This window comes from Centruroides vittatus, unplaced genomic scaffold (genome assembly GCF_030686945.1).
Source record: "Centruroides vittatus isolate TY-2023 unplaced genomic scaffold, ASM3068694v2 contig_474, whole genome shotgun sequence".
NCBI lineage: Eukaryota > Metazoa > Arthropoda > Arachnida > Scorpiones > Buthidae > Centruroides > Centruroides vittatus.
This window is the reverse complement of record NW_027122266.1, coordinates 1964015-2108193: the sequence shown is the minus strand read 5'-3', so window position 1 is coordinate 2108193 and position 144179 is coordinate 1964015. Positions and strand designations below refer to the sequence as shown.

General features: G+C 28.4%; 1 protein-coding gene and 1 pseudogene across 1 annotated transcript; both read right to left on the bottom strand.

Annotated features, from left to right (window-relative positions):
• Positions 1 to 9354: 9354 nt before the first annotated feature.
• On the bottom strand, positions 9355 to 14857 carry LOC136977729 (exportin-T pseudogene; annotated as a pseudogene).
• Positions 14858 to 26180: 11323 nt separating this feature from the next.
• On the bottom strand, positions 26181 to 133248 carry LOC136977793 (dopamine receptor 2-like). Its single transcript, XM_067273362.1, has 2 exons — positions 133141 to 133248; positions 26181 to 27665 (listed from the first exon to the last, which is right to left on the bottom strand). Exon 2 carries the CDS (start codon positions 27575 to 27577, stop codon positions 26225 to 26227), a length of 1353 nt encoding a protein of 450 aa, XP_067129463.1. The 5' UTR covers positions 27578 to 27665; positions 133141 to 133248; the 3' UTR covers positions 26181 to 26224.
• Between the last annotated feature and the right edge of the window lie 10931 nt (positions 133249 to 144179).

Genomic DNA, 144179 nt, shown 5'->3' with positions numbered 1-144179 from the left:
AAAGATTCCCAAACATAGAAGCTGTTTTCTTGAAAACCGAAAACATTCCGAATAAGAAGTATATTTTCTTCCTTGTTTTTATTTTTATGAAAGTTATAATGACCTTCTAAAATTGAAATAATTGAAAAAGTATAAGTCGAATAATTTTAATACGACGTTACGTAGTTTACTAATTAAATTTAATTATTGCTTTTAAATATTTATTTTTAAACAGACATAATTTATAAACCAAAATTGCTTACAATTAAAGTTATGTAAGCTGTGTTAATTTTTGTTTTTAAGTTTTAAATTTACTAACTTGAATTAATTTGATGAAAAATTTGCGAACGTGACGAAAATGTAAGAAATCTCAGCTGACCTTCCCTCGTAGATTACTGCCGAAATTCAGAATAAACAGAAAAGGTAAAACTTCCATAACAATCACATTTACATAATTATAAAAGGCTTTAAGGCTTTCTTTTACCATCAAATATATCGGCTTTCGTCATGATCTTAATTACAAGAATTTATAAACTTCGCCTTGTGTTGGCGTGGAGGCGACGCGACGTCTTCATAATAACGAAAGAAATATTATCACTGCAAAAAAAAAAAAATGTTTATTTTTGCTTTGTTTATCCACGATTTTCATATTAAGCACATTGCTAAATATTTCATCCTTTCCTTTTTTCACTTTCGCTGGAATATCGGATTGTTGTTGTTGAATTTCCTGATAGTTACAACTTATATCAATGAATTGGAAAAATTAGTTAAGTCTAAAGAATGATTTGAAACCGATCTAAGTTATCCCGTTAAACTATAGAAAGCTTTAAACTAGATTTAACACCATTCTCTTCCATAGTAAAAGAAAAAATCATTAAAAATATAACTGATTTTTCTTAACTTGTGTTATCTACTATTGAAAAAAATTGTTCAGGATAATAGCAATATATGATGCGACAAATTTCCTACACCGGTATTAAATTTTAATAGAGTTTTTTTAAATTATGTAATACAGGAACTACAGTATTAATAGCTTCTACTGTTACAATCGAATATTGTTCGAATTAAAGTAAAGTTTTAATATATAATTTAAAGTTAGTTTTTTTACGCGTATGAAATAAATTTCTGTTTTAAAAATGTTATAAAGTGTACAAGGTTTTTTAATAATTTAATGCGTTTAAATATTAATAATAATACGTTTATGGAAATGGACAGTACATGACTAAACGAGTTGTCTTGACAGAATAATTTTATATATTTTTTTTGTTATAGATTTTCTATTGTCTCTAAAATGCTAAAATATGAATGTGTGCGAGATAAATCTTGCATTTTTATTCCAACTTTTATATCTTTGTGTATCTCTTAAGGAAGACTTTATCTTTAATATATCATCTGGATTAATTATTTATTATATTTATATTTTATTTTTAAAATATTTAAATCTCATCAAATCCCTAAATATTTTCTTTTTATTCTTTTTACTTTTGCATTATCAATATTAGAAACTCATAAATTCTGAACATGTTAATTCTTAAATCATGTTTAATATATTAATGATTTAAATATTATACAGAATGGTCCAAAAGAAGTCAGTCAACTGATATATCTTAAAATTATTATAAACAAAACAAGTATTTTTTGTATATGCACTACTGTGTTTATATATATATATATATAAACATGATTATTTGGAAAGAAAATTTAAAGTTTTTTTGTGTGTAACAACATTTTTTTTTATTCGTATCTCTGTTTTATTAATATATTTTTAAGGAAGTAACCTATATATATATATATATATATATTAATACCAAATACTTTCTGAGCGCTTGGAGGATCCTCTGCGGACCTATCGCTGCAGTTTGGGAAACTCTGACGCAAATCATAAAATTTAGGTCAGAGTTTCGCTAGTTAAAATTTTTATTATGGCTTAATGAAAAACTATTTGTAAATTGCGATAAATATAACGTTATTAATTATTTTACAAATCGATTTGTTTTTTTATTAATATAATACAATATCGTTATATAAGTAGAACGACTATAAATCAAGCGTAACAAAACGGCCACGTGTTACAGACGTTTTTATCACACTTCCCCTTCAAGCCGGTTTATTAACAGAATCTCTCTCTTATCGGGTGATTCATTAATTAAACGAAAACATTTTGTTTGCACTTAATATAGGTTAATTTTTATGTATTTTTTTTATATATATAATTAGCAATAAATATTTAATACTTATTTTTTCCTCGTTACAGTTTTCAATATTTTTAAAAATCGCTGTAAACTTTTAGTTTATTTTAGGTATTTTATATTGTTTTAGTCTTGCTTTATATTCATTTTAGTATTTATATTTAGCCTAATACGTGTTTACTTCTTTGTCGGCCTTTCATTGCTTATTGTTATCATCATTTTATTATGTTATAGAAGTTTGTTGAGATCTTTTATCGTGGAGTTTATCTTGTTGTTATGTATGTGGGTGGCAATTTCTAGTTCAATTGGACTTTACTCGGTGAATTCAGAAATAAATAAATATTTAATTTAAAACTTGTATTTTATTCATTGTGTAAATATATTAAAATGATAATCATATATTAGAATATAAAATAATATTCTCAGAAGTTTTTAAGACTTGAAAAAGTTTCTCGAATCCCGAAAGCAGAAAAATAACTAGTCAGAAATCATATTCCAAACTGTTGATCGCGGATTACTGAGGGTCCTCGATAAGAAATCCTAAGATCCTCATTGGTAGAAATTAAAAAGCATTCTCTAGTAGTTTATACTGTAGAATCTCATATTTCAGGAACGAATAAATGCTAATAAAGCACAGTCAAATCTCAATATAGCGCCCTCCTAATTAGCGACATTCTCATAAAACATCAATAGATATTTGGGAACGTATCGTCCTGATAAATATAACATAAAAGTTCAGTATCCGTAAATTTTATATTAATCCGTATTTTATACTACTATGCAATGTGGATTTAAGAATAATTTTTACTCTAATCCACAGTAGTCTAGAGAAATACTGGCAAGCAGTGGAATATATGTTAAATGGACAGCGAAAATTAAAGATAATCTACAGATCCATACTGAAATGTTTTGAACTAAATTTTAAAATATCGATTTTCTCACATGTTTTTCGAGATATTCTATTGAAAATTATCTTCCTGTGATCTCAATACTTCAAGAAAAACTGACCGTAACAGGATAAGCATGGTATATCATCCCGACAGATGTGGCGTGAAAATTGGTCTAAAACTAGGTATCGGCGAATAATTAATTACTGCCTAATGTTGGGCCAAATTTTTCACGAACTTTGATGTTACGTAGGGAAATGTGATTTTTGAATTTTTCGAAATGTCACTATTTCTTTGCATCAAATCACAAAGTAAAAATTGTCATTACTAAAAAAAATAAGATGCACAAGGTGTATATTAGAAAATATTTTGGCACGAAATTCAAATAAAATAAATAGATTTTTCAAAAAGGATTTCTTCGGTTAGAACAGGGCGAGTTTCAAAAATTTTCAGGAATCTGTCGAACTAAATTTTTTTCTGTCAAAGTTTGTCTTGTGATTTTCGTCGCGTGTCTTCTTTTTCGTCTTTTTTTCTTTTTGAAAACATAGCTAACGGCCTGAACCCGGTCCCATTTCCTGTGATTGCTGAGCTTGACTTCGAATCCGAATTCCATAGAGTAGAAGCTAATGCCTCTATTGTTTCGATCATCCGACTATCATATATATAATAAAGAAACTAAGAAATAATTATGCGCAAAAATGTTATTTCTATATTTATTTCTGACTCTTTCTGCCCTGTAGACATTAAGAAGCTCTTTATTCCATACCCCTCATGAGTTTGATAGTATTGGCCAGTCTGATCGGGGTATGTCGGGCCCCCTCACCACCTATCGTCTCCTTTATGAGGTCGATAGGGTGGTGAGAGGACCCGAATAGACCGGCCATAAAAACTTTGTGGGTTTGCTGGCCGAGATTCGATCCCGAGTCCCTCAGAGCGGTAGGCTTATGCCTTAAAATCTTTCCTTTTAATTTATATATTGGTTTTGTGGACAGCGATGTATACATTTTTCAGGTTAATGTTACCTTAGGATCCAAAATGGCGGCCAGGGAAATTTTTCCCTACTTCGGAGATTGCGACGGGGAAAAAAATTTTCCCTAGAGTCGCGACGTCGACGACGTGGAGGAATTTTTCCCCGTTCGGTTTCTACCCTGCGTTCGACGTTGCCGAGTATCCTGTAACCTCGAAACGGAGACGGTAGTGTGTAAATTTGCGACGGTAGAGGGAGCCTTTTCGTGACGTCGTGCAAGAGTAAAATCGGCGGGAAATTCGTAGGTGTGTTACGAACGAATATGCAAATGCATGATCTGTGACGTGAATTTCTGTTCATTTCTGGGCAATTTTATGCAAATCGACTAGTTTCCAGTTGGAATCGTTTACTGCTGTGTTGCGACGAATTGCGTATTGGATTAATTGCTGTGTTTGTTTTTCGTAACGATATTTCATTCGCACACAAATTGCTATCGTTGAATATTTATTATTATTATTTCCTCCAGTATTAGTAAGTACTGTTATTTCTTTTATAACAATTTAATCCTAAAAGTTAGAGAACCAAGTAATCAGAAATTAAGGAAAAAGCGTGTTTTTTCCCTATCCTTACCTCCCCTCGTTTAGTTTATTGCCAATTGTTCGATAATGACTAGTTTTGCCGATTTGAGTTGCAACGACGAATTTTGGTCGAGATGCACTTCCCGTGATTTCTACAAGTTGATGGAAGACGACTTTTCGGAGCTAGGTTTGCCTCCCCGTATCGATAACGCATCGAATTTTGCTGTAAAATTAGGCATACAGCCGACCGAGTCCGTTTGCATTCATTGCGATGAAGATAAGAATTGCTTCATATGTCAGGTGAACGACAGATCAGAAAACACTGTGAATTGGATCGTTTATAAATACGTGAATTCCGGCAGTACGATAATAACGGACGAATGGAAAGGATATATGCATATTGACGACATAGAAGGAGTAGTGGTCGAACATAGAACTGTCAACGATTCGAAAAATTTCGTCGACCCCCAAACAGGAGATCATACTCAGAATATCGAACAATCGAAAAGTGAGTAAAAAACTCCTCTTTTTGTTGTTTTTTATTGTTTATTTCGGTGAAAAAATCCGCGGAGTCTGCAGAGAAATTCAAGATGGCGGCCGGAACCGCGGCCTATCTTGAATGGAGGGAAAAATTTTTTCCCCGTCGCAGTCTCCGAAGTAGGAAAAAATTTCCCTGGCCGCCATTTTGGATCCTAAGGTAACATTAACCATTTTTCATTTGCAGCAATTCTTCATTTTCCGTCATTCTTCATGTTATCGTCATTTCTTCTTTAAGAGAATTTTTATCTACCGATTTATCGAAATTATTTAAATTGTTAAAATTATAATTGTCAAAAATAAATTTAAAACTTTTACAGAATTTTATGTCTTTATATCATTTGAAATCAACAAAAATACTTATTTCATTATTTTTATTTGACAATAACAACTTCGAACTGACTTGAATGTAAGTTTTATTTTTGTTGATGCGGTATATATACATATATTTATTTTTTAACACTGGAAAATATTTTATAAGATAAGAATTATACATAATACTGTATATAATACTAACATATATATATTTTATGTACCAACATAATATATATGCTGGTACATAAAATTTTGGACACCATATGTATACATAACGGTGTTCAAAATTAAAGCAACAAACATAAAACCTGTGTAAAATCAACAGTGTAAAGTACGTGAGTAGCTGAAACTTACGCTATATGTAAATTAGCAGTCATTCTATCACGCAACTATCATGCAAATGAAGCACGACAGCAGCAACTCGTGAGACAAAATATAATGCGCTGTAGATAGAGCGAAAAATAATCGTGTGTTGGACCACTAACAGTGAGAAGTGTTCCTGATACATCACTATCTTTTCGGGTATGCCTCGGAGAAGGTATTTCAATAATTCATTGCGACGGAAGGCCGTTAATTTCTGAGTTTTAGCCATTACATTTATGTGTGTTGATTTAATTGTAGAAAATTTTTACACCTTTTGTTATCGTTATTTTTATTTATTTTTTAATAGTTCCACATTGATTTTCGACTAATGAGCAAGTAAACATTCTATAACTGATAATTCGTAACGGTATCAATATATAACAGTAGGCCTATTAAACTGTTAATAGTCATTTAAATATAAACTACATGTTTTATGATACTAAATTTCATTTATACTTTAAATTCGTTTAATATTAAAGTATCTGAGAGCCAAACTAATTTTAATGCTTAGAAATTTATATATGTAATAATGTGTAAATATGTAATAGTATCAGCCTTAACTGTAATGATTCTTACCGATTCACCATAAAGCTTGAAATATATTAAGTTATCAATATAGTAAAAATCTTTACTAATACTCAAATTTGAATATCTTTCATACATTATTTAATAAACTTAACTGTATAAAAGCTGGCTGAACATATCATAATTACAAAATAATTAGAAATCCCCAACATTATTCTGAATAGAAAATAAAGTTTGCTGTGTAAACTTAAATTGTTGCTTCAATACCATATTTACTTGATATTTATTAAGTTTATTATTCTTTCAAATTCGACTGGGAATGTTTGTACAAGATTTCGTAACTCTTTTCAACAGAGTAAAGTTTTATATAATATACCGTCAAAAGGAAAGTAATAAAATATAATTCTGCTGGAAATGATGAAACTTTTAAAAAAATAACTAAATTTATCATTACGGCCGAGTTTAATAATAATATTCATATGCTGGGATAATGTTTTTTCATTACTTCAACTCTTCAGAATCATAAGACAGTGATTTAATACAAAATTATATTTTATTACTTTTCTTTGGCAACATATTACATAACATTTTACCTTGTTCAAGCATTACAAAATAACAACTCGTTCTAATTATAAAATAAAAATACAAAGTAAATACTTTCGTATTAAAATAGCAGAAACAATCTAAAAATGATGTATTTTAAATTTAACGCGTCATTTCTGGTGGCATAAAAAATTAAATTTATCCTAATATAGTTAATAATTGGAATTCTTTTGAGAAATAACGTCAAAAAGTATAAAATAATTGAAATAAATAAATATCGTCTCTCTAGAGTTTTCAGTCGTTTTCAACATTTAGTGAAACAATTTTTTAGTAATTTTTCTGCGATTCGTAAATGAATTTTTTATATGAAAAGTAACAAATATTTTGAAAGTATGTATATGACAATTTTATTTAGTCACAAACATTCCATCATTTAATCTGTTTTTATCTGTTTTAAAAGACTTGTGTTCGTGTGATGATAGAAAAACGTAATATTTAATATATTAGAATTAATATAAAGCTAACAAAAAAATTCCAGTAGATTAAATAAAGCTTGTGGTGAAAGAATCAATACACTTCGTTTTAGTAAAGTCGTCCTGTCATAAATTCTGTAAGATTTTGTATTTAAAGTATATGTAACAGTTTCACAACTATAGGGCACCGTGACATTTTCAATAATGTCAAAACTTTTATCAAGAAGGTAATCAAAATTTGGAGCTTGACACATTTCATTTTTAATAAAGTGCTATTTCTTTCTCTCTTCGTTTATAAATAATATAAACACGGACTTCTAAACCAATAACAACTGAACTTTATAAGTTCACTTGTTATTGGTTTAGAACTAGTGTATTGCTTTAGTACTGTTCTAATTATTATTATAAATCTATTATTTTTTCAATTGGTCTCCTAAAACTTGGAATTTAATGATTTTTATCTTGTTCACAAAATGAGATTGGAAAAGGCAACCGTGAAAACCCCACAGGTTGTCAGGTAGATTTTATTAAAAAAATAAAGCAGAATTCCTCGAAATGTAACCCAAATTATTTTTTAAATGGCCCAAAAAGTAGTAAGTCGTCCAGATATGCGTATTTCCCTGGTAGCTATATCAGTAGCCTAGAGCCTAGAAATAGCGAGGTGAGGGCGGCCGAAGTTTTAAACGCGTAAACGTGTACGTCGGACGTTCGGCGTTGCTTTCCTGTAAGCCTAGAAGTTTGACAATGCGTTTGGAATGTCAATGGAATCAAGCTCGACATTTCAAATGCCATTGCCAAACTTCTAGGCTTACAGGAAAGCAACACCGAACGTCCGATGTACACGTTTTCGCGTTTAAAACTTCGGCCTCAACATCGCTAATATCTCAATCTGCTACTTATAGCCCAATCTCGGAATCCAAAAAATCAGCCGTATGTTACGAGATAACAGAAAAATATGGTAGTCCATGTGTAAGGTGACACCCGAAAATGTGTTATTGTAAAAGCAAAGTCATATTGATTAGAATTGTTCTTGGTCTATTGTTCTCTTATAGTATGAAGACAATTCGATCTAAACCAGGGGTGTCCAGCCCGCGGTCTGCATGTGGCCCAATAAAAGTGTGTACAAATTATTTTATTTATTTATTTATTTCAACCGCATAAACTCAAAAAAAAAGTTTCACAAGGCCGTAAACCTTTATACATGTTTTTGAGTGGAAAGGAAATATTTTCAAATACTTGGAAATGTGTGAATGAGGAAGGAATATTAAATAAAGCTGGAATTGTGATTCAAAGGATTATAAACTTAAATTCGGGGAAAGGAAAGAAAGGCCAAAAGAAAAAGTAGCGAAAAAGGTTAAATAGACCTTCTGTTACAGACCAAGGTTAAATACTGACTATTAACCCTTAATTTTCCAACCTTCCTCACTTCTTTACCTTTTTGTCCTTTCTCTCCTTTCCCCGCATTTGAGTCTATAATCCTTTGAGTCCCAGCTCCAGTTTTATTTAGTATTCATTCCAGCGTTGCAAGATTTGGCTACTCATTTTTTAGTTTGGCGTAAATGTTTGGCGCATTGGCTACTTTTCGGGCTACATATTATTTATAAATATATTAGTTGAATAAAAATGCACTTTAAAATGGTGTTTCGTCGTTTTTTATTAATTACAGACTCAAATAAAACTAATATTTGTGTTTTCTAAATAAATTTTTGTTTGTCTCCTTTATAATAAATGAATTTATCTATTTCTAAGAAAAAATAGTGTCTGTAGAAGTAATTTTTAAAAATATCCTTTTATGATAAAGTTTTAATACTTATTACTATTATCTAGACATGTTAATCCTTAATCTTTGTGGCCCCAAATCCTTAAATATACAAGTATATTTAAGGATTTGGCCACAAGTATATATAATATAGTTGTAGTCCAAACTCCACACTTCTTCCAATGTGGCCCAGAGAAACAAAAAGGTTGGACATCCTTGATCTAAACGAACGAGTTAACCTATGCAAATGACAGTTCGGACAGAATTTTCACTTCGAATTTTCGTGACACATCTTCATCTTCGTGGTTAAGAAACTTCAACATTAAAGGAATTTTATTTTCAATTGCTTTTTTAATTACTTCTGTAGTTTGCATATCTCCCAATTTTAAAACCTTTGTCCAGGAAGTTAGAACTGATGTTCCCATAACATTTACTAATTTTGCTAATTTCACCATAAAATCACTGTCATCATCCTCGGCTGTATTTAATACTCCAGCTTGATCCAGTACTGCCATAAAAGATTCAACTAGTTTAGTTTTAGCAGCCGGATCCATTCCCTTATTTATGATTTCGTGAATGCAATCACAGGCAGCTTCACGAAGATCTTGGTGACCAAGAAAATGAACTAAAATTCCTACAAAACGGTCATTGGCAATAAGACCAATATCAATCCATGCAACATATCCTCCAATTACTTCTAAGCATAAACAAGAGAGTTCTGGATGGGAATTCTGATAGGACGTCACAATATGATACCAAGAATTTACCAAGTCATTAACGCAATGTTCTCTAATAGTGTCCTTTATTAATGTATTCCTTTCCAAATCTTTTTGTGTTCTAGCTATTTCTCGGTCGGCAACATTTCGGAATTCCTTAACGTGTAAATCTCTATATCCTCGGCCGGGACAAAAGTACTGTTACGAACTATCCGAGTTCGAATTAACGAGGATTTCCTCTATATGAAAATAAGGTTACTTTTTTCCATATATAATTGTTCACTACCATGAAACTGTTTTCAAGATATCTTAATCGAAATATATATAAAATAAATGGATAAGAAATCAACTATTTCCTTTGTATTTTCGTTTTTAAATTAGTTATAGTCATAAATTCTGATAAATATATATTAAACTAGAGTTTATAGTAAATTTCAAAATATTTTTCAACTAGATTAAATTCGTATTCTAAAAATTATTTATCGTAACTTAAAACATTTATGCGCTTTTATATAAATAATCTATATTTCAGCATTAATATTTTAAGAAGATCTCACATATCGTCACTGAAACTTGTATTTTTCTTTGCCCGAGGATACTTTGTTTTTTTATTTTTTTTTGTTTAAATAAATAATCTTTTCGCTTATACGTGTTTGTTTATTTATTTTATTAATGCCAAATTCAAAGCATAAAAACAAGTTGACAGTTACAACTATATACAAAAAACTCAGTTCAATTTTTTCTGTCGCTATTTTTCCTGTCGCAACATGTCGCAATTTCCTGTCGCTATTTTTAAAACACCAGAAAACTAATCTTGAATTGTTTTTTAAATAAATTGTGTGGGTGAGTTTTACATATTTTCAAAATATTTTAAGGAAATTATTATAAATATCCTCAGTTTGAATCTTCTAGCGAATTTATCATTCATCCAATTTATTGTTGTTATAAATACAGTTATTGGGAATGAATTAATTAATAATAAACAAACACAAGTGAAAAGATTATTTATTTTATTAATGCCAAATTTAAAGTATAAAAACAAGTTGACAATTACAGATATAAATTTTATAAAATTTAAGAAAATTCTTAAAGTAGACAATACACAAGTGTCTTCTCACTTTGTCCTTTTGTACGCACGAGGAATTTTTTTTTTATTATTCAAATTACAAACATACACAACAGAATCAAAACAGTTTGTCCGTAATAGAAATTCATTATTGTAACATTCGTGTTTAGAGCGTTATTTTGAAAATATGGTGTGTTGTGCTACCGCAGAATGCTCAAACAGACTGGGAGAGAAGCTAAAATTTTTCCCCTGTGAGAAGAGAGACATCGAAAGAATTCGATGGCTTCCTGTTTTCTCGTTAGCTACCTCATTTAGAGATATGAAGTGAATAATATGTTTATTTTACTCTCATTAAATAAAAATATAACGCGAATATCAATCGATGTTTTATAGATTAGTTTTTAGTTAGGACCAGACAGTTTTCGGACCTAATATTAAAATAATTAGAAATAAGAAGACGTCGATCTACCATAGCGTGGTTCGTTCAATTAACGAACCACGCTCTGGTAGATCATCCACTTCAACTAATGAACAAAGTCAAATTTGTTGCTCCATGATCGTTGTATAACAATTAGGGATGTTATTAAACATGTTTCAGTATCATTTGGATTTTCTCAAGCAATTTTAATACATCATTCGAGTTTGTGGTGCATCGCTTCTCGAGTCGTCCCGAAAACGTTGAATTTTTTCCAAAAACAACGTGTTCGGGTGGCCGAGGAAATGTTTTTTCAAGGCGAATCGTTCTTAAAACTCATCATGAGACATGGTTGGGTGATGAGACATAGATCTACTCATTTACACCGAAATAGCTCAACAATTAAGTGAATGGCGCTTGAAAGTTGAAGCGACATCGAAAAGACTGTGTCAAAGTCAGTCAAAACTCAAAGTCGTGTTGACTGTTTCCTTTGATTGTCGTGGTGTTGTGCATCCCGAATTCCTTCCAACTTGCCAAACTGTCAACAAAGAATATTATTTGAGCATTTTGCATCGTTTTGCCTGAAGTAATTAGTAGAAAACGACCTGATTTGTGGCGAGAAAACTCAGATTTTGCACCACGATAATGCACCTGCTTGCAATGCTCGTTATTCGTGAATTTTTTGCCAAAAATTTAACAAATACGGTTTTGAAAAGTCAGTGATATGACACTATGTGATTTTTTTCCTATTTCGTTGACTTAAATCTCCTCTTCGTAGTCACTGTTTTGAGTCTATTGGTGCTATATTCGCTGCGAGTCCTGAAGGGGTTTCACGAAAAAGACTTTAACTGTTGCGATAATCAGAAATGCCTCCACAAATGTTCTTAATTAAAAGTTAAGTGAAAAAAATGTTATGAGATCATTAAAGCGGCGATTTATGCCAAAATATTCGCTACAGCGCTATACGATACTTAGGCTACTCATGGTGTTATATTAGATTGAAGTTATCCTTGTCGTTTTATTTACGTTTTCAGGAACAAGTCCCCTCGTATAAATTTGAAGGTGCATGCCTCGCTGAGAGCCCTGCACCTTCAAATTTGCCTGCATCTTATTTTTAATTTTAAAAGAAATTATATATTATTATGTGTTGATAGAAATAAATACAGTATATTTGACATAAGAAAAATTTATTATTTTTTAAATATTAAGTTATTCGAAAAGAAACAAAATTAAAACGATAGAATATTTTTAAATCGGTTAGAGACACGCAATCTTGGTTACTTAATATAGTTTTTCCCGTTTTTTAAAATTAAGTATTTTCGAACTATAATATATTATATTCTGTCACGTTTATTATAAAACGAAGACAATTTTGACAGTAAAAAAAAAAAACATCATTGATTTGGCATTTCTTCAATATATAAATATAGGAAAAATAAATTTGTTTATTAAAATGTCTCTACACATTCTTCAGATTTATATTCTCAATTAAAACTAAATGAATCACCATGATATTGCATATTGCTTTTGATTTTTTCATATATAGATGTAATTTTTCTGTCGAAATTTTTATGTGAAATGATGTTTGGGATCGTTAATAATAGTTAGTTGTGCTATTTTATATTCTGTTAATATCTTAAGCCCTCAAAATTTGAAGATATAATTAACGTTTTCGGAATTTTTATCAAATTTTTCTAATGACTAAACAGAATAATACTTTTGAAAATGGCTTTTGTTTAGTTTTATATTTATTACTTAGTTGAAAGATTTGATATAATTGTTAAAAATATCTTTACGTCTAAATTGTTATAAATGAAGATTATCATTAATTATATAAAAACACATTCAGATTTTTTCTTTCTTATCTCTGTCATATATAACAAAGGGAAAAGATAGCCACTAGTCAGAAAATGCCTTCTAAAATATTTTCATTTTTGGACTCAAACGTCAAGAAGTGCAAAAATATTCGGGTTTTTTTTTTGTGTGTATACGTGTTTGTTTTAATGTGTGGGCACGATTTTGTTTATCCGATTTGAAGCTTAATAACTTCTGTTCCTTGTGTCGAAAATGTCTGAAATTTTGTACGGAGATTTGTGTATTGCAGGATTGATGCTATTAAATTTTGGTGGTTAAAGGTCGAGGGTGGAGAGATAGAGGGTGATCGTATGTCATATCTCGAGTAGGGTCGGAGTTAAAAAAAGGTGACAACTAAAATCGGTAGACGTAATAATAAATTTTTGGTAGATTTCGCATAAATTCGGTAGATTTGAATCAATTCAAATAAAAATTCATAAATATCTCGACACAACGAAAAATGGATTTACACTACTTTCATAATAAACGATCATACGTGTACGATTTTGCATTGTAAATGACGTTGTTAACATTAAATCACGTAACTTTCAACTTTTAAATTAGAACACACCTTACATAAATTTTTCTGAAATTAGATCCACATTAAAAATTCCAATTTAGAAAAAAATACACGTTTATTTACATAAAATTTTCATGCAAATACTATCACTTAAACATTTATTGAATATATCGCTGTAATTTTTGTAAATATAAGGAAAAATTAAATTTCAAATTGAAAACTTAAAATTCTTTGTCTTAAAAATATAATTATAGGCACTTAAAGTTAAAAAGAAAGTCTCAACTTAATAACCAATTTGCTTGCCATTCTGTTGGTCACTTTAAAAATACAATTTGCCATTGATTTGATCAACTGTGTACAGAATTCCATTGAAATTTCATCCTATTTCAGCAGTATATATTCTTTCAGGTCCTCCACAGATAAATACTGTTTTCTATGAGTATAAACTGATCTTGCAAGATAGCCCACATATTTTCCATATGATTCAAATTTGGAGAACAAGCAAGTCATCTAAAACTGGCTCCGTTACTTAAAAACCATTCGAAGATGTTTTCGTAATGCATACGAGTGCATTGTCTTGTTGAAAGTAAAAGTGAGAGTCCTTTAGATTTTAAATAAAAAGAGAGTAAATGTTCTTCTAATAAATGTTGATAATCTGTTGCTATCGTGTGGTCGTTAATAAAGGTGATTGCAGTTTTTTTCTCTCCTGAGAATCTTGCCCAAACCATCAATGATCCACCATCTTGCTGCCTTCTTTTTCTCGAAGGTCGTGCCAATAGTAAGCCATTAAGATCATCTAAATTATTTTTTTTCATCAGACCATATAATACTCTTCCACTTTTCAGTCTAGTTTATTCTTCCTATGGCCTAATGAAGTCTCTAGTTCTGATTATTTAGCAATGGAAATCCTTTTAGTTTCTTGTGAATAAGATGAGGTCTTATTCTGCTAACTAAAGATTTCGAGATCTAGTTTCAACAATCTACCAGATTGTCGTTTGTTACTTAAAACTGATTTATCACCAACCTCTTCAGTCGAGAAGTAAGACGGTCTTCCTGAATTTTTTTTAAATCTATGTTCCAATTTCAAGTAACTTAATACTACTTTATTCGAGCGGTTCAGCTGCTTTTCGATTTTTCTAGATGACGTTCCTTGGCCATAAAGAGCTGACATTTGCCTCTTTTCAAAGCAAAGTTAATTGAGATTTTCCTTAGAAATAAATCTTATGCGGTTAAAAGCAAGTTTGCACTTTGTAATTTGTAAATAAATGTGCCTGGAACTATATTTTTGAGACAAACAATTTTAACTTATGTTTTTAATCTAATTTTTCCTACATTTACAAAAATAATAACAAATATTCAATAAATTATATTTACTTTATGTTTAAGTGAAAGTATTTGCATAAAAGTTTTATTTTATTTACATAAAACTTTGTATTTACATAAAACATTTATTTTTTTAAATTGGAATTTTCAAAGTGGATCTAATTTTTGTGGGATGTACTGTACCTTGCATACGGTTATATCTGTTATTTTTAAAATACCTAAATTTAGCTTGATTTTATGCCAATTTCGGAGGGGAACAAATGGTAGCAATAAATTGAACTTTCACAGTGTATGCAATCTATACAGTATATATACAATTTCCACATGCAATAGACCTATATTTTAGTAGTAAACATCCTTCGAAAAAAATGAAAATGACATACATTGCGTACACGTACAGGATTGGTGTGTCTTTGTTTATTCGTTAGCAGACAATATACTTACATTTGTACTGTATTGTCTGATAACAAATAAAACATTTTAGGTTCAAAATTTCCTTATTAAATTTACTTTTGTATTTTATAGAAACATTTTCATATTTTAATAATTTACTTATTGAAAATGAACCGTTTTAATATAATTTAATATTTATAATTAATAATTTATAATTTTAATATTTTATTCTTGTTGTGATCCCTACAGTTTGCTCTGGCTCCCTCAAAATTAATTTTTGGCCTGTGGCCGCCTTGAAATGTTCTGGGGTCCTCAGTTGAGAAACACTGGTTTAACACATGCACAACTTAGTATACATCGGCGGAAGGTCTACCTACAGCAGGGATGGCGAACCCTTTTGAACCCGCGTGCCATATTGTACGCATACTTAAGCTTTAAAGATGTTTATGTGTGCCAGAGTTTTAGACTTAGTATAAGGATAATTAAAGAATTTAAAAGAATACGAATTTAGTTAGAATAAACGTAAAAGGCTGATTGAAAAAAGGGATGATTGGGTGATAAACCGAAAGGATGATTGAGAAAGACAGATGATAAATCGAAATGGTACGATACGTTTCGTGCCAGATGATTTTTCCTTACGTGCCACAACGGCGCGCGGCACAATGCCACAATTACGGGCTCGCGTACCATAGATTCGCTAATCCTGGTCTAGAGTGATTCCTTATCAGTTTTTGAAACAATTGACCAGGGAGAGACTTTTGTTACCACTCTGAATAAAACTGATAATTATCAGCCTAACGCAAACCACTTAAAATATCCATACCGTTTGTTTCCTAGTACTATTCAATTATTTACAACCTGTTTTTCTAATTGTCTTTATCTACAAATCCTCACATGATAATTTCATATAAACAAACCCTAAAGTTTGTTAGAACAGACATGAAAATAGTGATACGAAATGGTTTTTGTTGTGTGTTGATGCGAATACTGTATACAACAATGCATAATGCAATAAAGTTTGTGTTAATAACATAAATGTTAAAACAATAAAAAATCTGTGTGAATATTAATTTACACAATTTAAATTTATTTAAAATTGATTTTAAAAAGAATGGTAAATATTGAAATTTTTAATTAAAATTACTTTTTGAGTTACAGCCATTTAGCCTCTTTTGGCAAAGGAGGCTAAATGGCTGTAATGGCTAAATGGCTCCTCCGATTCTAAGTCACGTTGTTGTATAAAGAACTAAAAATACATTATAGCGCTTTAAAATACAAAAGTAAGCAAAATCTAAATTTTCTTCAACAAATATTTGAAATAGCGCACACTGTTGCTATAGGTTTATCAGAGTTGTCATCGAAAGCGTGATTATATTAATAGAACGAAAGTTACGTCTATTAATTATTTGTAAATACTGGAGCTGTTTGAATAACATTTAAAAAGGAAAATGGATAATGTTTAAATGAATGTAATTTGAATAAATGTTGTGTAAAATGTATACATTCCTTTTTTATGTGATGACGTTGAAATTGTTATAGTGAATTAATTTTGTAAATTATAATTAACATCGATAAAAGTGAAACAAAAAAATAATAAATGTAACAGTAAAGTATAACCTCGCTAATCCGAACTAATTAGAGATCGAACCTGTTCGAATTGGCTAGTATTTCGGATTATTCTAAATCAGTGGTTCTTAACCTTTTAGTGATGAGGGACCATTTATCAAAATTTTTCTCTTGCCATGGACCACGAGCTGTTTGGCGGTAATATAAGTTCTTATAAGGTTGTTCTATAAATTAAACATGTATAAAATTATTCGAAACCAAGAGTATTATATTTTTTGCGAAAATGTTACATTAATTATATTATTTTAGTGCAATTTTTGTAACTGCATAGTGTTTACCAACTGCTGGATTTTTTGTTCAGTGCTACTCAAAGCCAAACGCATGTCGGCACTGGCATCCAACCGATTTCGATGTTTATTTTTAATTATCAAAAGCACTGAGAATCCTTGCTTGCATAAATATGTGGTTGAAAATAAAGTTAGGTACCGTAAAGCAATTTCTCGAATTTTAGAGAAAGCAATAGCTTTATGGCTCCAAAAATCTTCAAGATTAATTCCTGTCTCGAAAGTATCCTTGCAGTTACTATCGTGTTACATTTCAATTAACTTTTCTTGTATTTTATCCGGCACCTCAGAAATGTTGACTATGAAAGGATTGTGGATCAGTTTCCGAATAATGCCTTCCAGGAGGTCTTTTAAAGGAAACTGGCCCCTATTCAGGTGTTACAAACGTGGAGAAAACCCGGAGAACTCCACGTGGCCAGCCCGTCCGAACGCAGTGGGAACCCGCGACCAAACTCTCAGTGTTTAGCGACAGAACCGCTCGGCCACTGGTGGGCATCTCAGCACACTGTCTGTCAATAATTGGGTTCAATGTATCAAACGCAGAAAAATTCTCTCTTTCAACTTTGCTGATCAATAGGTCGATTTTAGCGATAAACGTACTGATTTTATCTTCAAATGCAAATATATTGCTAGTGCCTTCCAATTTCATATTTCCTGACCGTTGCAGTTGAAGGTTCAATTTATTTAGTTTGTGCAAAAAAAATCCACTAAATAAGCAAAATGTATTTGAAATTTGAACTGACAAAACTCGTCGTCATTTATTTAATAATTTTAGGATGACTTCACGGACCACTTCGGGTGCTTTCAGGGCCCACCAGTGGTCCACGGACCACCGGTTAAAAACCACTGTCTTAAATGCTTTTTCCGTGTGCATTGATATGGAGTTTCTCAATACACTGTGTTGAATAATCACCTGTGTACCCTGTGTGTGAGTATTACGTTAAGATCACTTACACCGTCAGTTTTTGAGAATTCACGAACTCGGTTCAGGTATGAGGTGGTTTTCAACCGCTTTTCACGAGTTCGAGTTAAAAACCACCATATAACTGAACCGTCTCCGTTAGTCTCCTGTCTCCTCCATAGGAAAGAGAAAAAAACTTGTGTGCACATTTCTAGCTATGAATATGAATGAAAGGTTGAACTTATTGTTTCTTGTATGCACATTTCGTTTTCTGGACAAAAGTAAGTGTAACAGTCACGTATTTTGATCCAAGGGAGAGGGAGATCCAGATTCTTTTGGCTGTTCGCATTAGCTGAAATTTCAGACTAGAATTCGGGTTAAAGTGGTATAATTGTATTATATATGCATCTTACATACACATGCACTTACTTATGTATTGTAAAATATAAATGTAACATCTAACTAAAACTTTATTTAGTTTTAAAGCTTTTACCCTATTATTGTTATAATTTTGTAAATTAATAAAATATAGATTAATACTTTTTTATTATTAAGGGTTTATCATACGAATTCATAACCACACTTACGCTATTTTACAACTGTTTATTTTTCATTCTCTATTATAAAATCAATACACAACCAAAATGCATTTTAGCAAAGTAAATGTTTTTATTTACTTCGCTAAAATGCATTTCGGGACATTTAATTACAACTCCTTTTCAGTTACCATTCTTTATTGAGAGTTATAAAGCGCAGACAAGAACACCGACAATTGGTTTACAATGTTTATAATTAACTCTTAAACTACAATACTAGTGTGTTTTCTACATATTATAATAGAATTATAAGTAATAAACTTCTAGTTTGATGATTATTCTTATTGTTTCCAATTTTACTGTGTTGTTTTTGTGTAGTATGCCAACTTGTATATACTTTAACGTTGTTTAACATATATTGTAAGCATATATATTTTAATATTTCGTCTACTTGAAAAGAAAATACATTAATAAGTTTATTTATTTTTATTATTATTATTATTATTGATTTTCATTATTGTTAAGTTTACAATATTTTACTATTTTATGCGGAAAGTTCACCAAAACGATACTTGTCTTGCTAAATTGCAATTATCATATTTCTAAACCAACAACTGTAGGAAAAGTATTGATTCCCTTTGTTTATTGATTAAAAATATGCGACTAATTCAAAGTGAATGAACAAAATCGTGCCTCTTTACATGCAAACATACTAACACCCATATATACAGAAAATACCCCCGGATTTTTTGCAGTTCTCAACATTTCATGGTCCTTGAGTACAAAAGTGTAAAAATCTTGTGGGTCATTTTTTGAGGAATCGCCACATTTACCCTGTGTTATATGTATTATAACAGCCAGGAAAGGAAAATGATTCCAATGTCTATATAGTACAGCTACACCGACAAGATATTGCATAGCTAACAACAGGGAACAGCATAGCTACAGAAGCTTTGGATACAGGAATGCACCTGTTTTGATTTACAGTATATTTACATCCTCAATTTGTTTAATTAGTAAATGAGATTATATTATAATAGTTTTATTTCAGTCTTATCGATAAGAATGTCCTAAATGTATGAATATTTTTTTATCTTTTGGGTATTTATATTTGAAGGAAACGTTATAATCATTTTGTGGAGATGTTATTTACGAAAAAGATTATGAGGGAAAAAAGATAACGGATAACACATCAAAGTTGCTAAGGTTTAGTTAATCATCCGTATTTCGCTGCGAGATTCACGTTTTATCAACTAGGGATAACAGGCTAAATATACTATAAATAATCGCCGTGTAATCTTGGTCAATTTGTTGTAGATAAACTACGATTAAAATAAAATAGAGGATAACGTGAAACCGAAACGAAACCAAAAACCGAAGGAAAATAAAAATTTCGGCTATTCTTCGCAACAGCACTATAATTAAAAAGACAATGGATAACACAATAAATATGTACTGTACAGTACGTTCTTCACTATACACTTCTTATATACAGTAACAAAATATTGAGGACAGACTAAATCTATGTTATATCATTGTTGTTATTTTGCGTTTTTTACAAATCACTTTCAACGCATTTACAATGACATAATACAAAAAATTAAGAAAAATAGCTATCGACTAAAAGAACACTCAGTGCCCGATAGATCCTGTCCCGGAGTTCCAAATGTAGAGGAGCAAAGTTTAATTAATACCTGGTCTATCCCTTACTAGTAGTGCTTACTAATGTATGATTTAATAATAAATTATTAACTGAATAACTAAACATTTTGAATGCATTGAAGAAGTAATTTAATTCATAATAAAATGATATTCTGTATATTAATGTGAATAACTTATAAATTTCGACTTATTGTACGTAAATCCCGGGGCGTAGAGGCGCCAAAGCTTCTTAAGCCCAGGGCATCTACAACCTTAAATCTGAGATTTTTAACAACAGACCACTTAAGTATTTATTTTATTATTCGCAATGCCTTGCTTCATAGGATACATCTAGCTTTGAATGAAAGATTGAACTTATTGTTTCTTGTAATTTAAACTTCGATCGGATAACATATAGGATTTAGTAGTCCAGACTTGTTTTCCCCCAATATTACATCTCACTTTTTGATATAACTTTCAATCAAACAGATAACCAACACGCTCGTTGTCTGCGGGAAAAATCGCCTGAATATGCAAATCACTAATACACGTGACTACTTTGCTGGCCGTGTTTCAAACTCTTACTGAAATGGAAACCACTTTCAAAATTGCGATGAAATTTATTTATTATTATACTTTTGCACTGTCTCTTCACCGGTTCATTATTTCCAAAGCTAATGAAGATTGCCTTCCATGTAATACTATAAAAACTGTAGCTTTCGTATTTAACGTAGTTGCTACTAGTTATTACGTTATTAGTAGTTGTTCAAGATGTAATAAGTATTTATCCAAATGCTTATTACATCTATCCAAATTTATATCAAATTGTTAGTCAAATGTTCAGTCCAATTCAGTTGAGTACTGAACTTATGTTAGATTGCAGTGTTAAATATTAATGGTCACATTCATAACCAAGGTTCAAGAGATAGTTGTTAACCAATAATTGCTAACTCTAACTCTTGATCCTTGGTTATGAATATGACTGTAAGAAATATTATTTTAATTATTAGTCACGATTTTATTAATTTACCTTTTGATAATTTGGTAAAAATGTGATAAATAATAATAAATTTCTTAAAATTTTTTAAAATAATTTATTTAAAGGTTAAATTCAAATACATTTTTAACCAGCAAAAAATTTAGAAAAATGATGACTGAGAATGAAATCTCAGGAAGTAGGAGGACCACCATTTGATGGCACTAGTCGAGTTTACCCATATTGCAAAGACGTAAAACGTGTTCTGTCTTTTACTTGGATAACACTAGAGTATTTAGAGAGGATGGTATGTTGTAACAAGGCTCTGGTAAAAGATAAACTTCCTAAATAAACTACTATATTTCCTGGAATGCCTAATCATATAAAATTAACCCATCAAGTTAGCTAGCTTAGTGTTATTTTTGAATTATTAAACAAAATTCATTTAATTTGTAATTTGTCATTAATGGAATGTATCGATTTCGAACCTATTCTTCTTCTTCCTCAGCTTTTCCCACTCTATGTAGGGTCGCTGTTTCTGATGAGTCGCCTCCCCTGCTCCCTGTCTTGGGCTGCCTCCACATTCAGATGCCTCCCTCTCAAGTCCTCCACCACAAGATCCATCCACCGTCTCCGCGGTCGTCCCCGCCTCCTCCTCCCCCTCACTGACATCTGCATAACCCTTCTTCCCACATACTCTTCTTCTCTTCGTACCACATGACCAAACCACTTCAACCTTGCCTCCTGTATCTTTGCTTCTATGTTCGTAACTTTCACAGTCCCCCTCACACATTCATTTCGAATGTGATCCCTTCTCGTAACCTTACACATCCAGTGGAGCATCCTCATCTCCGCCACCTCCATCCTTTTGACATGGGTTTTCCTCAAGCTCACAGTCTCAATAGCATACAGCATAGCTGGTCTCACCACCACCCGATAAACTTTCCCTTTCAACCTAAGCGGCACCCTCTTATCACATAACACACCTGACATATCCCTCCAATTCCTCCAGCCAGCCTGAATCCTGCCTGTCACCTCCTTATCCACACCTCCATCCTCCGCCACAGTTGACCCCAGGTACTTAAAGATATTGACTCTGCGAAATACGTCTCCCCTCAACTCCAGATCCCTCTCCCGGGCACTATCCACCTCCCCACTACACATATACACTGTTTTACTCCTACTCACCCTCAAGCCCCTCCCTTCCAACGTGCCCAACCACCTTTCCAATTTAACCCTCAGCTCCTCTTTAGTCTCGGCGCACAGAACGATATCATCTGCATACAACATGGTCCAAGGCGCCTCTTCTCTGACCCCGTCCGTGATCACCTCCATCAGCATGTTAAACAAGAAGGGGCTCAGTGCTGACCCCTGATGTAAACCAACTCCCACCTTGAAGCACCGGGACACTCCAACACAGCTCCTAACCTTTGTGGCCACATCCCTATACAGTTCCTGTATCAATCTAACATACTTTTCAGGAACTAGCTTTTCCCTTAGACACCTCCAGAGTTCTTGTCTAGGCACCGTATCATAAGCTTTCTCCAGGTCAATGAATGCCATATGCAGCCGGGTTTGCTTCTCCCAATATTTTTCCAACATTTGCCGAAGGGCAAAAATGGCATCGACTGTTGACCGTCCTGGCATGAATCCAAACTGCTCTCCTGCAATGGTCACCTCTGCTCTCAACCTTCTGTCTAAAACCCTTTCCAAAATCTTCATCGTGTGGGACATCAACTTTATTCCTCTATAGTTTTTACACTCTTGAACATCCCCTTTTCCTTTGTAGATAGGTACAAGTATACTTTCTCTCCATTCGTTAGGTATTTCCTCCTGCTCAAAGACTTTTTTGAATAGGTCCCATAGCAGGTCAATGCCCTTCCTCCCCAATGACTTCCACACCTCTACAGGAATTCCATCCGGGCCCTCCGCTTTACCGTTCTTCATCCTCTTTAGGGCCCTTTCCACTTCTTCTCTGGTTACCATCTGTACCATGCCCATGTTTTGGCTTCCTTCCTCTCTGTTCTTTGTTTCATTCTCTGTATTCAAAAGTCCCTCAAAGGGACTTTTGAATACAAAGTATGCCCTCCATCCTTCTCGTATGTCGTTCTCCCTTCGAAGGACCGTCCCCGTCGTGTCCTTGATCTGCCTTACATGCGAGATGTCCTTCGTTGCCCTATTCCTGATTTTGGCTAAACGATATATTTTCTTCTGTCCTTCCCTTGTATCCAACTCCTCGTATAAATTCGCATATGCTCCTGCCTTTGCCTGTGCCACTACTCTCTTAGCTTCACGCTTTGCCGTTTTATACGCAAATCTATCTTCCTCAGTACGTGACCTGTCCCACTTCCGTTTTGCCTCCTTCTTTACCTGAACAACTTGTTGCACATTTTCATTCCACCACCAACCTTCCTTTTGCACCCTAATCTTTCCAGATGTTACACCAAGCACCTCCTCCGCACAGTTCCTGATAGCCTGGGCATTATATGCCCACCAGTCCTGCACCCCCTCCCATTCTTGCGAGATTTGTAGCAGCACCCTCTCCACATACTCCGCCCTCGCCCTCTCCTCCCTCAAACGAAACCACTTGATTTTCTTCATCTGTGTATTTCCACTTTTCCTATACATTCTTAACTTCATGTCTATGCACATCAACCGATGTTGCGCCGATACCTGATCTGTTGGTATAACCTTACAGTTTATCACCGTCGCAAGGTGCTCTCGTCTAGTAAGGATATAGTCAATCTGCGAACTATGAGGCCCACTGTTGAAAGTTATCAGATGACTTTCCTGCTTGGTGAAAAACGAATTCACAATCCCCAGATCAAAAGCCACAGCAAAACCCAATATACTCTCCCCCTCCTTGTTGGGTTCCCCAACCCCATGGCCTCCATGGACCCTTTCATAGCCCATGTTCCGCCCCCCTATGTGCCCATTGAAGTCGCCTCCCACAATTACTCTCTCCCCTCCTTCCAGTGTCCTCATTTCTTCATCCAATTCACTCCAAAAACATTCTTTCTCCTCTGTTGCACATCCTACCTGGGGTGCGTACACACTAAACACCACAAGTAGATCATCTCCAAAACTCAGTTTCATTCGCATCATCCTATCACCTCTCCTGTACACCTCTAGTACCTCGCTCCTCCACTTGCCAGCCACCACTATTCCAACCCCATTTCTTCCATTCCTGTTTGCACTGCTATAAAACAATTTACATCCATCTCCAAGTTCCTTCGCCTTGTCTCCCCTCCACCTCGTTTCTTGCACGCACAGTACATTAATCCTCCTTCTCCGCATCATATCCACCACCTCCATTCCTCTTCCCGTCATACTTCCCACATTCAGTGTTCCCACTCTCAACACCTTTTCCTCATGTAGGGCTTGCTTCTTTAACCTCATCCGCCACTGGTGAGGTAGCCCTTGCCCACTTTTCGCAGTTTTAGGGCGATCTAGCTGCGCGTCGCCTACAGGGTTCGCCCTAGTTCTCCTTCTATCACAGTTTCTGAGACTCATCATGTAGTTTTGGCAAGATGTTTTACGGCCGGATGCCCTTCCTGACGCCAACCCTCCTCCTTTATCCGGGCTTGGGACCGGCAACAGCCATTTTCAGGGCTGCGTAAAAGTCAATAAATATTCGATAAAATCGATTAATTTCACTTCGAACGAATTTCAACGAATTTCAACTAATTTAATTTAATTTAATTTCGAACCTATATGAAACTTTTATAACACGACTTAGAAAAACTTTGTTTTCATTTAGAATAAAATTAAGTGCTTCCTTAACAATTGTCAAATAATTCACACGAGAAAACATTACAAGGCGATGCCAGACATATATATATATATATATATATATTTATACCTTAACATTTATGCAGCAAGAGAAAAATGATTCCGTCGGAAGACAAACTATTTGCTTATAAAAATGAGGCTTTAACATGAAAATTCGAATCAAAGAACTAAAATATGTGACACCATCGTTACGGAGAGATTCATTTGCAGCAACGCCGAAACGTTTTCTATTGGCAAAGGTAAATTATATTTACGATGTATTGTATGTATGATGCATTTACGATAATAAAGTATTTATGTTTTTAATTTTTCTTCAGAACTAATTTCTGTATGGTATTCTTTTAATTGGTTGATTTTTCTTTTCTTCGCAGAACTTTTACCCCCAAAATATGTGGAAATCTCTCCAATCTTTAATACAAATTTCAGAAATAGTTTCATTTATGATTCCGGGAAATTTAATAACCGATTTAAGGTGTCTCTTGATAAATTTTTTTTAATTCTTAAGATTCAAGGTTCTCCAGAGCAGTAGGTTGATGCCCTAATCTTAACTAAAATGTTTGTTTCTTCGTGAAATTTAAAGTATTTGACTAAAACTTTTCAAATTATTTATTTGAAAAAATACACTTAACAAGTTACTATAAATCTTTGTGATTTATTTGCAAATAAATTTTAAAAAAGACGAAAAATATATATATATATAAAATTGTCTATTATAATTTGTTAATTAAGTTGATAAACTCAATGAAAGTTTCTTGATTGAATTCATTTATTAATAAGAGTAAAAATCTGAGTATATAATAAATTGTTTTAGTTGAAAATATTTATAATTTTTAATTTACAAATTTTACACAAAAACTATTCAATTAAGGAAATGGAATAATTGATTAATGATATTGTGCTATACATTGATTAAGAAATTCTTTAAAAATGCAATCTGTAATCTTTTACTAATAAAATAATTTTATTTGAAGAAAATGAATATTTATAAATCTACTGCTGTTAAAAAATATTTATTATGAGCATTAACTGTACAAATTTTATAAATATTTAGTAACATAATGATAAATTATAAATGCACTTCTTCAGTAGCGGAAGACTTCATACTCGCCATTCCTATATCTTCTTTTAATGTTCTTCTCAATCTAGTCCTATAAGAACGTTTTTTTCTGATATAACGAGGAAAACAAAAACAAAGAAATTTCGTAAATGCTCTTCTAAAATCTCTACTCCAACAGGCATAAATGACTGGATTCATACCGGAATTTAACCATCCTAGCCACGTCACTATTGATAACACTAAGTCTGGTTTTACTATGCATTTCTCGCCACATATTCCGATAAGTACATTTGTAACGAAGAAGGGTAACCAGCACAATATAAAAACACCCATAACAATACCTAAAGTCTTTGCAGCTTTTCGTTCTTTGGCAAGTTTGGAAAGTTTCCTACTAAGAGAAAAACTTTTCAGGTTTTTATTTGTAAATTTAAAAGAAGTTCCTCTTTCGTATCCATTATCGTGACCATTACTAACAGTAGAATAAATCGAACGATATGACCCACTTTGAAACATACCTCCTCTGTGCATTCGCAATGTTAGAGGTGTTTTGTGATTACCATTCATTGCTTGTACTTGCTTGCAACCAACTTTAAGACTTCGAGTTTGCTCAACAGCTGCTCTATAGATTTTAAAATAAGTAAATACCATCACAGTAAGAGGTCCGTAAAAAGAAATCGTAGACGAGAAGACTAGATATCCGACATCGTCGGTAAAGAGACATTCATAAGGTGGTGGATCCTCTTTAGACATCGCTCTCCACCATGCTATTGCTGGAAATGAAATTAAAGCAGAACACATCCATACTAAGGCTATTAAAATGCCAGCCTTCATCGGCGTCATTCTACTCGGATACGTGATCGGATCTGTTATGGCCCAATATCTATCTAAAGATATAACGCATAAATTAAGTATGGATGCTGTGCTGGCCAAGACATCCAAAGAATGCCATGTATCACACCAGTCCTGTCCGAATATCCATACTTTTTCCATAACTTCGTGAACTGCGCTAAATGGCATTACTAATGCACCAACTAGACAATCTGCAGTTGCCAAAGAAGCGATGAAATAGTTAGTAACAGTATGAAGATATTGTTCTCTGGCTACTGCAACCATCACTAAAACGTTACCGAAAACTGTAACGACACAGAAGAATGCTAATAATACAGCTAGAAGAGGACGATGTATGTGTAATTCTGGTTTAGTAGTGACGTTAGAAGCTATCAGTATTGAACTTGAATCGTCAATATTATCTGCTGACCAGCTACTATTGTTTATTGACACGCCCTGAGATCTCATCGTTGCCAACAACCAGGCTGTCATGTTGACTTGATTTAAGTAGTCAGGCTCTAAAGAATCACTCATGTTTCGTCTTCATTACCCAAATTTGCATATTTTTGTACATAATAAGATTTCGTAAATCACTTGCAGGTACTGTATATTTCAATCCATCCTATTAAAAAATATATTTTTAGTTAGAACATTAAAATATATTTAAAATTTCAGAATACATATAACTATTAATTTATTTATATATTATTAGTTACATATAAAAAATAAAATTATAACTCAGTTTCTATTAAACCAAGTTGAAGATTCCAAATTATGACAAGGAAAGAGAAACTTTTTAAATATATGTCTATATTTATATGTGTCAAAATAAATTTATGATATTTTAAAATATTTTTATAATTATAATTTGTATTATTTTTAAATTTTACTGTAGTAGCTTGGAAAATTAAAATATACATTAACAGTAAACATGTGAAACTGTAACAATTATTATAATACAAAATTAAGTTAAAAGTCTCTCCTTAACCAATTGCGGAATTAATTAGTTTATATTGGTAAAATATTAGCGTTAATCACAGTTGTTAGGACTGAGCTAAACGATAACTGAATCTATCCTGTTTTCTTCCTTTAAGTTTTTAGCATCTGCTTCAAGGTGCTGACGAAAGTGGGAATGATGTCAATTGGAAAGCTCCTAAAATTACTGGTTTTTGTCATTTTTTAATTGAATTCCAAAATATCTGGTTAATAGGTTTTGAAAACATAACGTATATGACTAGAAATAACATTAGAAATAAATGGAAAGCAATAAAACCTACTGAAGCTTATACATTTATTTTACGTTCTCAAATAGCTAATCAGTAATGGCTAAAATTCAAAATCAATATTTTTCAGAATGGTGGCACTATTCATGTCCTCAATAATAGGCTGGAAAGAGAGTTCTGTCATCATCTTGTATAAGTGTGTAATAATAATAAAGTAACATTTACGTATATATATTTTACTGTCAGCAAGATAAGATTCATTATTAACGAGAAAACCGTCTCCGGTTTAATATATATATCGATTTACTAGAATACAATTTGAATTGCATACAAATTCTTTTATATTTTAATTTTGAAATTTAGAGTTTCATCTCCTTTTAATTTAATGAATCGTTCTCACGTTTCAAATACATTTATTTTACGATTCAATTTGAACACAAGTGCTATTAGTTTACTATTGCGGACTAAATCTTGTATTCATTGTCCATTAAGCTCACAAGTCAGTCTATTCCACAATCGAAGCCAAAGTTTGATCAGCATCCGAGAAATCGGATGAAGGAAAAGGGATTTTAATACAAGTGTAAATATAATCAGTTCTTTAAGTATTCTAAGGATCTGATTATTTCTCATATAATTCTTTCAATTTTCAGAATTTTAACATTTATTTTTCTATTGTCCATCAAATTTTTTCATCGATTACATGAAACAATTTCACTAAATACTAGAAATTATAAAAATAAATAATCTTCAAATGAATATGATTTCTTAATTATTAATGATCTGTATAGTATAATATAATAATTAATTTTATATTTAAATTTATTAGCAATATTAATATTATTTACTTAGAAACTAAATAATAGTGTCGACATGTTAGAAATAATTCCAAACAGGATAATTAGGGTTGCATTATGTTTCGAAGTTATAAAAGGTCCTTCCACTTCACTAAATAAGAATAGATTTAAACGCATGAAATTCAAAGCTACACCTTCGTAGCGTGAGGCCCTAAAGTATAGTCTGTTTAGTTTATGTGTTAATTATTCTCAGGTAGAATTTAATCTTGTTAAAGACAATTCAGACAATACTAATGACGCGAAAGTAAGCATACCTGTACCAGTTGTTACGTAATTTAACGATGCTTAATGTTACTTAAAACGAGCGATTAAAATATGTTGTTATAAACAATTTTAATTAACTTTAAGGCAATTTAATTTATAATTTGTTCGATATATTTTATAATTCTCACGAGTTTACAGAAATTGTAAAGCTCGTAAAAATTCAGAAATATAATTATTTGTATAAAATAATTTCAAGTTTATTCAATTGAGACTTAGCTTAAAATTTAGATTAGTTTATTATTTAATTAAATATTTTGATATTTAAAAATTTCCTAAAATTCATCTTAAAAATTATTCATTCTAATTAATTCTAGATTACTTATTAAAGTTTACAAAATAATATATAATAATAAATTAAGCTAAACAGCTTATTTAATATAACTTTAGTCAAACCTCGATTTAGCGCACTCTATTTAAGAGTGCGCTAAATCGCATAGTGTATACTATGCGAGGGTATACTATTCAAGTATACCCTCGAAAGCTCCATTGAACACCTGTGAATGAATCTTTTCCATAAACGGTAAGTGGAGCAGTGATACACAAACTATAAGTTGCGACCAGGAAAGGGTCCTAATAAAAATTACAAAAAATAATATAAAAATAGAACAGCGAATCAATAAAATCCCAGGCTAAGCTACTACTGAATAATGGTAACTAAAAAATACCAAAAAATTAATTGGGGTAGTTCTAACTTTCAGACTAAAAAAGGGGTAGTCGATAAAAATAATTCGCAGAACAATAAAATGAGGAATTTTTCACTTAATATAGGATTTTACATTACAAACCACATGGTTATCAGCAGATCATGTGACTTAGAAACTCTCAAGCTCACATTTATGTAAAGACCGCATTATTAGCCTAATAAGTTTGAAGTACTTCATTTTAGCGATTTAGTGTCAATTGCAGAGGCGGTAAATCGAAGTTTGACTGTATTTACAATAAAATATTGCTTCTAAATTGTCATTTATTTAAAACTACAACGGTAGACGTCTACATATCATTCACTAATATTTGCAAAAGTTTATCAATTACGAGAAAATTTTAAAGACAATTAATATCTAAAATTCTTAAACGAAAAAATGAAAAACATGTTACAGTAATTCACAAAAAATAAATAAATTATAATTGAAAATAAATATTTAAAGAAATCAATTTAAAAAATATTTATAACAAATATTGCTGGTTTTATTATATTAAATTTTATAAAAGTGCAATATTACTTATTGGAGAGAATTGGACACTACTACTTTATATACAGAAACACTATCAATAAAGTTGTTTCTCTATCTTTAATTCATCACAATGAGATCAATTACTGGATGAACGAGTATTAAATATAAACTATTGATTTACTTCATAACAGAATTAAATTCATTCTGGTATATAAAATAATAAAATGAAATTTATCCAAAGAACAACATAAATTCTTAAAATGATTTTATCTATATTAATAATTAGATTTTTAATATTGTCTAATTAATAAACGCGAAATATTATATACGAATAATTTCATTGAAAGCTATATTCAAACGTCACAGTTTATTCGCCTCTGAAGCTGGCGCTAAATTCAGGTTTTATTATCTGTATTAATAAGATCTAAATGCAAGTTACAGTTTGAGACTTGGAAGATAGTATGATTTAGTCATAATATCATTTAGTAATTCATTAATTCTGAAGGGTTCTCTGTTTAATATTTACGGGGAAGATCCGTTCATTAGTATTCATTTATCCGGCCGGATAGCCAAGACAGCAGTCTACCGATCTGCGCGGATCCGGGATCAAATCTGAGCATTTCGAAAAGCCTCAGGAAGTTTTTAGGGTGTGGTTCATCTCGGATATGTCAGGCGCTTTCCTTCACCACCCGGTCGCCCCATTATAGGACTAGCCGAATTCACAATAGGTTTGAAAAAGGCCCTCTCACTATTCACAGGGCGGAGAGAATAAAGTAAAAAATACTCATTTGTTCTTTACGAAAGATGGCACAATTTATAAAGACGTTATATCGAGGTTTCGGCTGATTTTACATAGTATTTTGATCAGTTAATTTTTCTAATGATTAATTCTTCGTGTAATTGAATTTCTAAATCACAAAACAACCCGTACCTAAAAAACCTTAACCTTTCCTTCGTCGCCCACGTAAATCCAATCAGTGAAATCTAAACGAGACATTCTTCTAAATATAGAAGGGAAACCTTGAAATGGACAAAGTTTTATTTCCGATTGAACAAATTCAAACTTATCGATCCAACTTTTTATTCCTTTGTCGGTATTCATCTCAATATTTTATAGATTTTAGCTGAAGTGGATATAACATGCTTAATATATTTTTAACTCAATGCATAAATGTCACAAATAACCTAACCGAGAATGTAATTTATTCCTCAATTTTGAGTACTTTAAGTATAAAAAACACTTTTATAATTAATAACGAACTTTTTTATTATAAAAAAAGAAATTCTAATATCATTTGATTTCTTAAGGAATATTTTTTATGAAAGAGTTTAATATCGATTTCTTAAAATTGAATTTAATATAATTAAATTAAATTAAAATTATTTAAATCAATAAAATGAACATCTGAAGAGGGGAAAAGTACTTTCAATAAAAAGTTTCGAGTTAAATCAATTAAATGATTCTAAGATTTTTTACAGTAAGAGAAAGTTTAAGAAATTTTATTAATTAAAAATTTATTATTAATTCAAAACGATGATTATTATTATTATTTTCTTCCAATTGATTAAGTACTGTTCAAGTAGTTTGGTCCTTAAAAAAGTTGAAGAGAGAGAGAGAGGAGGAGAAAGGAGTGTATGATACGAGCGGTAACAAGACAATACTTGTATTTGAAACTATTGGTAAAACTCAATAATAAATTTTAGGTATGGGTTGATAGGATAAGGCAAAGCAACAGGGTTTTATCTGCCAAAGGGATGCTTTCAGGACATTCTATGGCTGCTACTTAGGAACATGTGAAGAAACCCGGAAAGCACCGTGTTGGACCAAGTGCGAACCCGCAAACAACGTTCAGTAGTTTTAGCCACTAGGCCATAAAGATAATAAATCATAAATTACATTATATTTTGTATAACAATAGGCCAAACAATTAACCACTTAAAATATTTGCAAAATACAAATACACATTTTCAGTCTTCTAAATACGCCCTTATGCGTTCTTTTCAAACTCCCGCTCTTGAAGTTAAGATATTCGTGATTTAGGCATGAATTGTACGGTTCAAGGGCAAAAGACTATCTCCATAAAAACTGTAAGTCAAGTTGCAAACTATCAATAATTGCATCCTAGAAATTAATATTGCACGATTCCTAGGGTGAAAAATGTTCTGAAATTATTACAGAACGTTTCTCATGGACTGTCTCGATAAAGGATATTAAGTAGGTGTGATGACAAATTTGCAACTTGATTTTCAATTTTTATGGATATAATTGTGCCGCCGAAAGGCAAAGGATCTATCTTCTCGCCTCATCTACGCCTTTTATCACTGTTATAATGAGAAAATCTTGTTTTATCGTTCACCAATGAAACGAAATAAAACATTAGCGAAACTGATTTTATTTTACAGGCACTTTCCCATTTTAACATGTAATTTTAAAAGTAGTTTTACATATGTAGTTAAAAGTAATGCATGTTTAGATAAGGAAGAGGCTACTCCAGTAGCGCTTTACTACGTATGAAAAAGCATATATAAAGAAGATTCAGAAAATTTATTTTATCTTTGCACATAAAAAATACTTTTGAGATTAAAGTATAAGTTGAAATTATATAAGGTAAATATTCAATACAACTAAACATAAGCTAAAAATTAAAAGATCATTACATAAAAGCATCATAATCATGTAAGTATTAATGCCATTAGATACTCGAGTTAATATAACAAATTTAAATATAATTTGAGAAAATGTACAAAGATTAATATAAATAAAATATTTTAATCTAATAATAAATAATTATATTAAAAATTATCAATTTATGATATATGTAATCCGAGAATAATAATTAGACAACATCGATTATAATAATGAACTAATTATATTCAACATTTAAATAAGTTATATAAATATGTTTATTTTCCTGAGATTTATTGCAAATTAACTTTAAAGTTTCTTTTATATTTAATTGAATAAGCAACTTTTCAAATTAGATTTATGCACATATTAAAATGTTTCAAATTTATTTAAACATGTCGTGACTATTACACTAAATCAAGTTACTTATTTAAGTAGATAATATGATTTAGTATAATAAATACAGAGTATAACAATTTATACAAAATAATAAATCAGATTTCATTTTCCGTAAATACTATTTTAAGAAAAATGCTATTAGCCTAGATTTTTAAAGAAATAAATCATTCTTCTTTATTTGTCACTCATTCCTATTCAAATAATTCGGATTCTTTTTAAGCACTCCACCCATAATGTTAATACAAAATATTAATGATATAAACTAAGTTTAAAGTTTGAACGTATTCTTTTATGTTAACTTATAAAATAAGTTCCGTTATATTTCCATCAAATAGAATGACAGATTAAGTAGTTTTAAGGCTCCAAATCCCTTTCTTAGAGCTTACTGATGACTTAAAATAATGTATTTAAGTATGAAAAATGAATAACTGTTTTAAACAAATCGAAGATCGCGCCGAATATCTAACTACACATTTTCACTAAACTGATAATATAGTAGATATATGAACAATCAACCATACTTGAAACTGTGAGTAAGAACACACTCAAACACAGTAGGATTGAGTGTTTAGCTTGAAGATTTGTATTCTATTGAACCAAATAGATGACCGACGAAACATTATAAAAAATTTTTTTTTTACTAATGAGGACCATGAAAAATTGAGGTCCACACTCACGTTTCTTGTCTATCAGATACTAAAGCTCCAAGAGCGCGCTCGGCCACAGTATTACATAAGCAGCATCGCGTATGTACTCTAACATTCAACCAGTGTGATCGATTACTGGTTGAATGCCAGAGTTATAAGAATAAATTTAAATATTCTTGAAGACACTGAAGTCTATTGATTCTAAAAATACATTGAATATTTCCGTTTAACGTTAATATACTGTTCTTATACAATTAAAAAAAAAAACACGTTTAAAAAGTTTCTAAAAAGATTTCATTGATTTTAAGCTTATTAATTTTAAAAGTGATAAATAGATTAATTAGTTTCGTTTTAATTTTCTTTCTTATTTTTTTAATTAATAAACGATTCATATCTACATGATAACAATGGCTTTAGCCGTGATGAAATAACCTTAATTAATGTTAAAACAGTGTTTACTAATTACAAAAATTGGCAAGTTTTTAAAATTATTTTTAATATAAAACTAAATTATAACTTTCATCGTGAGTTATATATAAATATTTTAACAAAGATGAAATATTTTTACGTTACAATATAAAACTTTTATTTATTTTTATTATCGAATGTTTCTTTCAGAACCAAGAATACAATTTAAAAATTTATCTGGTATAAGTCGAATATCTACAATGAAATATATTTCTTGGAGAAGAAAAGATGGTTAAGGTAACGATTATACTGTATAATATTTTATATATTTTGTAGAAAATACGATATCAAAAATACAAACGAAATCTTTATATATCTTTCTTATAAGAATAAGATATATTTTCATTTCTTGTTATATACGTTTTAAGAAGTGAAGATATGATATTAAATATCAAATGCAAACGGATCATAGATTTTTATACATTATATCAGGGCTGGGATCATAGGCCTTTATCAATTACTATTCTAAAAAAGAGAGTCTCGCAGACCTTAATTCTTACTTCTCAAAGTCAAAAATTAAGGTCTGCAAGATCTTCTGTCTCAGAAAAGTAATTTACAACTTTGAGGCCTCTATATATATATATACTGGGTTTAGGAGAAAAACCCTTCTAAATCCATTCTGGGTTTAGCCACACCAACAATGAAGAGGACCAGGTGTAAAGCACCAACATTGATTAGCTGATATTTTATAGTTTAATTAATAAAATTTGACAAAATTAAACGTTTTTCCTCCTTAATACATAAAGAGATGCGACCGAATGAAAAAAGTTGTAACAAATATTTTTGAGATCCCAAAAATGTGAAGCTTGGGCCAAATGATCTGCCGACCCCTCTGTATTAGGGCTTTGTCAGGAGCATTTCATTTATAGGAATTGCATAATGTATAATTTTCAAATTAAAATTGAATAAAGATTAAATTGTAAAATATCAGTTGATATACTTCGTAATGCCGATTAATTATATAATGCGATAATTAAGTAAATTGAGTGATTTGAGTTGAATATTAAAATGTAATATAACAATCTTGTTAATTTATTAATTAGAATTCCTTTCCCACTATTGAATTAATTCACAATTTAATTTCAAACTTAAGAAATGATAAATAATATTATATCAGGTAACAGTGCATTGTAATTATTAATATATTAGGTCTAATTTAAATATAATTATGGCAGTTTCAATTACTTAAACTAATTTAATATAATGACTATTTTAATTTTTCTCATTATTTTTATATATTTGATGCATTAAAACAATCTATAACGTTATTAAAAGTTTCTTGTTTACTTATTTTAATATTAATATAATAATTTAATTTGCTATAGGGCCCTAGATCCCTTTACCCTCTGAGAGGCCCTTGAATGCCTAGCCCAGGCTCATGAATACAAAGCAGAAGCCAACAAGTTTCGAGAGAAATTCAATAAATTTTAGTAAATAATATTTTTAAAAAATATAAAAATTTAAAAGAAAAAATATAAATTAGATTATTTTTTAACATTTCTTTCAGATCAAAGTATCGTTTTAGTATTCCAGTTTACTTTAACAAAATAAACAGATAGAAATTTGCATATTTATTAAAAAAATAGCATAGAAATGCAATTTAAAGTTGAAAGTGTCGAGAAGAAATGTTAAACATTTATAAATAGATTTAAAAAAAAGATGTTTTATTATTTATACAAACTAAAATTTAAATATATCAGAATTATTAAAAATAATATAGAATTAAATTTAATAAAGAATAATTAATTTTAATAAATGATAAATTAAATCATTAATTTTCAAGGAGGATAGAACTGCGGTTATCATTCTTAAATTTTGTATTTTAATTACATCAATCATTTTACTGCCGAGTTAATTATTGGCATAACACACTACTGAATTACTATCTCGCTACACACATAATTAACATTTACATCTTCACGTTTATGATAATCGCACACCTTTAGGTTTTAGCTAATTAATGCGTTCATATTACATTATAATACAAATTATTTTGCTATATCTAATGATAAATTACATTATTAAATTAGACTGCATAGAATAATAATAACACATTCAGATTAGTTTCTCGATGTTGAAGAGCAACTAGGAATAGGAAGACCGAGAACATAATGCTTAAACGACATCTAGAAAAATTCTTATTGTGTGAATATACTCGGCTATGGAAGGAAAATATTAGGAACGTAATATATCCGACTATTCACATCCAAGGACCCCTAAGATTTGGTCTCAGGTAGAGTAAAACATAAACGATTTAGTGACTAGTAATTAATTGATCCACTTAACTCATGTTCTTTACTTGTTTCTACTTACGCTATCTTTATCAGAGTGTAATAAGTGAAAACTCTAGTGTATAAGAAGTAGTCTTAAAATGTACAGAATTAAAGTGTTATCTCGTCGAGCGCAGACTATATAGTTAATTTAGGGTAACAACTATTAAAATGAACTTATTCTTATGAAAATAAAGAACATTTTAGGTGGGATAATTTCCGTTTCTCACTGTGGTTTACTTGCCACCAATCCAGGAGTTGAGAAGAGGGAAAAAACAACAACAAAATTTTCTTAATTTTGAATATTTTTAAAAGAATATTACAAGTTAAATGAAGAAATTTAATACGGATACAATTCAAGATGAACAATTTCTTATTGTTAATCAAATAATTATTGATCTAACAAAATCAATAACACTCATTATCTAAGTTATAATAAGGATGCTGTGCTTGTTATTCTGTAAGGATCAATATCATAAGTACAAAGAGAATGACACCAAAATCACAAATTGACACATCTGTCGATAATTCCAAGCTTTGTAACAAAAGCATTCACTTATATCATAACTATTATCAACTGATTATTTGATGTTATTATCATAACAAAAGCGAACGATTCTTTGCTTTTGTCATGATAATAACAACTTGACAATGAGTAAAACATAAGTCTATTATCATACGGAAAGGGAAAAAATATATATATTTAAAAGTTTTTCGAATTTAAATATATGTTAATCAAGTATTTAAAAGTAAAACTTTAATCTTTACGGTTTTGAATTATGTAAAAGGATCTATAATACAGACACGTGACTAAGACAAATATCGATCGTTGCAATAAAATATCGTAAAGTTTTTGAATCACTCATAACATTGGGATGAACATCTTGAATTCTTATTGACTTTATTTCAATAAAGCAAAATAGAAGCAGTTTTTTTCTCTCTGCTCTCTCTTCTCATCATTTAATCCTTGGATAAATTCTGAAGTTAGAAAAGATTTTTTCCGTTCACTTCCAAGAATTGTATTGGGAATTATATTTTTATTTTCTGTTAATATAAAATGTTATATTTAAGTTTATAAACGTCAATTTTATATTTAATTTTCTGTATAAAGTCTAAATTTAATTTCGGTGTTGAATAAATCTTTATCGTACTCAATGAATGATTTTAAATTTCAAATATAAACGTCGAAAAAAAATAAAATTAAAATGACTTTTTACGCTACTAAATTAGACTTTTATTATATTTTTATTAATAAATTACTAATATATTTTAGAATTAAATTTAATAAAGAATAATTTAGATAGGGACTGTCAATTTGTTCAATATTTTCATTAAAACAATGAATTTAATTCACGAAAAGAAAGATTTTTTTTAATAAAATATAAGTATAAAAGAAAGGTAATTTATAAAGCTACAAAATATATTTTCTATAAAAAACGTAAAAGAATAAGTTGACGTATCTGAAAATAATTATTTACAAGTCTGCATCGTAATATCTTTAGACTATTAATGAGATAAAAATAATCCAAGAATATTCAAGGGTATATATAAATAGCAAAATATAAATAAATATGTACAGCTAATATCCCATTGAAAGAAATATTCTTTTCCGTTTTCCTACGATAATTCTTTCTTTTATATATCTTTTTCTTAATTGTTCCATTAAGATAAGGTTCTTTGGAAATCCATTTAGCTGTTTCTATTTGCGGAACTATCGAACACACTTATATTTAAGCTTAATCCGTTTACTTTATTAATAATACTCCGTTAATATTTTATAATGTAACTTAATTCGTTTCATATTCTAAAATAAAATAAAAACAAATATATATATATATTTAATCCATAAGGGAATCCCTCATATTCATTCAAGAAATTCTTAAATTATTTTTTTTTATGGATTTAACTTAAAGAAATCTTTGTGAAAATGTTAATCAGTTGTTTATACTTTTAGAAAGTTAACACGGTAAAGTTCTAGTCTTTACTTAAATACAGCATTTTATTTGATTTCTTTTACAATTTTTTATTTATTTAAAAAATGTTGAGGAGGATATTTAGGAATTTAACGTTAAAATATCTTTAATAATTAAGCAGCCGGAATTCCTTAAAGAATAAAAATAACAGAATATTTTCTCTTTAGTTAATCGTATTTTTTGCTTATCTAAATGCTAAAAAGAGGACAAGAAGAATTTTCCAAACTGTTTAATAAAAAAAAAAAACGATAAATAATTACCTGTTTTAAATAAATTAAGAAGAAGATTTTAAATTTATTTTTATTAAAACTTTGAATAAATTTGGAATTTGTGCAACTTGTGAAAATTTTTGAAAAATTAGCTTAATTTTTTTTATGTCCGAGGAAAAACGAGCCCGTTTATGCCTTTTACCTCTTAGTGGCCAGTGGCGCATTACAGCTTCATGGGGCCCAGGAAAATTTGAATTAGGAACCCCATGTACTGTACGGTGTTGACTTCAAACATTTTTTGGGAGGGGGATTTATGGAGGAGAATCCCCAGTATCCTCGTTTGTTTTTTAATGAGACTTCTGGAGGATGAAGATCTGCGCTGAGCCTACAATCTAGGGCCCCCCGATATGAGGTCAAATTTAACTTTCGATGTTCTTACTATAGGCCTAATAATAATTTTATAAAAGATTGGTTTACCCTTTTCGCCCATAAGATAAAGCGCCCCTGAATAGTTGGCTCCTTTTAGCTTTTGTTTTTTGAACAAATAAAATACGTAGAATATTTCTCTATTAATAAAAAGCGGTTTACAAATTTTATTTTCTGTTATAAAAATAACGTTAATTTTATAGGGGATAGGAATCACTATGGACTCCTAAGTTTCAACCGGAACCGAGGAAAAATCGCAAGCTTTTTCCTCTCGGTGGCCTTGTGCATTGATAGTAATTATCTTGCAACAACGAAATTTCGACGATAAGTGGATCATGATCACCGATTAAAAGTAAAACAGAATTTATTCGGTATTTATTAAATACTTACGTTTCTATTCATTGGTTCTCTTAATCGTTCTATAAGCTATTGTTAAAACATCTTTAGAATGAGAAAGTAAAAATTAATTTTTTTAAATAATACTTTAAACACTTTTACTTCTTCCCACGTGTCTCCTTCAGAAACGTTGTCTTTTGTTTTCTAATGAAATAAAATGATCCGCAACTAGTTTTTGACACTTTTCCTGAGTTAATTCGCAATTTAAAACAGTTAAACATAATTATGATTTATTATTTGTTTATAGATGGTTTTATTATTATGTAACAATACATTTTATAATGTGTTAAAAGCGAAAAATAAATTCTATTTCAGGATGGAGTACTTCAAAATACGTCAATAAACTCATTTAATTAGATAATCTAATGAAAATCAAACCAGTTAACTTGATAACGACTAGAATGTAATCAATAATATCAAACAATATCGAAATTAATTTCCAGTGGGTGATTATTCTTTCAAAACTTAATTAAATTGTAATAAAATTTCTATACTTCCATTTTGTTCAGTAAAAAAATTAATTAAATGATGCATTTATTTTCAGATTAACATATTTTATGGAATCTTCTAACTCCATTATTCGATGTTAACCAGAAACAATTCGCGTTATTAATTTCTTTATCGAAAATTCTTAATAATGAAGTAGATCAATACTGTTCTGAATGTAATATTAAAATGTTTAATATCTTTATGTAATAGCAAAAACGTAGATAATATCTTTAATACAAGATAAGCTGGGTTTGTAAATGTCCAGGCTCGATCCAAGTACATTTGTGAATACAACGTTTTGTCTAAACTGAATTTAGAACCCTTTTTATTACAAAATTGATTTAATGAAATTATTATTATTTAATCAGACAACTTAATGATTATGATCAGAATTATATAGTTATAAAGTGTACATTTATAGAGCGAATGTAAAATACATAAGGTATAGACAATAGAGATTACATATCCTGAACTAATTTCGATAACTATAAAGTATGGAGAGTACAACGCATATAGATAGTTGATGTGGTTTAATGGAGTATGGCAACGCAACACATGGGCGATCTGCCAACTGGAAGTGATTTCCGAGACAACTTTCTATGGGAAATCGGCTCTTATTCAGTGTTAGACACGTGAAGAAAATTCGGAAAACTCCGTTGATGGGGCGCGAACCCACCAACGATTTTCAGCAGTTTTATCCATTCGACCAATAGTGGGCGTATAAATAATTGGACGAGAAATCGTCAGAATTCTATTTTTATTTTCTAGAAACTGTTAAGAAAACGAAGTATAGTTTCAACAAAATGAAATAAATATGAAACTATTTAAATATTAAATAATATGAAATTTTAAATAAATTTTTCTTGAAATTTCGAAATTTCTAGGTTATTATTTTATATTACTGTCGGGAGAATGTATAAATTTTTAATGTCTTTTGTCTGTTATAAGCATTATTTTATGTATATTCCATTTTTGTGAATTCATTTAATCGTAGAAACTCGTATATAATTTTCAATGTTTTAAAAATTTCTGAATAATTAAATAAATAGCAATTATTCATATTTTATTTAACTTAAAAACGATATTTTTAATTCATTTACACTGGAATAAATTGAATTATTCTTAATGCCATATTTGCTTTTCTTGTTTTATAATTTGATCCAAATCTCGATATAGCGTCCAATTAAACAGCGGACTATCGTAAAGTGTCAGTGAATATTTGTAAACTCTTTTCCAAAAATATTAAATAGGGACCCCTTCAGTACCTGTAAATTAATAAATTAACGATTTTTGTACTGCAAACGACATTTTTTATCACATTTCAAACTCTGAAACTCAAATTTCTGCGTATACCTCATTATTAAAACCTCAATTTAGCGCCATTCTGTTTCCGAAACTGAAACTAAATTGGCGCTAAACTGAACTACCTGTAACAATGAGAATTCCATATAACGATGAAGTATACATTACGAAGATGATGTTGTAACGCGACTTCAACTGTACCATTCTCCTTGTTTGGGGTTTTTCAGTTTAGCCTCATACTCGGTTTAGTGGAAAACAAATTTGAATGTACAGTATTTAAAAAAATTATAATAAAATTTCAAAGGATAATGATGAATTGAAATTTTTGAAAAAAGACACGACTTTACATTTAAAAAAACAGTAGTTTTTTTTTAAACAGATAAGTTTCTATAAATCTAGAAATAACAAAATTAATTACAACTTAATGATACCTTAATGTACTTTTTTAAAATAAATTAATCTTATTTTTCAATAGTAAACCTATTAATTATAACATATTTTATATCACGTTTCTATATTTTACTCGATTATGATTTCATGAATTATTTATGCAACATTGCTAATGACACACCAATTTTTAACAATAAAAACTTAATATTTGGAGTAAAAATGTTGGTTTATTAATCACAGTAAAACCTCGAATTTAACAGACAATTAATTTCCGTATGTAATACGTAAAAATTAATACCTTGTTAATCTTTAATTACATATAAAAAACATTTTAAGATTAACAAGTTATTATTGATATATAGGATATATATATTTTTTCAAATACAAGAAAACGATTTTGTTTAAACCACTTTAAAATTTAATAATTCCTGTGTCTTTTGTCGAAAATTTCTGAAATTTAGTACCGAAATTTGCGTATTAAGAGGGTTGATCCTATTAAATGTCAGTGATTAAAGGCAAAGGATGAGGAGATAGAGATCGTGTGTCATATCTCGAGTGGGGTCGGACTTAATGAAGATTTTATTCGTTATTAACATTTAAATTTTTTTTATGAAACTCGTCTCTATCTTCAAAATTAAGCCTTTGGCTATTTTATAATATGAAATGTTATTTTAAAAAGTTTTTATAACGGATGGCGCGGCACAAAATTTTTAACTCTTGTCAGGAAATTTACGCAACTCGTTGCTGAATTTTTTAACACACGTAGTCGGAAAACCAACGTTATATAATAAAATATAACGGACTTTCGGCTTTAACGGACACCTTTACGCTCGAATTAGCCTGTTAAAACCAGGTTTTACCGTACAAACAAAAGCAGTTCAGAGAAATTCATATATACAGTATATATATAAATTCTTTCGATTATTTAATCGATTAATATTATTATTATCGATTTCTAAATCAGTTTCACAAAAAAAAATTTTCGACTGATTACTTATTTTTGGATTTAGGCGTTGCTTTTAAATTAATTGGTGATTCATTAATTAATTTTTCATGTTAAATAGCACCTTTTTACTAATTTTCTGGGTTTTTATCATTCATTTATCGCTAGAGTAGATCTTAATGTCAAAAGTACTAGATTAAAACTTTCACTATATTTTGCATATATATATATATATATATATACTGTGTGTAAACCAGTTTAAGATGGAAAATATAAAATATACTGTATCGTAATAGAATATTCTCACTCACTGCATATTTTATTCTATAAATATGTAAGTTTAAACTAAACTGTTACATGCTGCATTTAGAAATTATTCCAGTTTCGTAGAAAATACATTGAATTATTTATATTTTTGAAAAATAATATTTTTCGTATTATTTTTAGTACAGTTGTTGAATCATAAAAGTTCTAAGGTAAACCTACTAAAATGGTAAATGGTACAATATACATTTTATCATTACCACGTGAATCAGTTAAGTATAAGTCTTTCAATATAAATTTAAGTTTATGTCGAAACTACAGACCTGATTTTTTCGGATTAGATTGATGAAACAAGGCAAGGTGACATAAAACTGATTTGTCAAGGGTGATTCTTGCTGAAGGCTATCTGTGATAATCTGGTCCCTATTTACATATTATAAATGTGATGAAAATCCAGAAAACATGCGACCAGGTCGCTGGTTAGGCACGAACCCGCGATCAACTACTAGTGTTCAGTGGTTTTATCGATCCGCCAGTGGTGGGTCTAAATTTTTTCGGGTCTATGTCACGTACCCCATGAATTTTTCATATACAGCCTTTTCAAAAATGTCAGTCCACGTGCCTCATCATCCGGCCACTCCCATTGTGGGCCGAACCCATAATCGGAATTGAAGAAAGATTCTCAGTGCCCATAGAAGTTAAAAACTAAAAAGTAAGCCTTACATTTTAATACTTTCAATTGTTATAATTTAATAATTATAATTAACGAAGATAAAGAGGAAGTTAATGGTTAAATGTCAATTTTTTTACTGTAATTCTGTACCGATAAACTTATGTTCTGTAATTCTTGTCAGGGATTCAGCCGTTATTATTAAACAAACAAATATTTTTTACATTTCGAATATTAGAAATAAATATTTAAATTTAAAGATTGGATGAGTTTATTTAAGAGTAATTAGAATTTCTAATTAATTTTTAAATTTGCATTTATTAAATTAAGTTGACACGTAATTTGATTTTTATTAAACTAATTTATGAAAGAAAAATATGGTAAAGTTTAAATAGTATTAGTCAATAAATTATTACTCGAGTGTATATAAAAGATAATCTTTGTGTGATCTTGTTACAATTTCTATTTTAAAATACATATTTATCAAGAGATTAATACATTCTTAACTTACATTGTGTAGGCGTTAAAGCAACTTATAATTGCTTTATAACTAATAATAGACTTACTAAGCTATAATTCAATCGCACAAATACGTTCAAAAATTTTTTCTGTAATTCGATATTAAAAATTATTAACTATTTGTTCATTTAAATATATTTACATGTTGTAATTATACGTAGTCTCCATTAAATTAGTTCTCCGCTTGATTAGTAGGATACAAGCTTAAAGTGTCAGCTCAGACGGAATTCGATCCCAAGTGTTCCAGAGCATACCGCTCTGGAACACTTGGGATCGAATTCCGTCGGTCGTAAGACCCTAGAAATATTTCGGGAGCGGTCAGGTCCCGTTTATCACCATCCGGCCGCCCCCATTGTTAGTCTAGCCGAACCCACGATGGTCGGGAGGATAGCGTAAAACTATTGTAGGCCTGGCCTTCATAGGTATAATTAAAAGGCCATATTCGTGCTCACAAGGCAAGAAAAAAGAAAAATGTGTAAATATCATCTTAATACCTGTACTTGTATTGATGTTAACAATTAAAGTAAAATCAATAGGTTATATTTTAATAATAATAATTGAAAATATAATAATACCTTGAAAATTTCAATACTTTTAATGAAATAATCTTCGAAATCTTTTAATATAGAAAATAAAATATAAATTAGAATGAATATTATCATCTTAATAAGAGCATTTAAAACATTCGAATAAATTCTAAAAACATTTAAATAAATTCTTTCTGAATATTTCTATAGTTTCTATCAATAAGTCTATATAATGTTTTATCAATTTTATAAATAAAATCTGTGTAAAAAATTACATGAAAACATTTGGAAAAAAGAAACAAAAATTAGAGTAATTTATATTAATTTCTTGTTAGATATAATTTATTACCCTGGCTTAAAGTATTTAAGTCTTTACATGAAACTCGAAACATTTTTTCTCAATTATGTAAAAATTAAAACTATTTTAAATAGATTTATTTAGGTCGTTACGATATAAAAATAGAAAAAAATTATAAAGTGAGTGAACTAAATATATTAAAATAATACAAAAAATGTTTTTAGTTCAAAAATTATACTATTAAAATAAAAAATGAAGATAATTTTTAAATAAAAGCATTAGACTTAATATTAATTAAAAGAGTGCAACTTTAATGGTTTAATGGCAACTTGCTAACTAAAGTAATTTTAATATTTAAAACTTTATATCAGAAATTTATTCAAATTATTGTCAAAATATTCTTAACAAAATTCAATTTAGTAGTTACGAAATAGTGTATAAGATACAGTATTATTGGCTACGTCATTATTTTCACTTTGTCAAATATAAAATGATAAATTAATATTAGATAAATTGAAAAAGATTAAATAAAATAACTAATTCGCATAAAAAAGTATGAATTTAGTTCCTCTAACTTAACTAGATTTTGCTAGTCCATTTAGAAATGAATACTCTCAACTATTTCGTGTTAGCATTTTATTATAATTATTGTTAATAAATATCTATTTTAGAACATTTCAGTTAATATTATCATATGAAATGAATGAAATTCATTTCTAAATGGACCAATCGAACCACTTGACTATAGAAACTAATTTCATTTAGTTCTGTTTGTTACAGGACTAAATTTTCATTATTACTCAATTCCCGACGCTTTATCCTTATCAACTGAATTATATATTATATTATGCATTGTTATTTATTAAATATTAATACAATTGATTATACTGTAAAATATAACGTATAAAAAATTATTATTCTTAACAATTGCAGTTTTTATCCAATATTTGACTAATTTAACAAAATTTTTGTGCATTATTTATTTAAAATTTAATTTTCTAAAAATATTATTTAACTAACCAAATATTAAATATAAATATAATGTTTCTATTATATATTTATACTAACTTATTTATAATAAGTTTTGTTTCTTCTGATTCAGAGGAATATGGCACAAGAACAAATAAATAAATAAATAAATATTTTTAAAATTTTAATGTTTGTTTCAAATTACTTTAATCTTCCAAGAGAAGATTTAAAATGAAGGATAATGCCGTAGCTCTATCACAGAAAGTGTCAACAATGATATTTGAGCCGGGCTTCACATTAATGGAGCACCAAAAACATATTTAATAAACAAGAAGTGCAAGGAAATAAGAAAAACTTATGTTTTGTCAAATTTCACTACTTAAAACAATTTTTAAATGTTAGTTTGTTTTTTAAATATACTAAATGCATCGGAAGTAGTAAGTATTTTGATCTCTGAGAGGCCCTGGCGATGCTTTATGTTGTAATTGATACAATACGAAATTGAAATTTAGATGCCAGTTTATCATTTGTCAAATTTTTCATCAAAATGTACGTAGAATAAGGCATAAAAATTATTAATAGCCTAAATTTTCAAATTTGTTCAGTTAAGCTTAATAAATAAAATTCGCCAACATTAATATTAATTTCTAATAATAAAATTTGGTTCAGCCATCCATCCGTATAAATTTGTTTTAAAAGTTTAAAACTTTTAATACTTTTAAAAGTTAATAAAATCAGTCTCTGATTTATTTGATCAAAATGATAATGGTTTATATATTCAATAATTTTTAATTAAAACTTTTTCTTGTTTAATACCGAAAAATTTTCGATGCAACTTAAATCTTTTCATAAGAATTTTTAAAGCTAATTATAATCTTACAATAAATCGATATACTTTATTTGATAATATCTGAAATTTATAAAATATAATTCATTAACTTTGTTTTTTTTCCCTCTTATTTTCCTGGTTCCTAGATCCGAGTATGATGTACGAATGGAGAGGTGATAACCTAATTTACAAGTATAATAATGCATAGTAGATTTTAATTTATAATTCTTACATTACTTTATAAATAATTTTATTCTAGTAATTTTTTTCATAACAATAAATAAGAAATATTGATTAAAAAGTTTAGGAATTCGTTGATATTAAAAATTGAATGTTCCCGAATAAATAACTTGATGATACTCGTTGAGAAAATATGATTAGACTTTTATTTTAGTAATTAATCGTATTTTTTCAGAATAGCCAAACACTACATTTTTGTTTTTCCACGATGTTAAAATATTGCACGTAATTGTCTAACTTAATGCCAATGTTGTAATTAAAGTTTTATGTATCTAGCAAACTACTACAATGCGAACCCCGAAATCACAATAAATAGTATTTTTATTTACTTTACTACTAATAATAGATTTTATGTACTTAAATGTATAAACTTCAGAATTATGAAATCTAGTGAATAAAACCACTTAACACTAGTCTCGGGTTCGCGCCTCATCAATGGACTGAAAACTTTGAGTTTTTTGGGTTTTCTTCACGTGTCTAACACCTAATTAGGGTTCAGTTTCTATAGAAAGTCCTCCCGGGTGGCACTTCCTCTTTGAAAGATCGCCCGTATGTTGCCCATCAATCCTACAATTGGAACATGAAACAGTTATCTTTGAAAATTTTGTTTGTGCCTTAAACATCGCCTCCTTTCGTCATTTTCTTCACATTTTTTCGGGCGTCTTTAATATATACAAAAATAATACATTTTTCTAATACTTGAGTTACTTTTACAAAGAAATATTCTTTCATTTTGAAGACTGAACTGTTTACTTTGATCAAATAAAACATTCAGATTTCATAAAGATTAATTATATTTATTTTAAAAAGTAAAACATGTTTATATAAATTATAAGTTGACTCTCAGGTTATACTACACTTTTAAAATGATATATTATAAGCAAAAATAGTTCCTCTAAAATATATTTTACGTTAGTTTTTTTAAGTCAGTTATTTTAAGATTTGAAATCTAAGATTTTTATTTAACAATAAAAACAAAAACGTCGATTTAAAAATATCGAAGTCTTATATTTTTATTATTATAATAATTTTACAGGGAGAATATATTGAAAATTATATTATTTAAAGTTTTTCTCTCGTGATTTTGTCCTCCCCCCTTATTAATATTCCTTATCTTGAAAAAAAAAAAAAATTAACATCTTTCTTCTTTCAAGGAGGAAATTATTCATACGCGAATTTTCATGTCTCACGAGAGATAAGGTACACATGTCCTCGTCTTCCATTCAGTTCACACTACATTGCGTCATGTTGCAATATCGCATCGCATAACAATTTTTTATTTTTAGTTTTCAGTTTTTAGAAAACAGAAAATATTAAAAATATTTTTTAAAAAAATGTAGATATTTAAAAATACTTTAAATATACTTCAATGTCATTTTAAACATTTAAAAATGAAATTGAATGTATCTTAAACAACTTCGATTTGAACTTATTTCTTAGATATAAATAAATAACGACTAACCCGTTACAAAGCTATACATCCACAAGAGCCGAATTATCGGGCTAGAGTTGGCTATAATAAATAAATAATTAATAAGACAATTTGGCACTAGAGCTTGGCGTTAGGCCAACTCTAGCCCGATAATTCGGCTCTTGTGGATGTATAGCTTATTTCTTAGAATTGAATAAATGTTACTGATATCATAGAGCTTAACGGCCGGATGACCGAACGGTCAAGGTGGCAGCCTACCGCTCTGGGGGACCCGGGATCGCATCCGGATTGGGTCGAAAAGTCCCAGGAATTTTTCGGTGGTGGTCCGACCGAATATGTCGTCCCCGTCCCTCACCAGCCGGCCGCCCCATTGTGGGCCTGGCCGAACGCATAATGGGCTTGCTAAAAGAAGCCCTCTTAGTGCCCATAGGGCGGAAAGAGTTAAAAAAAAAGAGCTTAGCCACACGTCTAATGTTAAAGTTTCACAATTAATATCTCCAAGACCAATGAACCGATTTGGATAAAATTTAAAATATTTAGTTTCAGCGATGACTACAGAAAAATTAAATTTTATATAAATTCATTAAATCGTTTGGACTTACGCAAACCAAAATTCTGTATCTTTTCCACTAGATTTACAACGAGAGCGATTTTCGCAACACCAAGCTAAAGGAAAATCTAGTACATAAAGTCTGTATATTCTTAATGGCTCTTTCAATAACTGATCATATTTTTTCTGGTCCTTTTGACTATTTTATAAATACTGAATATTTTTAAATAAAATTATAGCCCATTTTTAAACTATCATTTCATTGGTCAATCGTCTACCACGTGACTTGACGTTCTGCAATTACTTTTCATCTATTAATTAATATAAGCCTAATGATTTAAAACTAGAATATTTATAAAATAATGTCCCATTTTACCTTTCTGGTTATTATGCACCTATACATAACAAGGGAAAGTATTAGAATCGTGTCAAATTTGACCCCCCGAGTTTCTTGCAAATCTCTACGTTTTGAGACTTTGTGTATACTGCTGGATATAGTTGATAGAATGCTTGTCTCTCTCTCTGTTCTTAGCCTTTTGCCCTATCTGCACCAAATTCTTCATATTTATTCTCTGAGACAGTAAAGAAAATATAGATTACCACAGAAACCTGGATGCCCCTTTATTAACTTTTAAGCCCTTTATGAAAAATCTGGTGCAGATCGAGCAGTTATTTTCTAGGACATTGAGAAAAATCTGCAGGTTGTCACTTGAATATGAATTTATCACGTGAATATGAAGTTATCATGAAAACTATTCTCTTATAAAGTTATTAATGACTAAAAATGTACTTAAAACCCCGTAAAAAACTGGTGAAAGCAGATTGGAAAAGGTGGAGCTCAGCAGAAACATCTAAATAAAGGAAACTTTTGAAAGTTGTGACATAAGAATAGTGGAAGCAGATTTGACATTTAAGACTCCTTACTGTCAAATTTACCCATTAGAAATTGTCATGGGTGAATTGACCAGGTATATCAGGCCTCTTTCTTCATTATCCGACCTCCGTGTTATAGGCTTATTCGAACCCATAATGAACACGATAAAAGGTGTTATCCGTGTCCACGGAGCAAAAAGCACCTTTTAAAAAGTTTTAACTTTCTCCAATTAGAATCTGACACAATTAAATATTTCATCATTTATAATAATTAAGGCATTTGTAAAATGTTAAAATCAATTATTCATTTTCTTCATAAGTACAAGTTAAATAAATGGGTTTTATTTGATACTATACTAATGTTATATTAAATGATTATTTGTAGTAAATTTGATACGTAATTAGTGTAAGTGGTATTATTAAATTTGAATTACATTATAATTATTCATCTGAAAATTATAGTTATTTATATTAATATTTTACAAATAAAAATAAAAATTGAAGAAAATTAATTCTTCATCATTTTTTTTGTGGGGGTAGTCACTCGGAACTGATGCCTGAAAGACTCATTGTGCTGAGACCGATATATCTGATACACAACCCATCTGAATATCCGCAGCTTCTTCAATCGAGTCTTGTAAGTGCCACACAACACAGAATTCCATGTAATCAGCCGTTTCGTCCTCAGTTAAAAGACAGGAGACCGGAAAATACAAACAGTCGTAGACAGGACTCGATTTCGGATCCTCCAGAGCGGCAAGCCGAAGCTAAGCTGCGTGCAACTGACCGACATCTTTTATCACAATAAAGATATAAACAGAATAAACAGACATCTTTCTTTTCTATCGCTGTTGAGGTGAATAGAATCTTCTTCTTTCTAATAATTTTTGTAGCCCTTTTTAAATGTTAGCTTTTTTTACGCCCTGCGGATATTAAAACGGACTCAGCGGATATACCATCAGACATTTTGTTTTGTAATAAACAGTAATAAACTATATAATTCTGTCGAAATTAAGTTTAGAGTAATTTCTAACTCATTTTATCTGATTTATATAAACATTTAATGATATATAATATATATTATATAACAATAAATATTTATGTATTTTAATTGACTGGAAATTTCGTTAGAAAGTTAAGATCTACTTAATATATTTCATTACTTTAAAGTTTAAATAAAAAAGTATATATAGACCTATATTAAAATTGGAATAAATAAACTCATTCTGTTTAATAGTTTTTATGAAAAAAATACAAAATGGGGAAAAAACCAATTTGTATTTAGAAATAATGTAAATAATTGTATTGGAAATTTGGTCTTATTTTTTAAATGAAAGCAATAAAATTTACATATTTTTTTTTATTTGATTTTAAAATCGAATTCCTTAATTACTATTGCAGAAACTATTTTAATCTTTAGAAATGTGAAATAGTCTATTTTTTTTTCGAAATTAAATCAAATAATTTTTAAATTCTTTAAAATTTAATTTTGAGTATAATAATAAAATACTTCATCGCTTGTAATTTAACAAGAATATTACAGAAAATTGAAGAACGTAATAAAAGTAAATAATTCCACAAAATATAAAAACATTAATTGAATGGCATTCATTTTGTTTTCAATTATAGAAAATTTCCAATAGAAATAGTTATGTTTAAGTTTATGAGAGCATTTTACTGATCGAAAAATTCATTTACCTTTTTAAAATATTTTAATAAAACGCGATGATTGTATTGAAAAAAATTACACTTTGATTCTTCTAAATAAAAAATCTTCAAAAAATAGATTTTCTAAAGATTTTATATTAACAATAACTATACAACGATATAGATCTTGACTCACCATTAATTATTTTATTTGTAAAATAAGAATAATCTATACAAAGGTCTAACTTAGACTCAGACAGAAGGAAGCTAACGAATCCCCGTAGATGAGAAAGTCAAAGAATTAGATTGATAGTATAAGGAAATGCAACGCATGGGCCATCTGGCAAAGGGGAGCCTCTTATGAGGACTTTAAATAAAACCTGGTCCCCTTTTTAGATGTTATAAAACGTGAAGAAAATCCGGAACGCTCCATGAGTCTAGTCTATTAATTACGCACGATCTACAACGTCGAAGGACTCCAAAATTTAATCCTGTATATAACACACCCAGCGCTGCACATCCAGAAATAATATGCATAATAATTTATTTTTTATTCATTGTAAAGACACGGTAAAAATATCTGATTCTTTACTAATATTTTTTGATCTGATTTCTGCAATTCGTGTGACTTTTCAGTTCATTAAATATACTCTTACCATGTTTTCAAGAAATTTCAGACGATAATACACGTATATGAAAACTAGAAGCGCAACGAAAAATAATTCATGGAAAAATAACAGTTATGGTAGTTTAAACTAATCATCACTAACAAAGTAAAATTTAATAATTTATCTGAAATATTATATAATAAAGAGCTATATTAAGTCGAGAATAATTAGAAAAGGAAAGTCTTATAAATACGAGAAAATTATGAGATTTCGTTTGATATAAAACATTTAAATCTCACGTAAACTGCAGAAAACTATAAAAAGAAATTGTAAAGCAGCGACAAAATATGGCATATCATGAATTAATAGTAAATAATGCAAATAACAAGTGAGATATTAAAAACAAAAGTCTAATTTATCTCCTTAACCGTCTCGGCCATCGCTAAATGTGAACTTTTCAAATAGAAATTTTTATAAAATCTGACATCATTAACCTCTAATTCTACTTCATATCGAGTTATTCAAATTATTTATTCATTTTAATTAATTCTCTTACATGTTTCAACATTTAGATAATCGGAAGTCCGTATATAGTTAATCGAGGCCCCTGATCTTAACACATCTGGTCTGGAGATTAAGGAAAGACAGATGGACGGACGGACGGACGACAGTGGGAATTTATAGGTCTACATGATTTTAAAGTATTTTAACAGTCTTCAGTTAAATGTTTACAACATAAAATAATAGTATATATTTCAGTTTAAAATACGAATATAAAATAGAGATGAAACTGTAAAATATTATTATTATTAGAGCAGAACGTCGACATTTATTAGCCAAAATTCCATCGTAGATGTGTAATTCTATTAGAATATCATTCACTGCGATTATAAAACAGTAACGTGAATAGTAGATTATTATTACAGTTATTATAATAGTCAAAGTTGAGAAACAGAACTATACTTGTAGTTCTCTCTCGACAACTTCAAAAATCAATAGCTAATGTCATTAGGATAAACTGATTAAAATATTTAAATTACATCAAAGAAGAACGTGCAATTTTACTTGAAAAACTACATCAAATATCATAATTATGATTTCAGTAACAACAAGAGATAAATTATTAAGAAGACAATTATTAAAATTTTACTTCGTCACACCAAACAGTGTGTGGAGACCCAAACAGAGAAGGACTAAGAACATTTAGTTCACGTCTTGACAAAAAAAAACCCATTAAATTTAATATTTTATATAAAAGCACAATATAAAAGTAAATTTGTTAACTTATTTGCACTTTTATCATTATACATCAAATAAGCGATATGACAATTCCACGAATGTTATTTAATTAGCGAATCGTATAATTTGTAATACATACAAATTATACTTAAATACATTCAGGAAATGATCTCAATTTGAACAATGGATTTATTTTAAACAAATAAAAAAATATATCAGAAAATGTTACAAAATTAACAATCTTTGTGTTATTGATTTTTATTAAATATATTTATTATTATATATTACACATTCGATGGTTTGCTAATGGCATCATTCAAGCCTTGGATAAAGTACGCAGTGGAAGATATCAATAGTTTTTACCTGAATGCGGTCGATGAGAAAGGGAAAAAGTTTTACTTTTGGCAATTTGAACAATTTATGTGAAATCTAAGAAAGGAAACGTTTGGTAAAGAAAAGTTTTACCAGAAAGTTCCATTCAAAAAAAAGAAACGTTTTTGTATCAATATATGCAAATTTAACTTAATAAGCACTAAATTAAATGATCTGTATATAATAGTTTGTAATTAAAGGCTAAAATCTCTATTACAGAAAGTCCTTTAAAATGAATTTATTATTTTAATTAATCTAAATTTTTATATAATTTACAACAAATTATTATCATCATTCTCTTCTTGAGCAGTAAGGAAAGTTTCATTATTTTATAATATATTAAAAATTATATATATAAACAAATTATCTATAATAAATTAAAATATTTTTTATAATGTATAATATGTGATAGTGTCCTGAAAGTTTTTTAACAGCAATTCTCCCTTTTTTTAGATACGACTTTTAGTTGTAATTAACTAATATTAGTGCTGCGTGAAGCTTGATTAGTTCAGATTTTTCTGTTTTTATACATTTTATTGTTTTTGAAATTTTCTCGCGACTCCTTTCAAGGTCTGCAATCCACATTTCGCGTACCATTGACTTGTATTTAAATACATATACAGCATATACTTTTTAAAATAAATTGCAAAAAACCATGAATTTTCTCACGTAAAATTACGAATATCACCTCATTAGGATTAAATAAGTAATGTAGATTTAAACTGACAAGAGTATGAGTTAATTTAATCATTGAAAAATATAATTAGAAAATTAATTCAGATTATTAAAGGGTTAATGTGTTAAACTAGATTATTTTTAACTAATGCTTTCTAATTCCCTGATGCTAATATATTTAAATTTTAAATGGCTATGTTTGTAGAACTTTGTTTTGATGCAGAATTATCTAATTCAAATTTGATTTCATTAAATTAAATTTATTAATTATATTAAATTATTCTGTTTATAATTAATGTTAGTATTATGTAATTTTTAATTACATTTAAATATCACAATATTTTTTAAATTTATATTTGTATATCAATATTACATTAAAATATTTACACTCATTAATAAAGTTACGCCCAGGAAAGAGGTATTGAGCGTTAGTGCGAACGTAATGACCATAATAAGTAATTACAACATCATAGCAAAACAACAATTTCCTGTACAACAACGATACAATTTGAAGGAACAGTTGGTATCTTGTACAACCTCCTCTTGCCTGGGTACATGCGGCGATACAATTAGGCAGGATAGCATCGTATGCTATACTGCAATAGATATACTCACAGATGTTGCAACTGCCGCTCCAGATCCCTCATATTTATGGATAGCCAATTGTTACAATTTCTAGTCTTCCCGGTGTCTACAAAATGTAACAATATGACAGAAACGTTTCTAGGAAATTCTAACTGTGTTTGGCCAGGCATTATCTTATTGGAAATGTACTGCCTTTCATGACGTGGATGTTTGCAGTTTTGCAAACAACCATGAATGGCAATACAAGAGCGCACACGGTTTCCTAAACATACAGCTGTGCCGTTAATATTCCTCTACTATTAAGAATGGATGGGATTGAATTGGATTCATGGAATAAGATAATGCGATACATGGGCGGTTTTCCAAAGGGGTGCCCCGGAGGACTTCCTGCGGGAGCCCACCAGTGGCCAAGCGGTTCCGTTTCCTGAACACTGGGAGTTTGGTCGTGGTTTCGCGCCTCGCCAGACAGTGGAGTTTTCCGGGTTTTCTCTACGTCTGTAACGCTTGAATAGGAGTCAGTTACCCTTAAATAGACCTCCCGAAAGGCATCCCCTCTAGGCAGATCGCCCAAGTGTTGCGTTGCCATAACTTAACAACACACACACTTTTTACGAGAAACTGATCCGTATTTAGATGTTTCACATGTATTAAACTAAAAATGCGGAATATGAAAATTAATTTAATCTAGAAATTGTGGTTTATAAAATGAACTCTGCACGTAAAATAAATCAAAGAAAATATATTAGAGCAGTCTGCCAGTTTAACAAAATTAAATCTACTCCATGTTCTGCTGCCTTTCGAACTTTTGTCTTCACACAGTTCTGAAATTCTTCAGTCATAAATTAGCAGGGCTTGTTCTGAATTACTCTTTTGCGATGTCCTGTGGTAAAATTGTCTTTTCATCCCCTATCATACACATTTAGCTTTAACTGGTTACCAAAACCAGTTAAAGCTAACTGGGTCTGTTTAAATGGGTCTCAGTTGAGATACATAAAGCACACTGTTTTTACAAGGAATACTGTATGACGTATCTAATGTTGTTTAAAGGTTGTAATTGTAATGTCTTACTACTCTCAAGACACGTTATTTGCACAGATATGGCAATCTCTATTCGATTAGTGCTTCTTCAAGAATGGGACTAGTCTCCTTTTCTTGATGCACTCCGTACTATATATTTCCGTATTAATGCAAAGTTAAGATGGTACGATGAAGGTCCGAGACTGCCTCGTGAGGGTTTATGGCTAGCATACCAAAACCTTCATCGGGGCCTTTACGTAACGTTTGAACTTTAATTCTGACATAACTTCCTTTTCTTTTTTACAGTAAACACTTTCATTTTCCGGCACATTTAGAACTGCCCAGTGTAAAATAACATCATCATCCAGGTTATTTTGGACTGCAGATCTCTTGTTTAGTCGTCAGAGTAACCTTGTTTGATTTTCTAACTACTTCACAGTGCACTTGGATGCAATATCCTTTTCGCAATAACAATATTATTTTTCTTTAATATTCCATGCACTGCGTTGACTATTTTGAACTTTCGACTCAGCTTAAAAAGACATTGGCCCACCTTAACAGCAGTGGCATCGGTTACTCGCTTACGCTTTTATTGTCATTGTAACCTTTTTTTCATTCAGTTCCTTCAGATGCAGATAACGCTTTCTTCTCTTCCACTCTCTTAATTACCGATATATCATGTAGAGTGCTTTTTGAATGTCCATACATTTAAAATGTTGCAGATTGAAAGTTCACTCTTCGTCAAATTATTAGTATCAAAATTTTGAATAATTTTTCTACGTTCATTTTCTTTTATACCTTCCATTTCTAAACATTAACGAAAGGAATAAACTCATTAAGACTGCATGCCTGGTTACAATTTCTCCATTATGAGCAGACTTGGTCCCTTAAAAGGTCAGTCAGTATGGATAAAGATCATAAAAATGACGTCTCGAACCATACTCTGCAAGTCCGAATCCAGTCCTTCGGGCGTCCATCAGTTGTCGAATGGATAAAACCACCAAACACAGGTAGTCGGATCGTGGGTTCGCGACTAATCAACGACCTGGCCATGTGAAGGTTCAGAGTTTTCTTCACATACCTCACACCTAAATACCGAGCTGTTTTCCAAAGAAAATTCCGGGAAGTATTCTCCATTGACAATCGCCCACGTGTTTCATTGCTAATCCATCTAACCCAGTGGTTTCCAACCTTTTTGTACCTGCGCCCCCCTTAAAAAAATTGTTGTGCCCCCTTAATTTTTCTAACAATCTAATTTCATAAATACTCAACTGATATTATAATTTATTTAATGGGCTACAAAATAATATACAATATTATGTAAAAATATACGTAAAAAAATAATTATTTGTTATAAGAAATAATAATTTTAAATGTACTAAAAATAATGTACTATTATAACAGTTATGAAATTTACCTCAATATTAATTTAGAAGTTACCAAAGCGAAGTGTTTCATTCTATATATTAACGTGGTTATCGCAAGCACTACTAACGAACTAATTCTGTTCATAGACAACAGAAAAAAAAACAGATGCTTCTGTTTACTGAAGTTTGGCGCGAGTAAGCACGAGAATACCCGGGATGTTCCGAGTGCTTGTCTTTTGTTTCCTCGCCCCACCGGCGCTCGGCTCCAAACGCGAAAGCGAGATGTTTTCGTTCCAGCAAGAGTATGGATGGATGTTTTAGCATTTGTACCCGAAAAATTCGCGGCGAGGATTGTGGATTACGTATACCTATTTTGCTGATTCATTTTTTGACACCTATTCGACTTTTTTGGTTTGTATTCGAAAATGATATTTTGGAAACAGCTGCATGCCTCCCTTGCAACAGTCTCGCGGCCCCCTAGGGGGCGCGCCCCACAGATTGGAAACCACTGATCTAACCCTTTATCCCGATCTTGTTATTTTATTATTTAACTTTTACTTAATAAAACTGGATTAAAATTGTTAAAATAAATTAAAAGTATTTTGTTTTTAATTAATAGATTTAAATTTAAAATATAATCATTCTACCGCTACAAAAATACAAAAATGTTTCGAAATTTTTTGTACTAATGTCTCCCGTTTTAATTATAAATTAAAAATAAGATTTCAATCATGACATAAATTTAATTAGTGAAAGCAAAGTAAACAAACTCGTTAATAATGTAATTAAAATAATTTTTATGTACTTGTATTAACTATTAATAAGAATTTAAAATTAATACATAAAAGGGTTTTCAGTCAGCATTTTTAATTCAATTGGAGAGAGAAAAATTTTTCTAAAATTCAGAATCAATTTATTTTGTCTCATGAGGAAGCAAATTCGAAAAATTTTTTGACAACTATTTTTGCAACGAATTACTATTACAATTTTTTTTTAAAAATTAAAAATAAAGATTAGATTGCATTAGATTAAAATTGTAATTAACTTTTTTGTGCATATTTTTCGAATAAATCATCCGAAAAATATGTACGTTATTGGAGAAAACTTTTAAAGTACGCTTAATTCCTCGTAACAGGTGCTTACAATGCTTACTAGTGGTCGAATGGATAAAACCACAGAACACTAGTTCGCTTATGAATCGAGTGACCAGCTTGAACTTTCCGGATTATAGTCAATTGGGTAAGAGCTAAATAGGGACCCGTTTTTCATAAAAACATACCTGGGAGGCCCTCCCTTTGTCAGATCGCCCAGTAGCCCAGATGTCGCGTTGCCTTATATCATCAATCCAATCCAATCTAATTAAAACATAGAACAGAATTGGATTGATAGAACAAGACAACGCAACAAGTTGGGCAATCCTACCAAGAAGGGAGGTCACGGGAGGACTTTATGAAAAACTGGTCTCTATTTTCTGTTACACACATGAATAAAACCCAGAAAACTCCGCCTGGCTAGCTTTCTAGGATCAGATACAAACCTACCAACAGTGTTTAAAGATTTTTATCCACTCGGCTACCTCAAACATAAGAACATAAAATTATTATATATATATATATATATATATATATTCCTATACACATGTATTTTCTATTCATATTCTCATATCTGTGTCAAATGATTTATAAAATATGCAGTATCTAATTCAAGGATAGACAGACAAGATGTCTCGACGTTCCGAGAAAACTCTAACATTCATTATTATGTTAAAGATGCAAAAACACACCCATGTTTGCAGTTAATATTTATTCGATTAATGAAATATGTTACAGAACATGTTTCATTAATCGAAATTGAAATGTCGCTAGCATATTCTGAAATTAAAGTAGAAAGAAATAGGCAACAAATTTCTCTATATACTTTTACTCTTTCCTCATGTTAATTCCTTTAATCATGTTCATCAGGACAAGCCGGAACAGGCAGGATGGTGAGGGACGGGGTCCGACGTATCAGAGACAGACCACTCCTGAGAAACCCCGGGACATCCAGCCTTTTTTTAATTTGAAATTTTCGTATAAACTCTCAATTATTCAATTTCTCATGTCAAACTTGGGTTTGAGTATTTGTACACAGCAAATATTTATCTATATATTATTTACACATCGAACTAAAACTTTCTAAATGAATCTATCCAAGTCCGTATTTCAAAAAGCATCATTATACAGTAATTTCAGATAAATTACAGTAATTTTCTATTTGATGTTAATATATATTTTACTTTTTATATATTAAAATATGAAATTTCAAATTGAATTTATAAATCTACTTTATAGGAGCAGTTGCAAGATGATACCGTAAATCAATCTAATTTCGACGAATTACAAAAGTATTTATAGGCAGACGGCAGACGTATTTATATTCGGAAGACTGAAAATATCGATTATCGACTGTAATCGATTCAAACATTCAAATTTATTCCTAATTATTCAATCATTTGGTTTTTACATTTTCTGTAATAATTTCTTAAATAGAGTAGTAATGTAAAGACGTAAAACTGTATTGTATTTCACGTTGTTTAAATCTAAATTTACTCCGAGTTATAAGTTTGTAGTAATTGCTTACCTATTATTAGAATTATTCAAGCTCTGTATACACTAGATTATGTAGGATAGTTATGGAATGAGTATGACACAAGAGAGTTACGCATCTAAGTGACAAGTATTTTTTCGATGTCTCTCTTTATTTATATTATTACTGTGAAACAAGTGCTGAGTAGATTAAAAGCGGCCAGAGTGTTCCGCTCGTCTCACCATCTTCTAATGCAAGCACTGACGGCAATGGAGGTAAGGGCATCAGCTTACCGCTGATGACACTAATTCGAGTCAGGGAGACGACGAGCACATAAATCTCATCTTTGTGTCTACAGTACACAGAAGTAAAAGTGAAAATTTGCAAAAATATATTTCAGAGAAGCTATGTAACCATTGCCTTTTAAGTTCGGTCTTGGCGTATCTTAACCTCTTAAAAGCTTAATATAATCATCGGTTTCCACTTTATAGAGTATACTGTAAAATATACTATCAAAAGTAAATAATTACTGTATATAAAGAAAAACGAACACAAAAAATCGTTTCTATAAAGTAAAAAGCAAATTTCTAAAACGTTTTTCGAACTAAAATTAATTTGTTCGGTTTGGTTTTATTCGATTACTGCAATGCAATACATAGACGATCTGCCAAGAGGGAATGCTTCCCGGGAGGTTATTTATGGGAAACTGATTCCTGTTTAGATGTTACTAACATGAATAAAACTCCACATGGCCAGCCCGTTGACCGGGCGCGAATCCACGACCAACTTATCCACTCAGCTACTGGTGGTCAAAATTAACTTGTAAAGAAATTTATTTTATTTGAAAAAGTTAAAATAAATCAAATTAGTTTGATAAAAAAATTAAATTATTCCTAATTTTGTCAATATAAAAGTTATATTGTCGGATAGCCGTGACAATAAAGACATCGGCTTTCCCCACTACGGTGCCCACAAGGCTGGATCGCCGAGTAGATAAAACCAATGAACATTGGTAGTTGATCGCAGGTTTGCGCCTAGGAATTGCAATTGCTGGATCCCTCATCCAGCAATCCAGCTGGATCCAGCGCATTCTTCGGTCTGCTGGATCCAGCACTTGGTGCTGGATCCAACGCTGCGGATCCGCAAATACTCAATTAACTTTCTAAATAATTGCGAAAAAGTCTACGTCGTCGCGTTGCCGCTTTGCTAACTACTAGACTGCTACTAATTACTTACTCACTACTTTACTAACACTAATAATTAAATTACTCATAAATAAACTATACCTTAATCAATCCAGCAAAATTTAATAAAATAATAACGTATTCAATCGCTTTTAACGATCTTCCTCAGTTAAAAAAAGCACAGCATTAACTATAGAACATAAAATATGTTCGGAATAATTATAAAAAGAATAGTGCTTTAATTACATCCCATTTTTAAACAAGATACATAGATGTACTGCCAGGTCTAATAATTTTCGCATTGTATACCGACGTAATCCCACTGTTTTCAAACTTTTAAGAAACGATAAAAAGAAAGAGGATCAGAATTCAACAACGGGTATATATTCGGTGCCTTTACACGACCAACGTTTCAATTCCAAGCTCGTTTATGTGGGTGCAACGATGCGCAGTTTAAAACAAAGGCTCAAGAGCACAAATATACAATCAGTAAGAATCTTGACAACACTGCGCTGGCATCATACGCAAGACAGAAGGACGGTAACGTCCAATGGGATCAAGCGGCAATTATAAAAACGACGACAAATAGGCAAACGGTCAAACATCTTGAGAGATTGGAAATCTGCAAGGCGCACATGACAACTGGTTGTATAAACCATAGAGATGCAGACTCATTGTCTACCATGTGGAGATCCTTTTACATTAATGTTATTAACGGACAATGCTGGTTTCATTGGATCTTATATACAAGGTGTTTTTTTTTTAACTGACAGTACTCAGAGACATCTGTAGAGCAATCTAACAGCCGAACTGTCGCCAAATTTGGGAGTGACTAAGAACGACATGGGAAAGAGATTCCGCGAAGAAAAAAGTAGTACCCAAATTTTCCGGTAGGGGTGGATTTGGCGCTGTTGTAGCAAAACAGCTAAGAATCTGCATAAAATCCAGCTGCAATTAACAAACACACGAATGAATAATCAGACAGAGGTTTCAGTGTAATAACGATAGTTTAATTAATCAGCAAATAACCTTCTCCCTTCTTCAATGTGATCACTGTCCTGCTGGACAACTCATTGCACACTGAACACCGTGTTCTCTATGGCCGAACATAACATGGCCGTCCGCAGGAATGTTCATCACAGTTCGAGAAATGTTGTCCTTCAAAGTCATCAAGTTTGGGACACTACTAAGATAGACCTTGGACTTTAAGTAACCCCACAGGAAAAAGTAACATGGGGTTAAATCCGGGGAGCGAGGCGGCCATGCAAGTGGAAAAAAGCGACTGATGACCCTTTCTTCAGTGAAGTGCTGGTAGCTTTTTCGCTACAACAGCGCCAAATCCTCCTCTACCGGCGAATTTAGGTACTACTTTTTTCTTCGCGAAATCTCTTTTCCATGTCGTCCTTAGTAACTCTCCCAAATTTGGCGACAGTCCGGCTGGTAGATTGCTCTACAGACGTTTCAGAGTACCGTCAGTTAAAAAAAAACACCCTGTATATATTTTTTCCGCTATTTATTTTGTTTATTTATCTATATTTTGTCCGTTTGGGCGTTTTCCGTTAATTTTGATATTTATTCCGAACACATTTTATGTTCTATATTTAATGTTCTATTTTTTTGTAACCGAGGAAGATCGTTAAAAACGATTGAAAACGTTATTATTTTATTAAATTTTGCTGGATTGATAAAGGTGTAGTTTATTTAACTTATTCTACTTCCAGTACATAGTTTTACATACCTATAAATAACTACAGACTAATATGTAGAGCCTATATATGAAAACTGGTAAGACTGATAGCCACTTAGCCACTGATTATCCGTCCTTACATTATTATAATATATTAATATTAATTAATTAGTAGAATTACCTTTGCTATTATTTAACTTAAAGATTACATTATAATTATAATCTAACTAAACATTTAAAGTTAATTATCTCTATCTCAAGTGTTAAACCGAACCAAAGTTAATTTTACTACCTAAATGTGTAAGAAGTTTTACTGATTTATAGCGACCAGTCTAAATAATAAAAGCTTTTAAAGTATTTTTTTAAATGTTTTATTTCATTAAAAAACATAAATTGCAGGATAGATAGATAGATAACACTTTATTGCACCAAAAATACATCCGCGCTGGATCCAGCTGGAATGATTTTAATCCAGCAAAAATCCAGCTGGATTCAAAACACTGCTGGATTGCAATCCCTATTTGCGCCTCAGCAACGGGTTGTCCCCGTAGAGTTTTCCGGATTTTTTTACGTGTCTAACACTAAATAAGAGTCAGTTTCCTATAAAAATTCCCCAGGAGGCATCTCTTCTTTATCAAGAGAAGAGATGCTTCCTGGGTCTGCATACATCCACTAATTTGATCTGATCTAATCTTAACCCGCTACGAGATCAGGGTTGTCCAGTTTCCTAAAAATTTTCATTGATGGATTGATTCTGATTTGCCGGTCTCGTTCTTCACAACACGGCTATCGGTATTTTGGATCTAATTGAACCCACAATGAACATGGAAAAATCACTGTTAGAACTCTCATGACGGATAATAAATTATAATTGTAGTTTTAATTTTCAACAAAATGTTTATTATTATAATTTATCTTTTATTTGTACTAAACACCCACAACCACTGCATATCCTACAGAAAGAATATTTTTATTAAACAGAGTTCTTAAAGTGAATGGTCATGGTATTTTATTATTTAATTCTTATAGCTTCTCTCTGTTATGATTCGTCTTATATAGTGAATGTGTATACATAGAAATTTAACGTTCATCACAACTAAATTACGTTATATCTGTCAATTTAAAAAATAGGCTTAACAAAACAGTGAACAGTAAATGTGACTAAAATATTTATAATGAAGAAAATTTGATTTTGCAACTGTCCGATGGGAGCATTTTTCTGAAAGCTTTGGCTTTTTACACGCATTGTTTTCTGGTTTTTCCAGTTCAATAATACGAATGACTTTCGACTTTAATTAATAATTTATATAAACTATTTAAATATGCATTTTGTTGTGAAATTATTATTATTCACTAATTCCTTATATTACAAAAACAATATCGAAACGATTGTGATTCAATTATCTATTTGTTTTCATCCTAAGTTATTCAGAATTTACTCGAAAAAATAATAATAAATTTATTTTCTCTTCCAGAATTTGGGAAAATAAGTAATTTGCTTCTATATTTCAATTATTTAAAAGCAAGGAATGTCCTCATTATATTCGCTTTCCTGTACTGATGTCATTGTTTTAATTGTAACATTGTAACAACACGCTATAAAGACTAAGTTTTTTCAAATGTTACATGATAATTTGTCATGATTACGAAAAAATTTATTATGACAAACATCTAGGCTATCATGGACATTGACAAACTGTCTTGGGTTATCAATGTCAGTACTTACATGGTACAGTCAAACCCGAACTTCGATTTTTAATCGTTCTAACATATAAAACAATCTTTCTCCTCTATCAAATAATAATAAATTTAAAAACACAGACCCTAAGCTGAGTTATGTGAGAACTTAAAGATCTAGCCTAGCATAGGCTTATTAATTAATTGAGTCACAGCATAAGAAAGCATTAACGTACTCGCACTATTTCGTCATAGTAGTAATCAAATTTCTTCAATTTTTGTCGTTTAATTTTATTAATAAGCACTCTTTATTCATCTTATCTGACGTCCTTTCTACAATACTATTAATTAAATGTCTACTTACGAGTTAAATCTATTAAAAAAGTAGGTTAACGTTAAATTTTCTTTATTTTTTCTTAAGAACAAAATAAAAGTTTTTATTTTGATAAAAACAATTTGGAGCTTATAATTATTTTTCCGATTAATTTTTTTTTCTAAATAATGTAAAAAATCCGTCATTGAAAACTTAATGAAAACAGATTTTCTTACCAATTTCAGACTTCAACTTTAATTACCTTTATTGATAAATAAAAGAAACAAAAGTTGTTATTATTTTAAAGCATGTCTTACTATTGACAAAACTTCATAGTTTAAAAATATTGATGGATACAAAGTTATTAAAACCAATGAACACTGGTAGCTCTTGGATTCGCGCCATACCAACATACTGGCAGTATGGAAGTTTTTAAATTTTCTACACGTGTCCGCATCCAAATAGGAGCCAGTTTTTCATAAAGTCCTTTCGGCAGACATTTCCTCCTTGTAGATCTCCTATGCATCACACTTCATTAATCCAATCCGAAAAATATTTTAGGATGTGGACTATACAGTACAGAAACAAATAAGTACAGGTTTTTAATTATATATTCGCACTGTTCTAAAAAAATCGTAGCTTCCTTCCACAAATGTAACGAATTTGTACGTCAAATCGTATTCTTTTTATCGTATTTTATAATCGAGAGTACAATTAGACACAGACGAATATATCATCTCAAAATATTCAAGCTTAACGTAACTAAAAATATGTAAGCTATAACAATTCAACTTCCGGCATTAATTTTTAGAGTAAATAATGTTTTTCTGAAATACTAAAATAAGATTTATATTATAAATTGTATAGCAATTAAAAAATCTAAATTTTAAATTTTAACTTAAATTAAAGAGAAATACAATAAATGAAGATGAACATAATTAACACGTTATTATAAGTAATATGTTAACGTATACAAGAAAAAAATGGAACAAAATTGTCTATTTAGTGCTAACTTCGTTCAAAATTTGGACATTACATTTTAAAGAATTATTTAATTTTAATTCAGAGAATTTTTTAAAGTAAAAAAATATTTCCGTGGAAATATTTTATAATAATAAAAATAAGTAAATATTTTTCATCGCTTTGAAATTGGGTTACAATAACTGAAAAATTTCTTGAAATTTATATTAAATTCCATAGAAATAAATACATTTATACCGGCGCAATAGGCTATGACATAATAGGCTTTTTATTTTTCAATTAAATCTAAAAAGAACCAATCTAATTTTCATTTTCCAAATAGGAGAAAGTAGGATATATTCTTTTCAAGGACTAGATATAATAAGAAATTGCTTGAAATCAAGATTTTACCGAAGAAAGGTAGCACCGAAATATCTATCTAATTTTAGAAATGACGTTATAGAATTTCTTTAGATTTCTAGTGCCTGTATTAAAAAACTTTTTGTTGTAAAATTTTATTTTCATTTTCTATTTAAGACTTTAAAAAAACTAGTTTTTACGCTTTTCTAAACTAAATTGATCATTTATAAATTTCGTAATTTACGTTAAATGTTGTCGTTCCCAGTCATCATTTAATTATTTAGTATTAGCGAATGTGTGTGTTATATTATAACTGTCTTCACGAGAATTCAGATATCTGTTCAAGAACTTTTATACGTATTACTTATACATAGTATTTACATAAATTTATGAATATTAAGACTGTTTTACGATAAATCTGTTTCGATTAATTAATGCAAATGTATAAAACATTGCTATAAGAATTGCGAAAATTTTTCCATAATTTATAGCCTTAACTTTTAATTTCATTCATGTCTTATGTACACAAATATGTACAATCACACTTAAAGTAACATACGTTTGGGTTAACTAATACACTAACTCGAAACATTTCTGTATTTGTACAATATTAAGTTATATATAATGTATGTGTTTTTAATATCTAAATATAAAAACACATACATTACATATTTTTGAACATTTTTTAAATATATTTAAATTTTTAAAAATTAAAATAATATTGTTCGAAAGAAAAATTAATAACATCATTTCTGATATTATTAGTATTTTTACCCAATAACTAAACAAATGCTAAAAAATCTTAATAATTGATAGAAAAATTTTTAACTCTGAAAGATCAACAAAAATAAATAAATAAATAAAAATAAAGTAAAATAAAATTTAGAATCACAATATTTATAATGGAAGAAAAATTTAACAAAAAAAAAAACATTATTGAATGTAACCATACAATCACACACACAACAATAAGCTTAATATTCTAAATTTAACTATTTCTTTCACATATTATGCACACAAATATATAAAAATTACGAATAAATAAAATAAAAATTAATCCGAGAAAAATTTCCACATTTCCAAGTAAATTTCCACAAGAAATTAATCTTTCTTGGGGAATTTACTTGAACTCACTATACTAACAATAAGTTAAAGCATATACTGTCACTGTAGAGTAATAAAAGGGCGTTCGCCTCAAACCTCAGTAGATTTTGTAAAATAAATTTGTGCAGATAGGTGATTAAAATGTGTCGGTAAATGTGGGCCAATACTTCAAGTTTTATATACCTCAGCGATCTGGATTGCGCTGGCTCTGGCAGTGGCGGTACAGATTGCTGGACTGGTCGAGACAGTCCCATTTTTTGGCTTTCCCGATTACCTGATATCATCCCCTTTAAACTATTTTCTTTGGGGATATGTCAATGATCACGTGTATGCTACAAAAGTGCCGGAAATGAGAGTCCTGCGTTCAGGAATCATGGATGCCATTAATAGTGTAATTAACATGTTGGATCGAGCATGGGCCGAAATCAACTGAAGAGTGGATATCGTACGTGTCATATCAAAAGCACGTGTAGAAATGTACTAATTTAATGCAACTTTTTCATCTGCACTTTTCTACACTATTGTGTTCACATTTTTCCGAAAATTAATTCACAAAACTAGAGTGGTGCGACAGGAACACACTATATAACGATATCGAAAAGCTTAACAAATTATCAGTTGTTTAATTTTATGCACAATAATGAAAAGAACTCAGAATAGTTTCAGATTCCAACAACGACAACAAGAAAAAAAAAAATGAATATCATCAGAATGATTTATATAATTGAAATATGCGTGAAATTTAGCTAAATATTTGCCAAATTCATTCATAATGAAGAAATTAAAATACTTTAATGAATTCCGTATAAAAATGCGAAAATTTTGAAAAAAGATGTGATGATTAATCATAAAAATATAACATGTAAATTAGAAAATGCTTTTGATTCAAATTATTACTAATATTGTTTTTATTCTTTAATATGTCGAAGCATCATTATGTATTGGGTAGGCCTATTTACAGAGAAACGTTATATCCGCTGTAATATCAGATTAGAAAATTTAAGAAAAATTTTAAAATTGAGAAGAAAACTTGATAAATTTCAGGATTTTAATAGAATTAATTTCTACATAAATTTCTTTTTTTTAATGTAATTGGATGATTTATATAATTAATTTACTTTTTAAAATAATCATTTCTTTGTGCGTGCTGTAATTTTATATAGGCGGAATTATTTCTGTTTTTCGATACTAGCTTTATTATTATTAATTTTTCTGTTCTAAAAATATATCTTCTGTTATTTGTTTTTAGGAGCAAAATATAGTAGATACTTCCAATTTAAATTTCTAAAAAAAAAAAAAATTTGTGGTCTATATTTTCTGCAGGGTCCTACAGAGCAAGTTTACTGCAGATCGGTCAAAGGATTAGGAGTTGATAGAGGAAATGAAATTAGGGAAGGATGAGATTTAATGTTTTATGGTAGCTTATATTTTCTTGCTAGCTTATATTGTCGTAAATAGTATGGAAAATTTAGTGCAGCGGAAAACAGTTTAGAAATGTATAGAGAACAGAGGAGAGACATTCTATTTTATTACACCGGTATTATATTTTTGTACTTTTTTAACATTATATAAATTATTCTGTTTACGCTAATTATACTATACCGATGCTAGAGAAGAATATATCAAATTTACGTATTTGTGAGAGTTTAAATAAAAGGGTCAACTCAATATGATTTTCAATTCCTTTAGTGCGAAATTGTAAAGATTTTAACATAACTAAGGTTTACCTTCTAACTACGAATATTTTTCAAAGAAAAATTTTTTAAATAATATAATTTTATAAAATTACCGCGACAAAAGTATTTAAGAAAATACTTTTGTCGCGGTAATTATATAAATGAATATTATTAAAATTTTTTAAATTACATATTCTTAAACGAAAAATATAATTTAATTTATTTATAATTTTAGGTTAAATTAATATGAATTAATATCAAGGATTCGGAAGAAGAATTATATCAAATTTTCAATAGGCAATGGTATTAATTAGTTATTAATCGAATTATATGGCTAAAGCAGAAATTATATTAACTTATACTATCAAAAATTAGGAAAAATTACAAATATTTTAAATTAAATCTCAAAACGACCCAAGTTTATTAAATGAATAGCTTATATGCAATTTACAAATTAAATTCTTAAAATTAATTACAGAGATAATATTTTCTAAAAATATAATTATCTCTGCATACTTTGTTTCTAATTTATATAAATTTATAAATTTCTTTATTAAAATACTGATTATCTTGATTGTCGTAAAAATATAAATCGCAAACATAATATATTAAAATATTTTAAAGGTCATAATCTAAAACAGTATTTCTCAAACGTTCAGAAGATAAAAATTAATTTTAGAACAACACACCAGTCAAGAATGTAAATAACACTATCGGATGAAAGATAATGGATGTAAAGATTTATTAGTTATTATTTATTGACTAAATTTAAGATTATATAAAGGGAAGACCTGCCACGTCCGTACACTTTTTGTTTACAATCATTTACTGTGAATTGAGGTTCTAGAGAACAAAATTTAATTATACACTGCCATAACTGATTTTAAAGCTGTTATTTCGTCAGCGTCGAAAGTAGACTCATCCTCGTCAGTCCTTTGGCAATGTCATTTTGAAGATCACTACTCACCTAGTAAACTTATTAAAAGCTGTATTTACATCATTAATAATTATTAATTATGAAAAGGTGAAATGCTGATGCAAACCGGTTGCAACATAAACAAAATTCGTTTGCCAGTGTCACATGTGTCCGGTTGTGGAAATAGGGTGTATTTTTTGCTACCTAAACATTGGTAACAATATTTGCAATTTGACAATAGGGAGCTACATGCACCCCAATAGACATATTTCTTCACGGCTTAGTGTCAATTGCAATGCTGCAAAACGTGCTGGCTGAGAATCTTACAAGTGTCGCCTGAAAAAAGACAAGACTTCTGAAATTGGTTTACCACTTCCTAAGTCCACATGATTACCTCATCTCGCTGAAGTTCAAACCGCAGATTTAGTACATGGATGTCATTTAGCAATAAACTCGAGAAGTCTATTGGTGTCATAGAATTTAAATTTTCAGTTGGTGGACTGTCTGCACGTGAAACGGTCTTCCCTAAGTATAAAGTACTGGTATATTATTCTTTTTAAATTTTCCAACCTTTCTCCAAACCTTTCTTCAAAAATTTCCAACCTTTCTAAGCTTGCATATTGCACTCCATTGAGTGCGATATTCAAGCTTAAAATTATCAATAACTTATTTTATAACGAAAATTTTACTTTTACTTTAGTAAATCTTAGTTTCTAAAACTACACACACACACACATATACAGTATAATAAATCTGAGAATTATATGTCTTAATTCAGTATAGTAGGTTTTCTTCATAGCATAAGCCCACCAGTGTGACTCTACACTGGTGACTGATGAGTTAGCGGATCGCGGGTATGTCCTACCAACGGGCTGGTCGCGTAGAATTTTCCGGGTTTTCTTGACGTCTCTAAAACATAAATAGAAGCTAGTTTCCATAGAAATTCTCCCGGGAGGCAGGTCGGGAGAATTTTTCCCACGTGTTGTTGCGTTGTCTTATCCCATCAAACAAAACCAAACCTTCATAACTTTAATTGATAGCAATGTTTCTATCGTTTATAGTGTACAGTGCTTTTCTTTATATTTAGTCATGTTGATAAAATGCTTTCTTTTAACAGTAATTGAATAATTTAAAAATTAGACAAATTGCTTTGACTCATCCATTACATCACTACTGCGAGTTATAAATCACTATTTCAGAAAGTTGTAGAACAAAATACACATTGTTTTTAGCAGAAGGTAATTTGATACAGTTCTAACTTATTTTGATCGATTTCAAGAACATTATCTTTGATAACATACACACGTACTGTACAATGTCTTTTAGATTATTTTATCACGTTCCACTGTAAATTTGTATATGTATATATTATATATAAAATTCTCATGTCACAATGTTAGTTACCTTACTCCTCCGAAACGGCTTTACCGATTTTTACCAAATTTTATATGCATATTCAGTAGGTCTGAGAATCGGCTACTATTTATTTTTCATACCCCTACACCATTTCCCCCCTTTCAAAAATATATTTATATATGGATTAAGGCTTTTATGTCCAACAGATGGCGCTAACTTCCGACGACCTAAGTTTGCTTTTCTGTGAGGCATGAGGCATTCTGCTTTTCTGTGAGAATGGACTGAAGCAGATCATTTTCTATCTATCTATATAAATAAAATATAACGTTCGTTTGTTCCTACCGATTCCTTTTAAATTTTGACACAACGTTGCATTCGAATACGCACGTGTTTTTATATAATATACATGTCGAAATTCCCCCCAGTGGGGGGAGATGGACGGGATTAAGGCTTACCGTGAAGAACTCGGCATCTATTATACTATTTTACATGCGGTTTTTTGCGTTTTTAATTGCGTTTTAATAGGTTACGTCAACAGAATATACACTAAAAAGAGATTTTTCGATATTCCCCAGCGGGAAAAGTGACGGGATTAAGGCTTACTGTGAAGAACTCGGCTTTTATTATACTATTTTAGATGCGTTTTTGATTGCGTTTTAATAGGGTACGTCAAGAGAATGTACACTAAGAAGGGATTTTTTGAAATTCCCCCACGGGGGAAGTGTTATACATTTATAATAGATACATTTTGAGCCACAACAACGCGTGGCCGGGTCAGCTAGTATTATATATGTATGTATAACGTGCACTATTTCTACACATATCTTGCGTCTTTTAAATAGTATTATTAGAATTTAAGCAATTTTATTTGATTTGTTTTATTATTGTTTTAATAGTTCTCTAGTATGAAATTATTATTGCATTCTGTATAAAGATGAGAGATGTTTGCTTTTATTAATAGATTTATTTTCTGTTATTGACAGCACGTATTTTTCATAATCTGCATACAGTATTGAAACTACATACTAGACAAAAACATGATAATATTTGATAATTTTGTTGATCGAAGTAAGCAAGTGTTTCTTTTACATTTAGTATGTTTTAAATATGAATGTTAACTTTTTTTTACATTTGTGTTTGAGGTATGCGTAGAAGTTCTGAGAGCTCCGAAGTTGGTCGATCTTTAGTTCGTGACGTTAGTAATTATTAGAAAGTAAGACAGAGGCAAAAATCTCCATATGAACAAAAGAAGGAAACTTCTATTCTAATTTATATATAAACATTTATATTATAATTTTACACTCAACTATTGCAAACATAGTTTCTACACACAGATATTTTCTGTTTACAGTATTTGTATTTTCAGCTGCAGTGACTATGTAAATTGCCAACAAATTCTAAATTCTGTTATCGTCAATTTCATTTCGTTTGCTGTATAATTTCAATATATATATAGCTTTTTTTTCTAATTTTAATTAAAATTATAAATAGTTTTTACTTGTAATAAAGCAATAACGTATTAGTTCTAATTGAAATAACGAAATTTCTAACCATAGTTTTTACATTTTTTATAATTAGACAGAAATTTAGGTTAAAGTTTACCTAGGGAACCCCAATGGCCGCGCTTCCGGTAATCTCGACAGCATGTGATATTAGAAATTCATTGTAGGTGGCGCAATTTTCAAATTACACTATCGTATGTAAATTTTTTTTTTTTGCATGACAGTAAGACTCCTGCGTGTGTTTTGACTAGTTAAACATTTACGAAGAAAAATTATTACTTTCTGTTATTTTTAATAGTAAATAGGTAAGTTTCTGTTCGTTCTAGTTTTAATGTTGAAACGTGAAGCAAATTTAATAATTTTCTCATAATAATATCTGTTCATAGAAGTATTTTTTTGTAAGATAATGGCTACCACTGACATTAATTTGGAAAAATTTTGGAATAATCGTACCTCTGGACAATTCTCTCGATTAATGTACTGTACTGTGGATTCGATGATTTAGCGATAGATAAGAAAATACCGAGTGATGTGAAATTTGCAATATTCTTGAATTTGCAACATGTAGAAGAAGAATTATCCGAATTTTATTTGTATTATTTTATATATAAAAAATACCACAAATGGCAATTGAAATCTGCAGGGGAACATTTTCAAATTTGATTAATATTACCTTAGGTGCCAAGATGGCGGCTCGTCTCTGATTCCAGCAAGGAAATAGTGGGGACGCACGTTCTAACCTAACCTAACCTAACCTATTCTAATAATTTGGTTGCTAATAATTATAGTACTTTATTAGAATAGGTTAGGTTAGAACGTGCGTCCCCACTGTTTTCTTGCTGGAATCAGAGACGAGCCGCCATCTAAGGTAATATTAACCTCAAACTTTTATAAAACATTTGAGCTTTATTTATCTCGGGTCTGGAATTGAGCCGAAATGGAAAGAACCGGAGTCTGTTCCAGCTGCTCCACAAAGTGATGAGTGTAAGAAGGTAAAACAAAAGTAGATTCATGTGGTGAAATTAAAAAAACGTGTAAAAATATCATGTAATAAGAGAAAAATTAGTGATAAGGATCGTAAATCCAATAAAAGTGAGAAAAAACGAAAAGGAAATGTAAAAAAGCGTCGGTTAATGTTACCCTAAGATCCAAAATGGCGGCCGGGGAAATTTTTCCCTACTTCGGAGACTGCGACGGGGAAAAATTTTTCCCTCGATTCAAGATGGCCGCGTTTCCGGCCGCCATCTTGAATTTCTCTGCAGACTCCGCGGACGTTAACCGAAATAAAAAAAAAAAAAAGGAATATTTTTACTCACTTTTCGATGGTGGTTGCCTACTTCTTCCTACTTTTTTTTTTCCTTTCCGATCCATTCTTTCTTCGGTTTTGCCAGCTTGGATACTTTCCTTTTCTCTTGGTACGGCTCTTTTCTTCCCTGTTCTTTTCGATTCGGCTGCTCTTTTATTGGTCGATTGGCGTTTCCCTCTGTTCGATTTGTTCCTACTTGGCCATATAAACGACAGAATGCAACCCCAAGAAATGTGGCCAAAATTACTTTTAAATGTTCCTTCAAAGGCAGAAGTCTTCGTTCCGCACTTACTATTTCGCAAGAAACAGCTTTCTCTATTACTCCGTTGACATAATTTGCATTTAGAATCGCACTGAATGCAAACGGACTCGGTCGGCTGTATGCCTAATTTTACAGCAAATTTCGGAAATCTCAATGCGTTATCGATACAGGGAGGCAAACCTAGCTCCAAGAAGTCGTCTTCCATTAACTTGTAGAAATCACGTGTGGTGCAACTCGACCGAAATTCGTCGTTGAAACTCAAATCGGCAAAACTACTCATTATCGAATAATTGGCAATAAACTAAACGCGGGGAGGTGGTGAGGAAAAAAAATGAAATATCGTAACCAGAAAAAAAAACACAGCAATTATTCCAATACGCAATTCGTCGCAACACTGCAGTAACCGATTCCAACTGGAAACTAGTCGATTTGCATAAAATTGCATTGAAATGAACAGAAATCACGTCACAGATCGAGCATTTGCATATTCGTTCGTAACACAACTACGAATTTCCCGCCGATATTACTCTCGCACGACGTCACGAAAAGGCTCCCTCTACCGTCACAAATTTACACACGACCGTCGCCGTTTCGAGGTTACAGGATACTCGGCAACGTCGATCTCAAGGTTGAAACCGAACGGGGAAAAATTCTCAACGGCGTCGACGTCACGACTCTAGGGAAAAAATTTTTCCCCGCCGCAGTCGCCAAGATAGGGAAAAATTCCCACCGCCGCCATTTTGGATCCTAAGGTAACAATAACCAAAGCGTCAAACACGTGAGTAAAGATTTGTTTTATTTTATAGTTAGTGAAACTTGTAAAATAACCTTGAAACATTTATTATTTACTAATGTAATAATTATTTTTTCAATAAATTCTAAATACTAACTAATTTGCATAAGTTTTTGAACATAGTACGCGTGCGTAGTACAGTAAACAAAATGGCGACCGGAAGCGCGGCCATTGGGGTTCCCTAGGTAAACTTTAACCAAAATGTATTATTGTTTTTGTCTAATTATAAAAATATAAACAATAATACGCTTTTCATAAGATATGATTGTGATTAAAGGAATCGAAATATAATAAACTGTGAAAATTGTAACTGTTTTTAAATATTAACTATGGATGTCACTGGCCGGCCGAGATGATAAAAACATTATTTTAGCATTTTGAGGATAATATAACATTTTGGGAAACCCTGAATTCATTTCAATTTTTGAACCAAAAATCTCAGAAATTTACAGGTATAGTTTGCCTGGAGTATTTCGAATTCCTCCCCTTAACAGAATGCTGCTCTGTAGTGGGCCTGTCCAAACCTATAAAAGCATAAAAAAAGACAAAAAATTGAAAGCAAATTCAGATTATTACTCTAATCTTATCCAAGTCCAAATTTAGATCTATTTGTATTTATTCTTAAATATCCGAAAGAAATAAAACTTTTAATTTTAGTTCTTGTGATCCATAAATCTATTCAATTTGTTGATAGCACATTGAAATAACCTAGAAGTTTCGTTTCTGCAAATTTCATCCTTCGCATTACGGTTCAGCAAATGTCCAAACAGAAGCATTATCATATGTATAGCGATATTATCATTTGTATGCTATCAGAGAGTTAACATGAATTAGAGCATGAAAGTTAATGCAGAAATCAGCAGATAGGCTCTACAATGATGTATAAAGTCATGGCGTGATTTGAACGCACTCCCTTATAATTACAATATAAAATTTAACAGTCTTCATTCAAATAAATCGTTTGCGTGCATATCAATACAATTCTTTGTTACAGATTATTTGATATTTAATTACGTCACTGATGGTATCGACACACAAACATCGAATGCATTTATTCAAATTTATAAAAAAGAATCACATATAAATGATAAAAACTCTAATAGGAATAATCTAATCTCATCTAATGTATTATTGTAATTAGATTACGATGGACATTTATCCGAAGAACTAGATAGATATTTTCATTATGTCTGTATTTGACTTGAGGCCTAAAGACCTTTTTAATCTTGTTAATGCAACTAAATCTACAATGAGGAAGGTGGGTGGGCGAGGACGGGGCCAACATACCGGAAAAGATTGGATTGATGGTAGAAATCAACACAACATACGGCCGATGCTTCTTGTGAGTACTTTCTATAGGAAGTTGGTCCCCATTTAGGTGTTAGACACGTGAAGATAATCTGGAAAACTCCACGAGGCCTGGAAATGATTTTTGATTTTGTAATTTTTTAAAAACTTAAATTTTTATTTGATGAAATTTTTTTCCAGGATAAAATTTTAAAAAACGGATTAAACTATTTCTTATTGATCTTACATCATTGTAATTTATATTTATTAAAAAGTTCGGTACAAAAGTGATAGAAGTAATTCAAAGCTTCATTTGAGAAAAGTGAAACTTCCTTTAACGGACAACTCTCAATAACGGACGTTAGATCGTCTCCCTCGAGATTTTTATTGATTTTCATAAATATTTCGTTTCTTAATAACAAATGCGGACACTAAATCTTATGATAATGGACAGTCATTAATTTGATATTATTTGATTTATTATTATAAAAACTATAATCCTGTTCGTTCGGTCTGGAAAATATACAAGAAAATACTTTGACGTCAATCGAAAGTCATCTCTTCAGGTTTATAACGAATAAGTTTTAGAAATGACGTTAAAGTGACGTAGAAATCTGCTCAATATCTCAATCGAGCATACCTTAGATCAAAGTCTAAATTGTTTGAAAATAAAATTTGTAATAATTTTCAGTAAAACTAAATGAAAAATAAAAATTAAGTATAAGTGTAAAATACCTGTACAGTATTTTATTAGAGAGAAAAGCTTTTACCACTTGCATGCTTCTCCAGACCTGCGAGGCGGTTATTTGGTATTTAAAAAACTTGTCGTAACCAAAAATATCATCAATAGGCGTCGTTATATAGGACTTAGAGTGGGTTATCGTCAATCACATATACAGAAATTTCACTACCCTTTTTTCTTTTAAACGCTTTCGTAATCTCTCTTTATGTCGAACTTCATCCATACTTCTGTGTACAGGGTGCGAAAGGTCACTTAACACCCAATAGAATGTACCCAAAAAAATGTACAGTACATTGAGCACATCATGTAACGTGCATAACTCTGTAACCGTTTGAGGTAGATCGACAAAATCTTCCAGCAATCAATTCCTTGTAAAATTCTGACCCTAAATGATGCGTCAGCATGAAATGAATGTATCACATGTAAATAAGAAGGAGTCCTCTTTCCATTTACAGTTTCGGAATTGCATTCAATATGATTTCCCCTTAATGTGAATGTACCCAAAATTAACTTTGGATTCATTTATATTCTGTAGCAGGGGTGTACATTACTAATACTATTCACTTCTTTGGAAATTATCTCCAACAATTAACTTTTCCGCGTGGTCAATTCGCTGGCGAAGCGCGAACTCACGACCAACTATCAGTATTTTATCAACTCGGCCACTGGTGGGCTTTTTCAAGATTTTGAGCACATATTAATCAATTACCAAATGACAAACGTTATCTGGTAATTGATTAATTGCTCTACATTATTTTAATGAATCAAAACCGGTACATCAACATAGCTGATATTTTATTGATCATTAAGAAATATATAGCCTAAACGTGTTTATATACAGTACTGTATATACAAACACAACTCGCGCGCGCGCGCTGGAGATGTAATATATGTCACAAGATACTTCATCAATAGTTTTGGAAAAAGATTGATCATCAAATTCAAGCAATGTACCAATTCAAATTTTTATTTTCAAAACCTAGTTTTTGAGAAATGAGTTTCAAAATTTTTGAAAATAATTCAGAAACAATTTCAAATTTTCTTTTTCGATACGAACACTTAATGATGATTCGATCATTTATAAAATAAATATTCATAAACAAGTTTAATTAAGATGATTTTTATTGTTTTTTTCCTAGATAAGACTTAAGTCGAAGCATTAAGTAATATATACGTGTATATATTTATTATCCGGCTTTCTTAATAATCGTAAAGTACTCCTATTCAACGCTGTCTAGAGAGATATTTACCAATCAAAATACAATCAAATCTGGTAGAGTGACTGTCAGAACTTGTGGAAAACATTTCCATTAAAAAAAAGGTATCAAATTCGCCATTATAGCATTTCTTAAGTATGCCAAATGTCCAATATGTCATTAATAACCATATCTTAACCTGTATAATTTATGATAGTGAAGATGTAAAATGCCAAAGGTGCCTTAGTAATAAGTTTTGATATTAATATTTTTTCTTACATAAACGTCTTCCTCATACCCTGAAATGTCACTATACTAACTTTGATTGCATTTTTACTGCTAAATATCTCTCTAGACTACGTTAAATAGAGATACTTCAATTACGATCAAACAAACTTTTAATTGAAACTCGTAGTTTTGCCAATTTAATTCGTATTATAGAAATTTCGTAAGAATGTACAGTGACGATATTTATGAAATTTCTTTGATAGATATTTCTACTTTGCAATTATAATCAGAAAATAAAAAAAATTTCTGATTAAAACAGTTGTTATACTTTCTCTACTAGGATAGAGAAATATCACGAGAACAATTTTTTATATTAATGTATATTCATATTATTAGGATTTGAGTTCGCCAGTCACATGATATATACGTCCAGTCTCAATCCTGTAATAATAGCAATACTAATTATAATGTAGACAGTTTAGAATGGAAAATAGCATCCCGACCCGAACTTTCCACGAAAACATAAGTGTCAGTATCGATTTCGAATCCAGATCTCTCATAATGGCTGCCGAATACTCGTAAATTAGGCTAAATTAGAGCATTTAACCTAATTTAGGGTTGTTTAGGATAATTAAATTAAGTTAAATGACCTACTTTAAGGCTGTTCGTTTTATAATTGTTAGTTTCTTTGTAAGAACATTGTAATGGTATAATTTAGAACTTAAATATGTCATTCATATTAACATAACTGATTAAATAAGAATAAATTTTATTAACAAATAATCTTCCTGAAAAGTAAAAATAAGCATTTACTTCCATTTCCAACATAAAAAAATTAATATAATTATATATAACCTCATCTTTCACTCAGCTTAATAATTATGTAATTATAAATTTTAAATGATAAGTTTGATTAAATGTCATTCATATTCATCACAATAATTATAACTTTTAATAACAATTTTATTCAAAATAAAACTGTAAATTATAAATAAATTTAATAAGAATTAAATGGAAAAGCAGAATATAATTAAATAGGTAATTATCAATACTGTATATTAGCCTATTATTTCATTTGTAAACAATGATGATTAACTAAGCAATCGTAATTATTTTTCTTATATTAAAATTCTTTTTGTTGAGAGACTGAAGGAGAATGACTTAAACGAACTTCTAGAAGATTGTGTAAAATTGTTTTGAACATTCTTCTTCGGTTTCTCGGAAAAATATTTAAAACACCAAAATTTAAAAATGTACAAATGCGATGAACTAATACGACATTGACGGAAATATTCACACTCACGACAGACTCTTTTCATGTAAGACAATGGTCCGAGTCAGAGTTTTATCTTCTCTGGTAATGAACTTCCGCCGGAAGTTCGTCAAACGGGGGAAGAATTATTCTGTAAATTATTGAAATATAAAAGATCACAATATAAATACTTGATTAGTATTGATTGTCTGCTCTAAACTAATTCTTTATTTTATTGAATATTCTTTTTGAAACGAATAAATGTGTAGTAAATATAATGAAATGTCGGTATAATACTTTATATCTTGAACCCCCCGCCAATTTCCTATTCAGCTCAATGCAAAAATGTTTCAGTTTAACGAATACAATTATAACGAAAATTTCAGTTTAACGTAATCCGTTAAAAAAGAATAGTTTCATTATAAAGAAATCTATAAATGCACAAATTATTCGTTACTAGTAAATGATGAATATTATGTCAGTCTGTCAACTCTAATTTTAACCTTTAGTTATTGACTCGTTTTGATGATATTACTCTACAAGTTTTTTTTTAAGTTTACGATAAAAAATGGAGAAAAGCAAGAAACGAAAGAAGTTTTTTTAGAATAGAATAATAAAATATTAGATAACTTGCAAAAAGGAATTAAACAAAAAGATGTGCCTAACGGTCTATTAGAATGCTGTGTCACGGTACTGGTTTTTATCGAAAAAACTTCGATTAAAGGAATAACACACACAAAAATTATACTTCTTTTACGAGAAAATAACGGCTTCAAGCAGAAATAATAATTAGAGGCAGGATTCCAACTAATCGGTACTACCAGCCTATATCGTTATTTAAGTTCGTGATATTTTTTGATATTTTTTATTACGGATTAATTTTTATTCTAGTTTAATATAACTTATATTTTAAAAATGTGAAATTCGTTCCATATAAATATTAATTGGCAAATTGCTTTCTTATTTTAAAATGTAAGCGATTTTTTATCATCAATAAATTTCTATTATCCTTGCATTTTTGACTGTATTTCAGTATAACGAAAATATTTCGATGGCCTCCTCAATTTCGTTATACGGACATTTCACTGTTCCTGTACTTATAAGAACTTAAAATAGCCATTTAATATAAAGAAGTTAATCGCTATTCAGGCATCAACTCTCAGATATACTTGGTTTTGAATAATTTTAATAATAATAATAAAAAAAGACTTAAAATGCTTTTACACTACTACAATACACTCAAACATCTGAAATCATTTATAAATAGGATTACTGGTTAATTTAAATTATATTTTGTTTATGTTTTTGAGATTGAGTTGGGGATGGTGGGAATGAATGCATGATGGGACCACTCCACCATATACATCATTACAATGCATTGTTCAAATTGATATTACCGATTAAATTCTACATTACCGAGTTTCGAGATAAAGAGGATAATAGAAGCGGGGCCATCCCCTTAAACATCACTAAATGCATTTTCATCAGACTTAGTTATGTATGTCTTTTGAGTTTTAAATCTACTATCTTAATTAGAAGTGGATGAAATTTGAGTTGCAAGATTTGAGGATAAGATACAAAGTAACTTATCTGTAATCTTAAACGACATTATAGACATTGGCCTTTTCCAAGTGTCAAAAAATAATAATAATAATTAATAAAAATATCAAATTTTATTAATTGTTCTGGAGGGTTGAGTTGTGACACTTTCTTCTTTTCTATGCGTTAGATATTTCTATGGAAAAGAGAATAAATTGGTTCTACAAGCAGACCATGGGAGCACTTTTATCAATGTTTGGTTTGCTCTTATTAATCCTTTAGTTTCCTTTATGGAATAGTGCCTTCCGTTGTCCTGCTGAATAATGGGGTACGTCTAACAACTTTTTATGGATATAAATTTGGCTACAGAATCCAGATTTGTTCATCAGTATCTATAGTATTAACACAGAAATATAGTCATCCTATTCCGCGTGCTCCTGTACATTTCCATACCATTACTGACTCCGTTTCTTGCCCTTGATGAGCATAGCAATCCGGATGGTTCTGTTCTGCCTTGGTCAGGATAACTTTGATATCTAATTTGCAGTATTTGATATGAAACATCGACCATTAAATGCAATTTTGCTCCTGTCCACTTTAAGTGGATATGGCCGGTAAGATGCGCGACGCTTACGGCTTTGTTTTTTTTTTTTTTTTTTTTTTTTTTTTTGTTTTTGTAAATTCTAAGCTTCAATTTTCTGATACATCTTAATAGTGTTCTTTCAGATAGTCTATATCAGAGATAAAAACCTTTGAAGTGTGTGTGCCAATATCTCCAAATCTATTATGAAAACTTTCCTCGAATGCCAGCCGTAATTTTTGGGAGCATATCCCTGTTCGGTGTCTTGAGAGAACCTCTTCAAATAATCAAAAATCCACACATATACACACACTTAAGCATCCCGGTAATTTCTTTACGAAACACGTTATTTTATATAGGCTAGACTATTTAGTCTATATAAAATAACGGTAAAGAAATCATTTCACGTCTAGTACTGGCAAAAGATACTTACAAGCTTTATCCCGTTCAGTTTCTGTAAGTATATTTTAGGTGAGCCTTGGGTTTCGTGCCAGAAAAAGTCGTTGGCGTGCCACTTTTGGTACGCGCGCCAAGATTTGTCAGCCCCTAATCTATCTTTTTCGAACCTTTTCTTAATCTAATCTTTTAACTCAGAAACATTTTCTAGAATACGACGACCAAACTGGTGCATTTCGTCTGCAGTACGAATCTGGTTCTTGCCTGGAGCCTTTGGTGAACGTATCATTCCAGTTTCCACGTATAACGCTTGATAATATCAAAAATTGTGAACTTACAAGTTAGACAAATGCGGTTTGTCACTAACAGCGTTCTCTGATGTTCCTCCAAAATTTTTGAAGTGCGTGTTCGTACATCTCTGTACTAACTGTCTTTCCTCTCGGCATTTCTGCAAGTGAATTATAGGTTTACTTCATAATTTGTTTTTATTTTATACTCTGCCACGTCTGGTAAAATGCAAACTGCACAAACTTACATATTTAAATGCGTTGTTATACGTCTAATAAAGTGCGTTGGTCGTAAAAAAAATTGTTAAATTATATCAGAGCGTAATACTACCAAATTTTATCGTATTTCACATTTAAATAACTTTCTAAATAATATGCTTTCACTTATTTACTTCTGTGATTATTTGTTCGTGTTTTTTCAACAAACCTTAGAATGATAGAAATTCGTTGTATTTCATTCCTCCAATTATTAAATAATACTCTTTATTATGTATACCTATTATATTAAGATAATTGACTATGTAATAACTGTTAATATAATAGTAATGATATAAATATAAAATATTAAATAATACATAATCTACTTTCATAGTATATTATGTTATGTAAATAACAACGTATATATGAATATATGTAATTTGTTATGAAGCATAAATTTATATATTTATAAATTTAACATTATAAATTGACTACCCTGTACACTTAATGTCAATAGCAAACATCTCCTGAAATAGACATTAAACTGAAAAGATGTCTTATATGAAAGTTTATTATTTTGGAGGGCTTTTTGAACAACACAGAAATTAAGACACCTCTCACCCTTGTGGATGGGGCGAGGGTAACTTTAGATTTTCAAATTGGATCCCCCAATGTTTTTATATTTTTAAATTCTCTATTGAAAAATATAGTAAACCTGTTCAAATCAAAGCCAGAATAAAATGGAAACCGGCCGGAAAAAGTATTGATACCGAGAGATTCCGGTTTAAGCAGGTTTTACTGCGTAATAACATTTTATTCTGAACAATTTTCGCAATTAATGTTAATTTTAAAAGTTATTGGCATTTTTAGCATTTTTGAAAATAATAGTTAGAAAAAGTTTTTTCTAATCTAATTTATTAAAACTTAAAAAATAACAATAAAAACCAAAAATAAACAATTTCCATTATAAATTTATGTAAAAATACAATACAGTTTTTTAGAAAATCTGTAGGATGTTCATTTCAGCAAATGTTCAATGAACTTCAATATATTTAAAAATATGTAACAATGTATTATTGCTACTTGTGCCTGACCCATCAATTTTGCAGAGCACTGTGCAGAATTTCCGAAAACGTGTTGAAACATTCATTCAAGTCAATGGTCACCTCTCTGAACATATATTGAAATGAACACACTATGTAGTTTTCTCTAAAAACTTCTATTTTTACATAAATTCATTATGGAAATATTTTTGTTTTTTATTCTTTAAGTTGTAATAAATTTGATTATAAGAAATATTGTATAAATATTATTTTTCAAACTTGAAAAATGCTAATAACATTTTAAATTAATGTTAATCGAAATATTCCAGCAACGAGTTGCTCGATTTTTCCGGCAACATTTGGTAGCACCATCTGCTATCCTAGTTTATTTTAAAAATCTTTTTATATTTCTAACTATTATAAAATAGGAAAAAAGCTTAATTTTGACGGTAGAGATGGGTTTTATAAAAAAAATTGTAAATGTTCTTAACGAGTAAAATCATCACTAAGTCGACCCTACTGGAGATACACACGATTCCCTTTATCTTCCCACCCCCTCGACCTTTAATCACCAAAATTTAACAGCATCAATGCCCTTAATAATCAAACCTCTCTGCAAAATTTCAGAATTTTTTGACAAAAAGCACATGAGTTATTAAGCTTCAAATAGGGTGAACAAAATTGTGCCCTACCACGCACAACATCCATACATACGAACCCCCCGAATTTTTTTTGTTTAAACTTTTTACTTTACGTTTTCTTTGAGTAAAATCACGTGGAAATGTCTGCAGATATGTATATCCGGCATATTATACTTTGAATTTCGAAAAATTTATATCGCTATACAAACCGTAAAAAATATTCGTAATGTGTATGGAGAAGATGCACCTAAACTTCGAACATGTCAAATATGGCTTAGAGCGACTTTCCCCACCCCGAACACGTATTCGGAGTAATTCGAATATCGAGGTACTGCTGAATATGAATATAATTGATTATATATAGTAGAATAATGCAATGAAAATGTTCATAATTGTTTACTCGTCAGACAATTATGTCATAAATTAAGATGTTGGATCAGAAACTTGAAAGTAAAGAACAATTAAACAAAATCGTGTTCTTTTTTTGCAATAATAATTAAAATATAAAAGCAGTTAAAAGTACATTTTATAGGAAACTTTTGAGAAAAATCAATATTTTGTAATATTCAAATTATATATTATTAATTTAAACTTTCAGTTAAAGACTCGAGTCTTGTTTTTCCAGTATACAGAAGGGTACATTTATAATTTTAATAAAAACATCTGAAATATACATTAAATTGAAAAAAATATCTTATATGAAAGTTCATTATTTTGGATGGGCCTTTTGAACAACACAGAAATTAATCCACACCTTTCTCCTTGTCGGTGGGACAAGAATAACTTTAGATTTTCAAATGAAAGCTCCAATTTTTTCGTATTTTTGAGCTCCTTATTGGAAAACAATATTTTATTCTAAACAATTTTACTTTCCCGGCTTTTATATATAATAGAGGGGAAGTTTGGCGATCAATCAAAAAATGATTCTCCCCGAGATTTTTACATTTTTGGACAAACATCGAGAAATGCAAAAAATATTCGAGGGTAATTTCTGTATGTATGAATGTTATTGTGTTGGGTATCCCCGGGACACAATTTCGTTCACCCAATTTAAAGCTTAATAACTCCTGTGCTTTTTGTAAAACATTTCTGAAATTTTGCAGAGAGGTTTGATTATTAAGGACATTGATGCTGTTAAATTTTGGTGATTAAAGGTCGAGGGTGTAGGAAGATGAAGGGAGTCGTGTGTATCTCCAGTAGGGTCGACTTAGTGACGATTTTACTCGTTATTAACATTTACAATTTTTTTATAAAACCCATCTTTACCCTCAAAATTAAGTTTTTTTTTCCATTTTATAATAGTTAAAAATATAAAAAGTTTTTTAAAATAAACTAGGATAGCAGATGGTGCTACCAAATGTTGCCGGAAAAATTGAGCAACTCGTTGCTGGAATATTTCGATTAACATTAATTTAAAATGTTATTAGCATTTTTCAAGTTTGAAAAATAATATTTATACAATATTTCTTATAATCAAATTTATTACAACTTAAAGAATAAAAAACGAAAATATTTCCATAATGAATTTATGTAAAAATAGAAGTTTTTAGAGAAAACTACATAGTGTGTTCATTTCAGTATATGTTCAGAGAGGTGACCATTGACTTGAATTTTGGACAGGTTTTACTATATCAAATTGACATTTTTGAACAATCATTAATTAAATCAAATTTAATAGCTGATAATGATCAATTATTGAATTTGACAGATAAATAAAATATTCTCTATCAATTAACATATTTTAATGAACAGCATTAGTTTGATAGCTATTTTTAAAAAATGCAATGCAGTACGCTATATAATTATCAGTGTTAGGCGAAGCGTGATAATTTTATTTATAAATTAATGAAAACTCTGTTTTGATCTTACGTGTAAAACACGGAAGTCGAAATATTTTTTTACGTAAAATGTACGTGTATGTAATAAAACCGAAGAGTGATAAATAACTTAATAATACAATAATTTAATATTTGTTCAACAATACTTTCTTACTTAGAAGTTCGAAGTTAAACTTTAAAAAAGATTAAACTAAAACACTAATTGAATTGTTTCTAGAAGAGTTGTGAACACGAAATTTCACTGATTTTTTCATGAAAACTGTAACTTATTTTCACCGATAAACGGACAAGAAAGGAGTTAAAGAAAGGAGAAACATTTTCGGGAAGAAAGGGGTTAAAGACTAATAATTTTACATTTTTAAGTACTCGTGCTATAATTGACAGCACGAATTAATATTCTAGTGGTCATTCTATAAAGTACTAAATGTTGTATCTTCGGCAAATCCGTAATAGTTTGAAAAGGGTTTGTTTTTGTAAGGTTTAACATATTAAAATCCTAAAATTAACTATAATTTAGTTTAATTTTTTTTCCTACATTTGTCAAATTAACTTCAACATAATAGGATTAAGAGACGAAAAAGTATGAGAAAGTAAGTTAAATTTCATAAAATAAATTAAATTAAATAGTGTTATTTAATAAATAAAAACAAAGTTAATCGATTATAATAAAAATATATGAATATTATCACTTATATTACCTGTGATTTTTCTAAAACGTTTTTTTAATACGCGGATTTCATTTTTTACCAACGATTGAGTAAGAATCGATTTGATTACTTATGGAATGAGAAAATCTTCTCAACTGAAGGAGTCAGACCAAGAAAATTCCATAATTAGTCTTAAGATATTCAGACCGTTTTTCATTATTTTCATTCCGAGGAAAGAAATTCTAAACGGTGGTAATCAGTTGATAATCTCATGCTAAATCCAATCAATTTTAAGAAGATTGCCGATTGCTTGATTTATTTATTAGCGCAAGAGACCAGCCACAATTACGCCCATAACGGGGGTCTAACCCGCACTGGGGTCGATCGGAATGAATGAACAATAAGGAACGAAGCCTCGATCCGTATTACCAAAGATTAGTCATATTTATTGAAATGGAAACACCATAGTATCGCTCTTCCACATTGTTAATTGAAGCATTTTACTTTGTTTTTGATATATACATTGTAATTTGCTTAATAACAACTTTAAAAATTAATTTTTAAATTTATTCTGTAATGAGAACTTTTTGAACAGTAGTATTTCCGTCGTGAACATCCTTCAATTCTTCAATGGTAAAATAATAAATTCAATTTTCTATTTTGAATATTATTAATATTTTAAAAATCTCATAATAAAATTCATTAAATATAAATGTAATTGCTCTTAAGACTATCTGAAAACAACGAAGAATTTTTTTTAATTAATTAATTTTCAAATATCCTTACATAGAAATTTCAGCCAAAAATTGATTTTAATTGTTTTCAAAAGATAATTTCTTATATATTGTTGGATATTTTTCACTATAGAAAATAAAGGAAGAAAGGAGAATAAAGACAATCTTGATAAGAATCAATTATTCAATTATTATGCCTTTGTGTCCTTTATAATAGCTTAACTTTATCTATGTATACTTAGTACAATTATCAATTAACAGGACTTATTATACTGGATAATTATGGATGCAGATATTTAGTCATACTGATCAGAAATAATATTTTTTATTTAGTTCACCTGATATACATAGATAAAGTTAAGTTGATAAGAATCAATTCGAGAATCTTTTCGTAAAATATATCTAACTTGATATAGTTTGAAGGTTTTTGTTTTAAAAAGGTATATATTTGTATAAACAATGAGCGTATTAAGAAACTAATGCAAAATTCTGTTATTATATAAAAATTTAATAAATTATACATAATTATAAAATATTAAGTCGAGACAATTCATAAACTGATATATCCGGGATTTAATAAATCAAACTAAACTGCAATTAAAATAAACGTATGATATGTTTGTATTTTAATTGAAACAATTTGGATTAAAGAGAAACATTCTTATCAATTTAATTTGTTTTAATAAGAAAGAAGATTTAAATAAATAAAAATAATGGAAGTATTTAAATAAATCCAGTTTATTACAGAATATATTAAATAGATAATTCATAAACACTTTAATTCTGCAAATAATATTTAAATATATCAGGTAGACTATCTATGATTACATTTTTCGATTTTGTTAATGAAATTCAGACTAGACCTTCAACTCGTTTCTATTCTTAGAATTCCATATTTTCTCGACTTTAATCAATCCATGATCTCAAAGGTTTTTACTTTAAAGATGAGTGAATGAATCAGAAATATCTTCAATTTTCTTTTCGATATTTTCAAAACGTAATTAAGAAAATAAATATTAATGCTTATAAAAAATACAATATATTGAGAAATTTATAAGATAAAAACCAAATTTGAAATAAAAAGTAAAGTTGTATGAGATATTATTTTGTAATCCAAATAAAAATAACCCTTCAGGTGATTATTGTATTTTAAATTAGATTTAAAATCTAAATATTGAACAGTTATTTTAACACTTTTTAAATTAGATATTTTTGATTCAAACACCTTTTTTGTTTGTAAAACATCAAATTAATTTTAGCAAAAGTTATAACTGAATTATAACAGATTATTTCGTAATGATTTATTTTACAAAGTAGTACATTGTAACATACAAAAGGAAATGAAGGAGTTTTCACTTGAGAGCCATTCGTTTGTCAATGAATTTAAAGAGATAACTTTTGACAATATAAGAATATTTTGATTTAAAATTCAATTGTGCAGGAAAAGTTCCTTTGCTCGAACAACCGAATTTCATGTCCAAATATTCTTAAAGCGTACGTGATTTTAAAGCTATTCGAATTACGAATATTTTCTCTAATTTAAGAATATCTTTCTTGACATTCTGAAAAGAAAAACTGTCATCATATGACACATCCAATTTCTTTCATTTAAGTTATATTTAAATAAACAAAAAAGCAATAAGACTTAAGTAATCATTTGTGTAATGTATAGGCCTATTAGTAGAAGATTTATATAAATTTCTTTAAAATTGTTAGAATAAATAGATAATATTAATACACGACTTTAATTTATCGATAAAATTATTTAAAAGATAATATTTCAATTTGAAAGAAATATTTATTAGCTAATTTTTGGATATTAAAAATGAGAAATAATTGCTGAGAGTTGCCTTTATTAATAACGAGTTCTTATTAATAGAAATACAAAACACGTGAGCGCATCTACATTATTACTTCTGCTCCGATTCAAGAGAAAATGAAAGTATGGAGATAAATAAAATAATAATTTTTTTCTGTTTTTGCTAATGTCATATTTAGACTTTTATTAATAATTAAAAATAATTCCTAGTTTTGATAAATCTATAATAATTATAGCGCAAAAGCTGATCAATCAAAGTTACTTTTACATTTATTTTTAGGATAATCGAACTTTAAATTGAAAGTGAAAAAATGTTATTTAAATAAGAGCTTCAGAGAGTTTACAGGTAAAGTTTAAAATACAAAAAATCAATTTAAATAACTTCAGTGTTTCAGAACAAATATATAGAGTATATATTTAACAGTAAAAATGAAATGTTTATTAGTCTTTATTTTAATAACTATGTGCTGTAAATTATGTCAAATTATGTACAGTACATTTACTTTACTTACATCTTCAAAAAATACAGATATATGCATTTTTTATGTATTTATTGTGAAATTTAAAATTTTATATTTAATAATAATAATAAAATGCCATATTTTAAACGATATAAAATTTAATTCAGATTTTAACTTTATAAACATCAATCATAAAAATTAAATATAACAAAACTATTAATTTTAAGTGTCAATTGACATCTATTTTAAATTTAATTTAAACAACAAACAGATTTTTTACTCGATAATTAATTGTTTAACTTATTGTGGTTTTATTGAAAAATTTATTATACTCGAAATTAATTTTGTCCGAATTTAATCTGTTTAAATATATAGCAGTTAATTTAACAGAGTGGTTATGTTAAGGATAACAAAAATTAAATGTTGCAGATAATCCTGTTACATATTTTTTTGTTTGCCACGTTTAGAATTTTCGAATTATATGATAATTACCAGAAATTGGTGGAAGTAATCAATATAATGTAACACGGAATGATAAAACTTCGAATTTTCTTTCTTCGTTTAATTATTGTTTTTGATCACATTTAATTAATTTAAAGCTAAAATTTTTCAATAAAAACAATTGAAAAATAAGATAATCATTTTACAACGAAAATAATAAAATTTGATGTGATAAGATGCAAATTTCAATCAAAAACTATGTAAAAATTTGATTTGTTTAATAGAATAACACATTAGCAACTTTGACATTTCATTTCTATTAGGCTATGCAAAAAATTCGATTAAACGAGACCATAAATATTAAGAGATTTTAACGTAAGCATCATGCAAATTCATACTACAGTCGATCTATGCTGACAGAATCGAATTTAAACATATTATGGCTTTAAGCTATAACATACAAAAGGCTCATTCTCTTTACCAAATAGTAATAGACTCATTGTTTTTGTGGATGAGGTCTGCACTTCGTAGCCTAAATTCTTAAGCTATATCTTGTTTAACTTAATTACGTAAATAAAAATAAAATTTTAACCTTTAAAATTAAATTAATTAAATTTTTAAATTAAAACGCCACTTTGAATTAATTAATTAATTAATTTTTTAAACATTTTTAACTTTAAAAAAAAATTAAAACGAATTTACTTTAAATTTATTTTTTAAATTTTTATAAAGTATTTCACATTATAAAATGACATAAAATTCATTTGGAATTGAAGATATATTTTTAAAAAAATAAATTTAAATAAATGGATTAATAAAACAATTATTTTTTTAATTTACTTGACTTCAGTTAATATAACATCATTTTTAAATGTTTGCTAATAATCCAAAGTAAAATAAATAACATTTCTGTAATTAATTATAAAAACTTTAATTATAAAATTTAATTTTTCTAACTAATGAATTGTAATTATAATTAACTGTTATAATGAAATGTAAATAGACGTTTATGCTTTATAATCATTTTTTTTTTAACTCCATTAGTTTCAATATTTTAAATTAAGTTCTACTTAATTAAAGCTTCGATACTGAATTTTGTCACAATTGCTTAATGGCTTATACACAAAATTAATAATAAAGAAATTAATATATTTAGTAAATGAATTTCTAAAAGAAAAAAACATGATTACCGAAATTATCTTTTAGCATATACATGAGAAAAATTTATTTTTAAATTTTTTTTTCAACATTAAAGAATTTAAAATATAACGGACTAGCAAGGCATTTTGTGGCCGTGAAATCCACCAGTGGTCTAGTTGATTAAACCACTGAACACTGGTCGTGGGTTCGCATCTCACCAACCTGGTGTTTTCTGGGTTTCTTCACGTGCTAATCCCATAGAAAGTCTTCCCGAAAGGCATCTCTCTTTGATTGATTGTCTTATCCTAACAATCCTACAATCCTTTTTGGGCTATGGTCCTAAACATAGAGGAACATCCAAATTTAGTTTTTCCATAGAAAATATGACATGAAAGTGATGTAAATTAAAATTTGTTTGATAAGAGCAGGAGAGAAAACTGAATTCAATGGAAAATGGACTTTTGGAGAAGCCGCAAGACGATGTACAATATATAGGATAAGAGATGAAGCAGTAAGAGATGAGATAAAGGTGGAAAGAAACATAACGCAAACAATACAGGAAAAAAGATTAAAATGGTATAGCCTTATCAAGAGAATGTACAAAGAATGTACTGTACATGCCATACGGTGCTGGACTGAGAATTACTGGTGAAAGAAAAAGATGAGATAAAATCAAGGAAATCGAAGAGTGAAGGAAAGGAGGGAAGGCATGAAGAAACGTGGATTGACAATGATACAAAAGAACAGGAAATAATGGAGCAAAAGTAATGGCTGAATATCCTACAGGAAAGAGAAGCACTGCATAGTGAAAAATCCTTAATAGTAAAACTTTAATAGCTAAATGGAGATTCTAAAAAACCTCTTTTTTATCATTTGATTAAATTTACTCATATATCTTTATTATTTTAAGCAGGCCGGATTTAGACACAAGCTAAACGAGATACAGGACTAGAGCCTGAAGATGACAACATAAAAGTCTTACGCTTTTTTTTGTTATTTGTTATTATTTAATATATTACAGCTTAGAAGCAAAACAAGCCTAAATCTGATTCTGTCGTCAGTAGGAAAATGATGTTCCACATTTGTAATTAATCAAGACTAAATCTCGCTATTCTCACGTCGTGGTATAATGCATGTTATCACTTTCAAAAGAAAAAGGATGCAAAATTGAATGTATTCGAAAGTGCAAAGGAATATCAACTAAATGGAGCAGTCTATTTACTTAGTTGTGTCATCATAACCTTATATGTTAAACATTATATCAAATACAGTATGTTGAAAATTGAATAAATATTAATATACAGTACAAATACCGATTACAAAACTTTACGACAGAAATTATAGATGATTAAGAAAGAATAGAAAATTAATTGAAACAAAAAATCTCAAGAATTTTTATGGGCAGTCCTTTCTGAATTTGTCGGGAACCTCATCCCTCACCACTCGGTCGAACCCAATTCCTTTAAAAATCTTGTGTTTCATACTTTTTGTGGGTCCTTTCAAACCCACAATGCTTATGTAAAAAGTCCCTCTTAAGCTTCAGGGCAGAGAGTTTTAAAAAAACTAATATACTATTATACTGTTACTGTTTTGTAGTATTAATACCAACAGGAAATGTACTAATACTATTACCGCAATTATCCGAATTAATTAGGACCTCGGGCCGTCCGGATATGCGGAATATCCGAATAATTGGATTTTTGCTTAAAATAGTCGTGCTTTTATCCGAATACCTGGTTAGGTACAGTACGTAAGTACATAATTATAATAAAAATATATTGTTAAATGTGGAAATGTTTCTACAAATGAATATAATTTGTTTTATACATTTAGAAAACTATTACTTTTTATACCTATTTATTTTTAACAAAGATAGAAGGCAATTCGAATAATTAGAGTTTTATTGTAAATATATTTTTATTGTATTCATCTGTGATTTTGTACAAACAAAAAGTTTTGCTTAACAAAATAATTTCGTATTTTGAGATTTATTAACTTTGCTATAGCTTTAGTAAACACACTAGTTTATGAGTTTTAAGTTAATTAAATATCGTATACAACAAAAAGACTGTCGTTAAGCCAACATCACAGAGTACACTTAAACAAGCCTGTATGATATAGGCTAGTTTATTTCTTATATAGGCTATATGTAACACATTTGTAACGCAATAACAAGCATTTATATATCTAAACATAGAAAAGGTACAGGAAGCAAAGAATTTTTCATCTCTATTATAATCTTATATTACCTCCATCGTTAAGTAACGTATATTTTAGTAGCGGTGAATCGAGGTATTGCTGTATTTAAAAAGAAATAATTAAATTTTTCGATTCAAATAAGCAATTGTTTCTATGATAAAATTGTACTTGTTAAATAAATGCATATTTTTCGACATTTATTAACTTTATGAATTTTTTCTAATACTGTTTAAGGGTAATTGTATCTTATACATGGAAAAATCGAACTTCTAATAATAGCCTCCTCCCAACAACGGCCATTTTTCGGGAACATAAATGAAACGATATGTCACAAAAGAAAAGGAAAAATATTAAAATTAAACAAGAAAAATACAAATCGATACATCATATACATTAAAATAGTAATAAGAGTTCTTACAATGTGGGTTTATAACAGTAAATCACTAGTACAAAATCCATTACTTGAATAAATCAACAATTTTCTAAAATTGACTTTCTTAATAATATTTACAAGCCATTAATATAAGTGTTTTATTAGCTGTAAATTTAAAATAATTTTATTCAATCACAAATATACTATTAAACAATAATTTAAACATTTGCTATTCCATTAACTATTTATAATTTAAACGAATAACAATAATTTATTAATTCAAAATCAATTCGTTAATAAAATCAAACACATTTATATTCATAATACTTTCATCTTGTCTAGAAATTCTGTAAAGTTAATTTTCTTAAATTGATGTCTTGAGAATTCTATATTTTAATAAGTGCAAAGAAAGTTATTCATAATAAATTATAAAAATTAAGAATTATTCTGAGAATATACAGAATGATTCTCACATGTGGAATTGTCGCTTCGATAATAATAAAATAATTATTTATTAAGCAATTTTGCCAAAATCTTGTAATTTTATGTGCATATATAATGCATCTAGTATTGCTCCAAAGTCATCAAACTGGTTACAAACTACTGATTATAAATTACGAACTAAGTGACCTTTGCTGAATAAACTTATTTAGCAAGGGGCAAGCAGTTTGTAACACAGAAATGCGCTTACATAATATTGTAAGCCTACCAAATAACCTTTAAAACATTAAAATTGCTTTTTTTGTATCAATACAAAATTAAAAATATGAAATCACAACAATAAAATGTTAAAATATATTATTTTCAAACCATTATATCAAAGAAAACGAAATAAAAAGAGATATAAATCAACAATTTATAAGTACTAAATTTATCATGATGATAAATATAGTGTGTAAAAATTAATGATGATTATATCTAGATTTTACAAAATGATAAATCCAATATATAAAAAGTTTTGTTGATAAAATGTTAATGTATTAACAAGAGATAAACTTAATAATTAATCATAAACTGTTCATCCTAGTTCATCGCACAAGCTAAAGAAAATATTGACATAACCTTCAACAGCTATTTTTCGCTTAAGGTAAATTTAATCATAACATGTATTATTATAAACTATCGTGTTAATACACGGAGAGCAACGAATTTAAATATTGAAACATTTAAAATGACCAATAATTTATTATTTTTATTGAAAAACAATAAATTCTACTTTATAAAATATTCCAAGTCGAATTTTTAATTAATTAATTAAATAATAATGTATTATTTACCTCTAAAGTTTAAGAATTTAATTGTAGAATAATTTGTAAATAGATTTTAGAGCTATAAAATCGGTTATTATTCATTTTTATGTTAATGTAAGAAAATACTTGTAAATACTAAATATAGACTGATTATGTGTAATTCTAGTAAAAAGAAATTAGCATAGCTCATCTCACTGGACAGATTTTTTAACTGTCGTATGAGAATCTTTATGAAACTCTTCAGGATGTAATCACCAAAGCGTGTGATTTTAAGAGCGTTAATTTGTATTAATTTTATTTTTCATTTTGTTTTAAAATTTCACACCTTTCTAATGTGAAACTTGATATATGTTAAAGTAAATCACTATTAAACTACACAGAATTTTCTAAATTACTTGTTCAGATAAGATTTAGAATAAGATAATTGATTAAAAATGACACTTTAATGTGTTTAAAGTAATATATTTTTTTAAATATTAATTAGGAATGAATGTACCTGAAAGATTATATTATAATTTATAACGTAAATAAATATAAAAAGAACAAATATTTTTAAAATAAAAATTTTTGCTTAAATTCTAAACGGCGTAATAAGTGATATTTTTTCACAGTTACATTTGACATTTTAATAAGTAAATTTATGGGTTGGTTTGATGGAATACCGCAACGCAACACATGGGCGATTTGCCAAGAGGGAGTGAGTGCCTTTCTATGGAAAACTGGCCCCTATTTAGGTGTAGAACATAAACTTGGAAAACTTTACATGGCAAACCGTTCGTGAGGCTCGAACTCGTGACCAACCACTAGCGTTCAATGGTTTATTCACTCGGCTATTTATTTATAAGTGGTAAATTTAAATTCATCATTATGATTTTAAAATCGAAAAATTAATTTATTGTGAATTACTCATGGAAAAGATCACTCAGCACTGAAGTCTGAAAGGCCCATTGTGCCGAAACTGAAAGATGAGGACCGATATCCCACTCACTCAAATAGTACTCGATGTAGGGGATAAGGTGCAACTTCTCCAATCGGGTCTAGCAGCCACCGCACAACATAATCCCTGAGGAAAGTCTCTTTATTTGTAGTTGAGATCCCAGAGATCATTATCATTCGTGAAAATTTAGGCTGTCGCAGTCCAGAGTCCTCCAAGTGGCAATCTCCATGATCATCCAGCGAGCAATTAATTAGTTACTAATTGATTTTATATGAAACTATACGATGGTACAGTATAAAGGCTTGTGCCCTTATTTATCTGAACGATTTTAACATTTATTTGAGAAAAGTATGAGAATTATCACTAGCCTATCTTTGATCTAACTTAAAACTGTACTTTTTAAATTTATGGTCATTTATTAAGTTTACTGAATTAAACAAAAAAAATTGTGTATTGTAACCTTTCATTTATTGTAACAAACATAAGTGACGATGAAAAATGCTGTTGAAAAAATAAGATGATAACAATAATCAGAACCTGAAGGAAATGATATAGAGGTCAGATTAATTACAAGCGCGAAACCAACCCTCTTCGAAAGCCATAAAAAATAAAACAAATAATAGACTATTCATCATTAATCAAAAGTAACATTAATTTATAATACTTCTTAAATCAGATTTGGCATGCAGGATTAAATTTTGGGCTCTTCTGTATTAAGAGTTTGTGCAAACCGGTCTCTATCAGAGTGGGAATAATAAGAATAAGACAATTTTCTTTTGTAAACTACTCTTAAAATTACAAATAAAATATCGTAAGAAAACACTCATCCAAATTATTATTAATAATAAATATTATCAAATTTTATATTTATATTATCTTTGAAGTATATGAAATTTTCTAAAAAATTAAAACACTTGTTTACAATTTATCAAATTAAAGAATTACTAATATTACAGTAGTAACAACATGCTATGAATTACAATGTAAATTAAAAATGTTATTTTTATAATTCTGGTGGATAATTTTAACATAATTTCTAAGAATAAAACAATATTTGATATTATTTTATTGTCGAACAAATACTGTAAATTCAAGGTTATTAACAGAAACGATGCAGCCTCCAGCTACATTTTAAATTCTTCCGGAACGGTCTGATAAACAACTACTCTTGAAAGCTTTTCATCGCAATTTTTACGTGGAAAATCGTGCACAAATGTCTTTTAGAATAATAAATGCGTATTATTTTCTATAATAATTCTTCTTTTATATCGAAACTTCCTGTTTTGCATCTCAATCTTAGATAAATTAGAATAGACGACTACAAAAAAATACTTAAATTCGGCATTTCGTAATTCATATAATGCAAATGGGTGAATTAAATTAAAATACTTTTAATTAAGGCAAAATTATTAATATATATATATTATATAAAATTCCTCAACTGTTCGAAAATAAAAACATACGTTAGTGAATTCGATCAATATTTACCATTAGAAAATTATCTTCATCTTTCACATTTAAGTGTTATATTGATAATTGTGTGACCTTTATAGATTTCAAATGGGTTCTTTGTATTGATAATCTTCACTTGAATCATTAATCAATAGATTAAATGTCTACGACTTCGTAGAAAGTTGTGTACTTAAGAATCTGCTTCTATGTGATATCAAAGTTTTGTCGTCAATATTTCATTATTTAATTATTATTAATTATATTATGTAAGAAAAATGATCATTTTCTATGAAATTTTAGTATTAATATTCTTCTAATTATTTATAAAGAAGAGAAATGATTAATTTTTAAATTTTTATCACTAAAATCGACGCAGACGTGCTGTGAATAGACTATCATAACATAAAAGTTAGTTTATATTAATGCCTTTGCTTTTATTATTAATTGAATTCAGATATCGCTAACGATATATTAATACAATGTAACGTTACATAAAAATAATCGAAACATTTATAGGCCTATATAAGAGACCACCATTGTGGGCATGGCCGAACCCACGCTAGGCGTAAAAATAGCCCCCTTAATACTCAGAGTAGAAAGAGTGGTCCAAAAGGCTACATTACAATCTTATTCCAAAACTTTATTACTTACAAACTACAAAAATTGCTTTAAAATGAGTTACTTGTTCCATATACAAATTCCTAAAATCTTTAATTTTTAGCCAATTGTATAAATGAAGATAGAATTCTTCTTACAATATATTATAATTTTTTTTTTTTTTTGTCATTTTAAAATATTTTAGTATTTATCTGCATATAAAATAAAACTTATGCCTATAAACTTCTTTAAAAAATTAATCAGATAACATCTAAAAGTTAGAAGAAAAAAGTTACGTAAGTATTTTAAGAATTGATTAGAAATATATTTGTGTTTCTCACTTTTATTTTTAGTATCTCTATGTTAGTTGTGTAATCCGAAGCTTTAGAATTTGGAGATGTCATCTGGGACCGGATACATTTCTTACATGTCATATTCACTGTGTGACTGTTCTTTGTTAACAATATTCTTTGTCACTATTCAGGATCCGGATGTAAAATCATTACTGGCAGTTCCTACTTGATAATACTGAACAAACAAATATTTAACAAAAAAAAACTTTGTAAAATAGATAGCACTATAAATCAAAAAAAGGAAATACAATACGGTAAATAATTATCATCTGTTAAAATTTGTACATTATTTGCCTGAATATAGTAGTAAACAATTAAAGATTTCAAGGATTTGTATTTTTACTTTAAAAATATTGTCTATATGAATTATTTTTAATGCAAATTTATATATATGCGTATACACAAATAAAGAGAATAGCCCAAAAGTCGTTTTCTGTGTTCCATACAATTTGGAATACAAATCGTACGTGTTTTTCTTTTATTTTGAAACATGATTTTTAAAAAATATGATAAATATTTTACAATTATTAACTGATTTTTGCACCACCCTGTATATGTTAAAATCTTTACTTTGATTGAACGGATGGTATAAAGGAACGTAACACGTGGGCGATCAGCTAGGGAAAACTGGCTTCTATTTAGATGTTAGACACGCGCAGAAAATCCGTAAAACTCCACCCTACCCATTGGTAAAGCGCGAACCCGCGAGCCAATTACCAGTGGTGGTGTTAGTCACTCGGCCACTGGTGGGCATTTCTACTTTGAATTACTTGGAATAAGGCAATTATCAATTAGATGATTACAACAGTATATTAAAATACACATGTGAAATTTTGTGTTTAAATATTTTAACTACATTTATTTTATTTCGATACTACAGTAATTAAAAACATTTATCGTAGCAAAATATAACGAAAATGTTTTAAAAATAATTTTAAAACTTTACGGAAAAATTACAAATAGATTTACGAGTTTTATTAATTAGTCATTATATTCGTTAGAGAATTTGAAAACATTCGGTTTGAGGAAAAATATTGTTTATGAATAATAAAATTAAGTTTTCCTTTGTTTAGTTGACAAGTTGGGTTGTTTCGAAAGGTCAGGAAAAATTAAACTCTTAGAATTAATCACCTGATGCAATACTAAATTTTCCTACAGGTGTCTTTTGTCCAAAGACATACTTCGATAATTGAGAGGTACCATCCAAGGACATTTCATAATAATTGACAGCTGAGTTGGGACGCAGTTTTTATTTCTTATTATCATCATTTTTTTATTCTAATTACAATTTATATTGTACTCTCTTTGATTAATATCTCGATTACACAGTTATACTCTACTTGCATATTAAATGTGTTAAAGGTTCTAAACTGTTAATAGAAAAGTAACCTCTTTGTTATAATTACAAATTATTCTAGACAAATTATTTTTAATAAATAAAATCTTGTAAGATTTAAACTGAAATACTTAACAAAAGATTCAAACTTACACTTGTTACATGCTGAATTATTCTTCCATTCAAAAGTATAAAAACTATTCAAGTTTAGTTTCATGAATATGTTTTTTTTTAAACAATTAAGAATTTTTTTAATAATTAAACCAGGAAATTTTAAGCTTTTTTTGAAATCGTTCATTTAAATAGTTTCCAATACGATCCAATAAATAATGATAAAAGCATCCATTAGGATGAGTCGATCAATTGTTCTGAACGTCTTACTGTCTAGACAGATTCTGATGAAATTTGATATCGAAAGCAATAAGAAAAATATTAACACATTTAAATATTTTTCATTTAAGAAAATTACAGGAAATAAATAAATATTCTTCTCGTATATTTTGGTCTATTGATATATTTTAAAACAGCTCTGGTTAAACAAAATCGATGTTTTTCTGTTAAGAAGTCGAATTATACACACAAAATTTACAGATTTTTTTGACGTAATTTATAATTATTATTTTTCAAGTAATTAAAAATGCGGTAATTACCATAAATTTTTATTTGAAATTTTTCATAAGTTGAAGTTCGAACATAAAAGTTAATGATCAGCATAAGTAGTAATAACCTTCAATAATTTTTGTGTAAATCGTTTGAATTTTACTGCATTTTTAGTACTTTTTTAAAGAAAATGACACTACAAATTATGAATAGTAAAATTTTGCATATTTGTAAATTATTATTTTTAAATATTCACACTTAAATATGACGTTAAGATTAGAAAATCTCTAATTTTCTATTAATTATTTCGTGTCCTGATATTACAGATTCGATGCTAATATCTAAACATTAATCTAAGATAAATATTTTCATATTTATTATACCTCTTTCGTATTCATTTAATATTTTAATTGTGTTAACTTTAGTTTAATCAATTAATTAAATTGAAATTATAAACATTGTATGTATAAACTGGATTAACATAAAATTCTCACATGTTTATGTTAAATTTTAAATGCAGTCGGTCTGAACAAAGACCATTAATTGGAATGTAATAAATGCCCATTGTTTGGAGGTTATTTTGTATTTGAAAAAAATGCCGCTGTTTAGAAGTGGGCATTGTTGAAAGGCGGAGATTCGACTGTAATATAAAAAGTCAATAAATAATTTATAATATTTTTATTAATAATAAATTATTTATTTTACCAATTTAGAGATTATTGAATCTAGTTTTGAAGAATTCTCATATCTTTCTTATAGGATTTACAGAAAGATTGATTCGTGAAGAAGAGATTTAATGAATAATTTCGTGTGTAAAACATAAAAATTAAAAGGCACCCGTACAAAGACCAACGACACTAAACCGAATATGGCGCAAAACCGAAGTATTTCAAACAATGCGATTTTTATAAATACAGTAATTAGGTCTACGCAGAAATCTGAGTTTTGTAGCTTAAAAACAACTTGATTTACTTATAACGGTGTCATTTGCAATGCAAAGTCTTACATTCACAGATTCTGAAGCGTTGTCTCTAACATTAGTCCAGAAAATTGTATGAGTGGTGCAATTTTTTCGCGTTATGACGAGGTTTGTCCATATTTATATAAACACATTTATTAAAGGTGTGTCCACTTTGTCGGAATAATACATCCTTTAACGTTAATTTCACATCATTCCTAACTTTCTGTCATATACTTCGTATTAAAATGTTAAAATGACTTTCTGATAACACGAATACATCTATAAACATACAAATATAATAAGAATTTACATAAAAACTAACCTTAATAATCTTTAAAACAATATAAACGTAATTTTAAATTAATACGAGAGAAGATTTAATAGAGAAATCAATATGCAATTGAAAAAATATGCAAGAAATTTCTTTTATAAATAAACAGAAATTTGGCATCTTATAAAATACGAAAATTGATTGCTCGATCGATTTTTTCACAAAAATTGCGAAGGCCACCCTGCACCAAATAAAGTAGAGCAAACAAATACAACACTTGTAAACAACAAATAAGGGTAAAATATTTAAAAAAAAACTGGAATATATGAAACAGAGTTAATTATAGTATTAATACATATCATAATAATATGGTATGAGTTTACCATAATTAATACTTAATTATTATAGTTATCATATCAATATAACAATTAATCTAGTAGTATAATAAATAATATCGTTGACTGTAAATGTTAACATTAATAATTGAGTTATTAATATCCAGTATTAATATAATACTAAAATTATGGCTCTGAAACAGATATTTATGCAATTAAGATTAAAATATAGAATTAAAGCTTGAATCCGAGTGAAACTATTATTTTTAAGTAAGGATATTTTAATATCTGACTAAATGAGAGATTAAAATAATGAAATTCTCAAATCAGAACATAAGAAATTGGAGAGACTAGTCAAAATTTCACAAAATTTATAAGACAAAATAGTTAAGGATACGATAATTGAGAACATTACACATACATTAATTATGCATTGAAATTAGATTGCGTGTTTACATAATTCGAAGTATAATCCATTCAACATAATTGAAAATCGATTTTAAGATCAACGGTTATCCATTTCTAACCTGAAAGCATAATCGAGCATTTATCAGTATTCTTGATTTCCAATAAACAAACTACAGTTGTTCAGAATAAAAGATTAGAGACGAGATCCAATTTGGAAAAAGATAATCAAACACAAAACAAACTCATTTTGCAACGTTAATTCGGATACTTTTCAAGTAATCTCAGATTGTTTCGTACAAAAAATCAATTTTTTTTTAAAATCATTATTAAGTGATTTTTAAGTTTGTGGAAATTTAATCAGTGAAGGATTGTCCATTAGGCACATGACTAGATTCCCTCGAATGGAAGAAATTAAGAAATTTTACATCATAATTTACAGATAATTCTGTAATTACAATTAGGGATTATTAGTTTACGATATCGTAAAATTATGAACGGAGGCCTCCCCAATCTTCTGTACCTAGGGTCCTCGAATGTCTTAATCTGCTACTGAATTTATTAGTTAAATATTGTAGGAAAAAAGAAGAATCAATTTATATTTTCTTCATATATAAATTATTCTCTTACTAAAGAAGAAAATTAATTTTTCACTGAAAATAATAAAAATAAGAAATTAAGACTTTACATTCAACTTATAATAGATTATAACAGTATCTTAATGTTTAAGTTCAACCGTAAATACCTCATTAAAATTATTTAACAAAACAAGAATTATAATAATGTCAATTTTAATTTTTAACTCGGTAAATATCAAAATGTAGAGAGTAAATTATTCTTAAAAAGTATACCAGATAATTAGAGAATAAAATTATAACTACATTTAATGAGCTTAATACTGTTATTGTAATTTAGAAGATTACTTACGAAAAATTTATTTTAAAAACAGAGTATATTTATATAAGAATTTCTTAAAAATAAATTACTTATGGAACAAAATTAAGATTGTCAATTCATCAAAGTGTGCCATAGAGTCAAGGCGGTTAAGGCATCAATCTACCAATATGGAGGATCAGGTTCGAATCCCGATGAGTCAAGGAACTTTTCCTCAATGGTCTGTCTCAAATATGTTGGGTCTCATGAGTCTCTCACCTTTGTAGGCCTAACGAATCCACGATAGGAACAGAAAAAGGCCTTCTCCTTGCCCGTAGAGTGGATGAGTAAAATAATGAAAAAAATCTGAAGTAGTTAGAAAAATGTAATAAGGATATGAACAAGAAAAAAAAACGTCGTAATAGATCGGTTGGTCAGTTATTTGAACTTTTAAAATTCTTATTATTATATATATATATATTTTTTTTTTTTTTTTTTTTTTTAACCACAAGGTGAGTGATCCACTCACTCTGGAAGAAAATGTTAAAGATTGTTAAACGTAACTACAGTATTGCTGTATTGCTTTGCTTAAAGATCGTTAAGATTAGAAATAAGATCTGTCATTTTTAAGTGCACGCTCGAGAATGCTAACAAATTTAAATTTTTCTTGAAAAATGTTTTTTTTTTAATAAACATCAGTTTTAATTTTATCGAAAGAAAATCAAAAATCAGGAGCATGATTTTAATATCACACGAATCACAACAAAAAAAATTATAATATTTAAAATAAAAATTTTATCTGTAAAACTGAGAGCTTATTCCTATTAAACACGGTTCAGAAAGTAAAAATATTTTCTGAATCAAGAGAAACCAGTTTCCTTTTTTTCTTTTTTTCTTTTTTTGAGTAAGTGATATTCTATGCTTCGAAAAATATAGAGAGAATAATATATTTCAAAAGAAAACAGAATATCAATGAACTGTTGCCTCAGAAAGTCGTCTCTCATAAGTTATCTTTCAGAAGTAGAATCAAAACTGATATTGGCAAACCATGAAAAAACAAGACATAAAATTTACATTTTTATGCAGATTCTGTACTCCATCTAGCATTCTGGCAAACGTTATTTAATAAAATAAAGTAATATAAACACAATATTTTGTTAAATAAATTGCATATAACTTTGTTACCTAAACAATTGTCAATTAAAGAATAATTTATGAAGCTTGATTTATCAAAGAATTCTCTATTTAGTGTTTATGATGAAGGATTCGTTTACTAGTATTCATTGACGCATAACGAGGGTGGTGCTAATTAGAATTACGCTATATCGGGATATGACTGTAGAAAAGGGTCAGTTTTTGATGTAGAATAATTTGTTCTGAGTAAAATTAAACTAGAAGGTAATGACATGAAGCTCAAAATATATCTTTTTATTTTATTATTAGTTTGTTACAAAAGCCAATTAATTAGAAGAAAAGACAATTAAGTGAAAAATAGATTAATGTATCATTGTAGCATAAGTAAGTTTCATTGAAACATCAGCAAAGAGGCAATCATTTAAGTTAAATAATTAGTTATCAATTACCAGTTGAAGAACCCTCTCCACACTATTTAGAATAACATCTTTATTAATAGTGGTGTTGAGAAAATTCTCGTGGTTTACAAAATAAGAGAAGTTAATAAATAGTTTCTAAACATTCTATTGAATCTCCAGTGATGATAGTTTGATTTTTCGACGATACTTCACTATATCAATTAATTATGGAGGATAAAAATAAATTGTTAATAAGCAAAAATAAGATAATTAATATAATCAAAAGTGTTGATTCAAATAAATTTACTTTTACAAATTATTTAATTACGCTACATGCTCTGTTCAACTGTGATCTATAGACAGGCAAAGATCCATATAATATTGATAATTTACTTAATTGAATTAATTAATTAATTTTGTATTTATTAAAGCTTTAATTTTAAGAAAAATAATATTTAACGTAAAGATTAAATTTATTAAAATTCGTCTTATTATTGTAAGTTATTGGCGACAAATATGCTGCACGATATGAAGAATGATAAAAGTACGAAAAATATGCGCTAAGCATTTCTATTTTAAATTATTTTAATTTAATTTTAAAGCTATAAATATTTATAAATAATACCGAATTCTTCATATTATATATGCCTTAGGTAATATATAAAGTTTTCGAATTTTTCTACAGTTGTAAGGCTTTTTTTGTCGTTCCACAGATGATCAGTTAAAACTTCCTGTCTTATTGTGCGAAGTTTTTAATCGTCTATACTCTTCTGATAAGAAAAATACTTTTTCTTTTTTCTTTCATTGAAACTTTTAAATTTAAACTTAGTGTTTTAATTTATTCTTTCGCAGGAGTTTGCTCAGAAATTCGTGTTTCCCCCTCTTTTTACTCTGATAAAGTACAAATATCATTTCAACAAATTGATTCTATACATATTACAAAAAGTAAGTATAGCATCTTTTAAAATAAAATATGCAAATTCTTGTCTTGTATTTTATAAAATGTAAATATATATTTCATAAAACAAACACTTAACGGGAAAACGTAACTAAAAAAACTGTAATCTTCTTAATATTTTCTAGCATTACTCTACTCCTTCAATCTCAAAAGTATACGTAATCAATTGATTATAATTAATTTTAAACGTTTTTAAGTGTAAAAATATGTCTATATACACAAAATCCTAATGTATATTATCGAATATAAGATAATTATTATTTGAAGTTATTGAAAAATGTTATTGGCATCAGGATTTGACAGAAGAAAAGAGAAAGTGTCTTATAATAAATACTGTACTTTAACAGAAAACTTGTGTAACTATGAGTCAAAGGTGACAAACTTCAAGTAAATAAAAGATAAAGCGATATTTTGATGAATCGCGTCTTTAAGATTGTCAAAACGAAATGCCATTAGTTTTATATATGCAATAAATCTATTTTTCTTCTCTTAAAACTCGAAAATATCATATATTGAATTGAATTGTTGCAGATACAATTTGATGACTTTCTCGTCCATAAAAATAAATTTTAAATTTAAGGTTCATCTACACCTACGAAATATAGAGAAACAATTATGGTTTTTATAGTAATTTCAAGTATAATTGTAAATCTTCGTTTACTGTACATGATTTTCACACAAGTGATTTAGATTTTTCTGTGAATTACAAGTTCTAATAATTTCAAGAAAAGCATAGTTTTTGCCATAAAATTTATATAATTCTCGCTTTCTAATCAGAGATAGGAAATGTTTTTTTTTTTTTTTTTTTTAATTAAAAGGTTACATTCTATTTCAGAAGAATCTCATAAGGATATAATCAGAAGAGCGTACTTTCAGCATAAATAAACAAAAGTATACATAAATATAGTTAATTGAACATAATATAAGTTGTTTAAAAATCAGAAAACAACTTCAAAATTCCCGATAATATAAAATGGTATAAGTTTAATTTTATTTTTAACAGACTGCACTAGAAACTAGAAAATCAGCCACAGGTCTCTCGCATCTGCTGCTGACACTTAAAATATCTATATTGTTTAAAGTCCCAATTTTTCAAATATTATCTGTATATAATTTAATTTATGAAATGAATTGATTTAACTGAATAAAATTTAGTTTAACAGTGAATGTTTTGATATTAATTTCGTCGAAAGTAGCTTAAAAATAGCTTAAAATAGTTTTTAAAAAAATATTAAAATCTTTTGATAAAATAAGCATCCGTAATCATGTTCAATAATTCTTGACAATACATTTTGCTATTACAACACTGTAGTATTTACTGGAAAACAATATACTACATAAATATATGTTAGGTAATAGGCTTCTCAGAAAGATATTTAACTTTCATGTCACATTTATTATGTTAATTAATCTCTGAAACTTTGAACAGTTTTTATATTAGAAAATGACTAATTATGGAACAAAAAATATTTTGAATCATTAATTTCTTTTTACGACAGTCTTCTACTATTCAATATATGCTTATCACTTAAATAAACGGATGTAAAAAGCTTTAGGGAATTATAAACACTTACTATTTAACAATAGCAAAATATTTCCTTTGTGTAAAATTATAATAATTACAATAATAAGTCACGCAATTAATCGTAATAACTATTATTTTTTCCTATTCTTAATGATGTTATTTTAAAATAAATTTTAAATTAATTCATAGAATTTCTATAATACTTTAAATTATATAATTTTATGTTTAAAAAACTTTATTCTTTAAATTATAAACTATAATATATTGTTTTATAACTGTGTAAAAATGTATTATATATACTTTTATATTATGTAGTTTTATAATATTTCAAATGAAGTTTTTTAAATATTTTAATTAGAGAAATAGTTATAATTTTACAATTTATATTTTAAAAATTAAAAAATATTAATTTTATAAGTAGAACTAATAATAATAAATTATGAAATAAAAGAACATATTAATAAATAGAGACATAAATTAAAATTTATAGTTTATGCGTGTTAAAAATCAATTTATAACCCGCATAAAGTTCAAAAAACAAACAAAAAATATGCTGTTAAATTGGATCTACATTCACCGATGTATTTTAATTGAGTAAAAGTATTGATCTGCCATAAAGTTCTTAACAACTCAAGAAACAAAATCAAAAACGTCGAGACTTAACAATCGAAGAGTCAAGGTTGATCTACTATTAGTTCTTCATTACTGTGAAAAATACTGTTTAAAAATTCCTTCAGGTAATAAAGACCATCAATCGTTCTGTTAAAAAAGTATTTACTATTAATTTCGCACGAGTTAAATATTTGCCTTTAACTTCAATTTTGTTAATTTAATAAGAAAACTTTAAAAAATTGAGTTACATAATTATCGTTGCTAGTAAATAAAGATATTAAGATTCAATAAAAAAAACCTTACCTATTTTATTTTTAATTAATTAAATACTGTTCGTGCAATTAGACTATAGACACTGCATGAACATAATTTATTAAAAATGTATTTTGTTTCATAATTAATTTCATTTATATAAACTGTAAAGATTTAAGTATTTTAAAATTAATTACATAAATTTAAGCAAACTCTATCCAACTTTCTTTCCCATTCTATAAAAGACACTTTGAGTTTTTCACCGTCTAACATATACGTACATTTTCTGAATTTCTTAAAGGATTTTTCTACTATCACACTGTTGTTCACATTGTCATTTTTATGTTACTTTCTCATTTTTCATAGTAAAAGTACAAGGGAATATTTTTTAGACTATATATAACTTACACCAACTATCATCGATCATCCTTAAGTTTCTTCTCCGTACCGTTCTTTTATTATCAAAAACCTTAAAAGAAGTATAATTTTTTTTTACATTTCGATACGCTTACGTCTTTTAAAATTATAAACAGTTAATACGCAACTCCCATAAAAATACAAATATTAAATATGAATATTCAAGTAGAACTACGCCACTTCTCGAAAGACTGATTTAATTTCTTTCCGAGTACGATGTAATCAAAAATATTAAAATTTTTGCTACTCAAGATGACATAAATTACTACTTTTGACGTCAATGCACCTGTGACAGCGACTTTGATATTTGGACATACTTTTTCCTCGTGCATTCTTGGCTTTAAACGCTACCTCTCAGGAAAGTGTCGTTTTATATGATCCAGTCCACACGTAATGTCTGAATAAATATATAAAGACATTTACTTATTTTAATTTACTAAAATAATTAACATTCTCATAATATCCCGATAAATACCGTAGTAAAAATGTTGTTTTCTCTGACCAGTTTAAGCAAAATGTCGAAATATGTATGCAAAGCTGGACTTAGATTTGTAATGACTGTAAGCTATAACATATAACATGCCCTACCAAATAATATGTATAATAATGTGAGGCCCTAAGCTGCAGTATGTTCAGTTTATGTGCATATCCCAATTTATTTTAATTTACTAAAGTAATGAACATTTATCTTAATTAATTTAATGGTTGAATTCTATGATAAAATGCTGCTTTTGTGATCCAGAAGTGAAATATTCAAATTTCATAAACTGCTAAACATATTTATAATATCCTGATATTCAAATTTTGTAATAAAAACTGATCAAACCAGTTCGAATTTTAATAAATTCAGGAAAATTTGCAATGAAATTATTGTTTTAAGTTTCATTCCTTTTAAAATTTAATCTTTACTAATACTATTTAATAATAAATATATTAACCTTAAAATTTAATTTGAGTAATTTTTAATGAGATTAATATTTTACAGTTAATTATAATTATATGTTATCTGATGATAATTTTGCATATAAAACTTTTAAAAAAATCTGATTTTATCATAAATAAATTATTATTTTTATATTTAAACGAATAATAAATTGATATTATTAACAACTTTCATTAAGAGTATTTATTTAATTTCTAATTCTGAAATCTAAATTACTGTAAGTTTAAAGTAATAATTTATTAAGTCAAATTCGATATCCTATAAAAGGAACTAATTAAAGTTAAGTAAATACTTTCTAAAATTAAATTAAAATTTACGGAAAAATCAATAAACATGTTCGTTGTAATTATGAAGTAAAGAATAACATTTTTAAAATAAGGAAAACCTTATAAAGTGTTCGTCCTTTTAATAAATTTTAGAATTAAAAAAAAAATCGAACAAATTATTTATTGTTTAGAAGCAATTTAAAAATTGTAATTTATATTTACTATATTACAATTATTTAAATATTTATTAACTTATATACTAATTATTTAAATTACATAAATTAAAACTGATTATATTGTTTGGGAAAGTATTCTTCTTGCAGCAAAAAATAAAATAAAATAAATTAAATTTCGTAAATACATTTATAAAATTATATTTTACATAATTTTTATATATTAAATTTTTAATAATTACACTTTAATTTCTAGTTTTTTCATTATCGTTATTAATTAAAATTAGAGTCCATAGGAATATATTAATTATATTTTTCATTTGAAATTCAAAACCTTTCACGCTTTAATAAAATTAAAATATTAATAAAAATATTTAGAATTTATTTAAATATTATTTTAAATGGTAAATATTTATTAATATTTTTAATATTTTAGAATAAAAACTTTAAACAAATCTAAATATGTATGCATATTAACAGTAATTGAACCTAACTCTAGGCAACCTTACAAATTTATAAGTCGTGTTTGCCTGGAGATGGATTTATTTCTAAAAATACTTTTTTCCTGATTAAATTCCTATTAAATTTTTACATTTTACGAAACATTACTGTCTGTTTTTTAAGATAAATATTAAAATAACGTAGCCTATACGTTTGAAATTAACTGAATAAATTATATTGGTATGTTAAAATGGAAAATATTCTACTGAGAATATTAATCTTCTATTTTATATAATTATAAAATAGAAATTATCTAGTAACTGTAATTTGTAGAGATTCAATATATTTATATAAATTAAAAATAAAAATTTTCTGATTTAGCTTACTTTAATGTGACATTTTAAGATTAAGATGAAAAGTAAATTTACTCTTTCTTAATACTCTTGAGAATGCAAGTTTGAGTTTGAATTTCGATATAGCACCAATTATGCTCTCGTTATTATTAAATGGAGACTCCTCCAGGATTTTTTCAAACTCTGAAACTCGTGTTTATGGCTCAACCTCGATATAACGCGCTACTTTGTAAAGCACCAACGAATATTCGTGAATTCAGTATCTGCGAGTTACTAAATGTACGATTTTTAACGAAAACGTGACTTTCAAATTCAAATCCGTGTATAGAACTTCATACTGTATATAATTATTGTTTGAAGTCTTTCAGTTTAATGCCACTTGATTTATTGCAAATTTTAGAAGCGAACCAAATGGTGACACAAATAGAAATTTAACTGTATTTACTAATCAAGTAGGAGCTATAATAAATGATTATGAAGGTGTAGGAAAAAAAAAATTGCGTCAACTCAGTAACATAGACAATGGCACAGATTCAACTATTCTTCAAAGTAAATGACAGCTCGTACTCGAAAACTGGATATCAAACGTCAGTTGCACGATATCGATGTAATCAATCTTCACCAGACACCCGGTTGGTGTGGTAGAATGTTTAAAATTTTGTAGAATATCAGCAAAATATTATGAATTATTCGTGTTTATTCGCTTATTTTCGGCATTATTTCTCTAAATAGTAATGTTATTTTTTCAATTACTTTCTTTCTTTTATATATATATATTTTTTAAAATATATAATCTATTCATACAATGATAAAGGAAATAGTATCATACAATGACGACGTTAATTTACATCAATGAATAGAAATATATTTTTCGTTAAAACGAGGAAGTTAAAATGCATTTTAAAATTCGAATTAATTTTTTTGTATTATAATTTATAAAATTAAGTAAATTTGTAGATTGGTGGTAATTGAAGCTTATGCGTAGGAAATTTTGGAAATGGACCAAACAAATATTTTAAGTATCTGAATTAGAATACATAATAATTTTAAGGGGGTTTGAATCAACGATCTGGAAATAAATTAATGCAGCAAAGCGAACAACAACAATGCTAATGGAGCAGAAATTATCACATTCTTCGTCGATAGAAATGGAAAGAGAAAATTAAGTACTGTACTTTCTCCAGCGAATAAAGTAATGCAAACAAAACGGCAAAAATTATTTTACTGTTTGCCATTAAGTAATAAAATGCTCTCGGCTATAAGTTTTCCTACTTGAATTTTTAACAAAGAAAATTTCCTGGAAAAAAATCCATACTTTTGATTTAAAATATTTTTGAAAAGAATGTAGACAATGTTAAATATTCTTTTTTCTTAACAAAAATCAAAGACGTTCCTGTTGAAATATTTAATTTTATTTAAATAATTAATGTAATTAATGTAAGAAATTAACTAGTTTATTCAATTTTATTTAATAATTTAAGAATTGTTTTAATATAAGTGTAAGAAGAAAACTAGAATTTGATGAAGTTTTCGTTGAACTTGCGATTTAATTTTAAGAGCTCGTGTTTTAGCAAAAGGTTCTGATAAATTAACCATTCGGAAATTGGGTGGAGCCGTCAAATTGTTTCCTCCAAACTGAAATATATGATCATTGTCATTGATTAAATATTCATACGAAAAAAAAATGGTATCTTACGCAAGATGAAAAACACATTCAGGATGTTTAAATGCTATTTATAAACTGTTTATATTCCATATGATGTTAACATTCTATAACTTGTAAACATTTTACCAAAGCTATTTTAATAAATATTTAATCAGTCTTTTAAATCACATCCATCATTTCTTTTTTTTTCCTTTTTATTTCATTTCACACCGACACCAGATCAAGTTAGACATAAAACAATCTTGGCTTAAATTCAACTTTATATTGCTTTTTTTATAAGTGGAAAGAATAGGACAACATAATAAATTCCTTGATTTTTCTTTATTTTAAACGTGTAAAGAAAATACAATCTAATAGCTTTTTTATAAAAATCTTTACGAAGATTTAAAAAACTATTGAGAGAATTGTATATCGTTATTTCCTGTAAAAAATTATGAAATCTTAAAAACATTATGCCAACAATAATTGTTTTGCAATTGTTAAGTAAGATTCACCATTTACCTGTAAGTAGAATAAAAGCTTAAAAATCAAGGTTAGAGCAACGTTTCATCGTGTTCTTGATAGCTTAGGGTAAAATGGTACCGACATAGACATAAAAACTTAATTTTACATAATTTCACACACAAATTTATAAAATTTACGCAAAAGTTGAGCCTGTAATGAGATCTTATTGTAAAAACTAAATAAATAAACTTACATTAAATGGATTTAATTTATTTAGTATGATTAATATAAATAATAATTCAATTGGTCAAATACATAATACTAGCAGGCGCGCGGCGAAATCACGTCAATAATACATATATCATATAGCCTGCGACATAAAAAAGAATTTAATACAATGTTAATTTTATTTATTTTCCTTAGTTATTAATTATAAATTTATAAGGATAGTAGCGGGTTTAATGGGAAAAATATAATGTAAAAATTTTAATTAAAAAATTAAGAAAGTAAACTTTAAAAGTTAAAATATAACTGCGCCATTACAAAACCGGATGAGCAGCCATTATTATATTCCGGAAGAGGAACCGTTTTCGTCTGAAACAACTGTAAACATGAAATTAATTAGGGAAATATTTAATAAGTATATAACTACTATCAAAATATGTGCAGATTATGACAAACTTTTAAATAAAAATGCAATGTAATACTCAAAAAGTTGGATAAAATAGGAATATTAATTTATTATAAATCACGTAATATTTCCGATTTATGTCGTTACTAAACTTTAATATAACTTTAATTACACTTCTTTAGGAAAGGTTTAAATTTTAATAAACTGTTATATCAACTATTGTTTTATGTTTGTAACTATCTATATATAGACTATAGTGAATATCCAGAATTTAGATTATCAGTATAATTGGGGAGACAAGGATGCTGGCCAGCAATAAATACGGAGCTACTCTCTGAAAGCCATAAAAATATATGAATAAAATCAATAAAACGAATAACAAATTTTTCATCATTTATAAAAATCTAATTTATATCACTTTTATATTACATACTTTACATAAAAAATTGCATTTTGAGCCCTTTTAGGCCAGGAATCATTAGTGAGCCAACAGGGATATTTGGTTCTATTCCTGATTATTTGGATCTGAGTACAGTTGCTGTGGAATAAGAACTTTGGCTAACAGAAGCCAAGAGAATCCATCATTCATTCGAGATGATGAATAAATAAGAATGTTTACTGGAAACTTTTAAACTTGGTTCTATTTATTTCTGAAAATATATTTTAAAATACTTGTTTAGATTAGTTGGTCAGTAAGAATCACTAAACTTTATAAACGCGAGTATTCTGAATAGCAACAAATTTGGACTTTTATCTTCATATACTGGATTTTACAAGTCGTTAAGTAAAATTAGTTTCTTATAAAATACAAAAATCATTTAATATATTTAGTTTATAACTGCATTCGAACATTTGTTCTGTTTTTAATACACGTAAGTATTTAAAATACAAGTAAACAATCTTACAGAGAGCAAATTTAAGACATTTTTTCAAGTAATTTATTACAAAACATTACAATTCTTTACAATGAATTGTTTACATTAATCTGAAGAGTAAATGATATTTTCATTTTCTCATTTCGCAGGTTGCTTTTTAAAAAAAGTTGTTTTTCAGTCTTCCTTTCTGCATGAGTTAATATAATTTTTTCTCTTTTGTTGCTGTGGTTTCAAATAAACCTTACAAAAAAATTAGTCAGGCAATAGAATTAGAATTTACTCAAAATAATTTTTATATTAAATAATGAGTTTCTTTCCTAAGAATTCTCATTTTTTCTACCTTCAGACTCAGAGGAGCTCCTAGAGCAGTTTGGACGTTCCAAAACACCGAAAAAGCTCTAAAATTTCACTATATATTAATATATATATATATAATATAAAGTTTCTATTAATAGGCAAAGAAAATCTGTTTTTATACATATAATTTTATGGCTTTTGAAGAGACGCAGATCCTACATTTTTGATTGATGAGGAAGATGAAATAGCCCATCTCACCTCTGAGAAACACTCCATTTTAATCTTTGCATAAGTTTTAAGAATTACTATAACTTTCCAGAAACAGTGGACTTCCGATGATTCATTATAATCATTAAATAAAATCTACATTTTTATATCTATCAATCATAATTCCTCATTTATTTTTAAGTGAATGATCTAAAAATACTTTCATCTTTTAACATCCTTTCTTAAATTATTCAGCAAGTTAAGCTATTGCGAAATTTCGCAGGAAGTATAATATTATTACATTGTTGAAATTTATCATATTAAACTGCTAATTGTAAGGAACAACACCAATTATATGCATAATATTCATGATATATAAAAGTTATGTGCATAATTTATAGTTTGTTGTCATTTATTATACAGTTAAATTTCGATTTAGTATTGTTATCGCTCCTGAAATTGACACTAAATCGAGTGTTACGTTAAACTGCAATATACAATATTATTATATGTAGTAATGAAGTCTATACGTAACAAAGTTTGCAAGTCATGTGATTTAGTGATAATAATGTTTACAGTGCAAACTCGTATATTTATCAATTCATAGTGGATGAAGGGTTTTCTATTTAGTATTCATGCGAATTAAAAATAATATTCAATCAAATCAAATTTAATACATTTTAATTAGTCCTTCGATTCATTGCGATTACTCTGATCGAAGCGATCAGGTACGATCGTCATCGATCTTGTAAATCAATTTAATATCGATTTACGCCTCGAGATAATAGCATCGCAGGTCGTTATATAAGACTTAATGTAGATAATAAAAAAAAACCTGTTTATGTTATTTTAACCGTTCACTTAATGTTACAGAATGATTAGCTTTGTTTATCACTGTTTAATAGGTTTTAAATTAAATATAAATTAAAGAAATGTCAAGAGGGAACTGTCTAATTTGATAAGTTCTATATTGTTACTTTTATCAATGTATTCGTTTTTGTAATTTTTTTCTTCGTTTAATCTAAATGCTATTAAATTACTTTTAACTTTATTTTTTCATTAATTTGTTCTGTTAATTAACTAACGAATAAAATTAAATTAGTTTTGTTAATTATGACAACTAATTCATTATAATTATTTTAAATGTAAAATATCAAATTATTGAACAACTTTTTTAAAGAAAATAAAGAAAATGTATGGATTATGTTATAAAAATATATTTTTGATATATATTTTTTATAAATTATTTAGGTTTTTCCGACGGTATCCGATAAATCTTTATTATATATATGAACTATACAGTACATGTTTATATATCTTGGGATTTTGTATCTATATTTACAAGTCTGTCGACTAATAAATTCAATTTTTATTTAGAAATTTGTCAAAGAATACAGCAATACACCCATCAATTACAGTTTATTTGATTGAAACAAGATTAACGTAAGCTTAAGGTTATGCTAATCTACTATATAAAGCTGAAAAAATGGGCAGTCTCTGTCTCTCTGTGACGGTATGCCAAAAACGGCCACTAGGAGCGCCCCTAGCTATTATTTAAATTAATTTAAATTAACAATATAAATTATTTTATATTTATTTTATATTTTTATAGTGTAATACTCAGTATATTATTATTTTTATTTGTAATTTAGTATGCCCCGATGCCTGCATCGGACCTTTCGACTTGTTAAGTCAGATTTGCCTTTTTCAAATAATTTATCCTTTCTAATGGTACAATTAAACAGGCAAATGGTCGAGTTTGGTAGTTAGATTTTCATAAGAAATTCTTTATGAAAATCCACTAAATTTAAAATCATCAATACACTTGCAATTAGTCCACTATTGTCCGAGTGGATAAAACCACTGTGGTCACGGGTTTGCTCCTGACCAATGATCTGGTCATGTAGCATTTTCTGGATTTTCTTCAAGTGTCTAACATCTAAATAAGGGTCAATTTTCCACAGAAAGTCCTCCCAAAAGGCATCCACCCTTAGCTACAGTATGTTGCATTGCATTATCCCACCAAACCAAACCATTCGCAATTATTAAAAAACTGATGGGATTTTATTTGACCTACTTCATCTTAGAGTTGTGTCGTTATACTGCATCTACGAGATGCTTCCCACCTTATTTAGCAACAAAAATTTCAAAATTGGCATTACTAAAATAATTTTCTCATAATTTAGTAGTTAATGGTTAATTCGAGTGAGCTGAGCAGTAACTATTACATTATAGCCTAAATATTTTATTTCGTGCGGTACATGTTGACCTAATATTTAAAAGTGATTTACTATTTCAGAAATGTACAGTGAAATCTTAATCTAGAGATTCTAGAAAACCACCCTATTCACTTTCATAAAATGCCAATAAATATTTGAGCAGATTTTCCCTGTAAATATTAAATACAGAATATTTCAGTATCCATGAATTACTGAATGTACGATTTTGCATTGCAAACATCGTTCTTTATCACCCAAATTATGTGACTTTCAAACAACCTCGACCGTAGAACCCATTACAATATTCAATTTGTATTACTCGAGATACTTCTACTTATCGCTACACTCAATTTACCGTCAATTTCAGAGGAACAAATGAAAGCGCTAAATCGAAGTCTGAGTAGTTTCGAAACTAATAACTGATTTTAATAATAATGATTATTTTAAAATCACTATAATAACACATATAAGTTAATGTAAAATGTATAATATTTTATATGTTCTTTCGTTGTCTAAAACATTGAACTTTTAAAAGTTTAAAGATGTCTATTTATATTTCCTGAACAGGTTTTTCTAAATCTTACAATATACCAACGGACTTGATCTTCACTCCATGACAGTTCAATATGTGTCAAAAACTGAATTATTAACTTCAATATGAAGGATAGAACGAAACTTGTCAAAAGAAGAAAAATCTAAAACAATATATATATATAAACAATAACATATTATTATTATAGTTAAATCTTAAAAAAATAAGCTAAATGATAAACTATGTTATTACAGTTTGAATTTATAAAAAAAAAATATTGTTTATGGCAATGAAACTTTGATTTAGCGTCATCATTTGTTCCATATTTAAATTGGCCTTAAATCGAGTGTGGTACTAAATTTTAAGAACTTCAAACATTGAGAATTATGTACTGTACAGAGTTAACCCTCGATTTACCGCCACTGTATTTTTATTTTTGAAGCTGACACTAAATACATTTACTAATTCTCATATTCGTTGACAATTCTTTATTGGAGTCTTATGAAAAAAATTATTTTTGAGGACACACTATAACGAGGTCTGATTGTAGTATTGAAGTCCAACACAAGTTTCAGTTTGAAATGACGGGATTTGGTGATAACAATGCCGTTTACAATACAAAATTGTACATTCGATAATTCATAAATACTAAAAGAATCTCTTAAAATTTATAAAAAAGATCCGTTCACAAGTATATATTGGTGCTTTACAAGGGTGACGCTATTTAGAAGAATGCTGTATTAAGATTAATATAGTAATGAGGTATACGATTTTGAATTAATTTGAAAATACCTAATTCCATGACGCTAATGTTTACAATGAAAAATCGTACTTTTGGTAATTCAGAAATAGTTTTGTATTGAATATATTTATGTTCGGGTCTTCCTGATAAATACAGTTTAGAGGATTGCGCTATTTATGAAGGCATTATATAGAGGTTTTATTTTATACTTTTACATTATTATCTTGTTATTGTTAAATATTACATTTGATTGTATTGAACATTTAGAAATTTCCCATTGAATAAGAGATACTTATTGTTAATTAAAATCAAATATTGATTTATGTTTTATATTTTTTACTTTATAATATTGTTATTACATTTTAAATGATGAACAGTATAATGGCCAGATGGCCAAGCAGTTAGTGTGATGGCTTACCGCTCTAGGAACCCTGGATCGAATCCTTGACGGATTAAAACCCGTCGGGAGTTTCTGGAGGAGGTTCGTCCTGATATGTCACATCGTCCCCCAAACTTCACCATTAGTTTTTTTATTATTATAGGCCGTGGGGGAATTAAAAAGGCATTTTTAACGAGCTCGTTATGGGTTCAGCCAAGCCCACAATGGAGCGGCTTAATGGTGAAGAATGAGGCCTGGCTGAACCCAAAATGGGCTTGTAAAAAAGGCCTTTTTAGTGCCCACACGGCGTATAATTTAAAAAAGAAACAGAAGTATAATTTATTTTTGTACTTTCTAATCTGTTATTTAAAGACAATCGATCAGTTTAAAGTACAGATGTTCGATTTTCATATTTTATTGATTGTTTTCTATATTTGATCATATATATATATATATATATATTGGATTCATATGTTATAAATCAGGGTTGTTGAATGAGTTCATTTATCATATTTTTCCTCTTGCATGTACTGTACTATATAAACAAAATGTAATTTATGTTATTTACAAAAATTTTATAAAGCTGTAAATTACATTCATAAAAATATTTTAAGATGAAATTTCAGATTTATTTTTAGATATTTTTTTATATTGTATACATTATTAATTTCAATTTTTTTCAATATTTATGTAAGCAATTTTATCAAATGAAAAATAACTGAATAACCTTTTTTCTTTGGAATTTTTTGTAACATTGCAATTACTCATCTATTTTAATTTTCTTTCTTTATAAATTTAATTCTTAAATTTTTTCTATAATATATATTTTTCATTAAACCTGATAAATTTTACTTACAAATTCACCAATTCAAACTAATGAAATTTATTTCGAACTTAAACTTAAATTAATTAAATACTTTTTTATCGAATTCAAATTAATTACTTAAAAATATTTCATTTTTAATTATAATAAAATCAAACTTCGATCTGTTCGCCTTCTAAATAGCGATAGCCTCGTAAAGTACCAATAAATGCAATCGAATTTCGATTTAGCGCTGTCATTTCTCGCCTCTGAAATTGGCATTAAATCGAGTTGGTGTTATATTGAAATATCTAAAACAATGGTAATATAATAAATGAAGTATACATAAAAGTTTTACTTTAACTTTGAAAATTAGTGTTACTTGATTTTTTATTTAACGTTTATAAAGAAGATCCGTTCGCAAGTATTTAGGAGGATGGTGCTATTTAGAAAAGCGCTAAATTGGTGTTTGACTGCAGGTTATTTAACATAGCTTTTATTTTGTATTTCTAACTTTTATAATATTCTAAACCTTAATTATTCTTTAAAACAGGACACGTATTTTAAAGGAAAGTAGTTATCTGCCGTAGTAACAACTGATAAGCAATTTATTACTTTTGATAGCAATTTAAAATGCCTTCATAAAAATGAAAAGTAGGTTAAAGATAACATTTTAAATAAAATTTCGATTAATTTAGAAATTTTTAATGTAAATTATATACTAAATATAAATTTTTAACAGTTAGATACCATTAGGAAAAAATTATTTAATTACATAATTAACTTTTACACTTTACAGTTTGATTTTCTTGATAATATCGATGATTATCTAAATTTTAAAATGCAAAATAAGTAGATATATCTGATCTGATCATTACACAGTCGAATCACAATATAGCGTCCTCCTAAATTGTGTCACCCTCGTAAAAGTGCCAATAAATATTTATAAAAAGACCTTTCCGTCTATGATTTAGATAATGTACGACCGGTGGCAAACCTACATATGTGGCATCCCGAAGTTTGAACTATTATGATGGTTCCTTTGCAACCAGCAACAATATGACAAGGGCCTGGACTTTTCTAGAATCTCGGCGCCCAAATGGCGGAGAACGGGAGAAAGGATGAAATCCTTGAAAATGGGAAATACAGCGAGCTCATCCCTTCCTACCAGCAACCAGAAACCTCCATTATTGCGCCAATGTACAACTAATTGTAAAGAATATTAGCATTACTAAATCACGTGACTTTCGAATTCGAATTCAAACTTGTATCTAGAACCTCATTACTATATAATAGTCATAGGTTTAAGATACTTCAGTCTAATGTCACACTCGAATTAGTGTCAATTTAAAAGGCGAATAAATGATAAATAATAAAGGTTTAAAGAATGAGTAAATAACATATCGTAAAAAAGTTAATTAAATTATTAAATAAAACATTTTACGCGTTAGTTTTTTTTATTTTAAAATTACTGCAGTATATTAACATACAGTATCTAAGAATCAATGTGCATTCCATGCAATGTGTATCCTAAGCTTTAACAAAGTTGAATATATCAATACAATGGAAACTGGATGTAAAACAAGATATTTTAAAATTCTCATAATGGATTTTGTGTGTGTTTTTAATCTCGTAGAACAAGTAAATACGTAGAATAAGTATATTTAGATTTGAAAATCTTGTTAACATTTGAGTTTTTTTTAAAAAAAAATCGAAGTAAGACATCACACAAATTCCAACTTCCTTTTATTTTTGTTTTAAACTTTCGTTTTTTGTTCTCGAAAATACATAATATATACATTATTCCTTCGTGATTTCAATATTTTACTTTTTCAGCTTCACTTTTTCTTGTATTTTTGTTTTAAAAGTAAGTAAAAAGAAACTGAAAAATGATAATGATAACTCTTTATATAAAAGAATTTTACACGTTTTCAGTGTATAAAAATAAATAATTTTTACATATGTACGAAATGTATATATATCTATAAGTTTATTTTGCATGACTACATGCTATTCAATAGGAAGGATGTTGTTTTGCATGAAGACAAACACTTCTTTAGGGAATTTTAGCTATGGAAGAAGGGAAAGATATGGGCTTTCAGTAAACATGTATAAGAATATTGTAGAAGTTGTAAGTTGGGTAAATATAAAGTAAAAAACTCTCATAATTAACTTTTCTAACATGTAGGTATATATTTTTTCTTTTAACTTTTAAATTTATTACTTTTAATATATTAAAAATTAATAAATGTAAGAAAGTAATTTAAATTTTTTAACATGAAAAGAAATGTTTTCTAATTATCTATTTAACTTAAAAATAAATTTTAAAACATTCGACAGAATGTAAAAAATTTTAATTTAATATAAAATATAAGACTACGTTCTATACAATTTTAATTTTAAAAAAATAAAATATTTTGTCAGAATTAACTAACTTTTTGTCTAAGTAACATTGTTGAGTAAGTTAATTTCTGTTTTTTAGAAAAAAATTTCGTGTTTTTACATAGAAACTTAATGGTTTAAATTAATTGCGCGTAATAATTAAAAACAAAATTTAATTCATTAAATTTTTTACGTATTTGAATGAAAGTTGATAGTAATATAAAAATTTTTGAGTCTTATTTAGGAATAAATAAGGCTCGAATTTTTAAATTAGATTAATTTGAGTAAAGAATATATTTAGAAGAATCGTCTTCACGCAAATTTAACAGAAAAAATAAAGTTATTTTTAATATAATTCTCGTAAATTTTTATTTTTGAAATAAAAAATAAAAATTACATAGTTGGTTAATTCGTTATTTATTTAAAATGATGTTAAGCGCTGATACAGTCATGCAGAATTTCATAAATTTGCACTTCACTTTCGTCATTTACACCCTAACTTCGTCGTTTACATTTCGACTTCATCATTTACGCACGAGCTACATCCATTTACAAAATGATACATTTTAAATGTAAAATAAAAGAATCTTCACGTTTACAGTTTTATATTTAGAATCGATCAACCATTTATAGAAGATAATACGAACGAAGGTGGTCATTAAAAGGAAGAGGGAGAGAATTGTAAGTAAGGGATAAAACAATACTTTGCATGAGAGGTTGGTAAATTCGTTGCATGTCACAGGATTCTAATTTCAATCGAATGTACTCCTATACATTGTACTGTACATGCCAAACTGAAGTTGGATATCCAAGATTGACCTCTCTACCTCGACTAATTACCCAGAAAGTCATAAAATTGGAGATCGAGTCACGCATATCCATTTATTGATAAGGCCTAAAAAAGTGGTGAAGATAAACCTGACTAATAAAAAAACTATTGCATTACTTTGTATATTACTCAGCATAAGTAATGACAAAAATATCCATTAAAATAAATGAATAATAATATTTTCTAGATTTATTTATTGAATAAAACACTTTAAAGATAGAAATAACTGAACTCTACTTCGCACTTCTATAATTGTTAAAATACATTATTTAAAATTACATAAATAAAATAAAATTATCTTTATTAAATTTAGAAAATTGTGTTTTCGAATAGTAAATAAACAAATATTTCATCATTAAAAAAAATTTAGTTTAATTACTTTTATGGCACTTGTAACGCCATTATCAAGTCAGCAATTATTTTAAGTGTTTCTTAAACAAATTTAAAATTATTCTCTATAAATAAAACGTAAAATATAAAAAAATATATAAAGAAAATTTACAAATTCTTTGAATTTAAGTGTCTAAAAGATAATATTTCAAAGAAAAAAAAATTAAAAATTCAAGTATCGTAACAACGAGGAGGCTGTTTAGTGAGTTGAATTTGTTTTTGATAAGTGATCCCTTTGGTAATTTATCAAAACAGTAAAAGTGGAAGAAGATAATTTAAGAACTTCACTTTAAATTAAATTATTCAATTTAATCCATCATTAATTAGCTTCAAAACTAAATAAAATGTAGTATTAAATTTGTTTCTCGTGGTTTAAAGTATAAAATCGAACAAAACAAATGATATTAATGAATATTTATCTCTTAAATATTTAAAAAACTTTAAAATATTTATGCATAAAAACTCTCTAAATATATATAATAAGTTATTTATTAAAAAAAAAATATATATTTTTTCAATGTAAGGTACAAAAAATATACTTTGCTTTTCATAACATAAAACATTTTCAAAAAGAAAAAGTCTAAAAGCAATTATCAAACACGACAAAAATTGAAAAGGGAGAGGAGGAAAAAATATATATATAAAGTTGAAAGAAAATTGATAAAATACAAAAATAAATATTGACATATGGCACCAAAATCAATATATAGTAAATACAATAGCTGTCACTTGTAAATGGACCAAAATTTTTAAAAAATTAAATAGTTTAAAAATTTATTCTGTAAAATACATTGTATCTTATGTTATACCTTAATTTTTATATTATTAATTACACACACATACAATAGAACCTTGATTATCCGAAGTAATGTGATAACCGATGGATAACTGAAAGTTAGGTAAAACTTAAACGACTACGGTCATCCATTTCGGATTAAAAATTATTAATATAAAAAAGATTCATACAGTAGCAATTTTAAGCCTCTTTTTATGCCTTAGCGAATTATACTTTCGTGATTAAATCACTAATAGTAGTATATCCACTTACGGGTTCGCCTCGGATAATGCGATTAATCAAAGCTTAAATAATCGGACTCTACTGTTTAATTAATTACAAGCCAGTTAATCTGTTGTAAAGATTTAATCGCTGTCTTATTTAAATATTTTATTATTACACTTTTTACAAAAATTGTCCAATACACAAATTACAGTGGTACTTCGGTACTCGAACGCTCCAGAAGTCGAACAACTTGGATACGAACAATTTCTCGAGGAAATTTTGCCCTGAAAGTCGAACTTTTTAACTTTTATTTTGCACTACTTGCTATTTTTTGAGCTAGAAACAATGAAAATCCGTTGATACGAGTTTGGGACACGTATTAAATGAGCCCAGCCGTCCACAGTTCATTGAATACATTTTATTGCATCATTTACTTTTTTCATTTTTTAAATCTATTATTACAGCATTATTATTTTCATTGTTTTATGTATTAATTAGGGCATTTATTTCTGTTATTTTAGCTTAAATTATTAGTTTTATAGAATTAAAATGGGTATTTTTGATGTTTGGGTACATTATTCTTTATGGAAAAATTACTTTGGAACTCGAACGCCCACTAGGAACGAATTGGATTCAAGTTCCGATGTATTATTGTACTGTACAATGCTTTAACAAACTCAGTTTACTATTCAAATTCATAAATTGACTAAGCACAAATATATAAGGGTGCTTTGTTATTCCATTCTCCTACAGCCCAAAAATCAGTTAAGCAAAGTGTTTTACGATTCATATTCATATAAACATGCATAGGCTCAACCAGGTACCCCACCCTTACCTATGTAAATAAATAAATTAAGAAAAAATCAAACACATACAGGAAAAAGATTTGAATGCACTTATACACACACATATATAATTTATAATATATAAAAGTTTACTCTTCATTCATAGCACCAGTTGCTATATACACAATGGTACAGAAGTGAATGCAAATTTGCCTATTCTAATTTTAGTCTCCTTAATATCGGTTCTAGTTACGCTACTGTATACAAGATATTTTTCTTTATTGCACTATAGACACACTTATCGTAATCGTACACAAATAGAGAAAGCATTAATTTATGTATTGAAAAGTGATTTCATTTTGAACAATTTTTGTAATGTTTGTATGTAAATTATTTGAATAAGGCAGCAATTTAGTCTTTACAATGGTAAGCTGACTACTGGACCACCCTGTGTAATTAAATTTACATGCTAGAAAACTGTCAACTTATAATATTTGATAAAAGATTCAATAATTACATTTTGACAGTCTACTAACATGGAAATTAATATAAACTAAGTTTTAAAAAAGACTAAATTCGTTTAAAAAGAAAAAAACTTAGTTATTAAAATTGTAAGTAAAAGAAAAAATGACAACAAAAGAAATTGATAGAAAATTATACTTTTAAAAAACATTCAAAAAAATAAGATTGCGAGAGAAATATTTAATTAAAAATCAAACTTTTGATTGTTCTAATTAAATTTTTTTAAGAACTAAATTATACAGACAAAATTTTTAATTGAATTTTTGCTAAAATTTCATAACTTAATTTAAAAATATCAAATAATTTATCTCCGAAACAATTTTTTTAATACCGGTATTTATTATCTTGAGTTATCTATCGAAGTAATGACTTGATATTTTTAAATAATTTTCAGCTTTAAATTTATAACATGAAATATTTTAAAATAATTGTTTTAATAAATCAGAATAATTCAACGCTAAGTATTTATTACGAATATAATGGCTTGTAAGCCATAATTGATCTTAAATATAAAATTCCTCTAAAAGATACGAGACATTGTTATAGAATTCTCGTTAATTTTACATTTTAACAGATTTATCTCCGGATTAAACATAATAAGCTCAAATAAGGCTTATTTTTACGTTTTACCAATTTTTTTTTTACGAAAAATGATCATTATAATCTTTCGTGCTTTTAATACGTATAAAATTACGGTTTACGAATTTTTAAGCAAGTAAGACAAATTTTGAATAATTAGTTATATTTCCACTACGTGTTTTAAAACTGTTTCCGTGCTGTTGGCACTAAGAAGAAGTTTTTCCTCTACCCATCATGGGTTCGGCCGACAATAGGAGTGACAGTTAGAAAGGGACGAAGACACTAAAATTTATTTTAAATAATTCATAATTAGAGAAAAAGTTTTTTATATGTACAATGTTGGGCACTACTAATTAAGAAAAATATAATTTTTATAAGTTTAGCGATTTAGGCATGTTGAAATAATTGAATCTTCAAAAGTTATTCGCGGATTCAATGACTTAATATTATTTAAAAGTAAATTACCTATATGTATTTAAAATATGACGTATATAATATACTGTATAATTAGGAATAATATAATTTTTAATTAAATAATTGATTTAAAATTTTGAAAACAAATAGTATACGAGCGTAAAACAACATACCAGCAAACCGTATTTGATCCTATCAAAATCGTGTTTTTGTTTTAATTGAATTAAAATAATTGTATCAAATAAATTTTAGTTAAAATTAATTTCAGACATTTGACATATTCTTCGGTCAAACTTGATTTATGAAGCTCATTAAATCCAGAAAGCGTCTGTAGTAAATTTTCATGCGACCCAAATAATGGAGAGTAGCAGAGCCATTATGCGAAGTTTTGGATACTGAAAATAGCCCCAAAATTTTATGTTAGTAAAACAAAAGATATGAAAGTAATACAAATTAAATTTTCTTTTGATAAGTGATGAAAATTTTTTAATAGACATTAAGGAATCTCACAATTTCACAATCCACATTGCAGGAATTTGAAAGAAATTTCGTTTTTTTCTTCCATGGACTGTTTCTCAGTACACTCTTTTAAGTTCACGAAATTAAATACACAGGATTACAAAGAAAGCCGATTATATTGAGATACGTCATCAAAATATTCAAAACAGAACTTTGTGATATAATAATTTACGTGAAACTATAACGTGATATGAAAATATCATGATTGCTGCAATGTCAAAGGTACTGTTAATACTACTGTGACTTGTTGCCAATTCATAATTGAAGGAAGTGTTAAACTGCAGTTAGAGGTTAATGAATATTACATTGTAATTTTTTCCCATCCAAGTCATGGACCCCTGAAATGTATTTACTGACCCTCAAGTGTCAATGGTTCCAACGTTACGAATAAAATTTATTACGATCTGGATTAGGTAATTAAATTTATTTAGAAATTAAATATTCATGTTTTTCAAAATACTTTAAAATTTTAAATCATAGTTTACTTCAATTTTTGTTGCTTCTTTAATGATTTATTTTTCCAATTTTTTTTTTCTATTAAAAATTTAATTAATTGCAAAAACTTGCTTCCGAAATTAATATTATCGTGTTTTATACAATATAAATGTGGATCGGTACGTAAAGTTCTATAAAAATTTATGAAAAACTTTTTCATCAAACTTTTTCAATTAAAATTGATTAAAACCTATTAACAAAAAAACCGTATTCTAAAATAATCAAATTTATTCTTAATAATTATTCAAATCAATCGATTATTCGATAATTTAACTACTCAAAAATAATCAAATAAATTTCGTTATTTGAATTTTTTAGGATAAAAATCATCTGTCTAAGTTTTTCGAAAAGGAAGAAAAATGACAAAATGCAATGAAAACTATACAAAATAAATATAATAAAATAAACCTCTAATTAGGTTCTTTTTCTATAAACAATTATTAAAAACGAATTCAATTTTTTCTTGAATTAGTCAAATCTTTCAGAATTGACAAAATAAAAAAAAAAAACTTTTCTGTAATATTTCCCGACAGAACCTAAAACTATTATTTTACTTGGACCTATTCTGCAACCAAAACTCGTGATTTAAAATTTAAAATTAGCTTTAGGATATGAAAACTTTTGAAGCATAAATACGGTGTTGCAGAAATTCAAAGATCAATGCACCATACTAGTGAATTAAACAGAGCTGCAAAACTCTTCAAACACCTACAGAGACCTGAACTACTTTTAATATTTTATGTTAGTCCTCTCGGGTATAATGTCTATAAAATGAAAAACAGATGACAATTTTAAAATATGATTTATTTTTAAAATCATTTTTGCAAAAGTCAGAAATCGGTATAAAGAGAATTTAATTCTTATTTAATCGAAATGAAATACTTTCAATTTATTCAAACTTTACCTAGCAAGTAGGTAAACTGTATTAAATTTTCGTATTTAATATTTACGTATAAATTTTGAATGAATGAAGTTGGAAGGGAGAAAAGAAGCCATTGATTCAAGTTTAGTCTTTTAATTATCGTTACGGTTTACACGCGCGTAACTGGTAAATATAAATTGATTTGCAGCATAATTTATTTTGAATAAGATATTTCCAACTCTAAAATCTGTGGCTGTCAAAATATGAAAACAATTTCGCTTCATGATATGATTTATTAGCATACAAGTTTATTGAAATCTTTTACACCCATCACATGAATCGTAAAATGGCATCATCAAACGAAGCTTAATATAAAAATAAAAATATTAGAAAACTTTGAAACTTCGATTATTGATTGTAAATAATTGATTTAAAACTATATTACATTAAATTATAAAGTTTGTTATATTAGCATCGTAAGCACGTAAGATATTTAATTTATTAAAGCGTCTAAAAATATACCTCGATGATAATCAATATGCAATAGTTGTAATAACGAATTTTTATAGTCGAACTGTAGATGTTGCTGGCACCCAGGAGGGGTCTTAGGGGACGCGCGAAGTTCCCCTAGAGAGTGGAACTAATAAGGGCCCGCTCTAGGGAATTCGCGGTAGAGAATTCCTCAAAAAGAGAAGAATTTTTTATTTTAAAGCAGAGATGAATCTAGAGAGAACAATATGGGGGACGATTGCTCTCTTAGACTTTGTTTTATTTCTAAGGAAAACTTCATTTCTTTGAAATAATGTTAAAAATATTATTATTATTAAAATATAAAGTTTATCACACTTTTCTGCTGTTTATGTATTTAGTTTTAAGTGATTATAAAAGTTTTAACGGTTTAATATATTGTTTATTTTATATGAATTAAGAATAGCTCCTCTAAGTTTTGCTCTTCGATACGCCTTTCTTCTAACGAGAAAATCGTTTTCATATTCTGTAACAGCTACAGATTTTAGAGTTAGTACAATGTAAGTTTGCTATCAGTTTAGTTTTCGTTTAAATGTTATTTGTTTTTAAATGATCCCAATCGGATCCCTCGCATTTGTAAAGCCAGATCTGCTGGTACCAATATAATCCCGAAATAAATAAAATAAAAATCTTATAGAATAATGAAATGAAAATACCGTGGAAAATTTTTCATTAAATTATAGATTAAATCAAACAGTATTAAAAAGTATAAAATCAATATTATAAGTTTATTTTTATATTATCAAATGGTTAAATAAGAAAAAAAAAAACGTTTAAACTTGGATACGCTATCAAGCGATTTTCTTGGAGCCAATTGTAACTGATTACAGGAAATGAATGGATTTCAAGCTGAGATAAAAACATAAGCGGTTATCCTCTATCAGATAACGTTGACGATGCAGAGCTACTCTATCATACATTGCTTTCGAGATCATATACTTCCAAACTGATAAACAGGCAAATAATGTTCTGTAATTCTCTTCTTTATTAATAGAGAATCACTGACAGAAGAAAAATAATTACCATACAATCTAAAAGCTCTCAATACATCCAATTAAGATAATTCAATAAACTTACATAATTCCAGAATCTAAAAATCTATATCATCAATTTCAGAACTGTAAACCCATAATTAAATAAATTATTTATGGATAATTTCATTATTTAGAGATGAAATTCTACATTAGAGTAAATCTTACACTCCTCCCAGGAAGATTAGTAATATTTTCAATATGAGTAAATTACATTAATACGACACTAAATTTAAATTATATCAGTAGTTAAAATAGAAAACCATCATTTTAAGAGTGGACTGTCTTTATTTGGATCTATAAAAATGGAAAAATGAACCGGAATGTTTTCCTCTATCAAGAAAATGGTCTATCCACCGGATTCATAAAAAAATTATGATACTATCAATTGTTCATCTGTCATATATTCTTGATAACACTATGAAACATTTTCGATAAAATTACAGTTTCCTTTAATTAGAAATATATTTCCTCTTTTTATTTGAGTATCTCAGTTAATCTACAATTCTCTAATATCAATCCATTCCTATTCTTTCTGTTTCATGAGATAATAGTAATTTAACGATAATCTATATTATTATAACTAAGTTTTGTTTTAGTAGCAGAATAAAGTAATTGATGTTTTGAAGAAAACTTTGTGTAATAATCACTTTATCTCTTTATAGAGATAAATTCTTATATATCCCTAAGTACAGCTCTATAAAGAATATATATCGGTTATGTAATCTATATAAAGATTCTTCTTTATATAAGTATAGAATTTATTTGTCAAACAAAACATTAATAGGAATAATATACACACACATATCAATAAAATGTCCGTTAAAACTAGTAAAGTATTCGTAGTATATAAGTTTTATATATCATAACATAAAATTCTGTTTAAAATAAACTATATTAAAATAATATAAATTCTAAAGGTTATAAGTTTATATTATATTATTTATGTAAGAAGCAATATTTTGTTTAAATATCAACGTAACTAAAAACGTTAATCTTATTTGGCCTATTAATTTAAATGTTTCATTTATTAAAAGTTTATATAAATAATAAGAAATTAAAACAAAAAATATTTTTTATCAACTCAAAAATTTCAATAAAATCAATTGTTTAATTCAAAATTAAACTAAATATCTATATTAAGTAATGTTTTCTATGTGGTTTTTTAGTTTATCATCCTTTGTAAACTGCTTTCATATTACACTATTATAAAACAAAATGGCTAATTTTATATATGAAGTTCACAAAAAAAGCTAAATTTAGTTATATAATTAATTATTACATAAAAATAGCGATGCGCTAATTATAAAACCGATAGACTTTCCTGCCATAAAAAAAAAATTGAAAATAAATTCCTGTTTCATAAACTAGGAAATAATGAAAACAATTTTCAAATTAGATCATCTGTTTGACTTTTTGTATAAAAATAACTAGTAACTTGACAGACAATGAACAGAACAGATGAACTACGTAAATCTTTGGTTTCTAGATGAATAGTTACTGTCCTTGAGATGAAAAAATGTAGAATTAATACATTCAACACACATCATACTTTTTAAATTTATATCTATCACTTTTAAATACCTTTAAGCATCTTTAAAGATGCAATTTCAGTACGATCATTAATATATATATTTAGATAAAAAATTTCTTACGATCTTATTATCCGATTTAAATTCATTTATAGACTATATATATATATATATATATATAAGATAGCTTATTAACTTTCGTCTTTTCTCCTGAATGACGTCTTAAAGAGTGATATAAAAATAAAAGTTGCCTTTTAAATTGTCTGAAAATATAGCTTCATAGTCTCATAGTAACGTATAAAACGAAGCTTAGTCTTTTTAATTGCTGTTCTTTTCTTTTAATATCTTTTTATAATCCTATGAGATTATAAATAATAACGTTTAAATGTGACTTATTTATAACATTTTTTAGCGACTGTGCAATATTTTTTGATATAAAATAATAGGAAAAAATGTTATATAAAAGTATACTTCTTAAAGAATTATTAAATTACATATATACATTTTTTTTATAAATATATAAAATTATATTTAATTCCAAGATTATTTATTAAATTGTTAAAAGATAGAGAACTTGTAATTAGTCTTCTCTATAGCGGCATGCAAATTATTACGATAGCAACAGAAATTTACTTTTAGGTAAACGTATAAACTACTATAGTAATTTTCGATTTTATAAGCTTACTTTACACTTAACAACAAACAAAATTTAGAGATTAAATAATGCAAAAAATATAGTGAAAGTGTATATAATTCTACAAACATTAATGTTAAATTGACCGAAATATTTAATAAAATAAAAAAGTAGAAAAAGAATGTCACTGACATGAATTAACAAATGATTATTAGCTTAAGATTTCACGAAAGAACTACATATTTGTATTTAGGCAACACGTTTATTCACTCAAGAAGCGCTTGTTTTAATAACTACTACCGAATTAATTATTATTATTATTATTATTATTATTATTATTATCTGAGACTAAATAATTATTAAAAAATTAAATAAATTACAAATATTTATCACACATAATTTTCCCAAATTTAGTTTCAATTCAAAACTATAATATATTAAAATAACTGTTTACTTACCTTTATATAAAGAAAAATATAGAAATAAATGTGTATATATTTTATATCATAATGTAGATTGTCTTACCTAGAATACATAATAATCCATTTTATGAGATGATAGTGTGACGCTGTGAAACTGCATGCTACTGACCTTGTCTTCTATCCTCCACGTGATTATACAGTTGAGTAGGTGGTGCTACTGTACGTTCATTGATCAATCCTCCTAGCGACTACTTCATGAACTATGCATTTAAATGAAACAATTTTGTTTAAAAGTACCAACATCATATAAATAATTTGTATTCACTTTCTTTACTTTTCTTTTAAAATATTTACTTGAGAAATTTTTAAATGAAATGTCTTTCTATTGATAAATACTTCGCTAGTAGATAGGTTATTATTATTTTTTTATCCATTATGTTACTTTTTATATATACACTATGTACACATGTAGGTGCATAGTGACAGGTCAATATCTATGTAACAAAATACATTATTATTTTGTATTCAGTTTTTTTATTTATTTATTTTAGATTATATATGAAACTATATTTAATAAATTAAATTTATTTATTTTTTCTGTTTTAAATTACAAATTGGTTTTAAAATGTTACTATAATAGAATTTTAACAAGCTTACGTAAAACGAATCATAATACAGTATTTAAATTTAATTTTTATTGGAATTATTAAATTTTCTATACGTATTGATAATCTAAATCGGAGAAAGTATGGATATATAACAGCATTTCTATCTGTGGGGATTAATAAAAATCTCTTTAAAACAAACAACAACATTTATCCATTTTAAAAAAATCGATTTTATTCTTTCTAGAAAGATAACTTTTTAGTAAAAAAAAGTATTTTCTTTTTATTATATTTTACTATTTTAGTGTATTGAAACAAATTCTGCAATCGCTATCTTAATACTACAATTGAAGAGTAATCACACCTATAATCCCTAGTTGAAAACAATTATTTTAATTATTAATTTGTCACTATTTAATGCAATTACACTTTAAAATTCGCTTTATAATAGTTATATTAATTATCGAATTAATAGTTTTATTCATAAATTATAATTATAACTAAGATTTTAAATATATTGTTGTTCTATTAAGATAATGATAACTTATCAATAAAATATATATTAATAATATTAAAATAGTTCAGAAAATATGAATTTTAAAAAAGGAAAAATAAAGCTAGACATTATTTTTTTAATATTATCTAGAGAGTTTTAAATGATTTCTTTAAAGCCTACGCTCTTCTTAGATAGAAAAATCATGCGAGTGGATATAGGAGCAGATAACTTACACTCGTCTTCAAAATAAATTATATATTTTCTCACTCACGTTATGAGATCGCAAACATTTCAAATTTTCGAATTTATGATTTTTTTTCTCCACACTTTAATATTAGTCTTTAAATTAGAGTCAGTAAATATTCGGGGAACATCTTTAAATTGTTGTCAAATCTGCTATAAAATTCTTAGATTAAATCTTTTTTTATTGTTATATTTATGTGGATTATAAATAAATTTAATAATATACCGCTTATTTTTCCTGAAAAACTTGTACAGTATTAATAATTTATTTAATATTATTTATTTTATATAATTTTTAAAGCAATTTTAATAAAGTTCATTGTACGTTTTCGGATAAACTGTGTCGTTCTTGTAACACGCTTCAGTATACAGGTAAAGGGACTTTAAGAAGAAGAAAGAATCAGAATACCTAAAGTAGTTTCGTACTTTTGGTAAACCTTGGAAAAAGAAATGTTGCAGTTCATTTCCTTACAAATCAAGGATGATGAAGTTGTCAGCTTCTGACAGCGACATCTGCAAATTCTTTATATTAGTGGAAAAAGAGTTTTTGTTATAAAGACTCCATCCTGTTAGATGTTTGCTCATCTGATGATAGTGCAAGTGTCAATACAGTTATCGCTATACAGTTCCGCTTCTCAATTTATGAGAATAGATAAATACTAGGTTAAAGAGGTGATGTAATTAATGATACTACAATATTCTTGCATTTTCATAATGAACGTATTTAAGGTAAGTTCCTGCTTCGAAAATATTCACTTTCACACGTAAATGTATACGTTAGTAATTTATTTATAAAATCTTAATTTTTATATTGTATCTTATAAAAAATGCATATTTTAGTTTATTTCTGAAATATTATTTTTGTAAATAATTATTTAAGAGTAAATCTGCTGTCATTTTATACAATTTTTGTGTATTGTTGTTGAGTTTTATAATATTTAAGAATTCTTATTTAATAACCATTTTTAATACTTAAAATAAAATGTAATTTCGAACTTATTCTTATTATAAATTATTTTTTTGATATTTTGAAATGATTTCATTTTGACAGTTTAAAATCATGCAGAAGAGAACTGCACACAAACTCCAGCCGCAGGCCATTCCTCTACTTTAACCGTTTTTTCCAAGTAAAAAGATAAGTAAAACGAACTAACGACTTCCATATTTGAAATTTAAACTTATATACATACACATAAAATACCGAAAAGTAATTTTATACGATTTAATATATTTTAAATAATATTTAATTTAATATTTTCGAATTTATAACACTACAATATTTAAATTTTCGTTTATCATTCCATTAAATAGCGTGTAAATATTTTTATATGAAACATCACATCGATATTATTTGTTGCCAACTCATTGTTGCTACATTCATGTAGGGTGGTCGGAAAGTCTTGCCACTCCCACAACTTTATTTGAAGTTTTACATATATATTTCAACATTCATTTCATTTAGTTGACACTGGCTTCTATAGTGTAGAAGAATGGCTCACTTTAAGTGTGTGGGCTCTCGAACGTCTACAAACTGGAAAGAGTATGAAGCATGTGCAACGGGACTTCGCGGCAAGATTTAACAAAGAAGCTTAAACAACAATGCAACAAAAATAAATAAATCTACTTAGTGCGATTACCTTATTTTTATTGTACTGCGGTACATTATACTATATTATATTTACTGTATTATATTCAGGGGTGACGAGACTTTCAAAAACATCTTTTAACTTTTTCTATTAATTGCAGAATGTTGAGTAAGTGTGTAGGCAATCGTCTGAGACTACCTGAGTAGAGCACAAATTTACATATATTATTTTTGTTTTTCGCAGGTACCCGCTGACACGTAACAGTAACGTAAAAAATACTGTATTTTAATATATAATAAATTACAAAAACTAAAAATTTTATAATAAAATTTCTTTTTCATTAGTAAATGTACGTAAATGACAAATTCAAAATTTTTCTTCACTTTTAATACAATATAGACAATAATTAATGACAGAATTGCAAATTTAAATGACACATTACTCCATTCATTTCGGTATTGTCACTATTGCCTCGATAGTTTTGTTCGAAATATTTCTTCAGACATTTCTGTTTGATTGTAGGAACATTTCGGCTTTAAATCATAAGAACAATATAAAATATCAAATATTTCTTCTTTTTAATAAATAATTTATGCAGTTTGTTTATTTTTGGTTTTCCCACATTTTAAGTCATTGTTGCTTATCAGAAATTCATTTATAATCGTCTATAGTTGAACCTTCAAAAATTACTAGGCGTAAATGACAATTCGAACAATTATAACCTCTAATATAACTGATTGATCTTGATAAAATTAAAGAAATAAATTGCTTAATAGCTTATAATAGGCATGTAATAAGTTAACTATGGATAAGAGGTATAAAATTTATGTCGTGAAATAGAATAGTCTATTATTTAATTTGAGATAAAATCTTTATTATATAAACAGTGATGATTAATAACTGCTTAATTAGAGGAGTTTAATGTTTTAAATTTAGATTTTGTTCTCTAATTACTATTTATCTGTTAAGATAAATTTAAATATTCATCTTGTGTAGACTTTATCAGAATTAATAGCTGTATTCACGTTTAAAACCCGGAAAAACAAATTTAAAAATTTACATTGGCAAAAAATATACATAGTTTACTTATCCTTATAAATTCCTTTTTATGTTTTGGACCGTATTAAATTAACAAATAAAAACCTATTTCATTACATTTTGGGATTCAACAATACAAGAATCGTAGCCTCGTATGATAGGCCCATTACAGGAGAAGGAAAGTGAAAATAGTTGAAGAATTTCTCTGTTCTATCTTTTGTTTCTCTGTTAATTTTGATGGTTTTTTCACAAAAAAGAGCCTTTTGATAGCCAAATACTAGCCTTCACTCCCTAGATGACCGAGAATTGCGATTGTTTGAATCGACTCAGATAATTTACATAGAAAATTTGATCCAAATTTTTGAACTTGGCCGCCTATTATGGATTTCACCATTCGACCGCTGCATTATGGGCTCATCCAAACTTATAATAGGCAAGGAAAAAGGATCTCTTAATACCACAAAACAGAAAGTGTTGAAATTTAAAAGACCTTATAAGAGATTACGATTTTTAGTATACTTGAATTTAAGCTATGTTATTATTTTAAATAGCAAGCAAACTTTATAAAAACCACGACAAAGAAACTATGTCATAAGTATAATTCGGTTCAGATTGGATTATCACAGTATTAAATTGGATTAAATTAATGTGACACAACATTATGTACTTTAATAGTCAACTTACCTCATAGAAGTTTTAACTCAAGCGGAGAGAGTCCAGATTATTAGAACTTCATTAACTGATCTTAAACTACAAATGCAATACTTCACTGATCTGACATTAAAGTTTTGAATAACTGAAATTTAAAAAATAAAATAGAAATAAAAGAATAGAAAAAGTAAAGTTATAATGTAGCGAATTCAAGAGCGATCTTTTCCCAAAGGCTTATACTTGAATGTAACGTAGACAAACTAATGTGCAATGTAAACCACAAGTGTATAAGAATATGCACAAAGTTAGTTAGTTAACTTATTAAATAACTTAGTATTTGACAGGTGTGGGCGATGCAGTTTATACATATGACTGACTTAGATAAACATCGATTGAGATAAATTAATATCTTACTTGTAAACAGATTTTTGGCAAATGCAATGGTTTATATGTTTAAAAAGAGATTTTGGGCTTTACTTTTTCATTCCTGAAAGTAGAAATTTTAATAATTATTATGTATTTATTATATTAATTTATCTTACAACAATAAAATTTTTAAACTAAACACGACACAAAAAACAGATTATACACTCAAAAATTGCATCTTTTGTGAAGTTTTCTTTATTGTTTTTAACTTATTAAAAACAATAAAGATAAGACTATTTTAACTATAGGTTTAAATAGGTTTTATTTTAACTAAAGACTATTTTAACTATAAGTTAAAATTAATTATTTTAACTTATAGTTAAAATAGTTAATTTTTACCTGTATTTCTTTTATTTTTTAGAGGTCTAAAAATAGCATTTTTAAAAAATTAAAATAATAAAGCAAATAATGATAAAATAAAGCGAAGGAATTGAATTAAAATAAATAAATAAATGAATATATATAAAGATATAAATTGAATTAAAGAAAGTGTATATATATACTTTAATTCACTTCCTTTGCCTTGGTGTTTAATATTTCATTTATTATATTATTTAAATCATAATATTTCATTTTGCTTTGAGATAATTAAAAATATTATTATTGAAATTTTGAAAATGTTTTCAAACTTATAATTCTAATTATCATCACTTATCTTATTAATCAGTTTCTACGTAGGCCTAATTTAAATTTACAGTTAACTTATTTCAGAATTAAATTTTAAAATGATTAACGTTTGGAATAGTAGTGCAGAGACTAGGAAATGTTATATACATACGTAGGAGGAGGCTAGTAGGATTATTAAGTCAGGGCCAGAACAAGGAGAAAGTTTAGTCTTTTATATGAAAAATATGATAAAATTTTAAAAAATGTAATTCTTATTTGTTTTATTGATTGTATTTATACATTTTTATGTCTTTTGGAGAAGGTAAGGTGTCAAATTTGTGGTCCTTCTCATCCATCTCAGAGCCTGAGAGATGTGATAAAAGAGATAAAAGAAATATAAGAAATATATACATCATTTATGTTATTAAAGTAAATATTGTAAATATTATGTATAAATTTATGATTAAAGTACAGTAGCCCCTCGTTATATCGCGCTTTTTCTTTGTCTATCGACAAGCGCGATATAACGAGGGGCTACTGTATTAAAATCAGCATCAATAATAATTTTTTAAACTAAAGTAAGAGCAAATTATGTAAACATTAAAATAATTATCCGTCTTTTCTGATAATTATTTTCATTTTATTAAATTCTTGTTTAAATTAATTCTACCTATACTAAAACAAAAACTTTAAACGTGATTTATTTGATTGGATTTAATTAAATATTTATAAAAGTTTGTTTATTTTGGAAGAATTATTTAATCTTATAATGCATAGCCATTTAATTATTAAAACCTGTTTTTTCGTTTATTTTTGAAAATGTTTTTTATTACCTTTCAAGAATTTCTTGTTTACAATGTTGGACGTAAATTTTGTTTGTAGTTTTTCATTTTAAGACTGACTTCTAACTGAACAATTTCCATTTTTCCACCTTTACACGTATCCTGGTATTTTGTAGCCATATTACTTGCGACACTATTAAACAGTTCTATTTCTTACACTTTTAAATATTTTATTTGACATTTATTATTTAGCCTACTTATATTTTCAGTTGTTGCCAGAAATTGAGTCACACCGCTAAGCCTTCAGTTCTGTTGTTTATGACCTTTGATCCATCTGATTTATAGTTATAATAGCAGATATTTTTCTTGTTGTTTGACGGGATTCTTTGTTTAAGCGTTTTTCTTACGTAGTTGTTTAGGCACTTTTCTTTTGTTACTGTTAGAGTTGTCTGTACTCTAACAGGTATCCGAAGGAGATGCGTCCAATTCTTCGGCGGAGGTTTAGGCCACTTTAGCGACTGAACCTTTACGAAAACTAGTTAGTTTGTATCCTTTTGTACTGGAAAAAACAGCTTGAGTATCCATCGTATTCGCCGAAAAATCCGGGCGAACATTCCTTCAGTGGGCCCCATCTTTATAATAGGGCATTCCCTCTTTTATCTTCTTTTTGCTGAATAGAGAAACTTCTGCTCCAATGAACCATATCGCCTTCCTTCCTGCTAGCTGGGTGGATAGTTGTCTAATGGATGCTCTTTCATAACATGGTTCGTAACATGGTTCGTAACATGGTTAGGACAATGGATGCTCTTTCATAACATCTGCCTGGGGCACGAGTGCCCCAGGCAGATGTTATGAAAGAGCATCCATTGTCCTAACCATGTTACGAACCATGTTATGAAAGAGCATCAGTTTTGTCCTAACCATTACCAGGAGTTAGTTATAGGCTGACTATAACTAAGTCCTGGTAAAATCTCATAATTTTTGTGCTTTTGAACTTTTTAGTTTTATTATTTTCTTTTTCACAATTTATGATTTTATAATTTTCACAAATTTCATCCAATACATTGAATGAAATTTTAAAAAAATCGAAAGGAAATATTTAAAATAAATCAATTAATTTAATTTATTATCATTTGGTATATACATATATTTATTAAGGTTTAATTTCATGAATCAGATAATTCTGTATTATCCAAAAAGCGGATAGATGAAGCGAGAACAAAACTCAAAATTCGAACTTTATCCATCCTATTATGAATAAAACGAATTAATGTTTCACTTTGGCCAGGTAATCTGCGATCTTCCCAATGAAGGTTAGATGAATAAAGAAGGAATTTTGTTTCCTCAATTAACTGGAATTTATTGCTTCTTAATAAATAAACAAAAAATGAAGTGAACGAAAATAAATGCTGCCAGTTGGTCACCAAAATATCGCCAGATTTATATTTTTAAAAAAGCTTTAAAGCTAAAAATTGTACATTTAACTTTAATACAATAGATCGTTACTTAGATCTTTTAATCAAAAGACTTGGATAAAGTTAGCATTAGCCGGTTAATCCTAGCTTTAACCGATTCATAGACTTTAACTGTAACATATACACTATATATCTTACATGAAAGTAGGGTCCTATAGTTATTTCTAGGTTAGATCCACATGAACTGTAAATAAAGCATATTCTTTAACTAGATTCCATTGTAGATTCTATTTTAACGTATTCGGAAAGTCTGTTATTAAGTCAGTATATTTTAAAGGATTCCATTAAATATTCGATCCAAACATACTACTAAAATGTAAAATATGTTTACATACTTAAATAAACTCATTTTAAAGTTATATTTATTAATATAATTACGTATTATAATTGTTTTCTCACATCACAAATTCTAATTCACTGTTAAATTCATCCGAATTTCTACGGAAATATGTATCAAGCAATTTCACCAATTTTATGTAAAATCATACATCTATAAATAAAATATTAAATATTTTTTAATGAAAATATAAATTTATCAATAAACTTCACCTTCAATATATAAATATATTTTATAAGAGTGTTTAATTTCGTTCATTTAATGATTTTCTTATCGTTTATTAAATTTTTTTTGACGATATCGCCAATATTTCCTGTGAATTTTGTGTGTGCTATTCAATAATAATTTAATAAATTAACAAAAATCCTAAATTAAATTAAAGATTTTAATTTAATTTAGAGAGGTTCCACTCAAATGAATATAATAAAGTATTAAACCACACGAGAAGAAAAATATACAAATAAGAATATTCTGAAGAATATAAAACATTGAGCATTTCAAACACGTTAATGTATTTTAATCGTCGAATTGATACATACAAATTAATAATACGTCCGACATAAACGAATACAACTTATTGTTGAAAAATATCATAACAGATGGCGCTACCAAAATTTTAAATGTTGCCGAGAAAGTTGAGCAACTCGTTGCTGGTTTATTTTCTTGAGGCTGGTAGTCCCAATTCCGGCATTACAACATTCTATATATTTAGCTTAATATTGTATGTGAAGTTACAGAGAGAATAATGCGCTGCATTAAAGTTATACAGTGGCGTGCCGTGACATTTGATGACAGGGAAGCTGTGTTTCTGTAAGAAGCCGACTTCCAGGGGCAATCAGTTAATTGCGCGTCAGTGATGGTCTAGGGCAGTGGTTCTTAACCTTTTTATACTCGCGGCTCACCAAATATTTCATAATTTTTTTGTGACCCCCATTTTTAATAATAATTTATATTTGATAATTTGATAATTTATCTATAATAAATTGATTTTTTTATTATTGCTTTATTTTTTATATAATAAATGTAAATCATAACTTTATTATTTCATTATCTATTTAAATAACATTCAAACTTCACAATTAAACATGAAAACTCATTAATTTTTAACAGAAAATAAAATAAGAAACATGTCGATAAATCGATCCAATGTCGATGCTAAACCTAAACTAAAACTAAAACGCCCACTTGTCGTAAGGATTTTGCATAACTTTTGCAAAAATATTTAAATTTTCAAAGCCTACTATTTTTCCTAATTATTTTTAAAATTCCAAGCATTAATAGTTTCTTAAAATTGCTTTGGAATAAAAGAAGTAAATACTGCGGTGTAAGTAGCATATTTACATTTATTTCTTCTGTACTAACAAAGTTGTATGTAGGAAGAAATACAAAAATAAATAATAAAAACTAAATAGGAAAACTTTATCTTTCTTATTTCACTTTTCAATACGATATTCGGATTATACATCAATTTTCTTTTTATTATATTCTGAAGGAAATTTTGCATAATTTGGCGGCCCCCGGCAAACTTCTTATGGACCCCCAGGGGCCGCGGCCCCCTGTTAAGAATCACTGGTCTAGGGTCCATTCGTATTCATTTGTTCGATAAGCCAGTAAAAACTGTAGACTTCTCTAAATGTATTTTTAATATCACAATTACATTCTGAATCGCTAGCCACGATATAAGGGCTAAAATTAAAAATAAATTATAAAAACTTACTCGGTGAAATAAAATGTGCGGTGGATATACATACCTGGTACAATGTATTGTTCGATTGTATTAATATACTTTTAAAGAAAATTATAATTAAAATATAGCTTTGTAAAGAAACGTACATAAAAATAACATAAAATAGTCTTTACTTTTTAAATCTTAAAACAATCCACTTAGTCAAATATCTTGATACGAGTAGCTAATGGATGGAACTAGTGCCGGTCCAGGTAGGTGTGTAGTGAGTGTGTGCGTGCCAAATCCCGAGGGTGCCGATACCGGTCAATGTCAAATGCCTCTTTTGTCGCATCACTAGTATATCTCAAAGGACGCCACAGGGCTGTTGTAAATTTTAAACGTTTCTCACCGTAGCTGTAAAAATCTAACTATGTTAAACTTAATAGTCATTCGTTTTCTAACTAATTCGTTTTAATACCAGGTGTACACGGAAATCAGTTTCCCACTGTACTGAGCGAGTGATTGGTTCTGTTAAGCTTTTGTTGAAGTAAAATTCTGGCTCTTTCAACAGGGTTTTATTTATGTCCCCATTCCCTAATCTCTTAATTATTTAGTCACTTCTTAAGTAGAAATAAGTCGAAACCAGTTACTTTGTACCTGAATATCTGTAGTCTTGGGAAAACAGTGGAAAGACAAATTTTTATGACAACGGATATATAAATCGTAAATTTAAGGAAAATAAATTCTAAAGCTTTTTTTTTTGTACCATTGTATGTACTGTACGTCTCATTCATTAAATTTGGTTGTAAATGATGCTGCCAAAGTAACAGTTAATTTTTAACACTGTACTAGAATTGTACACGTTTTTTCTGCATCCCCTTACAGATGGGACATACTAAATCGTAATATCACCGGTTTAACATCGAAATCCGTAAGTAATATAAGATGGGAGAGCGGAATAAACGCGGAATAAATATATCAAATATTTTAATGGAGTTTTTTAAAACTCCTGTCAACTATACAGAACTATCATAAAAACGTGCCAGTAAACTCCTATCGGTTGGGTTAAGTTATAAATCTAGTCTACGGTGGGCAACCCTTTTTATAACATGGGCCAGAATAAATTTTACGTTTTTTTCTCGCGCCGTAGTAGTTAATTGACGCCTTCTTGTGACTCGTAATTTTTTTAGTCTGCAAATATGAAATAAATATAAATAAAAAGTTAATTACT

Excerpts from the sequence above, each read along its gene's own strand:
- LOC136977793 (XM_067273362.1), bottom strand. The coding sequence starts at position 27,577 with ATGAGTGATTCTTTAGAGCCTGACTACTTAAATCAAGTCAACATGACA.